The sequence below is a fragment of the Eleginops maclovinus genome, chromosome 11, assembly GCF_036324505.1.
Source record: "Eleginops maclovinus isolate JMC-PN-2008 ecotype Puerto Natales chromosome 11, JC_Emac_rtc_rv5, whole genome shotgun sequence".
NCBI lineage: Eukaryota > Metazoa > Chordata > Actinopteri > Perciformes > Eleginopidae > Eleginops > Eleginops maclovinus.
Genome location: NC_086359.1, coordinates 23590714 through 23734892, shown reverse-complemented (window position 1 = coordinate 23734892; position 144179 = coordinate 23590714). Strand labels below are relative to the sequence as shown.

Here is a 144179-nt window from a genome sequence, read left to right as displayed (position 1 = left end):
GATGTCTCTGCCAAAACTGTCTGAGCCGCTACATGACGGTAGCCATTTTGGATTTGGCGATTAAAAGTGCTCTACTGCCTGCAGTGCTCTGATAATCCACCAGATGGCAGAATACACGCATCACATTGTATATAGCAGGTTTTTCAGGAAAGGACTAGTCATTTGGATGACGTAGAGGTCTCAGAAACTCATGCATCAAATATTATACACTTGGCGTTTAGAGGGTTAAGTTTAGTTTCTATGGTTACCTCCTCTGCTAGCTTGCGCCGTACAGCTGTCATCTGATGGGTTGCGCCTTGAAAAAAGGCAGGGAATGTTTAGATAATTTTAACTTTGACCCAATGCTTAGCAACAATCTTGGCCGAAGCATCTCTGATGGTAGGGCTTCCACCTGCAGCACAGCTCTCTACTGAAACACAGCTATGATGTCATCATTGAGCTGTTTCGCTGGTGATGTGAACTTGAAGACAGCTTATGAAGGAACATCTCACAATGGTGTTTTGAGCTACCATTAAAACGTTAACATGTAATGATTTCCCATGTTAGTTAGGTCAGTGTGTTAGTACACTGTGTCATACTATGTTAACTAGCAGGAAACACAACTAGACATACAGGAAGGACAATAATTAAACAGGCATTTGCATAAACCTTGCTGTCGGATAACATTTTTGACCATAAGGTTTTTGAACAATTTGAACCTAAAGTAAGAAGTTTGAGCATATTAATAATACAGTAATTGTACTTGAGACAACAATTTGAACATCGCCGTGGTCAGGGATTCACTAAAATCACTAAGATATCTACAGTAAGTACTGTGTTTGTCTCAAACAACACAATCACCTTCGTGTTCATTGTTAATAGAACTCAGCAAGAGGGTATATGTGAAGAGTTTAAAATGATCTTGGGAACCAGTACATGCTGTATAAAAAAGTGACAAAAATCTGAAACGTCTGCAAAGCAATGTCAAGTGCAAAAATAGAGTTTGCTAAAAGCAGTACATTATATAAAAGACTGCAGCTGAGTTGTATTATCTGTCACATAACATCAGCATGCTGTAGCCTCGTCATTATTCTTAGCAAGCAGAAGGATGAGTGACATGAAAGGACACCGGAGGTCGAACATATCTCCAAGAGGAAGCAGTTTCTGCCATTAGGCGTTTGGGTGACATCATCATCAACCCTGTGTTCACTCTCAGCCCAGATTTATCAGGAACTGCTGATTTATCTCTCGTGTACTCTGTAAGGGTACTTTTATTATAAGCAATTCCAAAACCAGATCCCTGTGTTTTGGACTGAACAATCAAATGGCTGTAGCAAATAAAAGAGCTGACCCAAACTAAATTGTATCATTTATTGTAATCTAAAAGCACTCTCTGCTAATATGATGACCTATGCCCAGCCATAAATGGATTTTTAGATACAAATCACAGACCCCAATGAGTGAACTGTATCTTGAAGCAGACCTACTCCACAGGTCTGTGCTGTATGTAAGGTAAATTGAATGAGTACATTATTATGTTCTTCACATAAAACAGAACAGAACAAAAACTGTAGCATTGGAAGACAGTACCACCCTCAACAATCAACATTGTTGTGTGTTTGGGGTGCCTAAAATAAGGTCTGTGGTTTACACAGAACATCTTTTCATTTTCTTTTTTTTGGTCTTTTTAAAGGTGTAAATAAATCATAATGCAACAACACTTGCCATTGTTAGGTATACACAAACAAAAACTCAATGAATATAAAAGCTATCATGTGTTCTTTCCTAAGTTCCCAAATGACATGTCAGCAGTGCAAATAGATTTGTTCACCTGGAGATTCAAGGCGACCTCCTGCTGTTCCCAGCGTCCTATCAGCAGTCTGTCCAGCACTCTGCCTCCTGAGAGCAAATTGCCTCACACTTCATTACACAGGAGCTTTCTGAGAGAATGCTCTCCTCTTTCCTTTCCTCTGTAAATCAGAGGTTTAATACCATAGGTACACAGTCATTCCTCAAAATATGAAAAAACAATATTTGTGGGATTACAAACACTCAAATGGGCCTATTTGGAAGGCATTGAAATATGACCTATTTTATCATTTAGGTTGGGAGACACAGATGCAATGTCTGGTATTTCTGGGATAAAACAAATCTAATGCCAAACACAAAGTGTTTCTTTTTGGAGAAACTTTAGTTTGTTTAAACATACAAACCAACTGACTAGATGTAGAGCAAGCACAATGGTCTCCTTGATTAGAAGACCAATCATTTATATTATACTCTACAGTATTTAATATTCAATTCCTTACACACTTAATGTATATAATATCCTGCTTAATATTTTGTTTATATTTTGTGTACATTTTTGTTCCGACACGCATGTTTTGTACTTTTTTAATGTTATTTTATTTCTATAGAGATGTTTACATGTTGAATTGTTTATTTCTAGTCTTTTAATTTATCTAATGTACAATGCCTTGTCTTTATGCTGCTGCAACACAAACATTTCCCAAATTGGGCTCAATAAAGTACTTATCTATCTATTTAACACTGACCACAGAGAGGACACACAAACTAAAACAGTAAAGACAAACTGATGACATGTACCGAAGCCAAACGTTAACACCTGTATTGTTGTTCCAAGGAGAACATCTCTTAGCAGCAGCAACAATATATTATGGACTGAAATACGAAAAAATACCTTCAACATGCTCATCAACAGAAGGTGCAAATAAAAGGAACCAGACACATACACTGACTGTACCCAAACACTGGGGACATTATGCCCTTGCATTCTGGCTCACACAGCTGTACAACACTTCTAGAGAGACTAAAGAACTACACTATCATTGTTCTTTGAATGCAACATCCCTTTATTCAATCAGTGTGCAGCCTTGACGCACCAAATCATAACACTCTCATTGTTAGCCCTTACCAAGAAAACTTGCTAAGAAAACCAATCTTGACATCTCAACATGTCACAGTGTTTTTACAGAACACGTCCCACTGACACAACACTTCAATATCTTGAGTTGTCGGTGAACTAATGCTACGGCAATCTTAATATAATATTTTATATATAAAATGACATTCACAAACCCAAATTGACACAACACCGCAACTGCAAAGAAGATTATCGGATTATAATTAAAGTTGCATAATTCATTTATTGATTGATAAGAAAATAAATCTTCTCTCATTCATTTTTGATTCTTTTATCATTACTCTAATTTATTTTTAGATACTGCTGACGCAAATTTGGACCCTGAGTCTGATGTATACCTTATTGGATTGCAAGGTTGGAGTCAATATCTTACCAGGAAATCAAAAGAATATACAGTAAGTAAAATTATTATGGCAAGATTTTATGAGTAGGAGTTTCTGATATGCTTACAGTATTATGAGAGGGGATGCAACACATTTATATGCACAAGCACAAGGCATCACTATCAATGACATCAACGTCCTAAACGCCTCTGTCATTCCCCTGCAGCTGCTGTGGATTCACAAAGACCACTCACAGCAAACAGTCATTCAGCTTTCTATTGAATTGACACATGCAATCATCCTGACGTTCGGTGTATTTACCCAGCATGATATGCCACTTAGCACAATATTTACACGTAGAAACTGATTATCTCATTTGTGGACCAGGATATTCTGTGAGAGGAAAGAGGGGAGAATCTATTTGCCTCTCAAACATTTGATATTCAGTCATCTTCGATGCAGTTCAAATATTTGACTAGAGGAACAGCCTGGAAATGAGAACGCCAAGTGATTCTGCATCCTATAATATTCACATTAAGAGTGGAACTGCCTTCGCCCGGCTGGAGATATTGGCATTGAAAAATGAGTGTATTCTCTTGTTTTAAAAAAAAAGCTCATAACTTCTGTGAGTTATGCTGATAGACTATTGATTGAGATTAATGTCCAACCTTATGGGAATGAGCTCTTAAACAACAAGCCATTACATTGGGTAATTGATCGTTTGGAAAATCTATAACAATCATTTCCCAAGGCAAGATTTAATGTCTTTACGGACCATCATCCATTAACTTCTTGGCATTCTGAATGACATTTCTTCAAGACTGAGAAGTTAAAATGCAGAGTAGGAAAATCTCCTGCTGCACTGTAACACATTCCCTGATCGGGGACATTCTGCAGAGCCTGCTTTTCTATTTGTATGTTAAGACAATTATGTCAGGGTGAAAAGTTATATAGTTTATGAAACAAAAACCACAGTGTACCTGTTGTACCAGTAAACATGAATGACGACTCACACTTTATGTAAGTTAAAATCAATTTTGTTTGAGGATGAGTAAAAATAGTTACCTTAGAGAAATAAAAGGAAGCTAAGTTAATTGGACAGGTTGTTCCAATAAGATGTAGCTTTAAATATATAAGTATTTTTTTAGAGAAACTAGAAAGAAGGAAAAAAGGACTCTGTATACCAAGTCCTACATGGAATAAGGTTGAAAGGTCCTATATAATGCCCTATTTGATGGTTTTTAACATACATGTCTGTCCCTGGTGAGTAAAGAGACTCACAATGTTTCAGAAAACAGAAATCATCTCTCTTTTTCTCCAGCACCACCTGTCTAAGATTGGTGTAAAGAAGAGCAAATCAGATTTTACATTCTCTCTGATGTCCAGTATGGCACATATCCATCGATGTAACCATCCGCCCATAACTGCCAGAGTCTCCCCTTTACTGTTATCAGACATTTCACTGGTAAAATGGTTTGTGCACATGGGATTTTTGCAGCCTAAAACAGCACAGGGTCTGGTATTCTTAGACATCCTGCTGAATACACAGCAGCTGTGGGAGGGGATTCAGGTAAGAGGGTGAGCTGGAGCTTACCATGGTTGGTTTGTTGCTAATGCTGTACAACCAACAAATTACGTCTAAGATGAATTTCACCTCACGTACGAACCCATTTTCTGAGCGGCTTAGATCAGGAGTGTTAAAAGTGTTCATATGGGGTTGTTGATTTAGCTGGAAAAGAAACGATCTCTGCTGATTTACAGATGTTTCTTTTCCCAAAGTAAGCCAATGGGAAAAAGTACATTTGGGCCTATTAATGTCAAAGACTGACACAGAAGTTGCTACACAAATCTGCTTCCACGAACCAGAAAGAAATGCTTAACTAAGAATTATTTTAGAAATAATGCCTGATTTGCTATGGAACAGAATGTGGCTCTCCTTGCCAGCCCTCGGGTCAGCATGTGAACAACAAAACTGTATGTATGATTTATGTGTCTAGACGAGGGAGATGGAGGATACTGGAAAACATACTGATGACCCAGCGAGAGATATCACACTGGGACAACATGTCAGATTTCGTCTGAATACGACAAACCAAGTTCAAAGATGTATGTTTGTGTTCCTGATTTGAATTCTAACTTCTATTAACTTACAAAAGGAACGGCATTGTCAATGATAGCCAGGCTGCATGAAGATTGAGAGCTGCATCATTTAGCAGGAGTGAGGCTGGGACTGGGACTCCAACATTAGTATAACCAGGATTTCAACACACGCTGCAGGCATTAAGGTCTTTTAGATATCTGCAAGCAAGTCAGACACTTTAATCATCAGAGGGGGGGATAAACAAACAGGCTCCATTAAACACAAAGGACACATGACCAGCCGTCAATGGTTGGATTAGCAAAATTATGAAGTATGATTATAATTGACCTAAGATTCCTCTTGCTCTTGCAACTTGCTCGTTTGATGGTTATATTGAATGACAAGAGTTTGGGGGATTTCAAAGAAATTGCTATCTACCAATCAAAGGGTTGGCGGGTCCACATCACCCCCTGCAGTTAACATGTCAAAGTGTCCTTGGGAATGATATTGATATCCCAAATTCAAGTGTATGTAAGTCACTTTGGATAAAAGTGTGTGTGTGCCTGTGTGTGTGTTTTTGTGTGTTCACAAGCTCTATGACAAACCTCTGAGCCACGCATACCTCTCAGCTGCCCTGCATGCAGTAACACACTGGTAACTGACAGGATAATAAACTACATGATTTGTTTTCCCTTTTGTGCATGACATGAGTATGGGGGGACATCAGTGTGATTACAGTAAACGCGGAGACCACTGCGTCCTATATTCTGTGCCGCCAGGTCGGAGGTTGCTAAAAATCTGATGCTTTACAGAAAAACTGCAGCATCAGTTGTTAACTAAAATAGACTTTGTTAGGGGTAGTACACATGAGGGTTTTTTTCCCTGTCCGGCTCTGGATGTCTTGCTTTTGTCCAGACTTGTCTTACTTTGCTAAGTGACCATCTGAAGTTTTTCAGGATAAAGTTATATTAAGATACAGCTGTGTTTTCCTAGAAAACGGCGATTCTGCATCTGCTTTCCTCCGCTCTGCTCTCTCTGTGTGTGTGTGTGTGTGTGTGTGTGTGTGTGTGTGTGTGTGTGTGTGTGTGTGTGTGTGTGTGTGTGTGTGTGTGTGTGTGTGTGTGTGTGTGTGTGTGTGTGTGTGTGTGGCAGTCAGTCTCCTTCTGAGGGCACAGAGAGAGCTGAGGCTGAAGTGAAGGATGAAGCAGATTGAGGGGCAGAAAAGGAAAGTCTTGCCAACACTTCTTGACAACACCGCCACCAGACTGAGAACCATGTGCTGGTACTTAATGTAGCGCCCAAGCAACTGTCGTCCAAACTGATGAGCTGGCCATGTTTGAGGGTCTGCATTGCAAATTGAATGAACTTGAGCGGTCGTCTTCTCCAAGAGGAGAATGTTTAGGCCATGTTGGGCAGAATGGCTAAGCGAGCTGAGTAGTAATCTATCAATAAGACATCTAATCATTTCATCAATCAATCAGTTGACAGTTTCAAGATTGTTTTGGATATTTGCTTCCATACAACGTTGAAGTTAAGTTAGGTCTCAGTAGTATGAAATGGTATTTCAGTGTAGTTTTACACAACTGATTGTTTTTATGTTTTAAACATGATAGAAACAACAACATTCCTGTTCCAAACAGCTGGAGAGAGAAGGGATCAGCAGGTAAGGAAGAGATCACATGATCCAGAAGGTCAGCTCAGGGTGACTGTGTAGCTAAATACAGTATCTGGATAGAAATAATTCAGTTCTTTAAGGTCCAGATTGGTTCAATCATTGTAAGGCCCGCCACCATCTCCCCTGCCGCCTGTCTGGCAGGAGTCTTTTGACAATCTGGATAAAGTGACAGACAGATGTGAGGATAAGTACATTAGATAACTATCAATGACCAGCCTTTATAAATCAGTACAGTACAACAGACTGGTTTACCTAACAGCTACATTAACAAGGATATCTATTTGGGGGTGGGGGGTGCTGATCTGGCTCTTTCATGTTTGTTTTACTGTCATTAACTCCCTCCAAACATGATTTATAATGTTGTTGACGTCACTACAGTGCAGACACCAAAGCAGGTAGAGGCAGAGAAAGGATAATATATATTGTAACTTCTGCTCAGGTTTCAACTTGAAAAAGTTAATTAGTCAATTACCCCCAGATGGCTAAATGTGCCTCCTGACACAGATCAACCTACCCCTTAGATTGGACAAGTTAAGCAGCAAGAACACCTTCATTTAGAAGTCATATTTGTATGGCCCGTTGTGATATAAGCATTATTTTAATTTGGATTGACAGAAGACATCCTGCAGTAAAGGTTCATGCTGTCATTTGACTTCTATCTCATTTCTCCTTGCCTAGAGGACACCATAAGGGCTCATTGGCTCATTTTACCCCACTCTCCCGTATTTCATTGCAGGCAGTTTATTTGCTTTTTTTTTGTTGGGTAAAATGTATAAGGTAAGTGATGGACTCTGTGAGGCTGTAGTAAGTTGCTGGAAGCAGAACTTGAAAACAAACTCAGGGGAAAAGATTTGTATGTTATGTTTTGGTCAGTCGTACATAGTTTGAAAAATTTCTAAATGTTGAACTAATTTGTTTAATGCTCAATTTTATATTTGTTCATAAATAATATAATATTTATTTCCTGTATCACAAGTAGAATCTTCAGTTGGTGGAAAGTGGAGAGCCTGGTAATATAAAATATGAAATATAAAGTCCAACACGGACACAATTACTCTTGGTCAAACTTCTTTGGTACATTTTCCTCAATATTTGAAGTAATTCTGACTAGAAGAAAATGCAACACAGATTGTTGGAAGAGGAAACAGAGCATTGCTGCTGTTTGAAGAAAATAGTGATGGTGAAAATCAGCAAAGGGTGACCCAGAAGTGGATGTTTATCGACAGAAACAGAAGCTGTATTTGAGAAAGTGCCACATGGTGTCACTTTGAGGTTTCAGTCAGTGAAACAGCAGGCTCTTCAACAGCCTTTTGCTGTTCAGAGGCACTTGATAAATAGCTGGATTGACTTGAGGCCAAGGGCATGTCATCAGTAGAAGAGAATGTGGAAAGGAACACGACAGAGCCAATAAGCATCACTTTTAACACCAACGTACAACAGGTAAGCTTAATTCCACAAACCTACACACTGACATATGTTAGACATGCAACACAATGAATACAGCAGAGACACACTCGCAGGGTTCAGTTTTCCTGTAGGCAGGAACACACTAAATGCATCCGGCCTTGAATAATTTCACACAATCAGTAGCAGTCTAAGAACAGATGCACAAACTGGATGAGGTTCTCAGGGGGCGGAGAATGCAGGTTCAACCTGAGCACATAGATATAGAGACACATTTTATGAAATACTTCTTTGAAGGCAGTCATGGTGATAAAGCATAAAAGTGTATGTCACCTTGATGCATTAAAATAATAAAACAACTATTATATTCAAATCACCTTTAAAAATCATACTAAATATTCCAAAGTGCTCTTTGAATTCTTTCACAAGCTCAACACGCGGCATCACTGAAGCCTTTAATGGCTATTCATCCCATCCTGCAACACCTCTGGCATGTGATGGATCAGGACTGTTTACAGATGGACGAGCATTCTGCACATTTATATCAGTCTTCCTTTCTCCCCCTCATTCAATATCTCTCTCTCTTAAGCAAGTCATCAGTCAAGGTGCTCTCACTCAACCGCGTCAGGTGCACTACCACAGTATTTATCCTACGAATGTGACAGACAACTAACACCATATGTGCCCCTCCAGTCAATACAGGAACCAAACTGATTTCTGCAACCCACTTCATCCAAACCACATCAGCAAAGTGTATGCCAATATAATCCTCTACACCCTCCCCCCCACCCTGCAAAATGAACAGGTCTGAGAGCTTTTCATGTGAGCCTCCCTCCTGAGTGGTAGGAGAGAAAAAGAAATGTGCAACAGGAAATGAAAATCTAAACGGGTGAATGCCTTATTCTTTAGTGCAAAGAATAAAACAACGTATAGCAACCCCCCCCCCCCCCCAGAGCTCCTATTTGGAGTCATTTTCTGTTCCGTCCAAAAAAAAAAACTTCCAGCAGAATGTGCTATGAACACAAAATGCCAGTGGGTTTTGCCACTGTGTGTTTGAAACACTGAAACAAGATCTATATGTAATGTCAGTAGCTACTACAAAACATCTTCCGGAACATCTGCAGCAATGAGAGTGATGTTAGCAACCTGCTGTCAGGTGTGGTTTCTCCTTTCCTCTTTCTGTCAGGTTCATTGTCATGGAAACGCTGGCGTGCGCAGGGTTTGTAAACAGAACAAAGAAGAATATATTTCTGTCAAGTTGTAAGTCATCAAATACCAAGTCAACTTGCGGCCAGGTCATCTTGACTCAGGTCTTCATCTCCGTTCAAAATCAAAAAACTGAAAATAATGGCTTCCGGACTGTTTGGGCGGAAAGTGATTGCATCGGGAGGGTCACCATGTCTTCACCATTTGTAACCAACTTGTTTATGTAAATATGTATATCTTTTTTTGTAATATAGTGCAACTGTACCAAAACCTAATACAGATTGTTTTATTGATCGATAAATGTTCATTTTGACTACGATAGAAGATGCAAACTTGGTTCAAAAGACAAAGCTAGTCTGCATCGCACACAAACACGCTGTGAAGAGTGGTTGACCTCCAGGAAATGCTGACCAATCAGAGAAGATTGCCCGGTTTTGGGAAGCGGGCAGGCGGAACAGTTAATTGAACATTACAGCATGTAAACATGTATCCTTGTATGAAAATATACTTAATCGCAGGTGAAAAGCTGCACATAATGTGATATTTATGTAATACTCCAAGATGATTCATTTAATGAAATATATTTAACTTAGATTTAAAGATGACAAAGGCCTTGAAAATAAAGCAAACGTCCGAGTGGTCGTGTAACCCGGACTGTTCCGACCCCCTGCCCTGGCTCTACACCTGCTGCTGGTGCAGTTGCTCATGCCTTAGGATGGGTCGCAGCACACTGTTACTTTGACAGAGAACATTACATTCCTCTCCCCTGGTCTTTTGTCTGGCTGGTGGGAGAGGTGGGTATTGGTGAGATTTGATACACGCAGAAAACACACTTTGATGAGGTAGGTTTCCTCTATGGGTCCAGCAGCAGCTTCAGCACCACCCTGAGGAAAAACGTAACATCGTTCTTGGGCAAATTGAATACACATTTTTGTATTCTATGACAGTGTTTGAAAGTAAAAAGTGCAAAGTACATTGTGACGCTGGGCCGTTCCATCTCGCCGTTGACCTGAGTGGAAGATAAATATGGATAAAAATGCGCATTCAGTTAGAAATAAATGATGGTATTATTATTGATGGGATAGTAAATATTTGTGACGTTCCTCAAAGTAAATGCAACGCACTGAAATGATTGTTGATGTGGAAACTGCCTGTCTCTCTCTCCTAGGGTGTTCGGGCAAAAGAGTTCCCCGGGGATCCGCAATTCTATAAATAGTTCCGGGAGGGAGACACCAAGTGGGAATCGGGGAGAGGGAAAGTTAGCGTGTACTTTGCACATATTTTTTTTAAACATTTATTCAGCTATGCATAACTGTTACCTTTGATTAATAATTTTACTTGGAAAAATATGAAACGACTGTAGCTGTCAAATTCCTATTTCATGGGATGAAAACTCCTTGGCTGTTGCTCAGACGCTCGGTCGATGCTTTCGTCATGCGGAATTGGGGGTGGTTGAATCTCAACTGTGTTGGAAAAATGACGCACCCGACTGTGAATTAAGTTATGTTGACATCAGTATTGGAATCGTGATGTAGTCATGTTTGCAGCATGAGATGCGATTGCATTCCCTTTATAAATCATAACAGTGATGCTCATCTATAAAAATCTACAACTGTTAATCAAAAATAATATTAAAATTGTTTTTTTTCCACAAAGCTCGTTTCCAACAATCCAAAACCATTTGAAAAATCCCTCACGTGTTCCCTATACGTCATCCCTGCTGAACTCTTCTGCTCAATAATACATTTTGTTGTCAGAATCCTTCTGGCTGATCAAAAGTTTGCCAATGGCCATTAAGGGAGAGGGGAATACAAAAAAAAGGTAATGAAAAAATAAAAAGACTTGCTTTGAAGTTTGTAAATGACACCCACAATGATCCTTGTGTGTTCAGCGGGTTTACTGTGGAACGAGAGCGCTCTGATGAATTGGTTCTGCTCTTCTCTACTGATACTACTGGACAATACAACTAATCAAATAGGCAGCTACAAGACAGAGGTCACAGCGTCTCCAGAAACAGTTTCAAACTGTTCCGTTCTCGCACATGAGTTTGGGTCTTTGAAAATCATCTGACATAAGACTGAACAGTTCTGACACACTGTGTGATGAGTGAGGAGCGGCATAATGACGTTGACGTACCTGGTTCAGCATGAGCAGTAACACCATTGACATGCACTCATTTGAACATGTACTGTTGTGTCTCTTACAGAGTTTTGAGCCTGGTACAGTCTCGTTCTGTATGTGCATGTATACAGTTAGTGCTGTTATATGGTAATCCATGTGAAATGTAACACACATGAATATTTTCCTGCGATTATTACCATTGTAGATTTCAGCTACACAGAACCAGCCTTGTCATTTCATTGCATTTGAAGCTCTGCATGCCAAACTTTGAAAATAGCCTTTGGGTAATTCTCATGCCAATTCACAGACAAGCAGGCGGCAGTGAATTGGGCTGTTTACTGCTTGATTGCAAGTGCTACAGCCTGACATAAGGGACTGAGCAGAGTGTGTCTGTGTGTGAGTGTGTGTGTGAGTGTGAGTGTGAGTGTGAGTGTGAGTGTGAGTGTGAGTGTGTGTGTGTGTGTGTGTGTGTGTGTGTGTGTGTGTCTGTTTGTGTGTTTGTCTGTGTTTGTCTGTGTGTGAGTGTGAGTGTGTGTGTGTGTGTGTGTGTGTGTGTTTGTGTGTTTGTGAGTGTGTGTGTGTGTGTGTGTGTGTGTGTGTGTGTGTGTGTGTGTGTGTGTGTGTGTGTGTGTGTGTGTGTGTGTGTGTGTGTGTGTGTGTGTGTGTGTGTGTGTGTGTGTGGACTAAACGTGAATTACTAAGTGGAAGGAACAAAATGTATGACTGCTGCCAAGATGGAGACCCCTCAGTTTGTTGGTCTGTATGTTGGCAGGCCTAAGAACATATTTCAAATGTAATCTAGAAGATGGATTGGGCTGATTTAAAGGATTGTGGTTATCATCTGTTCTTCATTTAGATAAGAAAAGCTATAATTAGGAAATTAACACAAGTAGACTTGATCCGAAGAACATGTTTGCACAACAATCAGCTTAAGCTAAAAGATAAGTGAAGGGAAAGAAGGGTTTGAATGCAACAGGAAGTTGGTGTTCAGCATTAGAGAATTAAGGTATTATTAACAGCTCTGTATCCAAACCGTGTTTTATAGATGCCTCTATCAAAATATACAAATCCTCCAAAAAACAAATAAAGTAAGAATGGCACTGCATTTCTCTGTGTGCATCTTATCTCTTCAAAGTGAATTTCTTCAACAGCAGCTCTTTAGTTTGAAAATGCACACTTAATAGGCTGAAATGATACTGCCACACTGCTCAGGGTTCTGCAGAGGTGGAGTAGAGCAGATATTTCCACCTGTCAGGACTGTATCAGTGTGAGCAGTTGACAGCACTGACTGAAACACAATGTCTGCCCCCCCCTCTCTGTGTCATCCTACATGCTTACCTGCTGACAGCTGTGCTTGACTTTGGCACCTGAGGTTAGCAGCTCACCGGATCACAGTCAAGACTGAAGGCTGGAGGGGGGGCCTACTTGGCCTAGTATTTCCTTAAATGCTGTTTGAAGTGCTTAACAAGTTAATGTAAGATGTAGCAAAGGAGTGGCCAATTATATTACTACTCTCAAATCATATACGATTAAATGTTAACACTTCAATGTTAACATCAATACCAAACCTGATGTCATTTCTCCAGGGGTGTCCAAACTACCGCCCAGGGGCCAACTGCGACCCGTTGTCCTTTTTGAATTAGCCCTCCGAAAATTCTTAAAGTATAACAGAATATGGTCCACACCTGAAATGTGTGCTTTTCTTATATTGTACTTCTTAAATATATATATATATATATATGTATAGTAAACAGATAATACGGTAATTCTTACCTAACAAATCTTAGTTGATTAAAAAGAAGCCCAATAACTTATTTGCATATAGTATTTGAAATATATAATATATGTCCTCTTATTTTAAGCAATTGTTAAAAAAAAAAGTGTAAGCAGTTGTTAAAGCAAATTGAAGTATCAAGCATAATTTACCTACATTAATTGAATTTACTCAATTATGACATAATTTATGAAGCAATATTCGTCACCTCTATTACATAGCCCAGTCCTTTGTATATGTTTCTGTATGTGGCCCTCAGTGACACAAGTTTGAACACCCCTGCTACAGACAACACATTGTGGCCTTAGAATACCTCTGTTCATCAATGATAGATAGAACTTGCGGTTGATGAATCTTCTTGCGTCACTGCCGTCGTCAGCCTCTGCTACATTAGCTGCCCGTCGCAAACAATACACTGCAACGGCAGGTGAGGGACTGTTCCCAAAAAGGTGAACCCGCATGCTGTAGTCCACGATGTCAGAGGTAGGGTCGTTGTTCCTATACCACAGGAAGCGGAGAAAGACCCGATGGTCCTCCTTCACGACGAAGCAGTGGAACATGTGTTCGATGTCAGCAGTGATCGCACCCTGTTCTTTTCTGAACCTCATAAGAACACCTAGTAGGCTATTATTAAGGTCAGGGCCGGTGAGCAAAACATTGTTGAGCGACACTCCTTTGCATGACGCACTGCTATCAAAGACCACGCGGATCTTATCCGGCTTTCTAGGGTGATACACACCAAACAGGGGCAGCATTCAGCATTCCTGGCCAGGTTGTATTGGTGGGGCAGTTTCTGCATGTGCCTTCTTGAGCATCTTTTCCATGAACTCTAGGAGGTCAGCTTTCATCTGCGGTCGTTTTTCCAATGAGCGTTGAAGTGAGACAAGACGGTCGATAGCCTGTTTCCTGTTGTTGGGCAGTCGCTGTCTCAGTGACCGAAAAGGTAAGGGTGCAACCCAACTTTTGGAGCTGTCCTGATAGCACTCGGTTTCCATTATCTTCAGAAACTCTAGATCTTCCATGGATGGAGTGAGTCTGTGGTCGTCGGGTGTGCGAGCATAGACGGTTTACCCCAGGTTTTCTCCAATGGATATCATAAGGCTGCACATGGAGGTTAATGCTGGATGGCGCTGATGGTTAGGGGCTTGGCCAAATACTTCTGTCACTCTGATCTCGTTGTTGCATGGCTGGAAATGACTTGCACGACCATTTTCTAAAATGGCTGTTTTGTAACTTCTTACCTCCAGTGGTCTATCAGCGCTTCCAAGGCACACATCACCAACGATGACCCATCCTAGGTCAAGCCTTTGAGCAAACGGTGCATCTCCTTGGCCACTTGTCTGCTCTCAGACTTTGTGCACCTGTAAGATGTCTCAGCCCAGTAAGAGGAGAATCTTGGCGTCTGGATCCAGAGGTGGTATCTTGTCGGTGATGCATCTTAGGTGGGCATGATGGTAGGCTGCATCCAGGGTAGGAATCTCAGCACGGACATTAGGGATTTGGTTGCACTCAAAGAGTGCAGGCAGAGAAATGCTTAATTTGTTGTCCACTGGCTCCACAGTGTAGCCACTGGCTCTCCTCCCCGCTGTCTCTGTACGCCCCGCGCAGGTCTTGAGCGTGTATGAGTAGGAGCTTCCAGAGATCTTAGAGACCTCGAAGAACTCTGACCATGCAAGGGAACGATTACTCTGCTCGTCCAATATGGCGTACATTCTCTTGGACTCCTCCCTGCGTGCATTTGGGAACACACTGACAAGGCAGATCTTAGCACATGCTCTGGCGCTCAGAACTTCCCCACATAGTTGTTTGCACATTGACTTGACCTCCTGGTTGTCCGTGTTGTCCTCCTCCCCGCCATCCTCTGAAGTGAAAGGGGACGACTTAGATTTCAAGATGTTCTGTGGAGGAGCAACAGCGAAAGCAGATGTAGTGTTCTTTCAAACGCTGACTAAAAACAATAACAGACTACAAAAGGACAAAGAGTGGTGCTGAGGAAGTGTCTGCATCTCTTCCAGATGAACTGAACACATTTTATGCACGCTTTGAGAGGCCCCCGGCTGTGGAGGCGCAGGATCCCTGCTCACTGGTTTTAACCAGTGCAGATGTGTGTAGATCTCTGGAAAGGATCAACACACACAGGGCTCCTGGACCTGATGGCATCCCTGGCCGTGCCCTCAAGGTGTGTGCAGTTCAGCTGGCAGATGTGTTCACAGACATTTTCAATAGGTCACTGCTCCAGTCTGTAGTCCCCACATGTTTTAAAGAGTCCATCATTGTCCCTGTCCCCAAAAAGACAAACCCATCTGCCTCAATTACTACCGCCCAGTTGCACTCACCTCCATCATCATGAAGTGCTTTGAGCGGTTAGTCAAAAACTTTTATCACCTCCTCCCTCCCTGACTCACTGGACCCCCTGCAGTTTGCCTACAGAGCAAACAGGTCCACGGATGATGCCATCTCCCTCACCCTCCACACTGCCCTCTCCCACCTGGACCAGAGGAACACTTATGTGAGAAATTGCTGTTCATTGACTACAGTTCAGCATTCAACACCACTGTGCCCTCCAAGCTCATCATTAAGCTCAGGGACCTTGGGCTCAACAGCGCCCTCTGTGACTGGATCCTGAGCTTCCTGACGGGCAGATCCCAGGCAGTGCGGATGAGGAACATCACATCCTCCACCTTGACCCTCAACACCGGAGCCCCTCGGGGTTGTGTGCTCAGCCCTCTCCTCTACTCCCTGTTCATGCACGACTGCATGGCCACACACAGCTCCAACACCATCATCAAGTTTGCTGACGACACAACCGTTATCGGCCTGATCACAGACGGCGACGAGACGGCGTACAGAGAGGAGGTCAGAGCCCTGACATCTTGGTGCCAGGACAACAACCTCCATCTCAACGTCAGCAAAACAAAGGAGCTGATTGTGGACTACAGGAAGAGGCAGAGAGAGGCACACACACCCATCACCATCGACAGGACTCCTGTGGAGAGAGTCAGCAGCTTCAGGTTCCTCGGGGTAAACATCAGTGAGGACCTGACATGGACACATCACACCAGGGTCATACCAAGACGGCTCGACAGCGGCTCTTCTTCCTCCGCAGGCTGCGGAAGTTCAACATGGACTCCAGGATACTCTGCAACTTCTATAGGTGCACCATCGAGAGTATGCTGACTGGCTGCATCACCGCCTGGTATGGCAGTTGCAACGCCCTCAACCGTAAGACTCTACAGAGGGTGGTGAAAACTGCTCAGCACATCACCAGGATGGAGCTACCATCCATGGAGGACCTCTACACCCAGTGGTGTAGGAAGAAGGCCGGTAGGATAATAAAGGACCCCCATCACCCCAGCAACAATCTGTTCTGTCTGCTGCCGTTTGGCAGCAGACAGAACAAGACCACCAGACTCAGAGACAGTTTTATAACACAGGCTATAAGACTGCTGAACTCCTGAGCTCTGTGAATGTCTACTCACATCTGTTTATACATATCTGCCATAAATATCCAGACCAAGACCACCAGACTCAGAGACAGTTTTATAACACAGGCTATAAGACTGCTGAACTCCTGAGCTCTGTGAATGTCTACTCACATCTGTTTATACATATCTGCCATAAATATATGTTTATACGTAATATATGCATCTGTCTAAACCTCCTCAACAGTGTAAAGTATTTAAATTACTGTACAGTATATTTAAATAGCCTCAATTCATTCTACATATGTATATATTCTACCTTTTTACATCCTTAGTGTTGTTATTGTACATTTTCTTGTCTAATTTTTGCATTATTTTATTTATCTTATTTGCACCATGTATGTTGAGTTGTTGGAGAGCCTGGGATATAAGATTTTCATTTCCAACATATACGTTGTATCTGCTGTGCATATGACAAATAAAACCTTTGAACCTTCTCACGGAAGCGTCTGCATTTCCTCAGAGGGTGGGGCTTTTTGTGCAATGGGCAGTGTTTATCTGGGTTAATTCGTTCTCTTCTTACTTTAGACTCAGATTTCGTAGTTCCTGAGACCTGCGTCTTGTGGACATATACAGATGTCTTTGTGGGCCTCTCACATTTGTTCTTTCTCTCTGCTGGAGCTTGCATAAAGAGGTTAAAGCTAGGATCTGTGCGCGCCTCTGCCTCTGTGCGAATGAAGTTTACCAACACGGAGAAAGGTGGGAAGCTAACCAAATGTTCTTGTTTGCATGTTGTCCCGAAGTATAGCCACTTTTCTTGTATATTCTATAGACCAGTGGTACTCAACCTTGTCCTAATCAGGAGCCACATTGACGAAAAAATATTTTTGCAAGAGCCACAATCCAAAAACGCTCCTTTCCTCCCTGAAACCATTATGCATTTGAGAATATGGATAATAGTAATATGTTACTAAGGAATGAAAAGCATAATGTACAGTGCAATAACTGATTTATTATTTTCACTGCAACCACAAAACACACATTGCTGATCATCACTGCCCATAACAACAGATAACAGACAGCATGTTTACTGATCATCACAGTCCATATAACAGCAGATTATAGACAGCAGCGGTTGTCAGAAGAGTAATGTTGTGCTTACTTCACACTCAATGTGATTTCTGACACTCCTTCTGCCGCACAAGTGATTTGAAGTCGGGCTCTGTGCTGGAAACGGCGATCCGAAGGGCCTCTGTTGTGTGCTGTTTCGGTTGCGACATTTTATTTTTGAGAGCGCAGAGAATGCTGCTTCACACCGGTATGTGGACGGAAACATTGAGATGATGCGTCTTGCCAGTCTGGAGATATTTGGTAGATGCCCCACCAGTTTCCAAAAGTCCACGACATCTATAATCCGAAACTGACGCTGAAGTTCATCTGAGCTCTTTAACTCCACGAACTCCATTTGAAGCTGCACAAGTCCGAGCTGGTCGCTTATTTGCTTCATTTCATTGACCTCAATCAGGAATGGGTTTTTCACAAGTAGAAAAATATTGCTATGGTCCTTGAAGTCTTGGAATCTTGATGTGTAGTTTTGCTTGAGCTCAGTTAGCACGTCACAGAATTGTGATTGACAGGGCAGGAGAGCGTCTGCATGCATCGCCATCACTTTCTGCACGGTGGGGAAGAAACGGTAATCAGAACCACGGACACTTCGTTCAAGTACATCCAGTTTGTCAGAGAATACTCTGACAGCTGTGTAGAGCTCATACACGGTCTTGTTTCTTCCCTGCATCTTGAGATTAAGTTCGTTCAAGTGCTGCGTAATGTCACACAGGAACGCAACAGACAGCACCCACTCTTCATCATCCAAAAAGGAAAATCGGGAAGTCTCCCCTTCGCCGACAATGAAGGATTTCAGGGGTTCAAGCAGGTCCATGAAATGTGCAAGCATACGTCCTTTAGACAGCCATCTGATCTCGGTGTGTAACACCAAATCTCCATAGTGAGTGTTAAACTCCTCACACAGCAGTTTAAAATGTAGGTGGTTTCTTGCACGGGCCCTGATATAATTAACCACTTCGATTACATTTGCCATCACTTCATTCAGACATTTGAACTTAGCAAACAAGGCTTGTTGATGCACAATACAATGGTATGAGAAAATACCCTCAGCAGCAACCCCGCCGTTTTTCAGCGTTTCTTTCAGCAAAGCCACGGCTCCGTTCCTCTTACCAAGCATCGCTGGTGCGCCATCTGTTGTGAATGCTGTGATTTTTTCTGGTCCAATGTTAAACTTTTCTAATGTTTCCAGCACAGCGTTTTTTATTTCAATGCCCGTTGTTCCATTTTCCAGTGAAACCATGTCAAGCAGTTCTTCTGTAATGTCAAACTTACTGTTGATGGCTCGGATAAAGATGAGTAATTGTGGCGTGTCATTGATATCCAAGCTTTCGTCCATTGCAAGGCTGACAAACTCAGCGGATGACAGTTTGTCCTTAGGAATATGTGCAATGTTCTCTGAAATGTTTGATGTCCTCCTAGCTACAGTAGAATCCGACAGTTGAATTTTTTTTGCCTCTCGTTCCAGGTCTTTTTTCTCAGGAAACAACGTTGAACAAGCCAGCAGTATGCAATCCTTCACCATTTCTCCATCAGTATATGGCTTCATCTGTTTCATCAGTTCATGTGTGATTTTGTAGGATGCCTCTGTTGCTCTTTCACTCGTATTAGTGTGGAATAAGTTTTTTTGAGCAGTTCGGTTCTGTTTGAGTCTCGCCAGCTTTTCCGCCCTCAGCTCTCCACCTTTCGGAAAGTCGGTACTGAACTTCGGGTGTTTTGTGTCGTGATGGCGCTGCAAAATGGACCTTTTAAATTGTGAAATGACGTTGTCACAAAGCAGGCAGATGCATTTTCCCGAACCGGTGGAGACGAAGAAAAACTCGAGTTCCCAGTCCTCTTTAAATGTTCGATATTCCTCTTCATATTTTCTTTTCCTATATTCCTTTGCCATTTTTGCGTAGTGCTGTAAGCTAGTTTTCCCAGTGTGACGGAGCATTTATCTCGCGCACCTGCAATCAGAGCGGGAAACCTGAAATCATTTGTGATTGGTCTTTCAGAGGGAGGGGGGAGGGGCGGCTTAATACACGTGACATGTGAGCAGGCCCGTTTCTAGGATTTTGGGGGCCCTAGGCAAAGAAGTTGTTGGGGGCCTTTAAAAAAAAAAAATTCCGCAATTCTGTGCGTTTTAATCACAAAAGAGGTCAAACATACACTGAAAAGTAGCCTTTATTATTTTTTTTATTTCCTACTGAAACTGCTGCTTGCGGCCCTTGGCCTCAGCAAATGCAGACACAATCCCCTCCAAGTCCAAAGACCTGCGGACGTCACTCTCAATTGACATGAGTGCCAGTCCAGAGAGCCTCTCTTGGCTCATAGTTGACCTCATGTAATTCTTTATGCGCTTCAGAGATGAAAAGCTCCTCTCTCCGGAGGCAACCGAGACAGGAAGGGTCAGAAGTAGGCGCAGTGCAATGCTTAAATTGCTGTACAGGTCCAACAGCTTCTCACTGTATATGTAGTCCAGCATTTTAAATGGGCACCTGGATACTTCATCTGGAAAGGTGTGGACAGCAGAGTTGATCTCCAATGCCAAGTCGTCTGCATCAATATCATGGAGGGTTTGTTCCACTTTCCTGCATCTCTCATGCAATTTCCCAGTCTTGATTGTGGCCCTCATGATATCAATGCTGAACAGGAAGTCGTACAGGGCATACACCCCCTCCAGTCTGGAAAATCTGTCTTTTAGGCTGGTGATGGCAGTGTCAACCAAAGGCAGGAAGAAGTCCCTTCTGAAGGCCTCTTCTGGGGTCGATTGGGTTTCATCTGTACTCTCGTAAAGGAACTGCCTTTTCTTTTTACGTTGCCTTTTCTCAGGCAATTTCCTCTCAATTTCCAGATCTTCTGCAATCTCCATTGCATCCGTTTGGCTTGATGCGAGTCCATTTTCCCTGAAATCTTCTAGGTACTCTGTCACTCCCTCGGTTTCTTTTTTCAGTGTTTGCATTGAAACATCCGGGCTCTGGAGGAGCTTGCTCATATGGTTAACCTGATACAAAACGTTGTACCAGGTTATTGTGCACAGAAGAAAGGACCATGTTTTAAGCTCACCATGTAAGCTTTTTGCTGAGGACATGGTCTCTGAGTCCCCCTTCTCTGTAGCATATGTCTCCAGTGCTGACAGTCCGTCTAGTATTTCAGGTAGATGGTACCGCACTACCTTCACACTGTCAATTCGGGCCTCCCATCTCGTCCCTGAAAGTGGCTTAAGGGTGAGCTGCTTCACATGCTGCTTCAAAATTGCCCAGCGGTGCACAGAGGAACTGAAAAGGTTGTACAGTCGTTGCAGCATACCAAAAAAAGACATGGACAACACTGAAGACTTGGCAGCATCTGACACAACCAGATTTAGTGTGTGACTGCTGCATGGGATGCATAGCGCCTTGTTGTTCAGCTCTAAAATTCTTGCCTGCACACCCTGTTTGTGGCCCATCATATTGCTGCCATTGTCGTATGACTGCCCACGGCAATCTGAAATGCTGAGGTTGTGCTTCTCCAACTGGTCAAGCAGGATTTCACTGAGCCCTTTACCAGTTGTGTCTTCAACATGTACAAATCCCAAAAAATGCTCAGCAATAGAAACAGGTGTTTCACAGTTGACAATCCTGAGAACAACAGAAAGTTGTTCCTTGTGGCTGATGTCAGGAGTGCAATCCATGATCACGGAGAAGTATTTTGCTTTGTGCACTCTTCTTGCAATCTCCTGTAGGATTTTGTCTCCGACCAGCTGAATGATTTCGTTCTGAATGACTCCACTCAGGTAATGCACCTTTGTCTCTTTGCATTGTATTCGTCTGATGTGTTCATTCATTACCGGATCAAACTGTGCTAGGAGTTCCACTTGAGCCAGAAAATTCCCATTGTGGCGATCATACACGGTACTGGTAGTTCCTCTCAAAGCCTGGTTGCGTTCTGCCAGATGGGAAACTATGGCAATCACTCTCCGAATCACGCCTTTCCAGTGTTCAACTTCAAGTTGCATCAACTCCATCTGTCTTTGATCAATCAGTGTACTGGTTTGCAGTCTCCTCTGAAGGTCGTGCCACTTTTTCACATTGTCACAGTGCACCTTTGTGCACTCGTGTTTTTTTAGGCGATAGGAAAGGTTCTTCCATCCACCGTAGCCACAGGTCGTTAAGGCATTGTCACGCTCACGCTTCCCGAAAACAGTACAAGGGAAACAGAACACTCCATCTGTGTGGATGGAATACACCAGCCACGATCGATGTATATTCTCACCATTTTTCATGGTTCTTTTGTAACTGTCCTTGGTGAATCTTCGAGGAGGATTGTCTAAGTTTTGCGGGAATTCAATGTCCATGATTTGCACAGGTCCTTTTTTGACTATTTCACAGCGCATACTGCTTGTTAGGACACTGGGCCAACATCCTGGGTCATCACTTAATGTGGTGCTTGCAATACCTACAGGTACCCCAGTTCTGGATGGTGGGGTGGTCTCTGCCATGTCAATGTCATCTTCCTCTTTGTCCTCCTCATGAAGTGGAGATGGAGTTGATGGCACTGTTGAAAACATATAGTTGCAAATTAATTTATAGCACAATTGCCATGTGGTAAGTACAGCAACTAGGGAATGGTGATCTACTTGTATAATGCTTTAAAAAGAAAGGGTCATTTTAATACACTTTCATAGCACATGGGTGTTAGGTGATAAGTTGAAATTGTGCGGCTTAATGCACCTTCTGTTGAACCACTGCTGGGAAGTGGTGTGGATGCTTCCACTTGCTCCTCCTCAAGTCGTGATGGAGTTGATGGCACTGCTGAAAAATATGTAATTACAAATTAATTCATGGCACAGTTTCATGTGTGAAGTACGACAACTAAATGCTTAAGGTATGGTGATCTACTTGTGTAACGCTTTATAGCAAATGGTCATTTTAATACACTTTCACAGCACATGCTGCTATAACTTTGGGTCACTATGATAGGTGATAAGTTGAAATTGTGCGGCTTAATGCACCTTCTGTTGAACCACTGCTGGGAAGTGGTGTGGACGCCGCAATGTTGTCTTCCACTTGCTCCTCCTCATAAACATGTGACGATGTTGATGGCCCTGGTGCAAAAATAAATAAATACATAAATAATATTCTTTTTATTTATATTGCACATTTTGCATGCATTGATCTCAACAACTCAGTTATTCATTAACATTAGTGAATGTCCCACATATTTGAAATGTCCAGAAGACTCTGTGGGCAAGTGGAATGAATACACACAACTATGACTTGAATTAGAAAAATGTAAAGTCATTTTGATAACATCAAGTGTGTTGATAGAAGGCACTAATAATAGGTAGAAAAGAACGTTACCTTCAGTAGCACCAGAGACAACACTTGGTAGAGCGGGATGAAGAAATTTCAGCAATGCCCCTTGGAGAAAGAATAAGTACTGTATGATTAGCTTGGTTATTTTTCAAATGCTTTTGAAATCCTATCATTTTACAGTCTGATAATTGTGGTGAAATAGATATTAAAAGCATTACACACAGTTCCTACTAGGCGGTTTAGTGGCGGTTTCTATACGACTACAGGTGAAGCACTGCTTCACCAAAAAAAAGTAAAAAAAATAATAATAATAAAATCTTACAATAATCCCGTTTTCACTGGTTTGAAAACAGAAATACAGTCACTAAGACGAGCTGTTTTCCTGAAATCAATTCTGTGAGTGGCAACAGCGCCATCCCCGCACCCGTGGTGTGTCTGTGTGTGTCTGTGTACTGTCTGTGTCCCATAGAAAAAGCTCAAAGCTATCGGTACAGTTTTTAACGGTGGTCCAGTGGTATTTACAGCTATCATGGAGACCAACAACAACAAACAGCAGAATAGGTTTAGAAAAGGATTAATTGACACTAAAGTGGCTGTTTTCTTCATGTGGCTGATCTGCGCCGGGATGTTAACCGTTAAAATGTAAATAAAGTAAGTAAATCAACCCAATGGTATTCTAGCAAAATTATTGTAAACTCCCATGTTAATCTCCTATTAAATAGCTAGCTACTACAGGAATAACTATTTCACTGGTTGTCTCAAGGCTCTAACGACTGAAAACATATGTGAAGTTTATTTAGGATATTAAGAGGAATTAATCGTTGATCAATTTGGCCAGCTGATAACGTTATGAACTTATAGTGAAGTCAAAGGTAGCAGTTTAAGTTTGGTTAGCATGCTAGCATGCCAAACCACTGGTTCCTAGCTAGTCGTCGTTACAACCTCGCTACTCTAGCAAAATATGGTATACCCTGCCTGGCACAATTTTCATGTTGATTGTGTATATTCTACTTACCGGTGTCTTGTTTTCTTTTCTGCTCCTCTTCCCTTTTCTTCTTCTTTTTTTGATTGCCGGAGAGATAATTTCGCTTCATTTTAATTTTTCACTTTTCACTTGCACTTGACGCTGTCGCGCTAATGCATGGGAAAGGGGGGCCCCCTCGAGCTGGGGTATTTCGACTACAATGTGTCGTTGCGCTTTTCGGACATCGCATGCTCTAGGGAGGCGCTGTTGCTGCCCTCGCAGTCGCAGCAGAGCCCTTCATATACAGATGACTGCTTATTATTATGAAGCTATTTAAAATCGTCATTGCTGTTGAATACATGACCTGTCTTATTGGTATGCATGTTGTTTGATTCATGTTGCATTTGTATCAGACTTTTCTTTGAATTTTGAAAAAAAAAAAAAAAAAAAAAAAAAAAAATCTTAACCTGTCGTCTTTGGGGGGCCTCCTCCTACTCGGGGGCCCTAGGCAATTGCCTACCATGCCTACCTGAACGCGACGGGCCTGCATGTGAGTGATAATGAAATGTTGATGAATTCTGCTGACAATGTTTTTGTTTTTCGTTTTTTAAAGATTTTTTGAGATTTTTATTTTTTTTAAGTGGGACTTAAAAGAGCCGCAACTAGTCTTAAAGGAGCCGCATGCGGCTCGCGAGCCGCGGGTTGAGTATCGCTGCTATAGACCATCTCTCTGGTCTTGGCCACATTCAGAAGCAGATGATTCTTTCTTGCAAAAAATGATACTTGTGATATAAAGTACTCAATCAGAAGTTAAATTTGCGATTTTAGAAGATACTAGAAAAACTACTCCGTTAGAGAACAATCTTTGGCTGAACAAAAAACAAAGGGAATCAACTCAAGCTGGACTCGGTGAACAGAAGACCAAAGAAATGAGACACAGAATAAGCAGTCAAAGCAGGGGAAGCATCTTCAAAAGGAAACCTGTGGGTTCAATGTAAAGAGAACAATTATACACACTCTATAGAGTAAGAGCTCTCTGAGAGGGTCAACGAGGACCGCTGCACATTTAGTTCTTTTTTTCTTTTCACACAAGTTCCTCTTAATAAGAAGCAAGACGGCGCAGAGGATGGCTGCCGTGTCTCGAGCTCCTCACCAACTCCACATCTTAGTGTTTTTATTGTTTTACTTTGTTGGTTGTTTTTAACTTTTTTTGCAACATGCAAACCGCCCAAGCGAGCCCTATCATCCAATATGATAGAGAACAACTTTTACACATCAGGTCGCTGGTGGACAGCAATAATCCACGACGACCTGCAAACAATGGAGAGTCTTTGTGTTTACCTGCTGGAGCTCTACCTGTGGAGCGCAGGAGGAAGAGACCACGAGGTTCCCGGGCCGGGGTCCTGGTCAGGCTGAGGAAACGTGAAAACAGGCCTCCTCTACCGAGTTTACTTCTGGCAAATGTCCAATCCCTGGATAATAAGCTGGACGAACTCCGTAGCAGGGTGGCATTTCAACGGGACATTAAGACCTGTAATGTTTTGGTTTTCACGGAGACTTGGCTCGACCCCACGATACCGGACGCCGCCATTGCTCGACACGGATTCTCCATTCATCGCCAGGACCGGACAATAAACTCAGGGAAGAGCAAGGGAGGAGGTGTGTGCTTCATGATTAACAACAAGTGGTGCTCAGATGTGGAGATCATTTTTTCGGACTGTTCTCCCAGCCTAGAGCACATCATGATCGGATGCCGGCCTTTTTATCTGCAGAGGGAGTTCACATCGGTTGTTCTAACAGCAGTGTATGTTCCGCCGCACACTGACAACAACACAGCGCTGGAGGAGCTGTATGGGATTATCGACAGGACAGAGACTTCTCGGCCAGAGGCCGCATTTATTGTGGCCGGGGATTTTAACAGAGCCAACATGAAGAAAGTCCTGCCGAAATACTATCAGCACGTCAGCTGCCCCACGCGCGGTGGAAATACACTGGACCATGTTTACACTCCTTTCCGGCATGGATATAAAGCCCTCCCCCGCCCCCCCTTCGGCAAGTCAGACCACATATCTCTTCTTCTGCTCCCCGTTTACCGGCAGAGACTGAAGTGGGACCGACCTGTGACGAGGACAGTGCAGCGTTGGTCCGAGCAGCCTGACTCTGCTCTCCGCCACTGCTTTGGCATCACGGAGTGGTGTGTGTTTGAGGAGGATGACATAAACACACATACTGACGCGGTCATTTGCTACATCGGCAAATGCATCGATGACGTCGTGTACGGACATTCCCAAATGAGAAGCCCTGGATAAACGGCGAGGTCCGAGCTAAACTTAAAGCACGGGCCATCGTGCACAGCGGCGGTGATTTGGATGAGTACAGGAATTCCAGGTATGCACTCCGGAGAGCTATTACCAGTGCGAAAAGACAATACAGGGACAAGGTGGAGTCGAACTACAAGGGCTCCAACGCCAGAAATATGTGGTCTGGACTAAAAACAATAACAGACTACAAAAGGACAACGAGTGGTGCTGAGGAAGTGTCTGCATCTCTCCCAGATGAACTGAACACATTTTATGCACGCTTTGAGAGGCCCCCGGCTGTGGGGGCACAGAAGGCCCAGGATCCCTGCTCACTGGTTTTAACCAGTGCAGATGTGTGTAGATCTCTGAAAAGGATCAATGCACACAGGGCTCCTGGACCTGATGGCATCCCTGGCCGTGCTTTCAAGGTGTGTATACGTTGTATATGCTGTGCATATGACCAATAAAACCTTGAAACCTAATACCCACTGTCATCTATGAGTCATTATACACCGATTCGGTGAGCGATTTGTGTATGTCGCCATCTAGCGACGGGGCCATTGCTGCGGTGTGCGTGCTCAATCATTACACTCATTATCCATTCAACAGTCATTGATGCTATCAATAATAGCAAGATAACCATAACCCCAAATGAATAAAGTTACTTGGTTGGACGATGTCAGACAGTGGCCTCCAGTTACTGATGAAGGTATCTGAAATTACTGATATTAATTCATGAATTAATATAATTAAATATTAGTAAACGGAAAGTAGAAGGAGATGTAAACACAGCTAGCTTCCGTTGAATTGACTAACTGACCTTAGCATGCTAACTAGCATTTAATCTTTAAGGACAGCCCACGTGATTAAAAAATAATGTAATTATTAATGTTGGAATTAAATACTTGTTTCAGCAATAAGTATGACATATTAAAATAGGATACAGCAAGAAAATAGACTGTCAACACACATCGCTATGTGTTGACGTTTGTTGTAGCTAACATGCTAACGCAAGCTTACATGACATTTCATTAACATGATATGGCTGCGACGTGATCAAAAACAAAAACACTTTTTTGCTTTGTTTCAGATAATCACCATCATCACGGACATGTAACGTTAGCCAAACATTACCTTAGCACGGACCTTCGCATACGTTAGCATAGCCTAAAATGTGTTCACACTGTAAACAAAGGCTCACAATGGTTAACTAGGCTAATTACCTTCACCAAGAAAATACTGAGAATAGGCCTACTTACCGTGCTGTTTTTATTTGGGATGAAGTTCTTTCTGTTGATGTTTACTATCCACACCTTCCGAACACCTTCATCCTCCACACGACCAGGGAAGCGGTGTAGACCAAATGGTCTACTACATGGACAGTCCTCTTTTACGCTTAAATTGTGTGTCTCGCACACAGACTTCTTCCATAATTGAAGCTTTTGGCTGTTATTGAAGCAGCCGATGACGGCACACGCCCTTCCAGACTGTCTGGGCATAATTATTGCTTTTCACAAATCTCGTTCACAAATCCAGCGAAATATCCCTTTTACTGTCTATGGAAATACCGCGAAATACACACCGCACGCACACCGCATCAATGGCGGCCGCTCTACTTCCGGTCACTTCGCCGAATCGGTGTATACAGAGAACTTTTAATATTGACGAGAACGTTCACTCTCAAAACCGTTCCGGTATGGTACTGCACCTGGGGGGCGCTGGTGGGCCAGTGCAGAATGAATGTGGTCCTATGGAGCCCCACCCATAGATTCCTACATTTCTTTGGATATAATTTTTTTTTAAATCACTGCTATAGTTTTTTAAACATGGAATGGATAATCCTCACAAACGACACATAGCTAGTATTTTATATTCGCTTGATTTTGACTAAAATTAGGTTTTTGTAAATCGGATGACGTCATGCGTGATAAATTGCTTTACGGCACCTTCTGTCTCTCCTTCCCTTTCCTTTCCTTTTAATATCGAACATACGCTCAAGGTAAGAAAACAAACACATGCTCGTAATCAGTTAACTTTCAAATTTATTTTTACAATACAATGTATGTGTGTGGTAGGATCAGTACATCCAAAGTTGACCATAATCAAATAAAAAAGTTCGATTGTAATGTCCTTTCAGAGTCCTCCTTAAGAGCTTTCTTCTTCTTCTCTTTTAACGGCGGTTGGCACCTTAAGAGCGTTGTTGATGTTCTGTGGACAGGTACCACAAAGCGTATTCTTCGGTCGTAACCAGTCGTGAGTTCTTCATTGACCAATCGGCTTTCATTAGCCAGATGCTAGCAGAACCTGGGTCGCAACTGCCCAACCTGTAAGAAAACAAAAGGCTATGACCCCCAGATTATTCCACTTTTGACGAAAAATCCCTGTCGACCTCTCGGAAACCACAGTAGTATTTTGGATTTTGTAGACGATATGCTAGGAGAATGATGTAGCTAGCCGCCTAGCTCCATAGGGGTCCATGTATTCTGCACTCGCCCGCGATCGCCCCCTAGGTGAACTGCAGCCAAATTCGGTACAATGGGGGTGAATAGAGAGTGAAGGGGCTTTCCGTAGACGGGCTTTGGTGTATAGCATTACGGTTGCTGTGTTAAAGCTCTAAAGCAAAGGCAGCTTCTGGTATCTAGGAGGGGGCTAGGACACATAAAGACAGTTTGAAATATACTCCTGGTTACTGGTAAAAATGACTTTGGGTAAACTTATCATCTTAAGAATTATATCCTAAAGCTTGGTTGAATTGTATAATATGCCACATACAATTAATGGTGGACAGTTACTTATTACATTAACTTAAGTACTGTTCTTAAGTAACATTTTTAGATACTTTTACTTTTCTTGTGTATTTCCTTTTCCTACCACTTTAAACTACTACTCCACCAAAATACAAAGGCAAATTCAGTATTTTTTAATTCACTGGATTTATTTGAGAGTTTTAGTTACTTGGTATTATTAAAATGAATATAATCAGAACATAAACAAAAACCTTATCTATACTTTGAGTACATTTACAAACTACGAACAGGAATAGAAGATATTGATGTCAACATAATTAGTAAGACTATTGTCAGCTTTAGGTCATAATGGTGTTAGAATTTTGTGAAATGTATGTCCTAATGGAATATATTCAGATTTATATGATGTTTAAGTTAGAATATTAACATCTTCATGTCAAAGTAGTTTTAGATAAATGTTAGAGTTATGTCCTGATGGTGTTGGAATACTGTCAAACTTATATCATAATGACTTGAGAATAATGTAAAACAAGAATTAAAATCAGAACTTTGATCAGTTGGCGACAATTTCGAGCCTAGACAGGCGTTCCACACTCCACAACGGCAGCTCAGAGATGTTTTTCAGATTGTCGGGAGAATGCAGCTTAACAGAAGATTCTACACTGTGGTATTTTTACTTTAACTTCCTGTACAGGCTCTGAATACTTCATCAACTGCCCACTATCATCACACTCTTCAATGACAGGCTTTTCAAGGCGCCTCTGATACAACCCATAGCTTCGCCTGTGTTTTTGTGTGTCTCAGTGTGTTTTTCGGCTCAGTGTGGCCATCAGTTTTAATTTAAGGTGCGGTTTTCATTAAGTGGCCGTTTGAACAAGGAGCTGAGCTACAGTAGATCAATTCTGCCATGGACTGGAGGTCACCTCAGCTGTGCTTAAAAGTTCAGTATCGCCTCCTGTTTTGCATGCTGGGACCACTTTAAAATCACTTCAAATTCCTCCAGCTCAGGATCTAATCTGTAGGCTTCTGACCTTCACTCTTTTACAACCAGAAATCTTTAGGGAAAAACAGAGTATTTTTTATTCACTACATGGGAGACACAACTTTATTTCAGCTAGCTGTTGCTTGACATGAAAAAAGTATCAGTCATGACAAAAATGTATTAGGTTAGTTGAAAGCAATAATGTTAAGTTTAAATAAAATAACATTAGGTTCAACTTAGTGTTATTGTTTTCATCTAACCTAATACAGTGATGTGACATTTTTTTTAACATAATACATTTATTTAAAGTCAATGTTTCAGTTTCCTCACTGCATAGGTACAACATTACTGTCTAAACACGCTTTGCATTGCACATTGAAACATATGCTTCAATAAAATGTATAAACAGATGTTCTTATATCTTAAAATAGAATATATTTAAGAAAAACAATAATAAAGAAAATAGGCCATGATGGATCAAAAGCAGAAATAAAAAATAGGGGGAAATTATACATACATACAGTACATACAGCTCTGGGAATAATTAAGAGACCCCTCTAAATGTTTCATAAATCCTTATCTCTAAATGTATGGCAGCCATTCCAGTGTCTGTTGAATTCCAACACAGAGAAAAGTGTTTTCTTGTAATTTCTTTTTGGTTGCTTGCTGGCACTTTACCTCAGATCTCACTGAGGCCGGTGTGCAGCACACACATACCTTGATGTTACCTGCTGCAGAGCCCTCTGTGTGTGTCTCGTTTAACTGGAAGGAACACATTTAATGCAGAGTAATGTGATGTTTCCATGCAAACACTAGATTTCCCATGCAAAGGTAGAGGAAGGGTTAGGGCAGAGATGTCAAACTGTAAAAACAGTACAAGTTCACGGAGCTTAATGCTGAGCTGTGGGCTGCCGGAGTTATGTAAGCTCTGATGAAACCACCTCAGTATCATGGATGTAACAGAGTCATCACCGTGATCCAGACAGGATGGAATGACAGTGGAGGAATTAAAGAACACCTTTGATCTCGCATTTAAGTCAAACCCTGCTCTAAAGTGTGAGTAACGTGCAACACTTTTGGAAACAGTGCAAACACTAGAAGTTGGAAGCCCATTGACATGTCTGTACTGAAGGTTTCCAGAAACTTCATGAACATCTAATCCTCCCGTCACAGCAGTGTCAGCCTACAGTCTCGCAGAGGTGTCTGGACCCAGTACACGCCTGATTAGAATGATCTGAAAGAGACTGCATTCCCTTTCATTTACATTACAGGGATTATAAATATCAACACTGACCCCATGTGTGATGCATTAAACATATTTACAGCAGCCATTGAAACAAAATGGCCAGTGTAGTCTCAGCATGACTCAATAATGCCCCCAAGTGGCCGGAGTCAGCCGGCTAAAGCCAGCACATCAACAAAGCCTTCACAAACAGCAGATAATTGTGTTTTCCCTTGTTTGAAGCTCTGAATTATGTTTGCTACTTTAAAAAAATACACAGTCGACAACATTCATTATCACCATCTGTCTGCGTTCCTCTGCCTCTCTGCCAGATGGATGATGGAGGATGGGATCTGACATGCATGACTGTTGATGACAAGAAGAATCACCAGCTTTGCTTTAAAGTTCCGAGTGCAGCAGCATGGAAGCCTAATCATCATTTTAGCATAGATAATATCCAGAATTAAAAAGACTATTGAGTGCCCTGTGACTTCGTGTCCAGGATTGAAAGATAGTACATTGTGACCTGAGATACTGCCACACACACACACACACACACACACACACACACACACACACACACACACACACACACACACACACACACACACACACACACACACACATCCTTTGTTGGACATGGTTCATTATAATTCTCAGATGTTCACTATACTTTTGTAAGTAGTAGCAATCTGTAAAACACTCACACATGGTCACACAAACATTTTATGGCTAGTTCTTTAAGAGAGGCGATGGGTTTTTAATTGGTGTCAAGCAAGTCCTGTCTTCAGCTGTTTAATTCAACATCAATTATAAACAATTTGGCCGCTCACAGTCCAGTAATAGTTATTTTGCAATGCACACACACACACACACACACAACCCATGCCTCAGAGTTTTTAGTGCACAAAGTTATAACTTCAGACAAACAACATAATACTGTGATGCCAACAACAACTACTGATATATAGTAAAAAATTACCATCTAATAGGGAGATAAACTACTTGAAACAACTTAAAAAATTAAATATAACTTTATGTCTACCTTTTGTAGAAAGGAAATAGGAACAGCAGAGGACTTGAGTCCTTCCACATCTGAAATTGCATGTTGGACAAATGAAAGCACTAAAAAAGACTGTCCTTAAATGTCAAATTGAGTTTGAATTTCTGATGTATTTCATTACAACTATAAACAGCAACTATATGTAAACTGTACTTATCAATCAAAACTAAACAAGAACATCAAAACAAATATAATGGATTTTGTGAATATTAATGACAGAAACACCAGAGATTGAACAACTGCATTTATTTATAATAACATAAAATGCACTTTAAGAACTCACAGACAGAACTCATTTTATGTGTTCAATGTAAATATTAGATAAAGAAAGCAATAATGATAATGAGTGCAATATTGTATACCGTGACTCTTCAGTATAAGTGCATACTGTTAATGACAGTTGAATCTACAGGTGCTACTGACACTGACAGATGTTACACACATCACATCTGACACACAGTTTCTTATTACTCTCAGGACTCCTATGTCTCACAAATCTCCAATCTAACCAAGTCATGATGACAAATATTTGTGTTATAGGGACATACTTTACTGACACTTGTGCTGCATGTTCTCACGCCATAATAAAAACAGCCACTTGCATTCTCTTCTTTGTCTTCTTCCTTTACTGTCCTCCTGAACATGTGACCAAAGTAAGGATGGCAGCTACAGATTCACAGATGCTGAATACGGACAAATCCACTTTTATGGATTCATTAATTTCTAGCCAGAACAATCTGCCCTGTTCTTCTAAAAGAGGTTATTTGTGTTGTGTTTGTGACTGTAGAAGCCCATGATTGGTGTCCCCAGCCTTTGTAGGAACATCTACTGTAGAGTTTCTGTTTCTGTAATCACATTGATTTAATCCATAGGAGGCTTAGTAATTACTAAATGGTGTAGTCTCCTTCAACTCATGGTACCCCTGGTGGTTTGGCTCTGTGAAGAGACAGAGAGGGCAGTTAGGGCTAGGAAGTACCACACATCTATCTCATTATCAGCAGGTGCTCTTTTAGAAAAAAAGGCAGTTAAGTCTGGCTTCAAAAGGCATTATCAAAAGCAATAAAGTAACAGACAAAAATAAAATAAACACTAAACAATGTTGTTTTTAATTTACTTGACTTTGGCCTGACAGTAGATGTTTATCAAACCCCCAGGTCCATATGAATATGACCTGTTTCTGTTATTGAGTGTTGTTCAGTGGAAATTGCTTGTGCTACCTCATTAAGAGTACTTGTTTTTCATTTCACAGCCTTTATCTGGAGGTTACTTTATGATTTTCTGTACATCCCAAATGATGAAGACAAAAATAGCCACTAGCAGAATGCGTTTAAGTGTGTAGATAAGCGTTACGGTACCCAGACTCATATTGTCCTCCACTAGAGGCCTCTTCTCGCTGCAGTTGACCACTCTTCCCTGCGCTGCTCCCAGAATAGTCATGATGTCGACGAGGTTGAGCTTCCCTTCCTCCTTGGCCTCCCCCACCTCCTCTGCCAGCTCCATTGCAGCCTCTTCACGCTCTTCCAGCTCCTCTTGGGTCAGCATTGCATTCAATCCCTGCCCTGCAGTGGTGTCGCCCACCTGTGGTGGCGCCAGGGAGCACAGTGCCCTCACTTTCCCATAGGACATCAGCTGAGCTACGTTGGCTCGCAAGAAGAGCAGGAGGACATTGAGGTCATTCAGTGGGCAGCCCAGTCTGCGGCGGTTGAGGAGGTCAAGGGCAGGGAGGACATCGTAGACAGAGATGAAAGTGGTGTCCCAAACAAAGAGACGAAGCAGGCTGAAGAGGACGATAGGAGCCAACAGGACATAAATGGCACCATTTGCCACGCTTATCACCTGGAAAACCAACTGGCCAATCATTTTACACTGAACCAGTTCAGGAACCCAGTTCTGATCTCGCAGCATTCCAGTGCGTATAAAGCAGCTAAACTCGTCCTGCAGGAAGGCGGAGAGGTGGAAGTAGGCCAGGTAGAGACAGGCAGCTGTCATGAAGGTCAGAAGGAGGAAGCCCCTCAAGAAAAGCATGCTAACAAGGAAATAGGAGTTTTGTTTGCACCGCAAGTATCTCTCCAGTAGAGGGTACTCAAAGTATCGCTTTTTCTTGGCCCTGCAATTGGACAAGGAAAATAAACTAAGCAAGATGTCCTCCTTCATGTTCATACAGACACACACACCCAGCTGGGAGCTTTCAACCCCACCCACAATCTTCTACTTTTAGCTACGAGGAGTTGCCCACCGCAACACCCACATCAGTCCTGCACAGCTAAGAGCCTTACATAATTGTATATCAATGACAGTTGCATATGGGAGAGGAGCACCTTTTTAAATTACAATTCCCTGTTAATCAGGACTTTCAAACTGACAGCACAGGATCCGTTCCGTAACCTTTGAGCATTATTTCTCACTAGCAGATTGGATTGTTTGCTGCTGCAATGACCTGATTAAATCTAAGGGAATCATTCAAGTTTATTTTAACCAGGCTTATTGTAGTTTGGGGCAAATCAACATTCAAGATTGGGTTCCTCAAAAGACTGATATGAAATCATATAAAGAGCATTAAATATTCGTGCTACAAGCCTTCAGTTGGTGGTTCCTTACCGTTGCAGTTCAGCCTGAAATGTGAGCGGGTTCTTCGTGTTCTGACGCATATCAAGGATGCTCTGGGCCAGTCGGATGGAGCGGTTGTAAGAATTGTCCAGTTCGTCAATTATGAAAAGCAGGTCGGAGCCCAGTGTTGGCATGACGAGCTGGCGCCAGATCAGAGCCGGCAGGTACATCAAGACCGCCATGGCCAGGAGAGAGTAGGGAAACATCTGGAGGGACAATGATTGATAAGAGATTGAGTGGCAGAAGAGTTGACACAAGCACATTTGTCACATGGACCCAATTTCCCCCAATGGATCAATAAAGTATTCCTGATTCTGATAAACAATCACCAATATACCAGCATAACCGAGGAACAACCACAGGTCCTGGTTTAGGACTACTTCCCTGTTTGTGTCTGGCCTCTAAATGTCAACTGAACTCGATATGAAAAATTGATTTAGCAAGTGCTCTGCATCTCATGTAGAGGTACACTGACATTTAGAACTGATGTTTTGCAAGTTACAGTAAAGAGAAAATGTGTTTCAGCAGTTCAACTCAGTCAACAACTTGGTGGAAGTAACATGTGAAGCGAGCTGGATCAGAACCTCTCAACTTACTTTGTGTACCCAGAGTGAGCGCTCTTCAAAGTTCCCATCACTGTCAAACTCATGATGCATCAGAGAGTCCCAGCAGTATGTGTCTACATAGCTGGCCTGCTTGATCGTGAAATTGCTGGGAGGGAAACAGCTGATCTGAGGCCCTGCAGAATAAACAAATGCTGATTTGTCACATCATCTGCTAATATGGGGAATTACTCACACACAAACTCACACACACACACACACACACACACAGTGCTGGAGGTCGACGGGCACTTTCAATTCAGGGGTTCAGAGTTTCACAGAAAAAATCATATGTTCCCAAATGACAACCTTTCATTTCAAACCCAGGGCAACTCCATTCCAAGTTTGGCCTCCGCCTTATATTTAGTTCACCTTGATATAAACACATGTAGTCCAACCACTTAAATCTATGTTCCTCACTAATCTGTCATTTTCCAAGGGTGCTCCACCCTTAACAGAGCACTTGGGAAGGAACATGGACCTTTTATTTATATCTGCCTGTAAGTAGAAACATAATGACACTCATTTACTGTCAGGATTTCTCCTGCCAGCCCTCCTCACTACAAGCAACTGTTACATTTATACTACAGGCGTGTGTGTTTGAATGTGTAATTAATCAGTCACATTTTAAAATACATAAGTGATGCCAAAAATATATTTTTGGCAGTTGATGGAGGATAATAACTCACAGAAAAGTTACAGCATATGTTTTTAGACTGATACTGAACTCAAACTGAGCATGTGTTGTCTATGTTGGTTTAGAAGAAGAAATAGGAACAACACAAGGAATGTAAGAACATTCATGAAGGAATTTCATTTGGCATTAGAAAGACACAACTCTCTTCAAATCATACAGCATATTGCATGGAAATTGGTCAACGTGTATTTAAGATAATGCACATTTGAGTTCAATAATGATCCTTTTAATATTATCTTTCATATAATGTGTTTCTATTCATTAGAGTTTGCAGGGGCCACCTGATGTGTGTATACATTTTTGTTTGAACTTGTGTAATCCATACTCTGAGAAGGCTATGAAGACTCCTTTTTAGGGTATGGGAAAGTGACCTACACAGAAAGTTAAGAAGATTGGGTATGAGAGAGGGATCTATACATCTGTAGCTGCAACAGGAAAGACGTATGAGATGTGAAATGACGGTTAAGATTGGACTGCTTGGTTGCCATCTGTAGGTGGTGTTTAAACCTATTTAAACCTTTATGAATCTTTCTGGCTTTGGGGGGCACTATCTGATTGACTGCTAAAGAGCAAGGTAGTGTTTTGTCATTATTGTGTTGTTGTACAACAAAATGATAGTTAATGAACCATATCTGTCTTTGTGTTTTATTGATCTCTCTCTTTTTTATTCTTTCATATTGTGAACGATTGAATCCACGACAATCCCTATTCTGAATGTTCAGGACAGATGGACGGAGCAGTGGGAACAGAGTTGGTTGGTCCTGTACCGATGGAAGCTGCACAGGTATAATCTGAAATGATGATGATGTGTTCATAATACCAGATGACACCACTATGTTCTCATGTTGCTTTCTGTGGGAATCTGTTTTTCCAGTTTGTTTTTGGCCGCTTGTGTTGACAAGTCTGACTAAATTAAAAAACAGCTGCAGATGCCTGTTAAAAAATATTCCTCTTAATTCCCTACCCCTGTGAGCCCTCTGGCAATGAGAAGGAACCTACGTTTCTGCCACCTCTCCTGTCTCCTACTCCCACTCCCCAATTTACATAGGCAGATTATCTCCACATTACTGCTTTGTACAAGCAGTCTTGGCTCAGAGTCCAGGTGCAAGTAAACCCGACTCCCGACAGCAGCGCAATCAAGAACTGTTGTTAAAATGACAACCCAGCGTATAGGCAGCCAAGATCCATCAGTGGAGCCCCTTAGCCCGCCACCACACAATGTTCTAAACCCCCCTCCAGTTAATCAACATATCCTCTCATTTGACTCAAAAAGGAGGGGGCTGCTACAGAAGAACTTTGCCTTGTAATTACATCGTGCTAGCGTTAGTGAACGCCGCTCTCAATCATCCCCCATGGCAATTAGCATCAGGAGCATCAGACTGATTGCAGACCAGCTCTGGAGAGACAGCGTTTAGTTCAAAGTCAAGGGAGTCAGCATCGTGAAATACACTCCTGCTTCAGACCTGCCACGTAGTCTTTGGATTGTCAACCAGGCTTTTTGTGATCCTTACATGGCCGCGGACAGACCAGTGATGGGCATGTTTATTATGTTAAAAACCACAGGTCAACACAAGAGTTATTATTATGCTAACCCTTTCTTATTCCCAATTCATCACACAGCTTTGTCAGGACTCCTTGGCATCACTTTGTAACACCCTGTGCATCCTTTGGTGTAGCTGAGATAAAGACAAGAAAATTCCATAGGTGTAGGAACATATCATGGTTTGTGTTCTTATAAGTAAGTTTCACAAATAGTCAATGTTACATTTTTTCAGTGTATGTCTGAAAAGTTGCTATAATGTCTGATATATTGATATATCTGATATTGCCACAGATGGGTTTACAGTGGAGATGGTTGAATGTTAGTAGCTAAAAGGTGTCTTCGGTATCAGCCAAGTATTGTGTCAACGTGTGAATTAGATGTGGCTAATTATTGTAAGGAGGTCTTAATGAAATCAGAAGTGAATGTCCCTTATTTTATGATAGGTGCTGATTAAGTCTTTTCTCACAATTGTATCACAGGGCCCTAATTGTGTTAAGTAAAGTGCTATATAATTACAGTATTCTTTCTTGTTGCTCTGTATATTTAGTTTCGTCAAGTAAGAATGTTAAGAGATGTGATTGCAGAAATAAAAACCTGGGGAAGATCAAATATGTTTTCAAACTAAGCTTTAAAACAGTAACACATTTGGTTTACTTTTTCAGTACACAAAATATAACATTTCTGTCTAAACCCTTGTGCTAATGTTGAAACTTAACATTTGTATGGTATTACTTCTTATCACAAGTTCAACAAATGCAGTTAAGCAGGTCAATTATAAGCAGTTTAAGGAAAACCCTTCAGAGGACCATGCGCAACAGTGTGAGTGAAACACAGGAAATGTCTTAGAAAGCGAGAGTTGCTCACCTAGGGAGATCTCGCGGGCGAAGGCCATGCCCACCAACATGAGCGGCAGGCCGACAGACACAAACTTGATAACCTTGTCCAAAGGAAGCTCCAGCTCCAGGTGGCTGAGTCGGTTCACCCCGGGCCCGCCCTGCAGCAGGGCATCAGATAGCATGGCCTTGGCCGCGGCCTGGGCAATGGACATTTTGAGCTCCTACCCAGTGATAAGAAAAAGGTTTAGTTTTTGACACATTTAAGTAGCAGAGAAGATAAAGTGTGCTGTAAGAACAAATCATGACCTTTGTCACGTGCCACTGATTTCCGTTCTCTATCTTATCTCTACCTTAGCACTGGTACCTATAAATCTAAAGGAATTAAAAACCTGTAGAGGATTACTTTTCCAGTTATGGGAAAATTCCAGTACAAATGCAAAACCATTATTTAAAGTAAATAATCTCATTGTAAACACTTGATGGAAGTCTTAGCCGACTTACCTTAAGTCTTCCAGCTTTCTTAGGTTAAACTGTTACAAAAATGATTCCTCTAAGGGCCTGCACAGTGTTGGAAAGCTTCTTAAGTATTCAGGGAGGGTCTCTGTAAATGAGAGGCTGGATCTGGGCTGTATCTGGGCTGGACTGGGCCGAGCCGAGTCTGGCTTTAATTACAGAGCGGACATCTGGGAGCATGTAGGCGCCCAGATGGCACTGGCTGCAGCAGACCTCCAGTACTCCACATTGGGCAAGGCAGTTGACGCTGTGAAGCATGGTGACTGTGGCCCACTTCAAACCAGTGAACCATCGCCAGCGGCTTTTTCAGCCTCTGTCATTCTGAGACTATTTTTACTGCACTTCAGCCTCAGAGCTGAGAGACTGTACAGCAGGGATAGTCATGTTTCTGTCCAAAGCAGGGTCTGTGTTTGAGAGGAAAAATAAACTTGTATTTGATTATATCTGACATTAGAGTTGTGGATGGGAAAAACTAAACTGTGGGGTTTCTGAATCTGAAAACATGCGGCATACAAATGAAATTAACAAGCCTTCATTGCATGGCTTCTGTTTCATCTTTTTGAGTGTTATATTTTGTGATGTGAGGGAGGGCCACAGTCACAGCGACTGAACTGAAGCAGAGGAATAGTCATTTTCAAGAATTTGTACTCAAATCATTAATCATTCATTTGGAGTTCTGTTGCCATCTGATAAATGAAAGTCAAACATCCACTTTACTTTAGGTCTGCTTTTGTTATCCTGTGAATATATGGCTGTTTAGTCTCCACTGCTCCACTGTGTACAATGAACTTTGTCAGACATCTGTAAGGACATTGGAAGAGGTACATAGTGGGTTTTTCGTTAAATGAAAAAACTATGAAAAAAAATGGCAAAAAAGCGAGGAGATAGATGTTCAAATGCTCTGTCAAGATGGTGACAAAAGATGATTAGTACACAAAATGTAATCGTTCATATCTTTCTCATGAAACAGTTATAAAAATGTCAGCCTTAATCAGCTTTTTTTTTTATGTAAGAATGAGACGTTAGCGATTAGGATTACATGTATGACACTGTTTGGACAAAAAGGTAAACTATGAAACAGGATTTCAAATACAGATAGTTACAGTGACTTCTATCTTTGGTATGTCCCTAAGAATTCCAAGCAAACTAAATATTGCATCCATGTAACATTTCAAGTAACCCTCAAGGAATGTGCACTTGGAAGGATTTCTCCCCAAAGGTTTTGTCAGATTGTTACATTGCTTTGTGGCAAGTTGAGCCAGGCTTCCACATCTGAACCTTAAAACCCTGGCTCTGTTTCTGCTTTGGCATCCCAACAACATTAATTTAGTGTCCCGCTATAAAGGAATGAATGGCCTGTGTTTTTCATTCTCTGTTTGAACCAGGCCAGGCTGGTGAGCTATACATGGTCAATAATAAATGGACTGTATGTATGTACACTGATAAAACGGAAATGTTGACTTTAAGTAAATGTACTATGTTAACAGATTTCACATACCTGTATAAGGTTAGTTGAGAGCAATAACATTAAGCTTTCAACTAACGAACAAAATCATGTGGAGTCAACCTTTCAGATTTTCAGTGTTGCCCAAGGACACATTGACATGTTGACTGCAGGAGACTGGTTTCAAACCCACAACCTTTCTATTGATGACCACACTTAGTTACAGGGTTGGGAGGGTTACTTTTAAAATATAATCTATTACAAATACCAGTTATATGTGAAATAAATGTAATCAGTAACTTAATCTCAGTATCACAATACAAGAGTAATGTAATCTGATTACTTTCTATTACTCTTAGATTACCTCAATACCAAATGCAATGTTAATAAAAGAAAGATTAAATAAATACCAATAAGTGGTTTTCTACTTAAGTGTAAGACAACAGAAAATGTGACCTTAGAGAAAGGAAACCAAGATATTAACTAACAAAATATGTCCTTTTAAATTGTAGGATAGACCTAAAGAATAGTAGTTAACAAATGCCTATTTAGTTTAATACCTGGATTATTACATTAATGGTTTAATAAAGCAGGTGTTCACCAACTGCATTAAAAAATATATATACATCCAGAAAAGGACAAATAAAGCATCTACCTATAATATGTACATTTGTATTTAAAAAAGCTATTGTAAGATTGTAATCCCCATTTTCTTAATGTAAAAGTAATCTGATTACATCTTGTTTTATGTAGGGAATACAGTGACCTTTTTTGTATCCTGATTACTTAATCCTGTGACATGTTATCCATTTCTCCCTGAGCCTGAGTGTGAACAACAGATTTAAATTATGTTGACCATTCATGCATTATTTAGTGTTGTATTGGTTGAACCCTGAACCCTGCTCGCCTGAAGTGGACCACACTGCAGCTCCAACCTGACTCTGTATAAATAACAAACACTCAGTCATTATTTATGACCGGTTCTGCTGCTAATGCTGCCCCATGATAAATAACACTGCCAACCCCAGCTGTGGTGGAGACTCGTGTTCATACTGTTCATTCAGGGTCACAGGCTGCTCCTCTGACCTGTCGTCCAGAAGTCCCATTTGGAATAATTACAGAAGAAATGTTGTAAGGCCCATACCCTCAAACTACGTTTATTTTTTATTAGATGACTCTATAAATATGGTGATTTCCTCGCATGTTTGACATCCTTTGAGCATGTCTTCCTCATGCTGATGTCAAGGATTAATAGCCACATCACATGATAGCTACCTTCCAGTATATCATTTTGAAGCCCAACATAGCTACTGCAATTCAAATTCCTCCTACTGAGGGAGGAGAGAAGTGGCATAACAGATGTTTAATAAGTGTTGCTGCAATTAAAGAATGAACTTTTTTCCGATGGGAAGAAGAACAACGCAAGGATGCAATTACACACAAGCCGTGTAAAACAATACAATGTGGCCCTGCACTACACACCCACAGAAGTTATTATCATTTACACCGAGGAGGCAGAATCCACACTGAGGAGCAGAAACCCTGTGGTGGAGAGTTTTTTATATTCGCTGGGAGAGCGTTTGGGCGGGCATCTCACAGTAAGTTAAATCACAGGCTGCAGCTTTAACCAGTGGGTGGGAGGCTGCACGTGACAGGAAAATGAGGTAAGTTAAACCAATATTTAGACTGACTCTATAATCTGGAAACATGTTACAGTGTATCAGGGAGTGAGAGGGTTGGGAAGTGTCACACACACACGTAAGCCACTATTTATTATCTAGTGTTTAACTAGTGCTTTAATCTCTAAATATTCTCTAACTAAAACTGATTATTTCCTCTGGGAGTTTATTTCCCTGGATGTGTTCAGTCTTAACACATGCAAAACTTTCATATCACAAAGTCAAAGTCAGTACCTTTACATGTTTTAATTATTAAAATTGGTCTATTGAAACACAATAGATTATGACAACCAAGTGTACAAATGAAATAGAAATATTCCCTATTGTCTGCCACTGGTTGTGGAAGATCCATTTAAAAAATCAATGGGGAAAAGAATATCAATGAGCAACAAACTTCACAATGAACAATCAGAACATTCAATATAACATGGAGGTTCTTTTTCTAGACATCTTCACATTAGAAACGAGCAACTCAATGTGTGTTTTAGTACAAAACAGAGAACTCTTTCACAGCTTCTTCAAAATCCTTCACATAAAAACTGAGTTATATTTCCCTCTTTTTCATTTTTCTAAATTCTCTTCTGTCGCCTTGAAAAAGTTTGTCAGTGAAAGAAACTGGCCGTTGGCGGTCTCTGATTCCGCTCCATGTTGAGGAGAGGGTGAGACAGTTCGTCCTGACTGCAGCGCTCGACATGCTCTTATTTTGAGACAGAATCACCCGAGGTCATAAAAATACATAAGCAATTTTCTAAGACTGACTTGGTGGTTGAAGTCCAGTATGTGCATGGGCACCAGGAAATACAACAGCCTTATTCAGAAAGTGAGTAGAAGCACATGTTGTTCCTTCAGCTACTCTGATGCCACGCAAAGAAATACAAAATAAATATGCAAACATTCAACTTCAGAATGCAAACATAAAACATCTGATATACATACTATAGTGTATGTGCGGTCATACACCAGTTTATTTGTTTTTTTTTGCTCATGGGTGAAGAAAAACAAGGTGTGAAAGAGAAAGATTCTTTAAAAAGTCATGCTCTAAAAGGATTTCTGCAGCAATGAGTCAAGTGACGAAGTAACACACTGAGTGTAGTCCGACCTGAGAACCGATGAGTCATGAGAAGGCGTGAATGATTATCCAGCCGTGGAAGCAAACACAAGCAGTCACTTCTGCAGATATTCGGAAAGCATTACCTTTTCTAATGTTCCTTTCTTCAAGCACTCACTCTATTTTTAGAAAGCACACTTAATGCAATGTTAGACTGTGAGTTCAAATTGAGAGTACTTTCAGCAAGCCGCAGAGCTGCAATTTTGGAGATATACATTCAACCAAGTAGATGTTTTCACATGCAGCCAAAAATCTCACTGTGCAAAGAGTTCTTTTTATTTTTTGATGCATGTGCAGCTACTCAAGATGGTTCCGTTGACAGTAACCTGAGATCCAATCAGCCTCCGAATGCTATGGCTCTGTTCTAAACAGGTACTGTAAAGTGGTTCAAATCTCTCAATTTAAAACTGGCAGTAATCGTTTAAACCTTTGAGTTCCTGTGCCATTTCTGCCCACGACTAACAGGAGCTAAAATGTGCTTCTTTTTTAATTCAATGTATAATTTCAACAGATTTCACATAACTGTATTAGGTTCGTTGGAAGAAATAATATCAAGTTGAAATAAAAAATATTAGGTTCATCTTAATAATTTTGCTTTTAACTAACCTAATACAGTTACGTGAAATCTGTTGGCATTTAATTGAAGTGTTAAAACAATGTATCCAAATATTTCAGGGGCTCACTGCATGAGAACATACGATAATAAAACGGAAACACACACATTTGTTATTAAACTCATTAATCCTCTGTAGTCGGAGGGTCAGTGTGTGTGATAGGCTCCATGGTGGCTCTGCATAGAGTCTCTGATGAATATGGAGGAAACACACTCACTGGTTCTCTAAGTCACTCAGCTTCAGAGCTGTCGGGTCTGAGTCTGCATGGAGAGGACGATGGATTAAAGTCTGAGACCACTACTCTAGGTCCTCTCTGTGCTCCATGAGCAGGTCTCTCCGCCCCCCTCCCCCGCTGGACATTTGCCTTCCCCTGTCATTCTCCTCGTCTCCATCTCCTTCCTCCTCCTCCTCTTCCTCTTCCATTCCTTCCTCCTCTTCTTCCTCCTCTTCCTCCTCGTCATCCTCCTCGGTGCCGTCCATGGAGTCGTCTGCTGCCAGCATGGCCTGCTGCATGGCCAGGGTGGCCGAGTCTGAGGACAGGGACTGGAGACTGTCCATACTCAGCGGGTCTGGGGGGGAGATATAAACCGGACAGACTGATTCCATTACATACTCTTCCATTGATCCGTGCAGCTTCCTGTTCTAAATATACTTCCATGCAGTTAAGGTAAGGCAGCTAATGATGGGTCATTTTAAAGGGACCATTTAAAATAATTAAATACCAGTGACAAAAACAATGGAGACACATTAAATTGCGATATAAATTGATTTGGAGTTGAGTTTTTTTTTATATTCTTTCAATTAAAAGTGATGTAACTGCAGTGCTTACACTAAAGAGACAATAAATAATGTACACTAATGCCTGGAAGCAATGTCTCCCCTGATGGAATAAAAACTACAACAATAAATAAACAGATTTTACTATAAAGCTACTACTATCACTGCTACTAAAATTCTTACTACTACTATGACTATTACTACTACTACTACTACTACTACTACTACTACTACTACTACTACTACTACTACTAGTGCTACTACTACTACTACTACTACTACTACTACTACTACTACTAGTGCTACTACTACTAGTGCTGCTATTTGTTTCACTGTTTGTTTAAATTAATGGCAGAAAAGTTGGATTATTCTGTCTTTAACTACTACAGCTGCAGTATAGAGATAATTAATAAGCAGATACTGACAGGCAATGGAATCTGTAACCTAAAAGTGGGCTTGGTATGAAAATTAATCTCATGATTGACTAAAAGCTATTTATACATTTGTTCTTTTCACAAGAGAGTGCTTCAGAACACACTCAGGTGGAGTTTATGAGTACTGTAGGAACAATACAGATCTTTTTCAGGAAATGTATACCCCTTTTGCCTTCACATATTCTAACCTTGATAAATAAAGAGCCAATAGTGACATCTAGTGTGAACATTTCTGTCACAGGTTTTATTTTAAAAATGTGTGTGTGTGTGTGTGTGTGTGTGTGTGTGTGTGTGTGTGTGTGTGTGTGTGTGTGTGTGTGTGTGTGTGTGTGCGCGTGCGTGCGTGTGTGTGTTCTGTTTTCTTCATTAGGAAATGTGAGTGTGCCGTACTGTCTGAGTTGTTTCCTGATCTGTGTGCCTGCAGAACTCCGGCCACGATGGAGTCGGGCCAGAAGCGCTGAGTGGGGCGGTGCTGGGACTTCATCTTCTTGGCTTTAGGGGCGGGGTCGGGGTTACTGGCGTCCAACATGGGCTGCAGAATCCGCCGCCGAGCGTTAATGAACCTGTGGAACCGAGAAAAGGCATTTCAGATTCCAGATAGGTTTCCTTTAACCAATGCAACTCCTTCGTTATCCAAAATTGTATTTTCAAGTGGTTTTCAAAAGTCTTCTCAAATACGATTACATTTTTTATATTCTGTTTCTTAAGAAAGGACAGTAACATAACAAACTGACACATTCCCCCCTGGCAGGGGATTTCGGACCATCTGGACCATAACCTCTCGCACTTAACCAGCCCCCCCCCCCCCCACACACACACACACACACACACACACACACACACACACACACACACACACACACACACACACACACACACACACACACACAAACATCATGCATGAAATTAATGCACATCATGTGAACAAATAACATATTGTCCTTTTTAATACTCCATTCCTGTTCATCATGATGAATGATTTGCACATTTCTGCATAACACTACCTCTTTTAAACCTCACCTTTAAAATATAATAAACTGTATTTTGTCATATATTCACTAACTCAAATATGTTCTCACAAAGGTTTAACCGTTTTTGAAATATTTCCTTTTTATAATCTTTGTATTTTTGAAATGTTCTTCCAATTTATTTGCTTATATTGTGTTTATGTTTCCGCCACTATACAACAAAGCAACTCCTTTTATGTGTAAACCATCTTGGCAATAAACGTGATAGTGACTCTGAAGAAGGGAGGCACACTTCAGGTGTGCCTGATCCACATGGCCAGGAGATGGCAGCAGAGGGTCAAGATCTGAGGAGCTCCAGAGTTGAGTAAAACCTCAACTACATGCATAGTTCTACTCAAATAATACAAACTGTATTCTTTCTGTGTACATGTGCATTTGAGGACATCATTGAAGACTGTCATTCTTCTCATAGGAATAGCATCTTACCAGTTGTTGACTTGCAGAAGGGTGAGATTTGTTTGTCCTGCGATCTGCCTTTTCTCATCTTCTGTTGGGTACGGGTGCTGAAAGAAGGCAGAAACAGCATATCCGTTTAAAAGTAGATTTCTTTGAATAATAATATGAACGAGCCACTTACTAATAAGTTAGACTACTTGTGTAAAAACACTGAAATACTCTCCCTTCTGAACACTCAGTAAACATCCTCCTCCAACTTACTCTCCCTTATCATCCCTCACATCCTGCTCTCCTTCTCTGCTCCTGTAGCTGCCACTTTATAACCCTTGAAAAGGCCAACATGCATGATGTATGTGTACACACACACACACACACACACACACACACACACACACACACACACACACACTCACTCTGTGCCTCACCATGAGATGCTGGAAGAGCCAGGAGCGCATGATGTTGGTGGCGTGCTTGGGCAGGACTCCCCTCTTATTCTTGGACTTCTTGTCTTCGCTGTCCAACAGGGAGGACAGGTCCACGTTTAGCTTTGACAATAAAAAGCAGGAAGAGCGGAGATGAGAACACCATAAAAAATAATGAAAGGAGAAGAAACGGATAGATGGTAGGGCTTAGATATTGTTGCCACGGTAACAAAGGGAGACTACCAATTACCTCTCTTTTTTTCAGTGGCAAGGGCAGAAACACCTCCTCAAGTGTCACCATGGAAACTGAATTTGAGTAATGATACTTCAAATATATAAAAAAGCAGCACCCTTGACTATGTGGAGACACAAGAGGGTCAGTCGTCTGTTCACTGCCTCGAAACGCAGGGTCAGCTCAGCCTTCTGCTGAAGTTTGATTTCACACTTTGGTGCTGAATTATAAAGGTTCTGGTAGGAAGCGCCACTGCGTCTGGTGGGGTTTTTCACTCGTGTTGACCTAAGCCTGTCTTTGTGTTCAGGGAGAAATCACTATTAGATGTTATTGGTTGGAGCGCTGAAGGACGAGATGTGCTCAGAGTATTGACATGTCTGACAGCCTGCAGTGGACCTATGGATGTGTGTGTTTCAGCGGGCTGAGCCAGGCTTGTGAGGACTGACCACAGCGTCCACTGTTCTCGAGAGGACAGATGAGATTATGAAGGCCATCAAGAGTTCTGTGGTGGTCACGGTTAAGTTGACCCCCTTTCATCATGCTCCTCTTTTATTAAGGGGGAATGGACAGGGATAGAAAAAAGGAGGCTATAATCAGTGGTGTACATCATCTGAAAAACGTGGAACCTGAAGACGCTGCTAAGTTTTTCAGGTCCGAACCTGTACTAAACATTGTTTTTTGGTTGGAAAGTTATTCCACATTTAAAACTTTAAAGCATTTTAGCTCAAAAGACAGACACACTGCAACATATAGTTTTTGCTAATTTAAAAAAAGTATGTTACCAATCTATTATTGCTTTAGATTGTCACATCAACACATATTTTAAGAACACCATAAAACATGGGATGTGGTATTCATCACATTGGTCATGTAAATAGTTCTGTATGATCTTCATTGTTGGTCGATTGGACTGCACTTCCTTTTTTAGTAAACTGTTTAAAAAATAATGTGTGTCAATAGAGCTATTTCATACGTCTCCTGGAAGTCCACAGTGTGTAGTTTGTGGCTGTAAAGTTTCTCAGCAAGCTCACAACAGCTCATTTCAAACAGCGTGGTTATTTTGCAGAAGATGGTCTCACAACAATGAAATATGGGGACTGACATAATCACACAAGAATATAGTTTGGTTAACTGAATTACCGTAAGCTTTCCCAGCTATACCCATTTAAGGAATTCTGAAAATGTAAAGGGATCCTGGTATGCAGAAATATTCAAATGCATCATATAATATCAGGTGAAAATAACATTTCTACTGCATGCTAAAAACTGCATGGAGGTATCACCGTCTGCAAAGAGACTTGTGGGTGTAACTGTTTTCACTCAGATCTCTTGAGATGGAAGGTCAAGATATCTTTTCAATATAGCCATCCCAGTTTTTTCACTCAGCAAAACGTAACTTTGGAGCATTCTTTTGGCTCTGTCTCCGACAAGCTACAGTCTCTAAGAGAAAAGAAAGTCAGCCAACTCAGAAAAAACTGTATATGTTGGGCCAACTCGGGACAGTGAGTTCAGAATGGGTTGAGGGATTAAATGCCTCTTTGTGGGATTTTGAGTTATCAATAACCAATACAATACAATATGACCAGATGGATTCGTCAATACCAGTGTGTGTGAGGTATTTGTAACGTCAGCCCAACATTTTGTGAAGTGAAATCTATTCACACTGTATCGACAGCATTGGTAATGGTTTAACGTTAGCTCTCCACAATGTACGTTGATGTAATGTTTTCCTGTGTGTGAATACAAAAATATGTGTGTGTCTGTCCTATAGTACAGTGTGTCTGTGTTCATTTCATTGTGTGGATAAATGTGTGTGTGAGCTCTGAGGCAGATCATATGAAACACAATGAGCCGTCAATAGTCCCCATTACCAAAACCCCTCTGACACTACCTGCTATACTCTGAATAAAACCTAAAGATGTACACACATTCAGAGACTGTCATTGCACACTTTAACTGTCTGCATATTAGTAAATTTATAAATATAAGAGAAATGTGTCATTCTAATTGTAGCAAGCAGCGAAAGAAGTACCCGTGTGTGCGGGCTAACACACTTTAGTAGGGCATATTGTATGAACATATCATATGCATGAGTATGTAGGACAAAATGTGTTAATAAATAAAGAATGAAGGTCTGCTAAAGAATATGTAATTGATTAATCTGATGTGGAGCGTGGTGGTGGAAAGATTCCCGGCTATCTTGGAGATAAATAACAGACGGTCCTATATGCAGATAACCCCCCTCACCGATAAATACACACACACTATCATCCCCCCTCACAAGTCATTACAGTTGCAACTGTAGTCACGTGCGCTCCTCCTCTTATCCCCTCCTCAGCCCGGGGAGTGCGTGTGTTGCGGGGGAAAGCAAGGTTGAATTAATTGGCGGCGGGGAGCTGGAGAGTGTGATTACTCGGGGCTTGTGGGTAAAGTAGCAACGGGGCTGTGTTTAATTCCCGGCCCATATGTAGCACTCTGCCTCATATACTCACCGAGGCCTCCTCTGACTGAGAGGCACTGATTCACCTGCTGACCCCGAGTCGCTCCACAGGCCACATGCAGCGGTGGAAAGTAACTAAGTAGATTTACTCAAGGACTGTACTCAAGTACAATTCTAATGTACTTGTACTTTACTTGAGTATTTGAATTTGTTGCTACTTTGTACTTCTACTCCACTACAGTTCAGAGGTAAATGGTGTACTTTTACTCCACTACATGTATTTAATCCCTTTAGTTACTTTACAGATCTGGATTAATGATGGTAAATATAATCAGCCCTTAAATCAGACTTTAGTTCACCTGGAGTAAATCCAGCAGCTACCCTGCAGTATACAAAGCCATTCAAACTAGCTGCACCTTTACCAGCTCTGAGAACACTTTAATGATCAATAATTATAAAACATATCAGAGATATTATTCTGAAATGGACCAATCAAACAACGACTACTTTTACTGTCGCTACTTTAAGTACATTTAGATGAGAATACTTTCTACTTTTACTGTCGCTACTTTAAGTACATTTAGATGAGAATACCAGTGATACATCAATTCCACCAATGTCTTCTGAGTCATGCACAATATTTAAATGTCTAGCAATAGTGAAACCGAAATTGCTTAGATTAATCTATTCTGAATTCAAATGACCCACACACCTGGATTTGAAGTTATTGGTTAAAAGTGGTTAGTAATAAGTACATGTTCTGCCCAGTGTAACAAAGACTCCTTGTCTGAAGAGAATTACATGCAAAAGGAAAAAGGTTTCTACATTATTTCTTATATTTTCAAAACAAAAACAAATGATGATTTAAGAGCATAAAAGCATGTTATCATTCAAGTTAATCTGGTCATACATGCGCACTTCCTGTAGTAGGTTACTGTCTGCAGTGCAAGAATCCTGCCCAAAATGAGTACCATTGATAAAAAATGTTTTATCAATTATATTTATTTCAAGTATTTACATTCATTTCCTGTGCTGCTGCCAAATACATACCTTTGAATTGTAATGTAATAATGTAAATGTAATACTGTGTTTTTGTGTTCACATGTTGGGTCTGCTCTCAACCTGTCCGCCTGTTGTTTGCCTTCAGTCTTTCGCCTCAGTCCTGTGTTGTGACTACCCTTTAGATGAGTCAGCAGTAATTACCCAGAACAAATTCCTTGTGCTGCCATCAGGGAGCCCAACAAAGACATGTAACCTCTGAGCAGGACTAACCAGGGCTGGCGTCTGTGCTCTGGATGCTCAACAGAGGAGGATCAGTGACGGTGGAGTAAACAATAAATAAGTCATAAAGCTTTTGAAAGTGTCCGCTCTCCTCTCTAATTTATCTTTTAGCAAAACAATTACACTTGTCAAAATAATTTGAAATAGTTTTGAAATCACTAACCTTTTCAATATATTGTGTTTACAATCTATACTCAGCTGTGATTATACTGTAAGTTTAATGAGGCTTAATAGTGGGTCTGTAATTTACTTTGCTTTACAACTTTAGGTGAACCGCTGTGGGTTAGGGTTCTTGTTCAGCTAAATAGGATAAAACATGCAGTGAGTCGCTTTTGAAAGGTCTCCTATTATGCTATATTTGAACAACATATTGTAGGGCAATATCCATACAAAACTTGTCTGTGAAGTGTTTTGCTCAAAACACCAAACAGATTGTAGCATGCCTCACCCCCCTCTATCTCAGCCCTGTTCCTGAAGTGCTGATTCTGTGACTGTAGCTTTAAATGAACTAGCTGCTGCTGACCACGCCCCTTTGGAGCTGCTGTTGGCCACGCCCCTTTGGAGCATCACGATCTCTCCTCTGAAGAGAGTTTTCTACCGGGAGAAACTGATACACGTTGCGCATTGTTTCTGATAAAGCACATAGCTTGACATGTTCTTTCTTCAGTGTTTAACGCTAGATAAGCGCCATTATTATATATACACAAACTCTAAGTCCCTCCTGCAGACATCTTGCTGAACACACAGACACACGGCAGGTGAGGGGATTCAGCTCCGACTGTATATGGGGGACGATAGGTCAGGACGTTCCCAGGAGTTCAATGTAAAGCCAGCCCACATTTCTGTTATTATGTCATGTGGAAAGCAAATCTGGATCAGCTCGTTTGTACTCCCGTTTTTAGAGATGTGGGTAAGGAAGAAACGAGAGAGGGTTGTATTTTCTGACACTTTGTGAGTCTACTTAAACACTGGGGACATTTATGTATAAAAGACAGCAAAAAGTTCCTTTCGCATAAGTGGGGATCTTTAAGCTGTTGACAGCAATGTTATTTTATAAGATGATGTCCCTTTTGTTGGGTATTATTTTAATTTATACTCTTATAGTAAAACTGTAACTCTCTTATTTACGTGCAGATATGTAATGGATTAACGGTCATCTCAACAGCCAACACTTCGAAATAATTCCAGAAAAGGTTTCACTCTTTACTCAGACCTACTGTCATAAGGGAGATTGAAAATGTTGTGTACACTGAAAAAACTGAACTGTTGACTTAAATGTATTATGTCAACAGATTTCACATTAGGTAAGTTGAAAGCAATTATATTAAGTTGAATATTTTGTATTTTAAACTTAATATTAAAGTCCACAGTTCAGTTTTTACAGTGACATTAACCTTGTGTCATCACACAAAACAATGATGATATATAATAATCTACAGTTTGCAGTATAAATGCATAAAGTCAAACCCTACAGGAACATCAAACCTCATGAGAAAAAACTATTTCCATTTTGTCTGTCAGCGGGGGGGCTGTGTTTAGACAGACACAATGAATAGGTGCCTGGGGAGGGTCTCTGTGAGATGTGAGAGGCCCTTTAATATAGTAAATAGCGGTGGTTGATATCACAGGGAGTGTGGCTGTGACGGGTCTGACGGTTCTACCTGTGAGTTCTGGATCTGGATGGTTCCCGGCGGCAGCGCCTGCGTTAACACTTGCCCTTGCGATGTCACCATGGCAACCGGCTGGTACAGGGTCCCACCTGAGGGGATAATTTGCCGTCATGAGTATCAAGTGGCTTCCGCAGTTACGTCTCTGCCACCAGAGCCTTATTAAGTTCTTGTCTGCCTCGCAAACAAAAACAAGGCGAACAGCAGAGGAAATGATTAAGCTCAAGGTGCATTAATGTCCTTTAACGGAGAAAAAAGCAGACGGAGAGTGCTTTGGCTTCTGGCTTAATTAGTCTTGATCAGACACTCTTATCTCAGTCTGTTTGAGCTCTCAGTGTGTAGTGATCAAAGCACATATTGATTTATTTTGGGTTAAAAGGGATTTCCACAGGGCAGGATTAACATTTCCCTGTACCGGCTCGACATCAGCTGAGCACCCTTTGAAGGATGTAATCATGGTTCTCTGATACACATACACACAAATCTGTCACTAGGTCATACATATTTTAACAAAGAAGCATTTAAATATCGAGATTAATTGATTAATTGGTGTGCTATGTTTATGCTCGTGATGCTTGATATTATTGTCACCTGATTTTCAAACTTAAAGTTCGAGTCACAAATCACTCCCTTGTCCTAAGACATGTCTTTTATTTTGAAAGGACGGAGGAATTATGTGACTGGACAGGAAGGCAGAGAGACTGAGGGCCAGATATAAAGATATCCATGTTAGATTGGTTAAGTTTTGTGACACCTAGCTTTTGTTTAATAACAATCATGAGAAGTTAAATTAAATAATGATAATCTCCCTGAAATACGGTAAATAGGAAATACTAAAAAAGATAAAAGACTCCCATTCCCATTAACTGATAATACTCAAAATATGTGAAAATAGGTGTGTGTAACCATGAAAACATGAATAATGTTAACTGTCCACAGAGTGAAATGAACATGCTATGCTGATTCCACTACTTAGAGCACATCAGAGAAGTTCAGCTGTTCACTTCATGAGCCCATCTTTTAAATGCCAAAATGAACCTCAGATGTGTGTGTGTCATGGTCCTGGTGTTTGTGTGTTATCAAATGCTTACCCGATACCACTTGGGAGTTGATGGTAGTCATGGTAACATTGCCCTGTTGCAGACCCCCAGCAGACACCAGTATCCCTGAAGGGTTAACAGAGCTGGAGACAGAGGTCATGGATGGAGAGGAGGTCTGAATTAGTTCCTGGGGGATCACAGAGAGACACTAGTGAGCGAATGTAAAGATAGCTCTACTGAAAAAATTTACAAAAGCTAAATCTACCTGGTGATAAATGACATGCTGTATCTTTGTAAGTGTCACTCAGAGATGGATACCATGAAGGAAGTGTAGGAGACGGAGTGGGTGACTGACCTGCTGCATGTTGAGGCTGGTGTTGGACGGAGAGTAGGGGCCTCCCAGGTCGTTGCGCAGGAGGTTGTCGCTGTGCATCTTGGTCTTGAGGCAGGTGATGTAACGGTTGCAGAAGTCTTTACAGAGCTCATTGACCTTCTCTAACTCTAATAGGTGGATTCGCAACACCTGGATGGCCTTTACCATCTGAAGGAAACAGAGGGAGAGAAGAATCACAACACGCTAAAACACTGAATCACTTTCAAAACACCTTGTAATAATAATAATAAGCATGGAAATCCTTTTTTAGCAAACGTTTACTCATAGAGTGTGCTAAACAGCTACACAGTCAGGTCATTGAATATTTGGATATTGACACAATTTTCATTATTTTGGCTCTGTACACCTCTACAATGGACTTTAAATCAAAAACTCCATATGTGCTTTAAGTGCAGACTTTCAGCTTTATTTTGAAGGTATTTACATCCAGATCAGATGAATGATGTAGGAAATACAAAACATTTTATACGTGGTATTCCCTTTTTAAGGGACCATAAGTAACTGGACAAAGTAACATAATCATAAATAAAATGTCTTTTAATATTTGGTTGCAAATGTTTTCCAGTCAATGACAGCAGTGTTGAACCCATATACATCACTAGACACTGGGTTTCGTCCCTGCTGATGCTCTGCCAAGCCTCTACTGCGGCTGTCTTCAGTTCATGCTTGTTCTTTTGGCAGTTTCCCTTCAGTTTTGTTTTCAGCAAGTGAAGTACATGCTCAGTTGGATGCAGGTCAGGTGATTGACTTGGCCATTGCAGAAATTCCTCTTTGGTTGCTTTTTCAGTATGCGTCAGGTCATTGTCCATCTGCACTGGGAAGTGCCGCGCAAGGATTTCTGAAGCATTTAGATGAATATGAGCAAATAATATTGCCCGAAACCATTCAGCGTTCATCCTGCTGAGTTTGTCAGGAGTCACATCGTCATTAAATATAAGGGAGGCAGTTTCATTGGCAGCCAAACATGCCCACGCCGTAATACTACCAGCACCATGCTTCACTGATGAGGAGTACGCTATGGATCGAGAGCAGTTCCTTCCCTTCTCTATGTTCTTCTCTTCCTGTCATTCTGGTACAAGTTGATCTTTGTCTTATCTGTCCATAGGATGCTTTCCAGATCTGTACAGGCTCTTTTAGATGGTTTTAGCAAGTCTAATCTGGCCTTCCTGCTTTTGAGGATCACTAACGTTTACATCATGTGGGGAACTCTCTGTATTTACTCTGGTGAAGCCTTCTCTTGAGTTTTGATTTTGACACAGATACACCAGACCATATCAAGAACAATCTACACCCTGGAGATTGTTCTTGATATGGCAAAATGTTATGTAGGGCTTTTTCTTCACCAGGAGAAGAATCATTCTGTCAACCACCACAGTGGTCTTCTATGGTCTCCAGGTCTTTTGGTGTTGCTGAGCTCAACAGTGCGTTCTTTCTTTTCAAGAATGTACCAAATAGTAGATTTGGTCACACCTTATGTTTTTGGTAGGTCTCTGATGTTTTTTTTTTAATGTTTCAGCCGAATGATGGCTTGCTTCACTGATAGTGACAGGTCTTTGGACTTCATATTGAGAGTTGACAGCAACACATTCCAAATTCAAATAACACACTTGAAATAAATTCTAGACCTTTTTCCTGCTCCTTGTAAATGAACTAACAAGGAAATAACACACCAGGCCATGCAACAGCCGAGGAGCCAATTGTCCAATTACTTTTGATCCCTTAAAAAAGGGGATACCCTGGATAAAATGTGTTGTAATTCATACACCATTCACCTGATCTGGATGTACCCTCAAAATAAAGCTGCAAGGCTGCACTTAAAGTATAGGCTATAGTTATTATAGTGTTAGGGCAGTGGAAGGAGCACTTCGAGGAACTCCTGAACCCGACAACTCCGCCCTCGATGTTAGAGGCGGAGCTGGAGTATGAAGGGGGATCAACTCCAATCTCACGGGGGGAAGTCACTTAGGTAGTTAAACAGCTCCACAGTGGCAAAGCCCCGGGGGTAGATGAGATCCGCCCAGAAATGCTGAAGGCTCTGGGTGTTGAGGGACTGTCGTGGTTTTCACGTCTCATCAACATTGCCTGGAAGTCGGAAACAGTACCGAAGGAGTGGCAGACCGGGGTGGTGGTTCCCCTTTTGAAAAAAGGGGGATCAGAGGGTGCGTACCAGTTACAGAGGCATCACATTACTCAGCCTCCCCGGGAAAGTTTACTCTAAGGTGCTGAAAAGGAGGGTCCGGCTGATTGTCGAACCTCAGATTGAAGAGGAACAATGCGGTTTTCGTCCTGGTCGTGGAACGACGGACCAGCTTTTCACTCTCGCAAGAAGGGGGCCTGGGAGTACGCTCATCCGGTCTACATGTGCTTTGTGGATTTGGAGAAGGCGTATGACCGGGTTCTGAGGGAGATACTTTGGGAGGTGCTGCGGGAGTATGGGGTGAGGGAGTCTCTACTCAGGGCCATCCAATCTCTGTACTCCCAAAGCGAGAGCTGTGTCCGGGTCCTCGGTAGCACGTCGGACCAATTTCCGGTGAGGGTTGGCCTCCGCCAGGGCTGCGCTTTTGTCACCAATCCTGTTCGTGATATTCATGGACAGGGTTTCGAGTGGTAGTCGTGGGGGAGGGGGTCTGCAGTTCGGTGGGTTTAGGATTGCACCACTGCTTTTGGCAGATGATGTGGTCCTAATGGCTTCATCGGTCTGTGACTTGCAGCACTCACTGGATCGGTTCACGGCCGAGTGTGAAGCGGCTGGGATGGGGATCAGCACCTCCAAATCTGAGGCCATGGTTCTCAGCAGGAAACCGATGGACTGTCCACTCCAGGTAGAGAATGAGGCCTTACCCAAGTGAAAGAGTTCAAGTATCATGGGGTCTTGTTCTCGAGTGAGGGAACAATGGAGCGTGAGATGGGCCGGAGAATCGGGATCGGTACTGCAGTTGCTTTACCGCACCGTTGTGACGAAAAGAGAGCTGAGCCAGAAGGCAAAGCTCTTAGTCTACCGGGCCATCTTCGTTCCTACCCTCACCTATGGTCATGAAGGATGGGTCATGACTGAAAGAACGAGGTCGCGGATACAAGCGGCCGAAATGGGATTTCTCCGCAGGGTGGCTGGTATCTCCCTTAGGGATAAGGTGAGAAGTTCAGTCATCCGGGAGGGACTCGGAGTAGAACCGCTGCTCTTTCACGTTGAAAGGAGCCAGTTGAGGTGGTTCGGGCACCTAGTGAGGATGCCACCTGGGCGCCTCCTTAGGGAGGTGTTCCAGGCACATCCAGCAGGGAAAAGACCGAGGGGTAGACCTAGGTCCAGGTGGAGGGATTATATCTCTTCGCTGGCCTGGGAGTGCCTTGGAATCCCCCAGTCAGAGCTGGTTGATGTGGCCAGGGAAAGAGAAGTTTGGGGCTCTCTGCTGGAGCTGTTACCTCCGCGACCCTGACGGATAAGCGGGAGAAGATGGATGGATGGATGGATGTATGAAACTTTATTAAAGATTTGACATATCCTTCAGTTAATGTACAGTATTCATATCCTCCTGTGTGTTCTCCTCTCCAGCAGTTATCTCTCCATCACCAGAGTGACTCTCCTCCACTCCATGCAGCACACCCCCTCAAAGTCACCACTCAAGGTCACAGGATGGACCGAAAAGTGCTTGGCCAAGGAGGAGATAAATCAGCTAATTAAACTCTGCTCGCTTAATCAAGGGAACAGTTACTGTTCTCCCATCGCAGCCAGTGAGGCCCAGTGTAGCATTACTGTCCCGTGGAAGAGTTACTGCCCTCTGGGAGGGGGGCCCGTACCCGGAGCCTCATAAAACACACAGATGCAGGGTTAATTGACTGTTCAGCACTTGTCGTCGAAGTGCTGTAAAAGCGTGTTTGCACTTTTTTTCCCTCTCTCTGCCTTGTCTCTGTCTTGTTTCAACTCCTCTACCACTTTACTCAGCGAACATGATCAGCATCCTCATTCTCTTCATGTGTAATTACAGCTAGCAGCAGTGTGAGGGTGAAGTGCAGGGGGGGGGGTGACATGAAAAAGGAGGCGAATGACAGCAGCAGGATGCACTGCAGAGAAACAGCTGTATGACGCGTAGATTGGATTGGAAAAGTCCATTAACTTAGTTTATCTACTTCTGAAATTTTACTTAAAATTTGAAGTATTTTGTATTTTTCGTTATTTTTCGATGTTATGCTGCACTGTTGGAGGATACTATGCTGTAGATATTGTGCATATGAATCTAACCTAAAATTACACTTGCATTTTCCATTTTTACTTAAAATATGCACATTTAATTTTAACTTCTAAACTGCTTTATTTTAGCTTTCATTGGTCATTTTACTTTAACTTCTTAAGTTTGTAAATATATATTTATTGTTATTCTATCTTCATATTGCACATACCTTAACTTTTTATTTTTATATCTATTTTTTTTGTTATTCTATAAATATAATTGATTTAAATATGTAAAATGGAGCAATCATCATCCTTTAGGATAAATATTTCTGATTCTGATTTGCAGCTCCATTTTTTTACATTTGCAAATACCTCATTCAAGTTCAGCAGATTGCCTAAACTAACTATTTTGACAGCATTGGTTAAATAATTAAATCAAAAAAGGATCACAAATGAAACAGAAGCTCATGTAGAATAAATGAAGCTCACCAGGTTGTCCAGCTCTGGGTCCTCGCTGAAGAAGGGTTTGTGTTCTCGCTCCTGCTGATGCACAAAGTTTTCAATGTCCACATCAAAACTGGCGGACGTGATGCATTCAGAGCCCTGCGTGGCCTGCTCACACTTCTCAAACAGCAATGCCAGCAGGGGGAACAACGGATGTCTGCGGAGACACAAAGTGATGTACGTTATATGCTGGGTTGAGAAAAACGTTGATATTATTATTATTTTTTTATTATTGACTCTGAAAAACTGAAAATTACACTTAAATTAAATGTATTATGTCAATGCATTTCACATGAATGTATTAGGTTAGTTGAAAGCACTAACATTAAGATGAAATAAAAAATAGCAGGTCCAACTCAATATGATTGCTTTGAATTCACCTAATACAGTTATTTGAAATCTGTTGAGACAATACATTTAACTAAAGTCAATGTTTCAGTTTTTTCAGTGCAGGTAAATATTAGTGTAACAAGCCCTGACTAAAGCTCCAAAATCTTCATTTCACTGATTCAAGAGAAACTTATTATGCATTGTAAGTGTTCTACTTTATCTCAGTTGGGGGTTTCTTACAGAAAGCCGTTCCACAGCCCCACAGAAGAGGTGTGAGCTCTCAATCAAAGCCAGATTTTTTTTCTTTTCACCCTGGAAATGGGTGTATGTATATGTGCACGTGTATGTGCATGTATATAGAATTGTGTTTATTATGTGTGTATTTATTTACTGATCTACCCTGCAACTGGATGACTAACGGGAGGGCTATTTTTTGTATAAGGTATAGTTTCTGCCCACTTCTACAAATGTTGTTTGTTTGTCGGACTCACAAATTGTCTTTAGTAATATTGAAATAGTACAATAAATAAAAATGTAAAATGTGATGACATAACTAGCCAACCCTACTTTGTGATTGTGTGTGTGGAAGCAAAAGAGAAACACTTTGACTCTCATCGATGTTCAGGGCTAAATCCAAAAATATAACAACTGCCATTACTTGTTTACATGTAGTTGTATTTCCATTGTGTTGTTACCTAAAGGTAAAAGACAAAGATGCACAGCAATGCATGTTGGACTTTTCCATGAAAGCAGCTTAATCAATTTAGAAGCAGTTATGTTTCCATTAGCGCATAAGTTATAAGCTAAAAAAGCATAAGAAGTGTTGCATTAAAATATTAAACACACACACACACACACACACACACACACACACACACACACACACACACACACACACACACACACACACACACACACACACACACACACACACACAGTAACCTACACCCCATGTATTGCTGTGTTGATCGTGCTGGTTTAGTACATCACCACAATGTAGTGCTGTTCTGCTCATGTTCCACATTACAATGTACATCTTTCATTATTCATCCAAAGAGCTTAAACTAAAGTGAGGTCTGAATAATTTAAATAAAACATTGTCTCCCACTAACAATGACTTACACTCATTGCTAAACATAGCTCATACAGGAGCATCAGATTGCTTTGTGAGGGGAATCAAGACGTCAATGTTGCCGAGTTCATACTCAGGGACCAGAGGAGACAGCATGCTGCTGCATCTCTGTGTCAGTTCTATTTAATCCTTGACATTTGAGATATTATAAAAAATGTCCCTGTCAGAGGCAGTCTTAATGAACTCTGTCCATCAGTGATGATCAGTTCCTCAGAGAGACATCAAACTGAGGGATCCTTGTCTGATCATTCAGTCTCTAACTGCATCTCAATCTAAATCAATACATCCCCAGACATCGCTGGATGTAACATCATTCAAAACCTTTTTTAAAAAACGAACACAGTTTATCAGTATGCCTGCTCCATCACCAGTTTGACCAATAACAACAACTTGGCCTGGTTTCACATTGTGGATTGGGTTTTTAAGAAATCATGTTTAATATACGTACTTGCGTAATTAGTTGAGTACTTAAAATAAGTAATGACATTTTACAAAATCCAACCGATTTGACTGTGACTTCTTGTTTCAGAGGGGACACAAACAGCTCCTGTCTCCTGTGTTAGTGTGACACCTCCCTCCACCCTGACTTCCTCTGTACTTCCACTCTGTCACTCTTCACAGCGCGTCACCTGAGCGGCAGCACTAGAAGTCCTACCTTACTAATGTGAGTGACCAAATAAGGTTAATTCTGAACAGTGTGTGAGAACAGCCTGTTTAACACACATGATGTCCTTTAAAAATGATATTTCTGCAATACTTTGTCCATGTTATAACCAAGCATATGCAGGTAAGAGTGAAGCCTTCTTATGTGCATCTGTCAATCTTAAAATGAAGTTTAATCCGAAAACAAGAGTACGTTAAAGGGTCTTGAATATATTCTGCTGTGATGTTGTGTTCAATGTCTGCTTCTTGTCTCAGTGTTCACCTTGTTGATGTTGTAAATGGATCTGCTGTGATGCAAGAACTTCTTCAGACCTCAGCTGACAATAAAGTATCATCATGTTGTGTTGTAGAGAACTCTCAATAGAGCGACTGAATAGAAAAACTCAAATCATAAACCCCCCTCCCCTCAGTGTACCGTTAATAGCATGGCAGCTCCGTGACATTCCCTAAAGGACATGCTGAACATACGGACGCGGTTCAGCCAGAGATCAGAAACAGATCTTAAAGTGGATAGGATATGGTCCAGTAACAGCGCAGCTTCAGTGTCACCTACAATGTCTGCCTTTTATAGGGAATGTCACTCACACACGATCCCCAGATATACGGGGCAGCGGAACATACCGAGCTGCTGTATGTACATGCCAGATTATTTAGCATTTCCACTTGGAATAAAGCAAATAAGACAGACTGATTGGGAATAGATGCATTGTTTTAACCTAAAGACCAAAATGTAACACTCCATGTTTTTATTTCATCCCCACTCTCTTTATGCCTCTCCCGTCCTCTCACACACTGCCCCTCTGTGCTACCTTTGACTTAAACAAAAACCCAAAAGAAAATATGTTGCAGCCAAATGAATTATGATAAGGACTCTTGGCAGTGTATTATAGAACCCCTGTAAGCAGCTTACTAGTGGCACATTTCATTATTTCCACAGCCAGTGGCTTCAGCTGAACAGGAGTATACAGAGAGGCTGCTGCAAGCAAGGAAGCCAAGTTTAAAAGTGAGGCTTTTAACATTTACAACAGCAAGCAGCAATGATGTACGAGGTTATTATTCCTCAAGATTTCAAGATTTCAGGATTTCAAATACAAGTCCTTGTCAAAATTCCCAGTGTGGGTTGTATTTGGTTTACCAGTACTCATGGTTATTAATTAAATGTTACTATTTGTATTATAACTCTATATATTGTCACAGAGATAAATAAACACAATGCTCCGCACAGTGCTCCATGACTTGATTTTTTAAAATCTCTGTAAGAATGGAGTGAGTGAGTTTGCAGCAACCACAATGGGCATGTGAAAAACGATGAGTGTGTGGAAAAACTATAATTGAACTGTATCACATGAACCATGAGTTATGGTGTAAGAAACAAAGGGTTTATAATGTAATATGAATACATAAATATATATAGTTTCAGACAATGAATTAAGTTTGCCTTGAATTACTATTTATTTGTAGTATACGTGTATTAATAATACCTGAGGGATTGTCTCATTGTTAATCTCCTGTTTGGCTTGATTATGGCTTTAAGGATGATGGTTTTTGTTTCATTCTTTTTTTAGATCAGTAATATCATGATGAGAGTTCTTTATGTTTGTTGTGTTTATGCCTCTGAACGTAGGTTTGACTGTATGTGTGTGGAGCCCAGCTAGCCGATGCTGATGCTAATAGGAATCCTAACAAAGACATGCAAACATACAGATAAATACAGGTTAAAGAAATGGAACAACATTCATTTATATATACAGTATATAACTGACTGCTCTTATTGGTAGCTGCTTGCATAAAGATAATGTCACATTCTCTCTCTGAGTTTTAAGTCAGACTGTATCATTGTTGTGGACATGTATCAGTGTGTATGTGCAGTATGTGTGTGTTGTGACTGTGTAGTGCAGAGGACTGCAGTAACATGGAGTCAGACTGGGCCCCCCTTCCCGCTCATGCTCTAACCCATGGCTCTCATTTGCAGCCTTTAATAGTCGTCTATATTATACTCTAATCTGCCTGATCCCGATTTAATGCTGCTCCCCCAGCCGGACGTGGCAGGAATATTAAACAGGGGAGGGGGGGTGCACACCGGAGAGCCTCTGCCTGCTTGTGGTGGGTGTGGGGAGTATCCAGGTGGGTGAGGGAGAAGAGGGCATTATAACCAAGAGCATACAGGGTGACTGTATACTCTGCAGATGGAGTCTTAACCAGTTGTTTGCTTTCACATCATCTGAGTCATCTTCATTACCGCTGGTTAACTCCATACAGTCAGACCCTTCAACTATCCAACCAGAGTTCATCTGTGAACAGTCTCAACACAACAACACTTGAGATGTGTGCTGCTTTATAAACACCAGTTCCCAGGGGATTGTGGGTAGAGCTAGAGAGTACAGTACTTATCAGCTAGGTTGGAAGGTAAATATATACCTGCCTGTGAACGGCAGACAGAAAGACACAAATAGGTGAGGTCAAAAACAAAGAAGACAAATAAAGGTGCCAAAGTGAGCGCAGAATGTCTTACATGTTAAGGAAAAATAAATCTCCAGGAAAATAACCCGTCATGTAAACTTTTGTAACACGTGGAATAATTCACAAAAGAAACAATGATGTGTTCGCATAGTAGTAACTTCATTTAATATTAAGTTATGGAAATATACATACAGTATATATGTTTGATGTTGTTTCTTGCTGCCTTGAAAGAACATTTTTCACTGTAACTTACTAAAGATTTACTATAAATACCTGTGTTACTTGTTATGATAAGATATGTTTATTTTAACAAGATCAGAACCAAGTGGATGTTTTTTTATACGTACAAACATTTTTAGTAAGAATAAACAGCTGTGTGCATCACGTTTTAGTGTTCCCTGAGGCCTGTAGGCCTACTTGAAGCAGGATTTGGAGTTAGCGAGGTAACTTCAGGTTAACTCTGGGTTTCCGGTCCTACCACGCTGGTTCACTTTTTACCGGGTTAAATCGCCACGGTAACTTATGCTGAACACCTAAACTGCTCCGGTTCCGGATAAGAAATCAACTTGAGCGAGGTCGCATTTTGCAGCCTTTTGTTTATACAGCGCTTTTAGTAAACACTGCGCATGTTTCCTCGAGTTGGTGAATGTTTTCTAAATTCTGCATGTATTGTCAACTGGTGAAGATGTTTCTTCATGTGTTTTGGAGCAGTTGTGTTTTCATATTTGCATCGTTTCTGAAGCTGCATCACATTTCTCCTAGCAAAGTGATTTGGGCTGTGTAACGCAATTGCATGTTTTGGCCTCCATACTTTAGAGACATTGCAGTTTACATCTGCTAGGACATTTGACTGATCTATACGGTTTAAATAAAGATGTATTACAGGCTTGTAACGCAAGTCCTGATCCACTTTTGACAACACTAACCAGCTAATGTGTTTCTGTAAAATGTTTTAATTGTTGTTACTGTTTTTATATTAATAACGAGAAATATTAGGCATAACGACATGACAAGGAAATTATTGTTTTCTGTGAAGGCATCTTCAACATTACATATTACAGCTTGCTCTGTAAGTTATATCAATAGCTGGATAATAGTACCCTTCTTTGTTCTTTTTCCAATGCACTCTATGAATGAATGTTAAAGCCTTCCAGTAAGACATATGTTTTTTCATACTCAATTGCAAAGAGTTCTGTGTTTTTACCTCAGCATATTCTCAACGGATCCTTCATTTCTTGTTATTTAATGTGACATGGAAACATGTAATCTATATTTCATCATGCTTACATATTGGTATATTATTGCTTTACCATCTCCAATAAATCCAAACTGCTGCATTTCTAGTTACTCTTTTACATGAAGCCTCTTTTATTCTCTCCAAATCCAGTCAAATTATTTTTATAGCTTTTACAGCTAGCGTAATAGCTAGCAGTGTTCTTCCTGTCGCTGCTGTTGTTGAACATAACAATAAAGCATGTCTGGCTTAATGACACTGAGTCTAATTAACATTCGGAAACAGTAAAGAACATTAAAACCACAGAGCATTTGTTCAACAGACTTTGTTAGGCTGAAATTGAATCTGTAAACAACGTGTTAATGTACATGCATAGAATTTTAACAGCAACTTGATGTGAACTCATTTGCATATAATATATTATATTTGCATTTTCTTTCCTGCCTCTGCAATTAAGTTTCTTCCTTTGCTCATTTTTAGAAGTGATAACAAACATAAAAAGTGCCATAACAAAAGATATTGAAAAATAAACATTTGCAACCTTTTAATATGTACAATGTTATCATAGTAAATACTTCTATAGGTATTAAGTGTTGATAGAGATACACCTATTTAGGGATTTACCGTCACAGCTTGTCATTGGTGTTCTGTGGCTAACAGCTAAAGGCTAACGCTATCAAGGCAATCAGGGTTCACATTATGAAACGTTTATCCTTGACGACGTACCATGGTGCGCTGTCTTTCCTCGCCAACTCTGAGTTCTGAAAAAAACTAAACCTTTTGGCGCCTTCTGTGACCTTTACACAGGAGGGCAGGATTAAGGTAGATGGAGTGTGAAAAGGCATCCGTTTTTATGAACGTGAACATACCCTTGTGTGTGTGTGTGTGTGTGTGTGTGTGTGTGTGTGTGTGTGTGTGTGTGTGTGTGTGTGTGTGTGTGTGTGTGTGAGTGCATGGTCACGCTACAGTATATGTGCTTTCCTGCTGTCTCCCACTACGTCCTGCAACCGTCCCTAGCCCCCATGTTGGCAGTGAGAAGCAGCAGGCTCTATCTGCAGTGCGACGGAGTGCAGATTGCCGGCTGGAGGATCATTATAAGGGCCATAAAAGAGCGATTTACAGGATGGCCAGTGAGTGGAGTCAGCACCGTCCCCACCCTCCAGCACTGCACCGTGCTGGGTCACCAACAAAAAGCCCAAAACGGAGAGTCAGGGGCCAGCGGGGGGGGGGGGGGGGGGGGGGGGGGGGGGTTGATGACTTAAACATGAAGGTGAGGAAGGTGGCGGCTTTACTGGCATCTGCTTTATGATCAGTGAGTCAGAGAACAAAGAAGCAAATAACGATGTTGAGTTTGATTAACGTGGTACACCTCAAGAACCATGACTTTGTAGTGAATGTAATATACAGAATTCACCAAATTCTTTAATGAACGTCTCCTGCGTTTCAATACGATCTCCACAACTTAAAGCTATCGGAACATTTAGAGACATGATGTTTAGCGACAAGATCTATTAGCTGATCTGGAGCTGATCAAACCTTTGGTGAGAAGATTTGTCGAGAAGGGTTTACAATGTCAATAAAGAATTTTCTATTTTGTTATTTGGCCTCTTCTTAGGAGAGGAGAGCTGTTAGCAGTTAGCTTAGCAGTTACCTGTATGATTCAATGGTTATAACAATGTCACTTTCTCAAGCCTTAACCCTAACTTATGTTGTCATTTCACCATATAATTCAGATAGTTTATTTATTTGCTGCTTTTTCTGATGTGTGAAAGCTTGAAGTGCTAAATCTAATATGGATTTTCTTCTGGGTTGAAGTGAATTAATACATATTTTTACATCTGTTTATAGATATGTCTTTGAGTTAAATGATTTTTAATTTTTTTTTGTATTCTATAAACTACTGACAACATTTATTTGTGTTGGAATTCAACAGACACTGGAATAGCTGCCGTATAGAGATAAATATTTAAGAAAATGTGGAGTGGTCTCTTCACGTTTGTAGCCATTAATTAATTTTTAATGTATTTATTCAAATCTACTTAATATTCACAGTGAATCATAAAGAAATGGTACAATCCACACAAAAAGTTTGATAAAAAACAAAAAGTAATATTCAGGACCAGGAGCTGAGAAAATGAAAACTGTGAACAGCTCTGAATGGATGTTATGCTGAGATCTTGTCAACTACTGTTTTCAAGGTCTCACAATGTCAAGAGGAATAATTCTTTAGGTTTGAAACTTTTATTGGAGTCATCTGTTGTTTTCCAACAATGCAAGATGTTAAAACTGAAGAGGCAGAGCTGTGCATGACAACACGCTCAAATCAAAGAAGCGAAGAGGTCTACGAAATAAATCACGTTTGCATGCTTTCCAAGTCAATTGCCAGGCCACCGAGGGGGTTACAGAGAGGTGGGGGGTGGTTTGTGTGGGGGTTTGAAGGTATGTGTTTATGTGAGCTGGAGATGGAGGTCTCTCCCTCTCTCTGCTCCCCACTGTTCGCTTGCCTAATCAAACCGGCTGTACTCTGTATATTAGAAGCCGTCTGTGGGGGAGTCCTGCTGCGCTGCTCCCGACAAGGCCCGCTTTCCCCAGGCTATATGTCTGAAGCACACACACACACACACACACACACACACACACACACACACACACACACACACACACACACATACACACAACCACAAAGGATCTCCGGCACTCTGAATAAATCCTGTATCCCTGTCTCTACTTTATCAAACTCCCTTTTTCATTCTGTCGCCTCCGGAAGGGCTTGAGAACCAGGGTCAGACGCAATGAAGAGGGGGGAGAGGGGTGTCTGGTGGACAGTGCAGATAACCCTCAGCGACAGTAGAGCACAAACTAACAGTGGACCTAAACCGGCTTCTGATTGGATGCTGTGGTCTGATCGACCTGGCTGACCTTAACGGAGCTGCAGGTCTGAAGACAAATTGCAGAAAAATACAGACACTTTTTTTTAGTAATACTGTGCAATAATCACTTTTATGTGAAAAACATACACTGCTATAAATGTCCCAACATTTGTATGATGTCTCGAAGCCTAATATTTTAGCCGTAGCTGTGTATTTGTCTTTCTTTCATACTAATGTGTGCTTTTATTCTCTATATTTAATAAGTTAGCTTATTCTCTATTATTGCATGGCTTTTTTTGTACCACGTTTTACTGTAACAGTGCACAATTCCCAGATTAATAAAGGAATTCTGCTTCTGAAGAAGCCCCCTGAACCAGGAAGCTCTGTGTCTATGCATTGTACCTGGTTATGGCACGCACACACACACACACACACACACACACACACACACACACACACACACACACACACACACACACACACACACACACACACACACACACATTCTTTTGTATTCTGTCTTTTCCTGATTTCAAACTGATACTTCTTTGCTGGAATAGGCAGGGGCTTTATCCCATCAAATTGACAAAACAACATAAACTAAGAAACTGTGAAATACAAAATCACAGTTACTTACTAATGGACCAAAGGTATGTGGCCGGCCCAGACAATGACACAGAAATTAAGTAAACTAAATACAAATCAGATAAAGGGGTCTGACACTAGGACTCACATTATTTATGAGGCTGTGCTGAAACCCTGCAAAAACAAGATTCCAAGGATTTTTCCCATCTATTTATTCATTCTTTTATATAATTTATTTTGATTTTATTTATGCTTTTTTGCTTCCTCTCTCCTGCCCCTCCTTGCACACATCTCCGTATTCCTCTGGTCAAATGTATACATACATAAATACACTTTCAAACATGCAAAGAAACACCTGAAATGTATACGTGGTTCTACACTGACGGAAGCAACAACAAATCTGTACACAATTTGCATCATGTCTGGTCACTGTGTTTGTATTTTCTACCCATACAAAGATGAACAATACATGAACCCAACAGTGAATGATTTTTTTTCTAAGAGTTCTGCTGTTTCTGTTTTCTCAAACACAATTACAGATTACTAAATTAACAGAGTTAAAAAGAAAAGTGTCGACTTCCTTTCTCATCCAAAGTCAAGCAGTGAGGAAACCCATAAAAAAACGGGTATGAAAGAAACAGCCAATAAAACCACTTGAGCTTTGACACAGTTTCCTGCGTTCAGCAGCGTGTGAGCAGCAGGCTGACCGGCGGCAGGAGGCTCTGTCGCTTTCAGCCGTCAGACAGACAGAGGCTCTGCGCTGCTGGAGGAGCGGCGCAGAGGTGGAGGATGCATTGATGCAGTGTGGCAGAGAGGATAAACAGACTTTATGGTGCATTACAGAAGCAGACAAACATACAGTCAAGTATAAATGTGGCCGACGGCATCTTTGGACGTGTCAAATTAAACGCACCGCCTCCTGTTGTGTACAACATGAGAGGTCTGCCTCTTATGCCGTTAAGTGCAAATACAAGCATAAACACACCCCAGGCTGGACACACTCCTGTATGTCTTGCAGTTTGGCAGCTGTCAGCATGTCGGCATGCTAACCTTCCCCCACACACGCACGCACGCACGCACACACACACACACACACACACACACACACACACACACACACACACACACACACACACACACACACACACACACAAACCCTTAAACCCAGTCTCAATGCAAAATACCCAGAATGACCAGCATGGGAGAGGCTTTCAGCAGACAGCCTCTCTGGAGGGAGGGAATGATAATATGCTCAACACAGGGCTCTGCACAGCAGCTCTGAGAGGATCCCCCCCCCCCCCCCCCCCCCCGCTAGATCACATTTTATCCTGACTTGATGCAAATAACAAGTGTATAACTGTTTTGAGTTCAAAATGTTTAATGGATAGGTTATATATCCAGGAACAGAGTGTGTACTTTATTCCAAGCAACACAGGTAATAGCCAGGCTCAGGAGTAATGGATAAAATGTAATAGGATTATGTAATCAGGTTACCAAAGATAGGTAACTATATTCCCTAACAGTTACATAAAAACAAGACGTAATCAGGATTCACCAACAGGATTACAATGTTCATGATATGAAAAGATCATATAGTGTTTGTTGTATAGGATCAGATGTTACTCTCCTGTCCTTCTTTGGTTCATTTGTTCTGTTTTTAATTCAGCAGGTGGACCTATATGTTCATAAAATAGTGTGTGTGAGCTTAACTGTGTGCTTCAGTGTTGGTGTATAGGCTGCTGTCTGAATATGCTTCATGAAAGGCAGGCTTTTTTCCATAAATCAAACCCTTTCTGATCCAAAATATCTTGGTTTCTTCTTTTCTAAGGGCATATTGTTCCATTGTCTTACATAATACAGTTGAATAAAAAACATCTTATTCATATTTTGTTGATCTTGTATTTATTTACATTGCATCTGAAATTGAGGGTATGCAAATGTATCGATAAGTAATCTGTTAACATTACTTTTATATTAAAATATTTATAGATGGATAGATGTTTATGTATTTGTAAAGGAATACGTTTTTAAAGTAATCCTCCCAACCCTGGATATTGCTGTCTGTTCAGAATAATACTGTGGACCATGGAAATGTACTGCATTACAATTGTCATACTGACTGAAAAGCACTGGTCTTACTAGTTATTATTACCGGTTATTATCATCTTACTGGCGATTATTGATTCCCTAAATATTCTACATGTAAAGCAAGCCGTCATTAAAGTGTGACTTTAAAACAGTGTCTTCTACCACAGTTTGTTTCTCAGCATCACAAGGAGATTTCTGTTTAAAAAAAGAGAGACTATTATGATGAACCCTTTCAATTAAATGCAAGTTTCCATCTCTGAGCAACTTCAGTCTCCATCAGAACGCTTCACTCACAACCTAAAACACACAAAGATTCACAAGTGTTTCAATAAGATGCAGAAAATCCAGAAAGCTCTTTATATTCAAATGCCACAACTCATTAGGCTAATTACCCTATCACACATTTACTCCACTGCTAATAACAAAGTAGGCAGAGAGACAGAGAGGAAACCACACATCTCCTCATAAAGTTGGCATTCCAGCAATTAGTGAAGAGAAACATAAAAGCCCACACAGACTTCCCGAGCAAAATAATTTAAGAAAAATGGCAGAGCTGCTGATTCTCCGAGCCTTTCTTTTTCAAAGTCTACAGCCCCCATGTGAGCGCTGTGTAAAGGCAGGAACACTGGCACATCAGAGTTCTATTAAAATAAGAGAGCTATTTGTGTTTTTTGCATAATTTGACTCACTGTGGGAGACAGTGACTTGTGAAGTCAAATTTAATTGCGTTTATAACAAGGTAACAAGGTGAGTTTAGTCATTATCTCCTGGCAAAGGCAAAAAAATAAATCTGCACTGCCTCCTCTGGGTACATAACGGCAAGGATTGTATTTAAGAGTGAAAAAATAATCATCATTTAACAGCACATGCTGATGGAGCCTCTGACACTGTTGATCACAACATTTTAATTGGCCATCACACACCCTCCATAGCTCCATTTAACCGGTAAGTAACTCCAGTTCTATTTGTTTTCCTGTTGTGTCACATAAAGACACTGGTAATATCCAGCTTTATCTGCCTGTTAAACTAAAATAATTTGGACCCTGGAACTATTTAATTATAGCTAATGGTAAATTGCTGGATAAGCTCTTTCAGAATTTTGTAAAATAATTAATAATTGTATTTTCTGATAGTGTTTTAGAAGAGATGAGCCCAATAATAATCCAAAGTGAAGGTAAGTTGGTTAAATATTCTTAAATTTTTTCTGTCAATGCATAATCTCATACCTGGACCTCCATCTGTTTGTAAAGGTAATTACATTTTCTTTGCGGACAAATTAACCATATTGCACATCATTTATATTTGCAAATTTACCATGTGAGGAATATGTATCAGAATGTCACTGCTTAATATCAAAGGGTTTAAAAGGATACATCCAATTTTGGTAAATGTGCTGGATTGCGAGTGAGGTAAGAAGTGAAACATTGATCCTTTCTGCAGAGCTGGAGTCAGAGTGAATGAATTGTTCTAATTTAAATATTAGCGCTAACAGAGTTCAAGAAAAGCAGGGTATGCTAAGGTTATTCAGATAAACAATAACTTACAATGGGGTCTGTCTTGGAAATGTAAATCATTGTGTGTCCAATCAACATAAATAGGGCGGCAGTGGCTAAATCTGTAAGGGCTTGGACTGGGGTCCAAAGGGTCGCCGGTTTACATCGCCCAACTGAATGGAGTGAGCTGGTAGCTGGAGAGGTGCCAGCTCTCCTCCTGAGCCATTGCCGAGGGGCCCTTGAGCAAGGCACCAAACCCTGAAACTGCTCGCTGGCGCCGGGTACCTGGCAGCATCACTGCTCTGTCACCTCTCCTGCATGTGTGTAGTTGTTTGTGCATGTATCCTCCCTGTGTGTAAACACTCCAGAGTAGGGAAATGTCCCTCTAAGGGATCAATAAAACATGTCTTCTTCTTCTTAGCTTAATTCAGTCAAACTGCTGGTGTTGGAAAAAACATGTTAAACCTATTTCATTTAAGACTACCACCTATTTGTTCTTTGTTAATTATGAAACCAAATAAAAAGCAATATGGTAAAAATGACAGTGTAAGAAGTGATATTAGCTTCGGTGCTTGAAGGAATAACAGTATAAGTAAATTAAAATAAGCATGTGATGCAAACTACAAGATTTTTGTAAAAACGCTGGAGGGCAGCCATTTGCCTGTTGTTATTTTTCATCTTCAGATAATTTCCTTATACTCAGACGAGGCAGGGCTAACAGTTTGCCTTGCTTTCAGTGTTGATGCTAAGCTAAGCTAACCCTGTCCTGCACTGACTGACACATGAGGTTGATGCCTTTTTCCTACGTGTGTGTTGTCCTCCTGTGTTGAAGCTCAGTTCTTCCATCGCGCACCGCACAAAGTCATCCTCTACTGTGCATGTTTAAAACTGTTTTACATTCATTAACACACCAATGAGAGGTTGCACAGATCCCAGCTCTTACACAGGCACTCCAATCAAGCAGCTAATAAGTCATTAGCATTATGAACATAATATATTCTCTCTGCTGTTCTTGCTTTCCTGTGTTGGGGAAGGGGAAGGATGAGAAGGAAAGATCCAGAGAGCCCATGTGGAAAAGAAAGAGGGGCTGATATGGACTATGCCCCCTCGCTCCACACACACACAGACACACACACTAGCCCCCGGAGCTGCTGCAGACATGGCTGCTCACATCAAAGGCGGCATGGATATCAGAGAAGCTGCTAGGACTTTACGGCAGCTCGCCTCAGGCCTGAGCGCGGGGGGCCTGCACTTCCTTACACTGCGGTGGTAGATACCTGCGGGGGGGGGGGGGGGGGGGGGGGGCCTGAGGAGCCAGGACACACCCAACATAGTGTGTAGTGTCATCACTATGGGACGGGTGCAGCAGGACATCTTGTGTCCCATTCCACTGAACAAATGTAGTAAGCTGTTGATTTGCTTCCTACACCGGCTCGATTAAAAATGTCTGTTTTTTGAATAATTTATTTCATAAATAGATAATACAAGCTCATTATAAGGATGCATCAATATTCTAGTGATATGCTGAGAGAGGAGAGAGGTTTCTTTTACTAGAGTGTTTGGTTTCACCCAGCAGTGATTTTCTTGCTTATTTTCTACACCTTAGAAGGTGGTGCCTTCAGGGCTTCTACATGGGTCATAAAAATAGAATTTGTAACCAATGTCTGTAGGGCGATCTGTAAACATCCTAAAATAAGGTGACAAAAGAGAAAAAACACAAAAGGCTTATCTACACAGTGTGAAAATGATCAGGGAACATTTCCAAGCTTTTAATCTGAGCGCTACACATTGTTCTGAAAGTACTTAAAGAAAGTGCGCTGATACTTCATGGGGATTATTAATCCTTGACCAGCAAGGAGCCAACTACCAGTTTAATTCCAGTAATAACCACTTGGAGTGTGATCTTGAAAATTAGTTTTTTGGGTTGAAATGTGTTTATTTTTACTTAAGCCCTTCTAAGTCTTTATATCTATACCGTACACAATGACTAGAAGTTATTCATCCAAGCATTCATTCATTTGCTCACCCTAACAGAGTGGTAAAAAGAAAAGAGCCTATCCCAGAATCCAATGCACAGGTTGTCACTCAGAGAAATGAGGGTGTTCCTGCTCACCTGTGATGAGTGAAAGCATTTACTGCAGGTTCTCTTCAGTGTATGAACAATTTCCAAAAGCTTTTAAGTCATGGTTAGTTAAATGCAACATATTAAAACAACACTTGTGCTTATGGCCTTCATCAGCAAGAAGCACATCAAGTCAATTTGGTACAGTTTTCCAAAGCCAGCATGGAGCTAAAGAGAAAATGTAACAATATTCTAAAGGAACCAGTGAAGGAAAACTTAAGGGCACAATTACCAAACTAGACTACTACACATTTGTTTTCCAAAAGGTAAAGGGATTACCAATTGCAAGACAGAATTATGTTTAATGGCTGCATTGTTCACCTAAAACAGACAAATTAACACATGAAGCCCTCATGGGAGATGGAACCGACCTGTAGACAGCCCTCTTGTCAGACTCAAGCTGGGCCTGGGGGTCGAGGGTCACGCTGACAGAGGTGTTTCCTGCTGCAGTGGCTGCTGGGATGTGGACCTGTGGGGTCTTGGTGTTCTGCTGAGTGGTGCCCGTCATCTGAGGACACATAAAACCATAACCAAATGATTTAACACTTAAAAACGTTTCACTGATCGCATATTTTTCATATTGGTCTTTAGATTAAGAGTTCTGAGGAGGGTGAAAAAAGTGTTGCTTCAGTTCCAGCACGTAGGAAAACAGCCATACTGGTCAATGTGAAGCTGTATGTAGGCACTTTAGTTGATTGAGCTAAATTCTAACAACAGCATGCTAATATGCATACAGTTACCAAGCCCCACACATTCGGGTCAGTCATGTGAAAACTTTCTCACACACTTTTTTTTTTTTAAAAGTAAAAAGCACCACAGAGAATTAACCATGAATTAATGAATTAACCAGCCTCCTCTCATCAATTAATATATCTATTTATGTATTCCTGTCAATATGAATGATCTAAATAGAAAAGAAAAGCAGCTGCTTGTTAAGTTTGAGTAATATTTTAATCACTTCTCATAAGCTATAAGGTGCATCGTGCATCTAATGCTGACAGACTAACAATGAGGATGTGGCTGTAATGAATCTTTGTCAGTAATGTAGCTTGTAATGAAGTTGGTAAGAATAACATCCCAGAAAGGGTAGATTTAATAATTGAACAACCTCGGGTTATATTTAAATGACTGTTCAATTGGTTGTTAGCAACTTAGCATGTGTTCACTCGGCCACAGCTGAAGCATACGTCTGGTCTGAAGAAGCACAGACCCTCTGGTGATCCAGCCAAAAATCCTCACAGTCTCTGTTCGTGTTATTTGTGCTGCGGGGCGGCCAGGGGAGTGACATGCTTCAAGAACACGATCCGTTGTGTTCTTTATCCTTTTCCACCCTACTTTTGTCTCTCATTTGTTCTCTCTGAGGAAATGAGTCTTACATCCCCCACACATTCCTTTTTTTTTTTTTTTTTTTTGAGTCGGGTGGGGTGGGAGGAAGCTTCAAGTCTTAATCCCAGCACCAAATGGGAAATAAATTAGCTTCTTCACACTTAACTAGCTCTCATTTGCATTTGCGGGTGCACAGACTGCAGCTCGGGAGCTCTCCCATGGCACTAATCCTCTGGGCGAAGCAGACAGAGGTGGTGTGGACGAGCAGGGGGTGAGACGGTCGGATGAACCTGCTCCACCTCTTGTCTGCAGTGCTACACACTGCCTCATCGGACCACAGACACTACCTTCAGCGCACTGACCTGTGGGTGGCATCACATGTTGTGTTGAACACCGGAGGCTGGGGCCCGACCTCTTACTCTCACACTTTGACATACTGTATGTATCAATTATGTCTTAATTATAAAATACAATGCAAACTCATGAAAAATCATTTTTATATTCCTATAGAGACTAACGCTTGGGATCTCTGAGCTGTAGAAGAAGGTTACATACAATGGATGTTCATTTGCTCTGTGAGTTAACTATGGTTTTTCACAGCGTCACACCTCAACAATCCAAATACTAGGAGTAGTCTGTATTGAAACTGTGAGTTCTATTTGTTTTGATGTCACAATAAAAATAATGAGAAATAATAATCAAAAAATGAAAATGAAATCTACTATAAAACATTGGGCGATATTTTTATGGTATAGTAATTATACTGAAATGTCACATTTAATGTAATGCCTGTAGCATTAACAAATATGGGAACAAATTATGTTATAGTCATTATTTATAAGGGTTAAACACTGAATGTAACTCCGCCTGAATGTTTACATTGTCACCAGATATAATTTAAAATTGATGAATCTGATTGGTGCACAATTAAATCGCCTGAAGAGACCACGGACAACACAAATACAAAAGTCGACCTAAACAATCAACACAGAAAATACTATATTTGTGTATGCACTCACAACTTGAACATGAGGAACAGGTTTTTCTGCCTTCTTTACTCTTTTTTGATAAGACAGATGTGTTGAGTTGGTATTCAAGCATTGATGTAAAATCTGATAAACCTCTGACCTGTTGGCTCTCCTGGTACGATGGTGGAGGAACGCTCTGGGTGGCCATCATTGTCACTGCAGGTGCTGGGGACACATGTTGCATCATGGGATAGCTTTACATTTAGACTGTGAAAGAAACAGAATAAAAAGAAATTCAGTGTATAGAAATAAAGGAATGACTGTTATTTCTATCAGCAGCAGCCAGCAGGTGTTTCTATGATTCAATAATAAGAGATTCTCACGCTACATCTCACTCACACTTCTTTCCCCCTCCTCCATTAACTCATTTATTTCTTGTTTCTGTCCCCCCCTCAGTCTCCCTCAGCTTGTATTGCATAGCAGACTGTCAGCCGGATGATGTATTAATACTGAGTGATCCGACAAAGCTACCAAGCAGAAAGAAAACAAAGCCACACAGACTCAATCGTATGAGCCATTTACAGAAATACTTTACATACCAGCAGGTTCATAATGACACCGCAAACAAACCCGACTACTTGTTTACCAATTACAGACAGATATGCTCGTTTACTAATTACAGTACAGCTGGCTTTAAAGCAAGGCTTTCTGGGGGAGTTACCTTGGCCCTCTCTATGTGTTGGCTGCTGGTGTTGTCGTGGCGCTGTCTCGGAGCCAATCAAGAGGGCTAATTAGGGCTCTTGTTGGTGGGCTAATTGCTATTGGCCTGGACCCCACAGGGCTTAGGGCGGTACCCTGTGGAACACCACTGTAACCATCACTCCCACCCCCACTGATGGAGCTAATTGGTTCAGGGGTATGTTACACACACACACACACACACACACACACACACACACACACACACACACACACACACACACACACACACACACACACACACACACACACACACACACACACACACACACAGACCCCCTACCACAGCACTATAGGCAAGCACAGCAGGTGCTCCCTCCTGAAGCTACATATAACCTATGTGTACACACTGCAGGAAAATGTCCTGTAAATTACCAGTTTGACCTGAGGGGGGAAACGATGTTTAGATAAATGTGAAGGTAAACTATATCAAACCTTTTTAACCCTACTGCTTCATCAAATATAAAACCTATAACTGCAAGACTTGACTGGTAATGCAATTACATTATAACGTTTAATATAGTGCTTTTAACGGACTGTCACTTTCTTTAAAAACCAGGATGTTTGCTGAATACCTCGTGCCACTGGGGAAAATGTCATATGTTAAAGGTCTCCTATCATGCTATATTTCAACATCATATTGTAGGGCCATATCTATACAAAACTTGTCTGTGAAGTGTTTTGCTCAAAATACCAAACAGATCCCCCATTGTAGCATGCCTCATCCCCCTCTATTTCAGCCCTGTTCCTGAAGTGCTGATTCTGTGACTGTAGCTTTAAATCAGGGGTAACCAACAGGTCGATCGCGATCGACTGGTCGATCTTCAAAGCCTTCACTGTCGACCCCTAGCAGTTTCACATTTTCCAAAAAAATAAAAAATGTTCATGCTCTGGTTGGTTGGTTGGTTGTTTAACAAGGTTTTTAGACCTAGCTCTGGCTTGTTAATTTGAATCACGCATAGGTCATTTTACAAACTCCAATAGGTGATTTGATATGCTGAGGTCTATGAATGGCTGCATGCAATTGTGGGTGGGGTTAACAAAAAATCATATCCTAACGGACATCTTGATAAAGTAGTAACTTTAAACTGTGCCAAGTTCTGCCAACTTTAACTAACAGTTAATATCGGTATGGCTGAGGGTCCGGCGAAAAAGAAATCAAAACGTATTATTTCCCCCGAAAGGGAGCATGAATATCATTTCCCATCAGCAAAAGAGAAGACTATGCCTCATATGAGGACTAAAAGCACAGCAGTCGCTTTTCATCACGCCTACAGCAAAGAGCAAGGCAGCTACAGAAACGTCCTTCCGAGTTAGCCATATTTTGGCTAAGCACAAAAAACCATTTACGGATGGTGAGTTGATCAAAGAAGCAATGAGCGTTACAGCTGACGTCTTGTTTGCTGATTTTAAAAACAAAGAGGACAAAAAAGCAAGGATAAGAAGTGTGCCACTTGGTGCACCAACTGTAGCCAGACGAGTCGAGTCATTGTCCGAAGATGTATCCCAGCAGGTATTAAAAGACTTATCTTTCTCGGAATACTTTTCAATTCAATTTGACGAGTCTACCGACGCCACAGACACAGCCCAGCTATGTGTGTTTGTCTGAATGGTTTTCAGTGGCTCAGTCTGTAGGGGCTTGGACTGGGAATCGTAGGGTCGCCGGTTCAAGTCCCCGAACAGACTTGGAATATGGAAAGTGGACTGCTACTTGGAGAGGTCCCAGTTCACCTCCTAGGCCCTGCTGTGGTGCCCTTGAGCAAGGCACCGGACATCTCCAATCCCCCCTCCCCATTGCTCCCCGGGCGCTGCACAATAGCTGCCCACTGCTCCTAGTACTAGGATGGGTTAAATGCAGAGGACCAATTTCACTGTGTGTGCTCTGCTGTGTGCATGTATGTGACTAATAAAGAGGGTTTCATCCTCCGATTCTATCTATCTATTCTATCACTGATTTTACTGTCAAGGAGAACTTTCTGGCCCTTATCCCATTGTATGGAAGAACCAGGGGTGAGGACGTGTACAAGGCATTCAAGGACTTTGTGCATGAGTTCAAGATTCCCGTTCATAAAATAGTGTGCTTCACAACCGATGGGGCACTGGCGATGATCGGTGTTCGTTCAGGATTTGTCACGTTGTGCAGAAAAGACCCAGACTTTCCACCATTTGTAAACTATCACTGTGTGATACATCAACAGGCATTGGCAGCTAAAACAATTGATGTGTCACATGTAATGAATGTTGTTGTTAAAATAGTCAATTCAATTTGCACAAAAGCGCTTCAGCTCCGTCTATTTAAGTCTTTATTGGACGAACTCGACTCTGCATATGGAGATTTGATCCTTCATGCAGATGTAAGGTGGCTCGGTTGGGGTAAGGTGCTCCAGCATTTCCTGGATTTGTTGCCAGAGATCATCAGTTTTCTGAAGTCGAGGAACGAGGAATATGAGCAGCTGTCCGACGATACTTGGTTATTGGACTTGGGGTTCCTTACCGATCTGAAAGCAAAACTCAATGACCTTAACCGAGAATTGCAAGGGAAAGACCGAGAGCTTGGTCAAATGATTAGCGCAGTGGAGGCATTCAAAGTGAAGCTCAGTTTGTGGACCATTCAGTTGAGACATGCGAGGCTGACACACTTCCCAAATCTTGAAAAGGTGTCACAAAACCTCACAGACAAAACTGCTTTTCATCCTGAACAATTCTGCGCCCATTTGAACAAACTGACATCAGAATTTGGCGCTCGATTTGTGGAGGTACAAGACATGGGGCAAGTAGTTGGTTTTGTATCAAACCCTTTCCTCAGCATTGACATTGAACAGCTGTCAGTTAAAATGCAGAGGTATTTACATTACCTATGGGCATTGACATGGAGATTATTGAAATGCAAAGTCACATTGAATTGAAGGCCAGAGCAAGAGACCAGGATTTTTGGTCTCTCGTGAGTAGAGAGTGATATCCACTGATAGGTTGGGACGTGTCACGTGGGCGGGACGTTGCCAGGAATTCAATGTAAAGCCAGCCCACATTTTCCTCATTATGTCATATCGGCAGCAAATCTGGATCAGCTCGTTTGTACCCCCGTTTTTATAGATGTAGGTAAGGAGGAAAAGAGAGAGGGTTGTATTTTCATGGCCTTATTGTCTCTTTACACATCTTATACAATCACTTCCTTTTTTGCCGGATGCGAATACTATAAAAGGAAAACCAAACACTGACATCTTAAAAAATATGAACATACCATAAATGGGCTATCTATAAATGTATTCATGAATACCCCAGACCCACTTCATAGGAATATTACAGGAACATTAATGAGTGTGTGTTTAATTATGGCAAACAGGAACTCTTCTGAAGCAGTGGTACGCTACACTCAGCACTTTAAAAACCTGCTGTATGCTCCTCCTGCAGTTTCACTCATCTTTGTGTTTGTGTCTTTGCCCAGATTTATCGAATAAAAATACTTCAGGTTCACACTGAAACACAGAAAGAGATGTGAGCAGCTCTCTCTTTAGGATCAGGAGGACAATACATGAGGTTTCCCGCCACTGAGCTAATCCTCCACCGAGAGCCAAACTCAATGTCTCTGACTTTCCCGTCCCGACACAAGACAACTGGCTGAGAGCATTCTCCATCTGAGACGTATCCAAATGTACCACTGCTGCCAACATGTTGATGTTAAATGATGGTTAAATTTAATTTACAATTTGTAATTTGGAGTTTTAGTTGCAAATCTTCATGTTTTATCCTGTCATACTGTGCGTGTGTGTGCTGTGTATGCATGTGTGTCTCTTCATTTTCCTCCCATGTTTGTATTTAGTACAGCACTAAATGTTTGCAGTGTGTGTGTTCACACTTATTTGTGTGCCGTGTGTGTGTCTCTGCAACTCATCTTGTGTACTGATTGCGCCTCCTGGTTTCTGTTCTCATTCCAACTGGTATCAGCTGAAATGCATCTTCTCTGTTATCAGTGCTCATTTTAATTGCAAATGCAGTGAGCGTGATAGTGATTAAATGGAAAATTGCACATTAATTGATGAGACTGAAGATAAAGCAATTCCAATTACTGCAGTATTTTAGGCAGCCTCTCAAGTTTCGCCATCCCTCGAAGGAACGGGCCACCAAACGCTAAATTTGAGCAGGCAATTGTGCATCCATAAATGACAAATATGCGTACGAAAATATGCCATAAAATGTTTACTACAGCGTGAAAGTACAAGTAAGAGTAGATGGTGCAAAAACGCCAACAGACAAGAAGATTTAGTTTCAACAGTAAAATAAAAAACTCACACAAGCACAGAAAATCTGATCAAACTAAAAGTCAAAATCTCTTCGACAAAATGAGACATTCATCATGTGGAGCTACTCTATCTGAACTCGCCATAGGTTTAATATAGCACAATAAATAGTCAAATTAATTTTGAGGACAAATGACATGTTTGTTGCTCAACATAGGCCTTTGAATTATTACAGAGTTCATAATGCATATCAATTCAAAAGTGCCTGTAGTCCCAATCAAAATTCAAAAGCAAGCATAAAATGGAAAATGAGAAGTAGGCATAAAATTATTCCAACAAACATCAAAGGCTTTTTGAATTTGGATTGGAGGCAGTTGTACCCTTTCATCGGATTCTGTGCAGTAAGAAAAGCTTCTATTCAGCATTCAATTTCCAACAATCCTCAGACAGAACGGGCCTCTGCTGCATTGATGTAAGGTTATTCTGTAGCATGGCTGTAGTTACACCCCGTTTAACACAGGCATTGAATAAAACGTCATTTCTGGCCACATATGATGTGATCACTGCCTCTGGCCCTCACACTCCACCATGTCCAAAGACTCCTCTGCCTCTGTATGAAAGGTGGATTTATTGTACAGTGTTGAACTTTGGAATAAGAATGCTTCCTGATGCAAAGCCCAAGTGACATAAAACCTGATCTGCCATGTGGTTCCAACACAGGAAGAGAACATTTCTTGCACTCCAGATTGTGAACATGTGACCCTCTGTTTTGTTAAACTCCAAATCTGCAGAATTAAAAAACTGAAATACCCATGTTGGTGAGGTAGCTTGTTGATGTGACTGTGATGTTCTGGTTGTACAGTGCTTTTGAACACAGCTCAACTCTCTCTCCTACCAAAGGATGGGAGAGGATTGAATTGGAAGTGCATGCAAGAAACAGAAACAAGAGTTAACACTTCATGCTAGCCACTTTGTAGGCTGCAGAGCAATATGTCAAGCTAAATGCTAACATTAGCATGCTAAAATGCTAATGTTTAGGAAGTTTAAGATCAACCATTGTCATATCTAAGTGCCTAGCATTAGCATACAGCTGAGGATGTTGGTAATATGTCAGTACTTTTGCAGTTAGTTTGGCCATTACTTGCCAGTAGCGCCAATTAATTTAGCTTCCTTTTTGTTTTAATGTTAACAAAAAAAAGGATGTATTACTGTAGCATGTAAAGCCTATTGTTTATTGTTGTTTATTGTTTAAAAGGATCCCCATTAGCTATCACACAAGTGGGACAAGCTAGTCTTCCTGGGGTCCAAACACAAAACATACAAATACACAAGATAATAATTCACTTAACAGTGATAATCTAAAAGCAGTAAATCATTATAAACATCATCAGAAATTATTCAGAAAAAGTTATTAAATTCATGGTATTACATTCATTATTGCACTCATACAGTAGGTATGTCCATTCCTCACAAATGTAAATAGTGCATTCTCAGATGGTACTTGAAAGATACTTTGCTATTCAACTTATGTATATTCAGTGGGCAATTATTCCAATGATTGATGGCACGATAAATAACTGTTCTCTTCAACGCATTTGATTTTTGACTTGGTAACATCATCTGGCCATCATTAGCTGACCTAGTAAAATGAGAATGAACTTGAATATATCTGACAATTTGGTTATATAAGAAAATGGGTTGAAAAGAAAAGACAGTGTTCCTGAAAAATGTAGTCGTATTGAAAACCAGCCTGTTCTCTACCGTTAACCATGGGAGTTGATGGTGCATACTGATAGTATTTGTTCTTATGGAACAATGTAATACTAATGTGTGTAGGGACATAAGAAAGTGTATTACTATGACAAATATACACTCATTAACTTTGAAGAAGGAACCATGGGGATTAGATGAGTGAACCTTGAGACAATCACCCTCCACAACGTCTTGCCACCTTTCCAGCCCACAACGTCTTGCCACCTTTCCAGCCAGAGCTGCCTGACCAAATGCCATCAGGGTTGAGTGACCAAGAGAAGAGGGATAAGAGCCGTGAGCAAAGCTAACCCAGCTAGCACGTTTTCACTACCCAGCCTACTCTTGGCAATTAATTGTTTCAGGAAAATAAGATAACAGTCCAAACCAGCAACGTGAGATCCAAAACTGTTGTGCATGTCCACATCATCTGGATGAAGCTGTTGTAGTTGAAAAGCAAACCACAGGACAGAATGCAAGACTCCATCGGGACAAGGACTGTGATCATAAATTATGTTTTGTGATAAAACATCAATAGCATAACAGAACTTTTTGGAATCTCATTTGACTGTCAAAGCACTGATCCAACAATTAAACCTCAAAATGCAAATGTTGATAATTAAAGAAATGTGTAAAGCATTTCTTTACTTCCCGCAGTATTACCATACAAACTTTCATCAAGGAACTCTACATGTTTCACGTTGTTTTCATCGAACTAGTAAAAACCTATTGAAATCCATTAGTAGACAGCAGTCTGCTTTTCTGAGATTAGCCCAACCCCTATGATACCACAACAAGTCTTTTCTGACTTGACAAGCGATCGACTATCTACTACTTAGAATCCTGAAGCTTTCCAATATTGATATAGACATTAATGAAAACACAAACAGTGTTTGACAGTTTTAAACTCAATGGAAGATTTTGTAGAAACTGTGGCAGATTAAAGCAACCATTTGATACCTGATCTGATATCACACATGCATGAGGGAGAGAACCAGCAGAACAGCCTCTCTGGGGATAAAAGGAGCTGTCATTTGCACACCCTCCCATCAAAATCTCATTTAATCTGCCCTGTTTGAGTTTGTTGGTGAAGAGGTTGACCTGCAAATGCAATGAATAGCATTTGGAGGAGGGCATGTCACCTTGGTCAGATATTATGCATCTTGAAAGCCATGCAAGAGAGGAAGATGAATAAATAAATCAGGTGTTTTTGAATACGAGTAGGATCTAATCATGGCCTTATTGTCAGGCCTGATTTACAATGCAAACACCGAGAGGAGAGGCCTTGGTGCCGCCGAGTAAAATGGTGGAGGGAAGGGTGGAATGGTAATGAGAATAGAGCAGAGGAGGAGGGGCCCTGTGTACACACTTGTGGTTGGACTCAACACAGAAATCGGAAAAACACACAGATGAAAGCGCAAGCACCCCCCCCACACAGACGTGAGCATGCATGCAAACACAGGCATGCATTTTAACGAACAAATGCCAACATTAAACACAGAGATAGCAAAGCTTCAACCAGTGTCGTCCTGAGGGCAATATCACACACTGCCTCTCTGTAAGGCACACTCACATACATACAAACACACACACACCACGCACGCACGCACGCACGCACGCACGCACGCACGCACGCACGCACGCACACACACACACACACACACACACACACACACACACACACACACACACACACACACTCTAAGGCGCAAGTGCATACACAGCCCGAGGCAAATATAGTCTCACTAGTGGTCTAAGGGCTACAAATCCCCCCCAGGCCAAAGCAAGATCAACACATACTGCAGTCAGGACCCAGTCCACACTCCCACACCACCTCATTAACCTGAGCCAGCAGCCCCCGCCCCCCAACAACCAGCCTCCATCACCCTGCTCCTCACACTTACAATTCATACAAGTATCATTTATTCACCAGCGCTTGTTGATTGGACTCGTCCCATCAGAAGGATAAGGCACAGATGTGAAGCTCGGTGAAGGCGGTTAGTAACTCTGTGTTCAGCAACGTCATGGAGAAAGAGGCAATGCTTTGTGGCGTGTGTTTGAAAGGTTTTGTGTCAAAAACAAAACAAATAAGCATGTTGGTGAGGTGGCTGGTTGATGTGCTGTGATGTTCGGATTTGTTGAGTTCTCTTGAACACAGCTCAACTCACTCGGATGGGGGTAACTGTAAAATAGCAAACGCTTCATACAAGCAGCTCTGTGAGTCTGCACAGTAGTACTTGAAGCTAAATGCTAACATCAGCATGCTAAAATGCATTTTTTTAGGAAATTGAACAATAGTCATATCTGAGTCATGGATGTATAATAAGAACTGGATACAGCGTTGGGGGCAGGGCCTCGTTTATTCCTATGAAAGCTACTCATTGGCACATGAAGATAAAATGGCCTGAGATTCTCGAGAGCAAAACGTCACAAACTACCCATCATGCCTGGCTGTCGAGAGCATAGGGCATGCGCAGCTGAGTTTCCCCTTAAGCCCCGCCCCCAATCTCCCGCTCTCGGCTCTGTAGAATGAATGGTGACAGAAAATAAATCTGGATTCAGCTTTTAGCATATTTTACAACTTTAAGGACCTACTGTTTTAATAAGGGCTATAAAAGGGTTCATACTGGGTAGTTTCTTTATTTAAAAAAATATTATCCACCGATAAACAGACGTCTCTTTCCTACGGTGGTGTATTGCTATCACACTAAAAAAAAAAATAAGGCTCAGTATCAAGTAATTACGTGAAAGTTTCTTGTTATAACAAGATCTTTTTCACGTTTAAACAAGATAAGTATCATGTTATTACATGAAATTATCACGTTATAACGTGAAAATATCATGTTATTTCAAGATATGATATTTTCACGTTTTTACAAGATATGCAACTATCACGTTATTCTGAGATAAGAAATCCACCAAGTCTGACTGGGCTTTCCTCCTGAACAACCCCAAGAACTTCAGTCGCCTCCTTAGCGTTGGCATGCTTATTATAATTCCGTCCATCCTAAGAAATGCCAATATCTCCCAGTGTCTCAGGCCAAGTAGGAAATAAAAGCATATATTATCAGAAACATCCATCTCGGGCAATTCGGTTGCGCGTCGGGCCGTTTTACTTCCTTTATAGGCTATTTCTTTGAAGCGAACGCTGTTTCGTCCATGTCATTATCTTGAAATAACATGATATTTTCACGTTATAACGTGAAATTATCACGTTATAACGTGAAAATATAATTATCACGTTATTTCATGATAATTATATTTTCACGTTATAACGTGAAAATATAATTATCATGAAATAACGTGATAATTATATTTTCACGTTATAACGTGAAAATATAATTATCATGAAATAACGTGATAATTTCATGTAATAACATGATACTTATCTTGTTTAAACGTGAAAAAGATCTTGTTATAACAAGAAACTTTCACGTAATTACTTGATACTGAGCCTTATTTATTTTTTTAGTGTGATAGCAATACACCACCGTACTTTCCCAATGTAAGTCAAGGGGAAAAAAATCTTTCTGGCCCGGGTGACGTCACAGACTGATACGGAAGTTGTAGTACCACCGTTTGGCCACTACAGCTATTTTCCTCAAAGTCCAGAGCACTTCCTGGGGGCTTGATCTGAGTTCATTAAATTGGCATACTGAGAATGTTGGTAATATCAGCATTTTTGCCTAATTTTGTGTAAAGCCTATCACAAAGCAGAGAAGCAATGGGATTGGATAAGTGCAGTGGACCTTGAGAAAATCACCCGACATAACATCTTTCACATCTCCAGGCCAGACCTGCCGGAGCAAAGGCCCCCGAGTGACCGCCCAGGAAGAGAGTGAGGATGTCTAGCAGCAAAGCTAACCATTTCCACTACCCAGCCTGCTCTTGGCTTATGTCTGGTTGCAGGAAATGAAGATGGATGAAATTGAGAGTCTTACCCAGCAACGTGTGATCCAAAACTGTTAGTGTGCATGTGCACATTGTCTGGATTAAGTATTTGCAATGAAAGGCGAGCCACAACAGAGTGCAGGACTTCCTATCCGTTATTTGGAGGGTCAAAGTGGATACATGTGATTTGATATCTCTGCAGTATTCTAGAAGTGTATTAGTATTACCCTTTAAAAGAAAGGACCTTTTGCCAAAATGGTACAAAGGAGAAGTATAGCTTCCATAATCTGTAACCACATTTGGCTGAGCCAGTACCGATTTAGATGAAATTAAGTCAGAAAAAGCAGAATGATTTTCCATATACTCGCAGCTGAGTTGGCAACAGAGCGAGGAGAAATACAGACACAAGTAATCACAAGCTACACAGAGTCACCAACAAAGAAATTGCAATGATCAGAATGTGTTATAGTGTCACAAGTTTAACCCCGAAACCTAAATTCAGCCTTCAACAGCTCAGTGGAAAAACGGAAATATTTATTTTAATGAAACCCCTTCTCTGCATCGTCTCTGTTAACATGATGCTCTGCATGTCCTTTGCTGAGTTGCTATTAACCCTCACAGGGCAGACTTTACTCAAATGATTCCTTCAACTTGTCCTTATCAAGTTCCAATGACATTTTAGACTTGAATTTAAATCTATAACCTTTCCTGATGATTCTTTCATACTGAACTTCTTAATGAACGCCCTTCACATATTCAAATATGCCCCACAGCCATAATGAAGACACAAGGAATCCTCCCGGGTATGCCAGTTTGCAAGATTCATTGCTTTCGTGCTGCTGACAATAGCATCAGTGCTCCAATCTGACTGCAATTCTTGTTTTCTTTGTATTTATGCAAATGGTTGTTTGGATATTACCCATTCTGGTCTGATTGTGTTCCTTCCTGCTTTAAAAAAAAATAGATTAAAGTCTCAAGTAAAATGGATAGTGGTAAAACTAGAGTACAGTGGAACACTTTTGTAATTCCCAAAGGACAAGTGGTTTGCATGCAAATAACCTCATTAGCATAGCTAAAAGCCCTTCTTATAATGAGGTGAGATTTTTTTCTGAGGAGGCTAAACATATAAGACAAAGTTAAAAGGAATGTTCTGGCTGCAGGTAAATAACTGTTCCATCTTTAATCATCTGTATCAAAGGGTACCAACCTTTCCTGACGAAACAGAAAAGCTAATATTAATATTTCTATAATATTACATTAAAAAAAAAAAAGAAAAAGTAAAACGATAGAATAGAATATTTGTTATGATCCTTTTTAAAATACCTTTAAATTCCAACTCCTGTACTTTCGATATGGGAACGAATTTGACTAAAAGTGGTTTTCTTCGTCCACTGAAATCCAGATTTTAATGATAGTTTTAGTAATTATTTGGATCATGGTTGACCTCAACAGTTACATATTTTGAACTGCATCTTAATAGATATGGCACATGCATGTTGGATTGGATAATTACGATGGGTAATTAAAAGGGACCGAAGACAGCAGAGCCAAAAAAAACTTGTTTTAACTATAGTACAATTTATCAGAAGGATATGGGAAAGTTATGTTTCACAATTAACCCACAATCAGCACGAGTTTGTTTATATGATTGATGTGTATGTCAAATGAGTTTAAAAATAATCATCATCATACTTTAATGACGTCTCTGACTGTATTCATAAGGACGTGACGTCACTGTGTTCCAGCAGCCCCATGATTGAGTCCAGTCACAGCTTGTAATGACAACAGGGAAACACGGAGGAGAATGCAATTAAAGTTCACAACGATCGATAAAAGTTAGTCAAATATTCCCCGGAAAGGATGCTCCATTGATTTTGACAACCGACTGCAGAGAAACTACATTTACCAGACAGAGGAATTACACTGTATTCCAATAGACTGCATTCTGTATGTTCCTAACACACTGGAAACAGACTGTATGTGAACATGAAAGAAACATGTATGTGTGCACATCAGTGTATCTGTAACTTTATGTTACATGTGTCTGGGGCGGCCAGAAGATACTACAACCTTTCTGGCCAGTCTGAACCTGATTTAGATTCAAAAACCTATACCAGAACATCAAGTGTACTTCAACATTAATGAGGACAGAAAATGTGCTTGCGAGCTTTTTCCCTCGTGATCACTGTAGCGTTGCTGCCAAACATGGAGGTCTCATTTTAAAACAGAAGGAGCAGCGGCATGAACACATCCCCAACCGGCACTGTAGGCCTCCTAGTCTCCTTAATTACAACTTAGATCAGATTTACTGTAAAGACAATGCCTCAATATCCTAGTGTGCACTCATTAATGTCAAACCAGCTTCTCAGTCACTGCTGCTCAAATATACCAGTGTGTTTGTTTCCTCCCAGTAGGTTACATTATACAGCTCAATCCTCCTACATAGAAAATAAAAACAAGAACATGGGAATGATCCCCTACATATCCATACCAAACGGACCTGCTTCAGTGAACTTAGTAGTCTCAGCTCTGTCGTGGAGACATTTAAACAAACTGGCGCTGAGCCATTTCTTAATAAAAACACACTTATGCAGGCAAAAAAACACACACATTACTGGAAAGCGGGTTGGTGGGGTAGGTGGGTGGAGAGTGCCAACATTGCACTCCCCTTCACAAATATAAATAGCAATGCACTGGTCTATGGCGCAAAAGGCTCAGAAAATCATGGATTAGATAAATGCATGTCCAATGTGGATGGATCTCTGGCCATATGTTTTTTTTGTTGTCATCAAATCCAATAGAAATACAAAAAGTAAACAATGAATGTCTTCTCACAACGATTTTGTGTATTAAAAGCCCAATATATCCTCTTCCTCTGAGATATAGAGCTCCATTGATATATACAAATGATCAGATACATCAATGTGGAACACTGTTGTAACATGTACATTCATTAGTTAAACATGCGCACTGCAGTTCCGCATGCTAACATACAATGCTAACATGTTCATGTTAAGGATAATGTGTAAAGTGCCAATAATAAAATGTTGAATTAACTAATCATTATGAAATGCATGTTGATTGCACAATGTAATTAAGTACAATAATGACACCATTGCAGTGTCGTTAACATAGTTCAATGTGAGCCTGTCTTTACAATGCAACTGTGTCCACCGCTGGTTTCTAATCGGCCTTTTTTCAATTAAAGCCCTACACACACACACTGGTTTACTGCCTGCAAGAGAGAATTTCACAAGGAGGCAACAAAATAGCCTACAATATCGTTCGTGGACACCTGCAACTTTAACTGTAGAAAGATTACCGGTTTGTTCCACTGAACTAGATCAGGTATAATAATAATAATAAAAAATCTGCCACTTGATGGTTACACACTGCAGGCTGTATTACACTGCCTGTATTGTAGCACTGAGATTGGACGCTAGTTCTTTGGGAATCTGATGGTTATTTGTTGCTTAGGATAGTAACATTATCCAGGCTGCTAGCAGTAGTATATCTACAAGAAGATCAATCTACTTCATATTAACATATACATGGACAAAAAAAATGTTTACTGTGCAGTTTGGAAACAAATGCCAAGTGTCCTGTGTCATAAGCAGCTCTGATGAAAAAATAAAATAAAATGGTGACAGCAGCAACAACAATAAAGTCATTTGAATACGGAGAGGGGGAGAAAGTTTTTGGTTTCCAGTTTAAAATTTTCACCATCTTATTTTGGCACCTAAGCACGCTAAAACTTTATAATTGGGGGTCGGCTGTGGTGCAGTGGGCTAGTGCGTTGATCATCAGAACAATGGTCCAAATCCCACCTTGACCGCCACTGTATGCTGTTGTGTCCTTGGGCGAGACACCTAACCCGAAATTGGTCCTGTGGGTATTATCCACAGTATTGATGTGTTACATGTCTGATATGTGTAATATGTATTGTAAAGCGCTTTGAGCACCTGGAAAGGCGTTAAAATAAATGCAATGAATTATTACTATTATTAATTATTATCATCATTATTATTATTAGTAATATTAATATTATTATGAATTATAATTAGCATCAAAATCAGCTGTGGCTGATGGGAATGACATTAGTTTTGCCAGTATTTGGTCATTAATGGACCAGAGCGGTGGACCCATCAGCTACCCATCATATCTACCAATGGTCTTTGGGCTGTAAGCCCTATTAAAAAATGGACTGAGACATTATTGGTTTGGTCTTTTCATGAGAAACTTTAACACACAGAAGAAAAAAAGTTTTTTTCTGATGGAGTCTCTCCTTCACATCCTGCATGACAAGAGACATTTTCATGACGATATAGAGGAAGTAAAGATACATTAATGATGTCTTGAATAATGTTGACTTCTGTCCGCTTCACTGAACTTCAACATGAGGATTAAAGCGAAGTGAACTGATCTTTTATTTAAGACATCCTGTTTCCTCTGCTGAGGGAGATTCACTCTGAAATATGTACATCATACTCTGTACTACAACATGTACCTTAATAGATAGAAGCTCAAGCATTTTCAAGTTGCAAGAAGCTGAAGGGCCGAATGTTTGCAACTCGTGGTCAACACACACACACACACACACACACACACACACACACACACACACACACACACACACACACACACACACACACACACACACACACACACACACACACACACACACACACACACAGGAGCAGAATTCCCTTTTTTTTTAAAGCTGATAACCATCACAACACTGAAGGAAGAAAAGTTCAAGCTGAAATTGGAACAGCCGAGCTCATAGAGAGGAAATGTAATCTCCAAGAGTTTCCCGCTGAATCCTTTCCAGACCCTTTGCTTGGCTCCCCTGCTTCTCTCCCCAGCCCTCCACCAAACCACTTCCACTGTCATGTTTGCTTGCACATACATGGTGCATGTAATCTGGAGTTCAATCTACCTCCTTATCACAGTGAGTGAGTGGCTACAGTGTCACTATGGAACCCCTGCAGCTGCTGTCGGGATCAAATGGGGGGCTTCTTTTTTAAATTTACACACCAATTAAACCTTTATTTTAAGAAATAATTTGCTTCCATAATTTCCAACCAAATCTATATGAGTCTTACTTCTACCAGCTGAGGGTTGTGAGGATTGTCCTGAGGGGGGCGCCACATATTCAGCTCATCCTGAAGCTCTAAGGCCATTTCTCGAGAAATGTACTCATTTGCCTTGCCCATTTCATTTTGATTGAATCATAATTGATGGCTGCATTATGCTCAGTGAAAAGTTGCATGTTGTAATAAGTTGCATATTGAAAAGTAGCATAAGTCATTTTTGCTGTTGCAGTATTTAAGACCACCATATCTCCTCAATGAGCAGATACGCTCATTTAAATCAACTCACTCAACAAAATACCCCAACGTGTTAAAAAAGTATGACAAGATTTTCTTTCTCATACTTTGCTTTACTTTAACAAAGGTGAATTGATAGCAATGTTTTAGCTATCAGTTCTCCATTATAGCTAAAACACCTGAAGTTAGCTTTATGTGTCAAACGTAACGTTGTAAAGATGCTTGCATTAGCATGCTAACATTAGCGTGAAGCACATTCAATGCCGTATTCTAAAAGACAGTGAGAAAGGAACAGCCCATTTACGCTTTTATAGTCTACATATCATGAGCTAACTTTACACTTGTGAATTCATTTAAGATATCAAACTACTATAAATGACTTGGTAATTACTTTATAGATACTAAAACATACCTAAAAAAGATATGTTTAACAGAAGATTGCCACTTTAAATACACAGATTTGTATAAAAGCTGGCTGCAATAGATGTGCAGCAATATGTCTTTAGTGTATTCAAGACATGTGTACCTTATTATATACAAAGGAATGACCCCCTAGGTCATAATGTCTTGGAGCTGCCTTTTAAACATGTAGCCGAAGAGGTTGCAAGTATCTGAACTCCAGTAAGAGCTGGGGGGAAACCCTGTGTTAGAGGCAGACCCCCCCCCTGGTGCTGCACGGCTGTTGTTTGAGGTTGAACAACTCCTGAGTAGGTGTGAATATGCTGAAAAGTGAAAACATTTCTCAAAGTGAAAGAGAAATATGACTTTAAATGGTCCCAGGCTTCTGCAGAAGGCCCTGTTACCCCACCAACACACTGCAGTCCCTCACAACAAGATCAGCAGAAGGGAATATTTAAGGAGAGGTGGGGGATTAATGAGAAGGGGATTAGCAGGTGGGAGGCTGTCTCTGTTTGCCTGTGTGTGTCTGCAGTGTTAGCCACCTGAGTGTCGGCAGAGGTCTGGTTGGGGAGGAGAAGGTGTGAGTTTGTCTCGGAGGGAAGAGGCAGATAGCTGCTGCAGGCCGGACACAACCACAGGATGGCTGCAGACATCTGCAACACGTGTGCATTTGAGGCATGGGAGGTTTTAGTGTGGGGATCCAACAGGGGCCAGTGACTCTGTACTTAGACCCCACTGTGGGCCCCCTCCAAAAGAGAAAATTATGATAATATGATTTCTGAGTGTTGCACCAAAGACTGTTGTAACTTGGATCGAAAATAACAGGAATGGTTTTCTCAAGGATAAAATAAAATAAAATGTATTGACTAAAAGGATTCTACTCAAACAAAAACCAATAATGGTATTTTATGTTTTTGTATAGGCTTTGAGTTTATCCTGAATATAAAATGTTGAGATCTTGAACAGGGTCTTTGTGTCTCTGGCGTGCATTAACTGCACCCCTCAGGCAGGCCGGCTGGACCCTGCAGGGAGTGAAACCACCATCTGGCAAAATGGTTTGGTAGAGGTATGGCTGGGTTACTTGCAGCAAAACTGTCCAGCGTTTGAAGCGTTTTTTATTGTATAATAATACTAATTTGAATCAGTTTAATAAAAACCTGCTGTGACTAAACTTCTAGAAGTTACTAATTCTGTTTACTGTAGACGTCTCTGCTTGGATACTATTAAAACCAGACCTATCTAGACTGTTTAACTTTGTTTTAACTGACATCAGTACTTCTAAAATCTACATGGTTAACGGGGGCGACAGTGGCCTAGACCGTGAGACTGGCTTGGGAACCAAAGGATTGCTGTAACAAGCCTTAAGGACAAGTGCTGACTGGTAGCTGAAGAGGTGTCAGTTTGCCTCTGGGTGCTGTCGAGGTTACCTTGAGCAAGGCACTTGACCCTGACCCACTTCCTGTTCACACTGAACAGACAACAATCACCTGGATCACTCTGACACGAAGAGAAGTCTGTATCTGATGATTATGAAATGAATTCAGATAAGATACACCAACAGGAGTGGAAGTGCAGTCAAACCAAAACTGAAGATACTTGGAAAAAAAGTCAGACAGAGAGACTGGCAGAAAGTGAAGGGGAGCTGGAGCTGTCTAATCTAAATCTAATGGAGGAAATGAGTCTGTGACTGGCAGAGGAAAGTGTGGGGAGAATAAACACCTTGGTGCCTAGCCTCTGGATATTGCAATAAACTAAACAATAGTCAAAATAAACAGATTTCACCTGGAGTGAATTTTCACAAACTAAAAACTAAGGAGATTTTTGATTTCTTCCTCTGTGTTTTATTGGAAGTAGAAGGTACCCGGTCCGGAACAGGCTTTTAGAATGTCAAGCATCTTTCTCAGAGGACAACACTCTATAATCAGGCAAACAAAGCCTCCAAAATTGCATACACGTGATTAATTGAGCAGTTCAGTCAAATTATTGTCTGTTTAATATTTTATGTGTATTTCAAATTGTGAAATTTTGTAAACCTTTGACGTCATTGAATGTGAAAATAAATAATGAGGCCATCACCATGGTATTTGCTGTTCTTGGATGGACGGACTTTGTTTGTCTTAGAGTCAGGGGGCAAAGAGAGCCGGCAGCCAAATGGAATTCTTGAAAACACCAAACAATCCCATATTAAATTTCCCCTGAAATTCCATGGGGTTGGAGCATGCATGGCATGGGAGGATGGACAGAGTGGTGGACAGCAGGGATAAAGAGAAAGAAGAGGGAAGGAGAGGAGAAGGCAAACTATGAAAAAGGGTAGGCGGTCAGGGATCTTGAAATTAAAGGGGAAATAGGTAGAGAAGATGAGCTGGAGCACAGGAAGATATGTAGGGTAGACACGGGGAAAAGTCAAATGTGGAATGTCAGAGTGCCAGGTCACGCTGGAGGCAAAGGAGTCGTTACAGGAGGAAAAAAAAGTGTACAGCTTCAAGTTCTGTAAGGACTCCCTCCGGTAAATAACAAAAAACAATAGAGGATCAGAGGGAAACATCTGAGTGAAGGATTGTCCTTGCAATGGAGACAATGTGATGGATTACCACTGCACACTGTATGAACAGCAATGTGCACGTCTTCTGTGCCAAAGCTAGCAGCCATTAGCTCAATGGCTAATACGTGTATCTCTGCTGGCAAAACAGTGCGTCTGGTTCGGACTTTGTACTTCGGGTCACACTGGATGTTATGGTTTTAGCCTCAGTTGGCATGTAGCTGATATTATATTGTATATATGAGTAGAGGGAGAATGTTGCGTGGAGATACATTCTAAACACACCGCCTCTAACTCTCACTCATCAACGCTGCAATAATACCATACGTGTTTAATAACTAATAAACCTCCGAAGAATTGTATAATGAGATATCATAAGCAAAAGCGTCATGACTACATCAACAGATGGTGACGGTGACGTCATAAGTGGGCGAAGCAGACGCCCTGGACCAGCCTCCGTCAACTTCAGCCAATGGAAGAAGACTAAAGAAGAGAAGGAGTGTGACAACAACCAATGAGAGATGACGAGACCGGAAGGACCAGAGATAAGAAAAGCGTGACGTAAACAGAAGATCGAGGCTTTTCCCATGCAGCTGTAGACAGATTAACTACTTCAATGTGGACTATGGTCAGTGACATGGGGAAGGACCACAGCTGTGTTTCCTTTGTGGACTTATCATATCATTTTATTAATTATATAATAAACAATGTTAAACTTGACAAGAAGCTCCTTGGATTCTTTTTGCCTACTTCCTTCTTCAGGTTTTAGAACATGTAACTGTGACGTAGCTCAGCTAGAGTCTCCTCTATGACTAGTGTTAGTGGAGGAGTGTCTGTGCAGTGTTGTAGCCCATCTGGTATATTGCTGTATAGTGCTATAAGTGCCTCAGCTAACATAACTGTTAGCTTCAAGTTAGAATATGTAGAGGAACTGAATACAGCACAGTTGCAAACCAACAACCCATGTGATGTGTTTACTGCCACAGAGGAGGAATTATTCTCTTGTTCATTTGCAACAGCGACCATGAAAGTGACATTTCTAGCCAGGCTGAACCAGAAACAAAGGGGCCAAAGCCACTCAAAGCTGAAAGATAATGAATTAAAAATAAAATACAACTAAACGTACATTAAATCCTGTTCAGAACCTGATTCCACTCTGTGAGAAAAAATAATAGAGTCTGGAAAAGTGGTTTGCATTCTACAATCTGCTTTTGTTAGCCTGTTGTGTTTCATCAACAAGGAAACGGGCTGACTCCACAGCAGGAGCAGGAACATGTATAATCATGCTGAAAAGTAAAGCTAATGCTCTTGCAGTTTTTGATTATAGAGCTGGCACAATCAGCTAGTTGAGCAAGTTGTAACATAGTTGATTCAAATACTTTGATCAAAAGACTGTATTTTTGTAACAGATTTCTGCTGTTTTTTGATGTGGTCACGTGAGTTCACCAAAGACTGCAAAATTGATCAGAAGTTAAAAACACACCACTGGAAACAAAGGAAAAATTGTGCAGAACATATAAGGTAGACAGAATATGTTTTTTTTCTCTGTTGAAAAGTCAAATGTTGTCGTCCACATTAAACTCCACAGAATTCGTAAAGTAAAGATCTGTTGTTACACAATGATTAGCAGAGAAGAAATATCTCTAAACACAGAACTGCAGGTGCCTCAACATGACCTCCCCCCCCCCCCCCTCGTAGAGAACGTTTGACAAACCAGAGCTACAGTCCATGAGGCAGATCAAGGTCTACTTTGAGGCAGTAAAGCCTCACATTCTCCCTCTCTGTTGCCCCCCCCCCCCCCCCCCCTTCCCTCTCTCTAGGCTAAAGGGACATCTGGAGCGCATTAAGGCACTAAGGACATTGGATCTCCCCAGAGCGCCAGGCTGGATGGGTGGCCCGCTGCAGCCCCCTTTCAGCAGCAGGACCCGGCCCTACCTGATTGATAGAGGGAGCCCCCACACACACACACTTAACACTCACACACACACAGCGACAAATCCCACACAGTTGACATACATAATGGACCATTGAATGTTTGGTGGTGCTGCTAACATGGATAAGTATGGACACATGTACTTCCACCTCTCACTCTGTTTAGTTTGGCCTATCAATCATGCAGCAGGGACATTATACGTTACATTTGCTGCACATTCCTACCATGTTGCCCTGTGCTCCACAGGTGATTTAGAGATAGTGTGTTGAAGTGCATTGTAATACAACTAATCAATAAACACAAAGTGGCTTGCTTTGACATGACAGAGCCCGACATATGGAAGTAATAGGGGAACATAAATACGACTCTAGACTTCATTGACAATGTGCAATTTCAAAATGCCTGATTTTCAAAGCATTCCTCGACACCTCATTCACACAAATGAAGATTCAAATCAAAGCCCATCTTGTTTTCAAGATTGTTACTTTTCCATTAAAGCACAGCATAGATGTTTCTCTAGCATTATCCCCATCTGATGCTCCCTATGCAACAAGAAGACACAAACTTTTTCAAAGGAGGAAAGTTCAAAGAACCTCCTCATTTCCAGTAAATTGCTTTGCCTGATTTGCCATTTCAAATAAATTGCAGTGTTGGCCAAAATTTGCAATTCACAGGAAGTCGTCCCCTCTACTCTACAGAGGAAGTTAATCCATATTTCACGTTTGAATATAAGATGGAAGCGGAGAGAAAGGGAAGATAGGTAACTCCTTGCCAGGAGATGAGGAGAGGAAAGGGGGGGTGGCGGGAGAAGCTGTTGGAGTCGAGGAAAGGCGAGAGAATGGGAAGAAACAGCCGCCATTTAGAGTAAATGGCATCCAAAAACCCTCTCCAATTATCTTTGCCTACCATGCCAGTGAGACTGACTTAATTAAAACGACTTGAGAGGGAGGGGAGCGAGGAAGGAACTGCCAGTGATTGAGGGGGCAGGCGGGCGACGTATCTGCACAGAAACACAAAGCTCAGGCATCGCGCAGGCTGTCCACCACTCTCCCTTTTCAATTCTCCACTTCAAAAGAGAATAAAGAAATAATAATAAAAAAGAGAGGGGGCTCTCTCCGTTTGCAGCCATGTAATTGCGCTATTTAAATCCTACATTTTTATCATTGTTAGAATATCCGTTGACGGGAAAGAGGAATGTATAAAAATGAATAATAAAACAGTTTTTTGTTCTTGTATGACTCCCCCACTCCTATAATCCTCCTGCTTTTTTCTCAGAAAAACCTCTGACAGTGACCTTTTCGCATGAGGTCTGTTTCTATGGAAACAACGTCCAGTCCCTCTATGTTTGGTGTTTTCTTGTCATTGGGTGGCCAAAAGTGGCCCACTTGTGACTGAGAGGGAGAATGCATCACATTTAAAGCCGGTCTGGTATGTCATGTTTCAGCTCAGGTGTTTCTGCAGGCCGGGGGCAGAGCAAAGAAATCCTGCAGAACACACTGCTTTTTGGACGACATAAGATATGGTTTTGACTTGTGGACACGCCCTCAAAGCATGAAGACATCACCTGGGAAGCATTCTGATGATGCATCTTAGTAAAAAGACATTTAGTATCACTAAAAAGGATTTATTGAAGGCAAATGTTAAATCAACAACAAATTGCTTACAGGGTACCCGCTGTTCAGTCAACTGTGAATGGCTGTTTTGTGAATCATTCTACATCTAATTTACAAAAAAAGTTCAATGACATTATCAAAACCCATCACAATAAAGAATCTTTTCTTCTAAAGTAATACCAAAACATTTGAAGTTTCAGGAGAGACTTTCAAGAGGCTGAACTGTTGCTCATGTCTCAAACTCATCCCGTTTGTAGTTCCCTGAGATACATACAGTAGCACAATAGAGTGGTGCAGGAATGAGTCCTAAAACATGGAAGTGAGCTAGCATTTTACCACTTCTGGTTCGCTCGTCTCAGAGTCAATGGGATTTCTCCGTAGGATTTAGGAAAATAGCTCAAAATAAGGTCTGTGGTTGACACAAATTCAAGAAACGGATCACGTTTTTTTCTACGACATTAAATACATCAGCAGTGAATATTCCAAAATCCTACGGAGAAATCGCATTGCTTTTTTGTCGAGGGAACCCATGCGCAGCTTACTTCCGGGTTGGCCTACAAAACTACGGCATCCCTGGACCACTCTATAAGCAATATCCTCAAATATTATACCACAAAAGGCAAAAATGCCATCAAGTGCGATACATGTCCATATATTTATAAACATATAGTCAAATTAGATCTAAAATGTGTTACTTTTATTTAAATATGCTGCTTTCCAAATAGTTTTTAAAACCCTCTGCACCTTAAGAAAACATGGGACCAAATTGAAATTCCATTTGCACAAAATTATGTGCTGCTGATGTCAAGTCAAGCTCTTCAACATAAACACACACATACAAACATTAACGCTCAGATACAAAAACACACTCCTCTAACACCTTGATCAGCCAACACACAGTGACTGCTCGAGTGTCGCAGCTAACACCTGGTACTGTGCTTTTGTCTTCTCAGCTTATTGTCATAGTGTACAGTATTTCTCAGTGAACACAACAAACTCAAACTGTTTCATCAAATGTGTTTGCACAGAAGGTTGGTGGGCGCTGTAATTTGAAGTTTAAGTGTGATAATACACTGAAGATGATAATTGCCAGGATTTGGCAACTCCTGTATCGATATACATTAGCTGGAAAAAAAAGTATCTTGGATTTAAATCAAAGTGAAAATACAACCAGCGTTGAATTCAACTTTAAAAAGAGATGGTTGGTGCATTTGTGTAAAAGATCATGTATTTTCAGGTCATTGTATAACAGCAAGACATCATTTTACTACTAAAAGACAAACTCTTCTGAGACATCACAGTTCTTAATATTAGGAAGGACTGTTTTCTAAGTATTGGATTAGTCACTGTGTGAGCGATTGAGAGTGATGGTATCTCAGTGTGTGGAGGAGAGGGGGGGATGTGTTAGCAGGACAGCCAGTATTTTGATGGGGCCAAAGCCAAGTATCTCCACATATCCACTTTCCCTCTCCCATTCATCCCTTGTCCTCCCTGCTTTTCCATCCCCAGAGCCTCCCCCCTTCTCTCCGTCCCCCCATCTTCTTTCTCATTCCCGCCCTTGCTCTCTCTTCTTCCTTCCTAAACTCACATTCTCCTCTTTGCACTGATCTCCCTCTTCTCTCTCTCAGCGACTGCTCAGGGAGCTTCTGTTGTGGTAAGCTTGGAGGTAGAAGAAAGAACAGATACTCTGTTACTCGTCGTGTTGTGGTCTGAATGAGCTTGTGTTGGTTTTTTTTGGGGGTGGGGGTGACACGTTGCCTTTGCCATGCCCCTCATTGTCTCAAACTGCCAAGCAGATACTATCTGAATCAAGAGATAAAGTAAGGATCCACTCTGTACCTTCAGCCCACAGTCCTTTGCTGCTCACTGGCCAGACCCCCCCCCCCCCACAATTGCATGCACCCTAACACACACTGTACACACAAACACACACACACACACACCACCACAGTCTCAGCTCCAGTTGCCAGGGAGACGCCATACCAGGGCTCTGACCCAGGAGGTTTGGGACTGTTTTTCAACGCCCCCCCCCCCTCCTCCCTTCCCCTTAGAGCGGGAGAGATGGCAGCTGTAGGACAGCTGTTAGCACCAGGCCCGAGTCTGAAACCACAACCACGGTCCCACCATCAGCCAGCATGGAAGACATTTTAGGAGCAAAAAACACCCCGCAGCCCCCCGGTTACACACATCTGCCCTCTGACAAGAGTCTGGAGAAGAGTGTGTGTGAAAGAAGAGTCTGTGCAGCGAAATGAAGACATCAACGAGCTTATTGTAACATCATAGCTCACCTGACTCTCTAAGGCCTTGGTATTAATGGCGGAACACCAGTATTTAAGAAATGTATTTGTTATCCATCAGTTTTTGGATAATAATGGCCCTCAATATTCTAGTTTTTAAATTTTAGTTGTTTAAGTCTGACATACTAAATATATTGTGTTACATTGCACAATAACATTTTTACGCTCTGCCCTGCATGAATAAATATTAAGAAACTATACTTAGAAACAAACTTATAAGAGAAACACTAGCATAGAAACACATTTATTTAAAAATATAATCTGACATTTAAACACTCCTGTTCCAGAATAAAAGTGATACAAGGGAAAATAAGTAATAAGTGCTATTATGCGTGGTATTTTAACATCCTGATAATGTCCTCAAGCAACCTAAAACTAAAGAACAATAACAACAATACGTTAGTGTTGTTTACAGCAGCTAAGAGACAGGGGATCATCTTTATTTATTTAACAATAATCAGAATTATTTTTTATATAAAGGTTTTCTTTCAAGCTGTATGTTAGTAAAAACTAAATTAAAAAAAACGTTTAAACAACTGTCAAATGTTGTGTAATTTTATAACTGTAAATGCAAACACGTATTTGGAGTATGTGTTAATTAAATGGAACACAACAGAGCATGACTATACAAAGCCCATAGTGGAATACATTTATTTTTAATTCTAATAGTGACATCACTCTGCATTATCTGTCTGTGGAAACAATACTTGTACCTCTGCCCACAACATTATCCTGTGGATAATTGGCCTCATAATTCGTCTGTGTGTCCAGACGGTACAGCGCTTCCTTCCTGTTTATGTTTCTATTCAGATATTCATCCATCAATGTGGAATCTGTGATGCTGGCTTGCATGTTGTATGCAAAAGAGAGCATCATTCCCATCTGCCCTACAGGAGGAACAATTCAGACTCTTTCTGTGATATTCTGACACAGAAAATATTAGATGAAGGTGATATTTCAAAAACATCCTCTAAATGTTGTTTTTGCCAGTAGTGCAAAAAGTCAATAAGGTAATTGTAAACCTTCAAACCAATAGTTGACACACATGAGAGTGAAAAACACAGATTTTCTCCCATGCTGCCATAAACACACTATCAGATACATAACAGCCCCGGGAATGCCAGGGTTATGGTAGCAGTTCACCCACTTTACAGTATCTATTATCCAACTGACTCCATCATGCCTGCTGCTCATAGGTGAGCACGTTGGTTTATTCAGCGTGTAATAGAATTTGGCAGGCCCCTCATCTGAAGGAGCCAAAAAGAGCACTGGGCTGAAACAAACGGCGGACAGAACGCGGCAGCTTTAAGATGTCGTGGCAAATTAAAGTACAGGGCAACTGATCCTGCAACTGCAGAGCACACTGTTACCATATTCCACCGGGATCAGGGCGAAATCAGCAAGATGTATGGTCGCCTTTCAGTGTTCAAGGGCAGACAGATCAGCTCGGGATCATTACTTCTGAGGGGGGGCTGCTGTGCTGGTCTGCATGGAGAACTTTGTTAAAGTGGCTGCAATGAGCATGGTGTGGAATATTTTCTCAAATGCTTGTAAGAATATATTTATTCTGTAAAGAATCTTAACTGAAAACCACGTAAAGAAGCAAGATGGCGCCGAGGATGGCTGCCGTGTCTCGAGCTCCTCAACAACTCCTAGCATCCGGACCAAGACCACCAGACTCAGAGACAGTTTTATACCACAGGCTATAAGATTGCTGAACTCCTGAGCTCTGTGAATGTCTACTCACATCTGCTTATAGTACACACATACATATTATACACATCTGCCATACATATCTGTTTATAATACACATATCTATATATTATACATATCTGCCATATACATCTGTTATACATAATATATGCATCTGCCCATACCTCCTCATTCAACAGTGTAATTTAAATACTTTCAATGTATTCCACATATGTATATATTTCACATCCTCAAATCTTTATTGTTGTTATTGTAAATATTCTTCTCTCTTTTTGCACTGTTTTGTTGGTCTTGCACCATGTATGTTGAGTTGTTAGAGGAGCATGGGACATAAGATTTTCATTGCCAACATATACGTTGTATATGCTGTGCATATGACCAATAAAACCTTGAAACCTTGAAACCTTGAAACGTTATGACAAGAAAATATGTTTTTTCTAAGTAATTAAAGTAAAAGTCATCATCCAGTACAGGTAATAATATATATAACAGCACTAGATTATTATTTAACCTGAATTTGGCTCTCCTGGCCTTCAGCACACATGCAGAATGCCGGTATGTAAGATAGCCGTGCTCTTAAAGCTATCGTGTTCAAGCTATGTATTCACATCCTTCCATGTGTGCACCGATCGAAGTCTCTCTCCATCTAAGCGAAGTGTGAAATATGTGGGAGGATTTGGACCGGACTGTCCCCTCACTTCTCAAATATACCATTTATACTTATTTGTCGCAGTTACTTTGCCAAGAAGGAAATAGTTTTCTTGAGACAGGATCTTAGAACATGTGCGCAGTAAAAATAACGGCCTGCATGTTTGACAGCCAGGAGTATTGTCTCCCTCTAAATAACGCTAGTCCTGTAGAGAAAGAGTAACCTGATTTTTCATCACAGTGCCAGCAGAAAGAGCAGGCTAAGTTAGAATCGTGGTGATTTGTCTCTCCCCCTCCATCTGTTTTGTTTGCCTTCCATCTCCGTCTTTTTGATGAGCTGGGTCTTCAGTCCCCCTTATAAAATCCCATTAGCTCTTAATGAAGTCGGGCTCCTAGCCTCTCGGCCTCACCTCATTTAGCACGATTGTCTGGCGGCCATTAGCATGGAGGCAATTACAGCTGCACGACAAGAGTAATTGGAAATGCCGACAGGGACCCTGAGAAATGGGAATAAATAAATATTCAAAAAAATATTCAAACTAATAAGCTTCCATTCAGATGACGGGGAGTGAGCCGCATGTGTCGAAGTTAAATCAACATAATTACAATTAGGGTTGGTAGGGTAAAGTGCCCGGCTGAGGCAGAAATGGATATGGATGGGTTGGGGGGGGATTGTTAAGCACAGAGGTAGTCACACAGTAAAGATAACAATGTGCATCAGCGTCTCATGTAACAGAGCGGTCAGACAGTAAGCCTTCCAATCTTCTTTGATTACAGACTGATTTTGCAGCTGAAATAGAGCCTGAAATCTTTTAATCAATTAAGAAAATGATAAATGCTGGATAATAGATGCCAGTTTGCAGGACTGAGAATCTGAGAACATGGTGTGATATTAACCTGGACATCTTGAAATGGCACCAGGATATAATATCAGCCACAATGGCAGTTCTAGACCAATTTAACTGGGACTGGTACGTTTACAGAATGTGCATTTTTGTTTAGTTAATTATTTTACCACAGTTTGGGGTAACAAATACATTATTTATGCAGCCAAATTTGTAATTGTTGGTATTTGTTTTAGTAACAGAATGTGTTTCAGTAACTTAGTTTCAATTTATTTATTTACATACTCAAAAAACCGCCATTCCTGTTATAAGGCCCAGGATGCAGCTCAGTATTGGCCGCAACATTATCACAAATTCCGTTATCATAGATGTATTATTTTGGAGGGGGGGCCACAGGAGGGGTTGAAACACAGTGTTTCAGTGGCCCCTGTTAGACCCCTATAACCACCCATGATTTGCCAAGACTACAAGCAAAAATGCTGAAAAGTTTCTAACATTTTACATTTCTCAACATCATGCTAATCAGTGACATTTACATCTAGCTTAATTCCCAAAGCTATAAAGTAATGATGGTATGAATAATGTGAGCTTTCAGACGTCTTGGTTTAGTTAAAAGACTCTCAGACTGAGCACGTCAGTCTGGTAGTTCACAACTGAGGAAACTACTGAAACTCACGAAGAACGGCAAATGAGTCTCTCCATGAGGGCGCCTAAATGAGGCCTTAAACACTTTACTGCAGCATTCCATCAGCATCCAGTGTGTGCTACCATGCTGTGATTGTGAGATGGATTACATGGTTACACTATTCTATGAGCGCGGCCAGGAGGTTATGGGTCCAGTTAGTTTGATGTTGTTTAGGTGTAAGTTAGCAGGACAGGAGAATAAATCCTAATAGAATCGTTCATGCATTATGAATCATAGATTGTTAATGGAGAAGAAGAAGGAACCCTTAATGGTCCCACAGAGAGGAAATTTACATTCTGCATTCACCCATCCTAATGTGAGGACAGTGCCATATGTACAACGCCTCGGGAGCAGTGTAGGCACGGTGCCTTGCTCAGGGACAGCTCGGTAGCACTTGGTCTTTCTAGGAGTTTTTCAAGAAGCACTGGTAGCTTTTGTTTTAGATAACATGCCCCGATGTGTGTTTCTCAGGTCTGGGGTACTAGGTTTTTACATTTAACACCAGAAAAGCAAGATTTACACGCAAAATATATATATGTTTTTTTGTTTATTTTCCTAGTCACTGGGAACAATATGCATTTCCCCAGTTAGATGTAGTTGTACGAAAATTCTGCATGATTGTTCGGGGTACATCCCATCATTAGGTATTGTCCAAACACTTTCAGGATAAGCAAGCACAGTGTTTGTTGACCAGCTCAGACTTGTTCTGTCATTCCTTCCTTTTGAGGAAAATGATGTTCATGTCCACCAGTTTTTTGTATTGACATGAATGGGGTTTATGTTTCTTGCTGATTTGTCCCCTCACCCCCCAAAGCTTTCATTGTGAACCCAAAATCAAGCAAGGCCTCATTTGTTTTACTGAAAGCTGAGGATGCCTTTTTCATTATTCTATCACTTTCTAATATCAGTCCATTTTAAACCTACAAACAACCTGTCTGAATGTCATCAGATGTAAAATGACACAATTTAACCATTATATAATTTGGCTGCACTTAAAAAATGTTCTTTAATGCGCTATTTATTTATTCAATAAAAAATATAGTCTGTAGTGAAGTTGAGAAGCCAATCAGTGCAGGGGGGAGAGAGGAAAACCAACACACAACTCAACTCAAGAGGGCACACACAGTCAGTTCGTCTTTATCTGATTTCATCACTGTAATTTCATTCTCACAAAGACATGGCCGTCTGACATGAAGCGAACCGGTGAGTTAAGGGTGTTAAAATGTTATGTTTGTATCATACCAACGTATGTTTCTGTTTCCTTTCTTAAATGAGGAATTCAGACTCCCACCACCTGCTGTTTCGGAGTTATTTCCTCTTGCGCAGGCGCAGGACGGGACAGTTTGCTGCTGGCTGTGGTCTTTGTGGTGTGTTCAAATGTGAATTTCTGCCGAAGACACGTCCCCTGCTCTCGGCCACTGGTTCTCTGATGTGGGTTTGGAGCCTTAAAAGGACTACTTGAGAAATGTGGGAGGCAGTCCTGAAACAACAGCAGGCTGCAGGCTTTGTGCCAGATTGCCATGGCACCTCTCCTATCAACCCCCCCACCCCTCGACCCCCTCACTCCCACCGCCCACAACCACTGTTGCCCCCTTTCCTGCCTCCTAAGCTGAATGACAGGTGGGGAAACCCGATCAGCGAGGGCCTTCATCAAGGAAGCCCTCCCATCTGAGGCGGGCGCGCTGCCACCTCGCCCACCGAGGGCCACAGCGCAGCAGATTCTGAGACTGGATGTTGTGTGTGTGCAGAAATGAGGCTGGGGGTGGGGGAGCTGGGATACAATGGCCACAGAGGCATGGGAGACGGAAAAGGGTAGGGGGTGTAATGGACCTTTTGGCTGAAGAAACGAGCTGCAGAGCTGGCACCGGGTGTCCAGGGCTCAAACGGGAACCTGGCTCCCACAATAGTCTCTGCTAGAGTCCCAAAGGGCCGTCCACAATGGCAGGGCAAGCGGCTGCTGTCAACAATGACCTCCAAGGCCTCACTGCATGAGCTGAGACTGTCCCACCCTTCAGCACTTCCCTTTTAGCGCTGCCATAAGCTAATGCAGGGATTATTATTGGGATCTGAAACCAGAACATGTGTGTGTTTTGTCAGTGACGTCTGACACATGGATTTCCTTTTGAGCTTAAGCTACTGTGCACAATGCAAAACTGGTCAAAAGCAGTGGAGACATTTTGAATAGGATGTTATTGTTTTGAATGTAATGCAACATTTCAGAGAGAGCTGTGAGAAAATATTGTAAGTCATGTGTTAGATATTTCAGGAAGTGTAGAGGCCGACTATCAAAAGTACATAGTTCTAAGGCTGATGACTTGCATTTCAAGGCGTTCAAATGCCTTTAATGAGGGCATGTAGTCACGGATTCATCTTGAGGGTTTTATTCAAGTAAATCTTGTCGATCTTTTGGCGGTCCACTACTGACTTCAACACTTTTAACTGGATATAATAAATAAAAACAAGTACAATTTCTATCAGGCGTGTTGACACGTGAGGTCAAAACCATTTTCATATCACCTATAGATCTGCGCGCTAGCTTCTGCCTTACGACATGAAACTAGGTAAACAATAATAAACATAAACTTTGCACACTCCAGAAAAATGTGTAAAAAACGGTTTGATTATAACTCATGTTATTAACTTCATTTGAATTAAATTGAAAGAATATGCATCTGTCTCGCCAAGCATAAATATTCCCCATAAATAATAACACCCATAAATGGCTCTTACACAAATTATTATCAAAACTGACAATGAGATGATTTTTTTTTTGTCTTTGAGCTTCTGACTTGATCTACATCACGATACAAAGTAATCTCACAACAACTTCCTGCCCTCACACATCAAATCAGATCCGAACACCTATTGACTATCACAAGTGCAGTGGAGCATCTCGGCGCGAAATTGGAAATCCACAGAAGAAGACCGGCCTGTCCTTGTAATACACACTGTCCACGCGCTTCATGGAGAGGTTTATTTGTCTAAAATAGCTCTACAAGCAATCACTCCATGGGCTGGAGGGATCGTAAGTGAAAGGGGAAGGGAATTTAGGGGAGGGGGGTCTCCGACCAGGAGGAGATTTAATTAGTGAAATCTCATTAAGTCTAACAAAATTAAGCGTAAAACAATCCTTGGTGGGGAATCGTGCTGGACGTTTTGGATGGGGGGGGGACTGGCTGCGATTAGTCTGGCCTGAGTGTATGAAGAGACAAATGACTCAGTGTATGCAGACCTCCTCTGGCAGTCAACTGGACCGCCATGTGTGAACAGATTACGCCCAGTTGCAGCTCTTATTTTGTCTACAGCCTCTTCACAATAAAGGGACTTTCAGAGAATATAAAGACTTGGATTTAGCAGAATTTGACAAAAAAATGGGGTTAATGTTAAAAGAATGGTAAATGATAGAGGATAGCAAGAAAATGTAGATGATGACCCCCTGTCCCTATAGAACGTTCGTGAACGATTCTGTAACACCTTGGATTACGCTCAACACCAATTTCCTGTAAATGTTCTTTTACTTTCTCCCTGTTTACAAAATCTGAACATAGTATCTATAGTTAACATCAGGGAAAGTCTGATTAAAACATCTAAACTAAGGTTTGGCAACTTCAACACTTAGTAAGGCTTAGGGGAAGATCCTTGTTCTGCTTAATAAACACTCATGTTAACTTTGGGTCTGTGATGAAACTGTGCTTTTAACCTTGATACACAAAGGACATAATACAATATGTGTTGGCACTAGATTTTGAACTGGATGTTAACCATTAGGTGCAGAAATACACTAGACACTTTTTTCCAGTACATAGAGATACTGGGCTTTGTCGAAGAGAACATTCCAGGCAGTGGACTCTCAACATTCTTCTGTATTTAAGCCAACCAGCATTTTAATAACGTTGTTAGTGGGAAGCTGCAGATGCAGATGAATGTAGAAGCACAGATGGTAGAAGTTTTCATGGATCCAAAATGGAACTGTAAAAGCATTACCTCCAAAATAATTTATGATATTGATAAAGAGACCAACCTTATTACTTAATTACTTATTGAGAAGAATAGTGTCCCTTATTGGAACCTGATGGAAAATGCAACTGACTCCACCAGATCCAAATAGAGAGGGCTTAAAGAACACAGAAGGCTGCATGATGCCTATGGAGGCATGGCTGCTCCGAATCATCCAGGAATTACACTGACCCGAGACACGCAGACTTTAGACCTGATCAAACTGAATAGGATTTGGACCTGGCCTGACACGGGTTCCAGGTTGTGTCTAAATGACTTGACATGACCACTGTGCTGCAACAATGATAGAGGCTTTCTAAAGAAAACTTCAGGACAGCATGCAGTTACAAAATGGTTGATATACTGTATTAAAAGATACAAAACTAGGAGTTTCAAAAGTAACTCCCATCTTACAATGTGAACCATTACTTTTTCAGTTTCAACATCAATTTTGCAATTTGTGAGAGCCAAGCACAATATCGTTCCCTATGCTCCGAGTCAGCACTCTACATTTAAAATATAAAAAAAATAAAGGATGAAGCTAATGCTATTCTATATTTTCTGTTGCATCTTGTAATACCTTCTGGCTCCCTTCTCTCAGCCCCTGACCACTGCTTCTTACTTAAGTCGTAAATCTTTAAAAACTACACGTACATTTACAGTAGTATATTACCTTTTTATAAGGCCTGTGGCAGCAGGACCGTGTTTGTTCATGGTAATGAAGGAACAAGTCACCCAGTGCAGCATTTCACTATACAACCCCTCCTCCTAAGAAAGCCCTCAACAGGGTTCCATTCCCACTCGTTAAATCATACAGTATTTTGTAAAAGATGCAGTTTTAACAAGAAACAAGATTAGTTATGTTTAGGCAAAACAATTACTTTTAGGTTTAAAGAAAATTATTAGTACAGAAGTTATGTTTTAAATAAGTCAAAGTTTCAGTTAGTATATCATTGACTTTTCTTATAATAATACAGTTAATATTAGTGTTGAAGGTACATGTCTGGTTTCACATGGGAAATGAACTCTGCTCCATTGAATCAGAGTTACTCTTCAGTTTTGCTACGACAGTGTGGATCAGGATGGGTCTTACATAGGTTCTGGACGCATCAGCGCTTTATGGAATAGAGGAAAATATGTATTCATTTTTGGTTCACACACATTACAGTTTGTTAGTTACTTGACATGTTAATTTGTTTTTCGCAGGATTTGGTTATGATATAACACAAGCCTCATCCTTGAATGCTAATCATGAACCAGAAACTAATATGTATATGTATGCTATTTACACATCTTTCCAGCTGAGGTAGATATAATTGTATAACATTGTTTTATTAAGTAAGCACACTTTATGCATTGAATAATTCCTGCTAGGATTTGATCTAATCACAATGGTGTCAAAAGTTTGGTTCAAAACGTATTTTCTGTACAACCTGGGTGTTGTTATACTTGTGCCCATCATCCACATCCACTAGGATAGATGTTGCTTTCCAGTTTAAATCTAAATCCATTACAATTTAAAATAAGTAGGTCAGACAACCAGTACCCAAATTAAATCAATAGCCCCCTTTTTTGGATAATGCATTGAATTGATAATATTCATTAAAGACAGGAAGCAGGGGGTGTTATTGTCACATTGAATGCCTCAGGCGCACTGTTAGCCACAGCTACAGTATATAATCCAACCTTGACCAAAAAAATCTGTAAATTGCTTTTCAAAGTCTCAGGAAAAAGCCAGTGAGCAGAGCATAAATATATCTAAGAGTTTAATTAAAATGAATAACGGCCTGTACACACGGTTCCGTTTCGTTGACGATTGATGCACCTTCCTATTCACTTTGAATGGGGTGACGTCAAGCGTTGCCGAACTGCATTGTGGTTCTGTTACTTCGCTTTGGCTCCGTTGCTCGCGGTGAAAGTTGAGAAAAGTTCAACTTTTCAAGCGTCGACGGAAGCGCCAGCCAATCAATTCCAGCGTATGCAAACATGCCAGTACAAGCGCTAGCCAATCAAACCGCGTGTATGTGTGTCCGGGGCGGGAGATTAATCTGATTGGTTGTTAATCACGTTAACCCCAAGCGCCAGACACGCCCACCGGCAAGCGTCAACGCAACGGAACCGCGTCTACACTGCGTAAGACAATCACACTTCCATCAACCATCCAGGTATTACTTGCACTGTTAAACTTTGGATGAAAATTACATTTAAGATGATGCTCTAAAAGATCCAATGAAGGTTTTTAATCTAACACTTTACTTGATCTGGACTGGTAAAATTCTTGTAGATTTGTAGCACACATTTTGATTATGTATGTATAAATAGGTGCTTTTTAAGGCATAAAAACATTAATAAGTGCTTTATTTATTTAAATTAGGTTGTGACTCTGTAATATTGTCACTTTATTCACCGTCAACCCATCTTTCCTATGCAACTCCACAAACAATGTGTCTGATTATAGTTTTGAATGACACAGGTGAAAACAGGGAGGTCAATGAGCAGCTGTGACTGAAATTCTTTGGAGAAGTTAAGTGGCTGGCCATGTCTGAGCACACGGGGCCCGGCGCAGCAGAGAGTTATGGCGCACATGAAAAAGATTTAAGTTCAATCAAGCATTCAGAGCCGGACACCTGATCTTTCGCTTAAAGCTTCTCCAGAACAGTGGGAGTGTGGTGGGCCTCACAGCAGGCCCCCTACCTCCAGCAGTCTGCTAACAGAGCCTCTGAAGGGACGCTATTTATCCAACAGCGCTCAGTGGGACTGTGTGTGTGGTAGGTACTGCCAGAGGCCCACTGTGGGGGGGGGGGGAGTTGTGGCCATTTAGGAAAAAGAGCCCAAACATATCCCCTCCTTCATAGAGCTTTGAACAACCTCCATAAAGACAGGGCAAGTGAAACAAAAATAAAAGTTGTCTCTCACTGTCATGCTGATTCTAAGGGAACACAATTAGGAGTAAATAAAGTGGTTCATTGAACATAAAATGAATATTTATTTTGGAGATTGTTTTCCAACTTTATGTTCTAAAAGTTGTTGCTCTTTGGGGTCTGCCATTCTTCCAAATTTGAATTTAATTTAATATAAAGAAGGAATGTGCCTAATGATGTTCTAATAAGATCATTTTAATGCAAAAGTGTATAAAATGTATTTGACTATTAGGGCACAAATTATCCAGTTTCTTTCCAACGCCATATTGACTATTTCATTCCTACCGGTCATTTGGAGGGAAATCTGTAAAGTATTGGTAGCATGTGGCTTTAATTCCGGTAGGCTCTTTGATTGCAATAAAAGATTTGTAGTTCTGAAAAATAATAGGGGAAGGTAATGATACTAAAAACAGCTCAAAGCCCAAGAAAAAGGAGAGTCTTTAGGATGTGGCTTGAGTTTCCCTGCCAAGCCGCACCCCCAGACCATGGGCGATTAGGGTGAGAGCATTTCTAAGGTTTCCTTCAGCCACAAAGAAAACATTTTAGCCTCTCAGTAATCCTTCCCCAAGCCCTCCCTAAGCTCCACGGCCCCTTCCAATCTTGGTCATCCCTCCGGCCCCGTCTGGGATCCTGGAGGAGCGTCTCTGATACTGAGCCCAGCAAACACACCATCAGCATCCCTCCATGACCCCTCTGGGACCCTGCTGACCTTCCTGTTGACGTCAAAGTAAAGCAGAGCGGCAGCGGCAGCAGCGAGGGGCTCCACCCAGGGGGCTGGAGGTCTAATCACCGTGTTCCTCACAAATCCACAGAGGAAACATTAGCATTCCTCAATGCCCCCCCCCCCCCCCCCCTCACACTGCGGTGTACATCTGCGTACACAGGTACACAGGAACAGTCTCTTTATAGTGTTTTACCTTTTCTGCTTCTTCACACATCTGTTCCACTGCATCTTTCTTCTAGCCTCTAAGAACATTCATTTCTGTAGAACACTACCTCTATCAGACTCTGCCCAGCCCTCCACTTTAACATTAATTAAACGGTATCTCATCATAGTTTCACTGTAGGTTTTTTAAATTAAAATGAAAAGTGTTCATTTTAATTTTGTGATGTATTTTTTATTTTTTTGTTTGGTGCCTCTTCTGATGTATTTCTTCATACAGTTTTTTTCTATTTGCACCACTGTACATACCTTAATATTGCAATAAAAGGTTAATTTGGGCCTCTGGTTGCCACAGGAAGAACATCCAGCCAATAGACATGCTTATACAATGTGTAGAATAATTCTAATTGTTTTTTTAAATTATGTTAAACATACCTTAGCATAAGGATTCCCTGGTTTCTCCATTTTTTTTGACTGAAAATGTAATCTATTTGGAGACATCATAATACCTTACCTTGATCTCAGAAAGAAAAGGGCTGGACATTTTAAACTCATTTCTTTCTCTTTCTTTATTTGGCAAATTATCCTGATAAGTAGGCAGTACATGTTTGGTGGTGTTCGACCCAATCATTCTGACAAAATCACCGCCAATTAAAACAATTTTCTAATATATTAAATATAATCCAGAAAAATAATCAGCAGACAAATGTGTAATATAAAAAAAAAAAACTTGGTCCCAGTCGTAACAATTAGCCGCATCTCAACAACTTATAACGTTTAAATGGGGTTTATAGTATAAAGTATAGTATTAAATGTTTTAATGTTGTACTTTTACTCATATTATTATATTTTACACAAGTCAAGCATCTGAGTGTCTCTTCCACGATATATGTACCTAAGAGACGTCAGCGTCCCCATATTGATGAGCCTGATCCAGTCAGTGAATTCTGCATGAAAGCCACCAGTGGGAGGATGCTTCAGCGTTATTATCACTGAAGGATTTTGACTCAGAGAGAGCTACTCCTCAGACTAGTCGTGCTTCTTGTGAAATGATTGTTTTATTGTTGCACCGTGTACGACATTTGCTCATAACAATAATGGGATATGCTCCAACGCATCAGGGAAAGCCTGAGAGAGAATCTAGCCTCATTTGTTTCATTTGATTTCACCGCTCGCATTCGTGGCAAAGCAGGTTTGGAGAAGACACAGATATGATTAAATATTCACAACTTCCTGCCCAAACTTTCCCTCTGATCATATAGGCTCTGAACGGTGGAGAGAGAAACTCCAGATGGAAATCTTTAAGATTCCCAAATCTTCCTCTTTTCCCTAGCAGGAGTTTAGGGGTCAAGGTGTGAAGGGAGGACCAAAAGACCCGTTTCCCACAATCCCACTGCAGCTATAGCCCCCCAGCTGTTCAAGGGGCTTCCATAACAACAGCTGCGCAGAGGTTTAGTGGTTCATGTTGCTATGACAACAGCAGGATCAATTGGCATGCACATACTCTGGGCTAATAGCAAAAGTGACATTATACCATAATTTCGCTTCAATAAAACACAGGCAGGTTTTTACTGCTCTGAGATTCAGGGGGACATAAAAAAGAGGCGAATAATTAATTTTGCATGATTACGCCCGAGGCTCTTTCGCGCAGGAATCTCCCACGCATATTCACAACCAAGCCAGCAACCTCACACTTCAGAATCCTTCTCTGGCACCGAGCATCAGGACAGTACAGAGTGTGATTGTTTCCAGACTCGTACAATAGAAGCTCAATCGGCCCTGATGCCCGGCAGCTGGATGTGCCACAGATCACTGACCGGCAGGATGTGCAACAATCAGAAATATTTCTGTTCTCCTGACAAACAGGATATCGGGTCACTTGGCCACCTTCACAGTGAGTAATCAGAATCTATTCAGGGCCACAATGAACAAACCTCAGCTGTATCGGAGGTTTACATGAAGAACAATAGAATCTGAGCCTCAGTTGACGTATCACAAGCACAACCCTCAAACGTGGTAGAAGGGACAGAGCTCAATTCTTGCAGCTTTTATCTGACCGGCCAAACTTCAACCATTCAGGCTAATTCCGGGGAATTATGAGGGGCTCACGGTGACAATGGCAGGTATTCCCCCAGGAGTAACCAGAGCCGGGGTGGCATCAGCGCGGGTTTAAACCCAACATTTAACGAGCATGCAGCTGATAGAGGCAGCTGTGCCAGACAAAACACAGCACAAACACACGAAGCAGCACTTCATCCAGCTGCAACACACCATATCTATCTTCTAGCATTCTCTCACTGTCTGTCACTAATCAACTCCTGGCTGATATCTGACATTGATTATTCCTCCCTGTCTCGCAGAATATGATGAACAGGCGAGGGAAGCCAAACAGGAATCCAATGCTAAAAATACTGCCGTCGTGATGAGTCAGGATGGATTGAGCAAACACAAAGAGAACATCTAATTTCCTCCAGTCTAGGCTCTCTCGAAAGAAGCTCCAATCTCCAGTGCCACCAGTGGATTCCTCTGTCTAATGAATTGATCTGCATCGAGAAGGGGAGAAGAAATCTGAAGACTAGTGGGGATGAAAAGAGATTATCCAAATGAAGCCTAATGATGTGAAAAGGAATCACAGAGAATTAAAAGGACTAAAGGTGCAGACACATTAAAGTGTTTTGTTCTGAAATGCTTGGGAAGTGCTTATATTTAGAAACAAATATATATTATATTATAGATGTCAACAGACTTTACACATGTATGTATGGAGGCTGAAAGCAGCAGTAGTTTCTGTTAGCTTGCTGGCTAAATGTTTTAGCTTCAGTTAACTGTATGAATTGAATGCATAATTAAAATGACCAGAACTGGCTAATATAGGTATATGAAGAAGGTTAGCTTTAGCGAAGGGTTCCACACGTACTTCCTCTTTGATAAATCAGCAGAAGCGCATGCCAACATTCATTTCTCCAGATATAAATCCTTCAATGGTCCAAATGGATTTCAGTATTGCATATTTATGAGCAATACATTTTCAGTCCAACTTCCAAAACGCAATAACAGTAAGATAGTGTGCTAATCCACGTAGCATCTACCATGTGAACTCTTCTTCTGAAAGTCCTTTAGACTCTGCTGAGACTCACACACATACAGAGACCTGGTTTTCAGTGGGCCTCTGAAAGCTTTGAACAAAGCTCCTAAATACTTCTTCGTGGTTTAACCACAGTTGTCTGGAGAACAATAATGTTACACATTTTAAATAGTTCCACACTCATCCCTGTGTCCTCTTATGGTGATTATGTGGTTTCATTAATGAACAATTCATTTATTAATGACCATCAACCGTTTTTCTCTCTCTGCTTGAAACACAGCAATTCTGTTTAGAAAATGTTGAATATATTAAAATAATGTAAAAGATTTCAGTGAAAGGTTGTTTAATCACAAGGCAGGGCACCACACGTTATATTGCAAAAATGGTAACAGGATCAATTCTATCATTTCAATGGAAGACATTTTTACTTTTACTTCAAAAACAAAACTGGATACTAGACAAGTGACTAAAATATGTGATATTTTACTGTGTAAAAGTCATTAACTGCACAGGCTGTATCTGAGCAGAAGTGATGTGGTTTCTCCTGCAGAGTACACACTGTGTTGCAGTTGCTGTAGTACTGCTGGACACGGAGCTGCTGGATTTCAGACTTACTGCAGAAGCTCTGGCTCTTTCTACCATGACTGACAAAGCACTGTGTGAGATGTGGAGTGAAAAGGGGAAGAGGGAGAGAAACATTTCGGCATTTGCTGATCAGGACTGGGTTTTTTAAAATGGCTTGACTCAAACCGTATCCTTTTAGGTTTTCACATGCAAAATAAAAACATTTATAAATATATTAACAGACACCTCTGCTCTTTGAAGCTACCAATTTATTTACTGTCTCGTCTCTTTTTCACACTAGCCCTGCTTCAAGCTCAATCCGATGTGTGTTCACCTTTTCCGATAAACAAATCTAAATTGATCTGAAACCTCTGTGAGTTAAATCTTGTGTTAATGCCTCATTTTCAAATCTCTCTCCTTCTGTTAGCGATCATTTCAGGGTCAGACGGATTCAACCCTGCACCCAAGTCGCCTCCTGTCTACATCACAGCCGCTCAGCTTCAGTGAGCTCATCAGAGGCTCCACATCACATCTATCAGGATATAGCTTTGACTGAAGTCTCTCCAGATTGATAGATGTTGTCTTGTGTGTAGCCTACACTTTATCTGAACATTTTATAAATAATAATGCATTGGAAAAATTACTTCTAAATTCTAATGCAAGACAAACCCTACTGTGCACATGTCATATGCACTCACAAATACATATGAGCTCTCCTGCTGTAGTTTATCAAAACCAAAACGTTGACTTGAATTCAATGTTTTATGGCAACAGATTCCACACAACTGTATTAGGTTACTTGAAAGCAATAATATTAAGTTGAACCTGAAAGTTATTTCAGTGAACACTTCCAATTCTATCAAAGGTAATGCGTTGCATGCTGGAACTCTCATAGTCACAGAATTTAATCACTCATAAATTAGTGAAGTGTAATTTAGTTCATGGGGAAGTGACTTCTGGCAAAGACCTCATCATCATTTCAAGGACAGCTTCCTGTAGACTAAGTGATTAGAGTGTTTCGGTTTTCTAGAAGTTTAGATAGTGTTTTGAACAGTACAATTATTTCTGTAATAGTACATTATTACAGTAAGGTTGTTTACTTATTATAAAGTCTCCTTGTCCTCTTAGCTGATGTGATCTGTTGTAGGGTGATCAGTGAAAAATCCAATCAGCTTTGACGGGACACTGGCACAAAATAAATAACATACATGTTTGTATTGTCCCTTCAGATAAAAAGTCACAGTAGTGATGAAGTAAAGACACTGGCTGTAGACCTTCACATTCAGGCTGTGAGGGGACGCTGCTGAATTATCCTCGGTGGATTCCTCCCTTGTCGCTCACCCAAAGATGTAAGCCAGTTATATGAAGACATATCTATCAGTGCTGCCCCACACAATACCCGATCATTATCAGGGTTATGACATTTCAATCTTCCCAATATGAATCGATGTGCATTGAACTGAGTAAAAGGAATTAAGCATAGCCATGGATGTAAAGGTTGAGTACACAAAGTGGAAGGGACAATACAAACATGTATTTTATTTATTTTGTAAGAGGTCAAGGAGACTTAATAAGAACTATACAGCCTTACTGCAATAATGTACTATTGCAGAAATAATTGTATTATTAATAGCACCGAAACATTCGAATCACTTAGCCAACAGGAAGCTGTTCTTGAAATGAAGATGAGGTCTGTGAGAATGACAGTTCTACCATGCAATGCATATTTCAATGTTCACTGAAATAACTGAAATGTTGACTTTAATTAAGTGTAGCAATAACATTAAGTTTAAATAGAAAAACATTATTAGGTTGAACTTAATATAATTGCTTTCAACTAACCTAATACAGTTGTGGGAAATCTGTTGACATAATACATTTAAATAAAGTCAAGGTTATTTTCGTGTTTGTCTCAACACTCACAACCAATATCTTCTGGAAACATTAAGAACATTTCAGTTGAAGCAGAATCATTCTAATGCACTGAAAAAACTGAAAGGTTGACTTTAAAAAAATGTAATGTGTCAACAAATTGCACGTAACTCTAGCTGAAATCAATTATATTAAGTTGCACCTAATGTTTTTTATTTAAACTTAATATTATTGCTTTCGACTAACACAATTAATACAGTAATGTGAACTCTGATGACATGATACATTTAATTAAAGTCAACCTTTCAGTTTCTTCGGTGTGACAGGATACGAGTCTCAGAAGACTGTTAATCATTTCCACTATGGTCTAGCAACTTATTTACAAGTAATATTTCTGAGATTATATTTATTTTTGGGGAATTGAAACACTCTTTCATCGTGCAGGGAGAACAGTAACACAATGGACAGAGACGGATGAGGCAGAACTCGGAATTCCCCTCCAGTGTCTGAAGTTTTCCTCTGGCTCTGACCCTGGTAATAAAGCATGACATCACTGCAGACTAAGGCGGCAGGATGTACTGGCGCTCAGGTACTCTCTGTAGTCTCTGCTAAACATATCCACACATTAGAAATGCCCCACTTGTTTCACAGCCCCCCTCAGCTCCATATCCAGGTAGTTAAATACAAAGTACTCTCTGTCCATTTCAGAAAACAAAAAAAAAACTGTGTCTTTAAGCGTAGGGTTCTCTGCCATCTGTATTAAATGTCTGCGGCAGTTTATAAATACCACTGACCAAGGGGGGAAGAGGGACAGCAGTGTGTCGGTTCACTAAGACCAAGAGGGACAGGAGGCTTCACACAAACACACAGGATACTGGGAAAGAAGCGTCAAGAAAATTCTCAATCAATTTCTCCCTCCTCTTTCTTTGTACACACTGTGTACACACACCTATATAAATAGGCCTGTTTGGAAGTGGGCGTTAAGTCATCCCTGGTCTCTTGCCAAGGCACGTCTCACCTTCACAGTCCGACTGACAGCGCTCTCGGAGACTCTCCTCTCAGGGAAGAGTCTCCCGCCTCCCTGTTGACCTTTATCTGCTAAAGAAGTTTTGGGGAGAATTGCATTTCTAAAGAAAAATCTGTGCAATTTCAACAATTGTATGCCTCGGTTTCTCATCAGATCACAGTGTGTCTACGAAACATTTAGTCACAGTTATCTGGAACTGAATAATATGGTATTTTACTTTATGATCAAAAATACTCGTCAAAATATTAGTGTAGTAATCCTGAAACACCACCACACAAACTTAAGAGGGAACTATTAAAGAAGAAGGTGAAATTCTCCCCCTGCCTTGTAAATGTATAAAATGTACAGATCTACAAAATACATTAAAGTTGTTAATTTTCTCTGTAATTTTTTACATTTTGCAAAGTCATTCCGCATGTTTGACAGCCCTGTGTTGGAACCATTGGGCTTATGAAGGCCTAACTCAAAAGTAAGACACTTCCATTTTATATTACTAAAGGACAATTCACATAGAAATGTCAGTCACCTGTCTCAAGGAACACGCTCCATTTTTTCAAACATGAACATCCTCCGTCCGATGGATGAGTCACAGCAGAGCCTGCACTGTGCACGCTGTGAGACATTTATTTCCCTTTATACACAGAATGAGGCATGAGATGAGGTAATCTCCACACATATCTCATGTATGTTGTGTAAAATGGTCCATCCAGGCCTCAGTTGAGCTTTACGGTTTCATTACGGGTGTTTTTCTCAAAGCCTTTAAGTGTGAGCGTAGAGCAGAGCATCTACTCAGGACACACCGATTATTTTAACAGAAACTAAAGGTTGACCGACCTGCCTCCTCCCTTAAAAACTTTTCCTCTAAAGCTAAACAAAGAAATGTGACCCGTGATCAGCACTATCACGTTTCAAACTCCCATTTACACCACCCTGACACTGGAACAATGCCACCGCAGTGCCAGCAGGAGGACATACCACCAGAGCAGTGAGACCTTGACCCTGGGGGGGGGGGGGGTTGGAAAGCTTCCTCTCCTCACCCGGTGAGAGCCTGGTTACAGAGCAGCAGACAGGACACTGTCCCGCCTTGCTTCCCTCTGCAGCTGTTAGTAACTCACTCTCAGCACAAAGTCCCCATCACTGTTTGGAGATGAACCCCGAGGAAGTGGGAGTTGTTTGTCGCTGTGTTACTGTGTGTTATCTTTTACTCTTTAATTTAGTGATAATTAAGTCCTCTAAATTATTTTCTGGACTCCCTGTGGAGGCGTTTTCTCCTCTTTGGCTGCAAACTTTTTTATGTGGAGGAATCCCACTGGAGATTTTGATCATTTTTCAGATCCTGATTTTATTTAGAAATGATAGCAGCAAAATCAAGAATAAATCAAACAAAAAAAAAAACATCTCAACATAAAACTGAGGGAACAGATAACCAATCTTTTGCAGGAAATGATCAAAACATCCTTTCTGTTTATTTCTATGAGTTCCAATAATCCAAATGTACATTTTACCTATTTGCCTTTCCTTGGTAAAACATATTATTCCCTTTCTGGTGCATCAATCCCTCCTCCACCAAAAAGTAGCTCACCAACCGTGCCCAAAGCTGGCTTCAAAATAAAAAAATAACTACTTTAACTAACTAAATAATTACAATAAATAATAAAACATTTAAAATAAACAAAAACTTTAAGGAAATACATTTTTAACTATTAAATAATAAACATCATTATACAGCTTCTGTGGTTATTATGGGGGTTATTAAATAACTACAGGGACTCAAAGGGAACAATGTGCCCTTAAAGTTGTTTGCTGTATTGCAAGGCACAAATATGTAAAGACAGTATTTGCAGTGGAGGTCTTTTTTGAAATTGTTTACCATATAGTCTACAGAAACAGAACACGGAACACAAGCTCATTCTGTTGTGATGACAGTGGTGTGTCTCAGGGCAATGTGTGGAAAGAAACACTGACAGCCAATCTCGTTTAAATAATTCCTGTCCTCACTTTCTGAGTCCTATTTTCTTTTTTGAACTGGAAAAACTCACTGAATAAAATAAAAAGTAAACAACCCAAATGATTATTTGTTTATTTAGCTTTTTTTTCAGGCTTTTGGCACAGGGAAGTGAAAGGTGAAAGGTAAAAGAAGCTGCATCTGAATGACAAATATGTTTTTCTCTCAAAGCATCTGAGAGTGAAGTAGGACCAAACTGTGTTTGTTTAAAGAGAGCCCGATTAAAGAACAGTGTCCCAGATTTGCTAAAGAAGCCCAGGGTAAAGCTTTATTAGTTTGGTCGACACATCTTATTGAACCTTTCCAAGAACCAGCACCTTATCGTGGTGGAGAGGCTTGTGATGATGGCTAAAATGTGAAGACCATTTTTGTTTCACTTCGTATACCATTGTTCATATGATGAAATGAGTTGTTCTATTTTGCTTTTAATTTTGTTTACTGTTTGTTTTGTGTGTGTGTGAGGACCCCAGGAAAAATAGTCAACGCTTATGCTAGTGCTAATGGGGATCCTAATAAAGAATAAAGAATAAAGATTGGTTCAAAACACCTCATAAAAAACACACATGAAAGCGAGGATACCCGGCCCGGAGGAAGCCCGGGGTCCCCTTCTGGAGCCAGGCCCAGAAGGAGGACTCGTCGGCGAGCGTCTGGTGGCCGGGCTTGCCACGGAGCCCGGCCGGGCACAGCCCGAAAAAGCAACGTGGGCAAAACCTCCGCTTCTCCTTCCCGCGGGCCCACCACCTACGGGAAACAGCGATGGGGTCGGGTGCGCAGCCAGAAGGGTGGCAGTGAAAGCAGAGGGTCTCGACAGACCAGACCTGGGTGGCAGAAGCTGGCTTTGGGGACGTGGAACGTCACCTTTCTGGTGGGGAAGGAGCCGGAGCTTGTGCGGGAGGTGGAGCATTACCAGTTGGATCTGGTGGGGCTCACCTCTACGCACAGCGTCGGCTCTGGAACCTTACTTCTTGATAGGGGTTGGACTCTATTCTTCTCCGGAGTTGCCCAAGGTGTGAGGCGCCGAGCGGGTGTGGGGATACTCACAAGCCCCCGGTTGAGTGCTGCTTTGTTGGAGTACCACAGTGGACAAGAGGGTCGCCTCCCTACGCCTGCGGGTCATGGGGGGGAAAACTCTGACTGACAGCAGTTCAGAGTATTCGGCCTTCTTGGAGACCCTGAAAGAAGTCCTGTATGGGGCTCCTGAAGGGGACACCTTAATCTTGCTGGGAGACTTCAACGCGCACGTTGGCAATGATGGAGACACTTGGAGAGGCGTGATTGGGAGGAACAGCCCCCCTGATCTGAACCGGAGTGCTGGTTTGTTACTGGACTTCTGTGCTAGTCATGGATTGGCCGTAACAAACACCATGTTCGAAAGACTGGAGGAATTCCAAGTCCAGGAGGCCTTCAACTCACACCTCCGGCGGAGCTTTTCAGTCATCCCTGTGGTGGCTGGGGACATTGAACCAGAGTGGGCGGTGTTCAAAGCCTCTATTGCTGAAGCCGCGGCAGGGAGCTGTGGTCTCAACGTCTTAGGTGCCTCAAGGGGCAGTAACCCTAGAACTTTGTGGTGGACACCGTTGGTCAGGGAAGCCGTCCAACTGAAGAAGGAGGCCTTTCAGGATATGTTATCCCTGGGTACTCCTGACGCAGTTGCAAGGTATTGACAGGCCCGAAGGGCAGCAGCCTCAGCCGTGGCAGAGGCAAAGCAGCGGGTGTGGGAGAAGTTCGGAGAAGCCATGGAGAAGGACTTTCGGTCGGCACCAAAGTTGTTCTGGAAAACCGTCCGACACCTCAGGAGGGGGAAGCAGGGAACCATCCAAGCTGTGTACAGTAAGGATGGGACGCTGTTGACCTCAACTGATAGTGTGTTAGGGCAGTGGAAGGAACACTTTGAGGAACTCCTGAACCCGACAACTCCGCCCTCTATGTTAGAGGCGGAGCTGGAGTATGAAGGGGGATCAACTCCAATCTCACGGGGGGGGAGTCACTGAGGTAGTTAAACAGCTCCACAGTGGCAAAGCCCCGGGGGTGGATGAGATCCGCCCAGAAATGCTGAAGGCTCTGGGTGTTGAGGGACTGTCATGGTTGACACGTCTCATCAGCATTGCGTGGAAGTCGGAAACAGTACGGAAGGAGTGGCAGACCGGGGTGGTGGTTCCCCTTTATAAAAAGGGGGATCAGAGGGTGTGTGCCAGTTACAGAGGCATCACATTACTCAGCCTCCTGGGAAAGTTTACTCTAAGGTGCTGGAAAGGAGGGTCTGGCCGATTGTCGAACCTCAGATATCAGAAATGTATTTTGGACCGATTTCCGGTGAGGGTTGGCCTCCGCCAGGGCTGCGCTTTGTCACCAATCCTGTGTGATATTCATGGACAGGATTTCGAAGCGAAGTCGTGGGGGAGGGGGTCTGCAGTTCGGTGGGCTAAGGATTGCACCACCGCTTTTTGCAGATGATGTGGTTTTAATGGCTTCATCGGTCTGTGACCTTCAGCACTCACTGGATCGGTTCGCGGCCGAGTGTGAAGCGGCTGGGATGAGGATCAGCACCTCCAAATCTGAGGCCATGGTTCTCAGCAGGAAACCGATGGACTGTCCACTCCAGGTAGGGAATGAAGCCTTACCCCAAGGGAAGGAGTTCAAGTATCTCGGGGTCTTGTTCTCGAGTGAGGGAACAATGGAGCGTGAGATGGGCCGGAGAATCGGAGCAGCAGGAGCGGTACTGCAGTCGCTTTACCGCACCGTTGTGACGAAAAGGGAGCTGAGCCAGAAGGCAAAGCTCTCTGTCTACCGGGCCATCTTCGTTCCTACCCTCACCTATGGTCATGAAGGATGGGTCATGACTGAAAGAACGAGATCGAGGATACAAGCGGCCGAAATGGGATTTCTCCGCAGAGTGGCTGGCATCTCCCTTAGGGATAAGGTGAGAAGTTCAGTCATCCGGGAGGGACTCGGAGTAGAACCGCTGCCCCTTCGCGTTGAAAGGAGACAATTGAGGTGGTTCGGGCACCTAGTGAGGATGCCACCTGGGCGCCTCCCTAGGGAGGTGTTCCAGTTAAGTTCAGCTGGGAAGAGACTGAGGGGTAGACCTAGGACCAGGTGGAGGGATTATATCTCTTCGCTGGCCTGGGAGCGCCTTGGAATCCTCCAGTCAGAGCTGGTTGATGTGGTCAGGGAAAAAAAAGTGTGGGGCTCTCTGCTGGAGCTGTTACCTCCGCGACCCTGACGGATAAGCGGGAGAAGATGGATGGATGGATGGATGGATGGATGGATGGATCTAATTAAATCTGGATACATACTAATATCTTATTAAAGCCTTTTAAAATAACACGCAGTGGACATGCGTACATCAATGCTGGTTCACGTTTCCCTCTATTTATATCGCCATAATACACTGTGAAAATGTAATTTAATTGGGTGTTACAATTGGACGATTTTGCATTTCAAAAAGAAAATCCTACGTGTTTGCAGGCTAACTCCAGGCAAGGCAACACAACTGGACCTAGTCTTCAGTGGCTCCTCTCATTAAATTACTGCTGAAATGTTTCCAAGCAGGCCGACATTAAACGGGAAAGCATCCAGCAGCAGCAGGTTTACCTCGTCTCCTCTGAAGAGCTGTTGTCGGTCAATAACAGCCATATTAGGAGCCGTATGCTTTCACCACGGTTAGCGTAGTTCACATTAACCTTTGACTGAACTTTATTTGTAAAATGCAATGAAACAAATTGAATTATCGGGCTTATATATCTGACTGAAATCGGGGATGAACTGATGCACATCTGTCATTTGTATAAGAGGAGATCCATGCAGCAGACAGCTGCAGAAGTCAACTATCATATTGTTTTGTCTCTCACAATAGACTCCATTATGCTCCGATGTCTTGTTATGTCTTTTGCATATGGACAACTGTCTGGGCTAGACCACAGTGAAATACATTACATTACTTGCAAATAAACACACGCAGTACAATGTAGAGTTAAAAGAAGGATATTACCTAACAAACTGGATTTCTCAAGACACTATATTAATGTAGAATTATTGCATTTCTTTCACTATTTCCCCCTTTCAGGAATGTCTAAAACATCTTTGAGAGAGCAAGCCTCTTATCGTGGCACACATCCTAACATGCTAATTACCCCACACACAGTTTGAGTTCATTTATTATGCATGAAATAATCTAATATGATGACTGTGATAATTATGCGCACATAGATAAGATAAAAGAGTAGTAACCAATTATGGCGCTGGAGTTGGGAAAAGTAATTATTCTTTGTAGTAGAAAGAAGTCTCGGTTTGAAAAAGGGTTTCATCCAGTTCACAGCGCCGCAATTAACATGTGGAATCATGTCTGCACCCCCCGATAATGTTTAAGGATTATTCTCTTGATTAAGAATACAGTGAGACAGATATGCCTTGTTGTTGATAGAATTTAAGGATGTATGCTTTTCACTGACAAAATAGGAAAAACACACAAAAAAACTGAAACGTTGACTTTAATTAAATGTATTAGGTCAACAAATTCCACATAACTATATTAGGTTAGTTGAAAGCAGTAATATTAAGTTGATCCTAATATTGTCTATTTAAACTTAATATTATTGTTTTCAGCTCACCTAATACAGTTATGTGGAATCTGTTGAGGTAAAACATTTAATTAAAGTCAACGTTTCAGTTTTTTCAGTGAATCTTTACAAAGATTTATTTACAGCACTGTTGTGATACTGAACGCGCTGAGACTCCTCACACACTCCAGAAATCTGACATGTTTACATTTTGACATGAAAGGCAGCCTAACTGGAAGCCTTGGGTCTCGTCAGCAACAGCAAATCAGAGAGGACAGAAACAGGAGCGAGTGGTGCTCAGAAATCAGACGTGTGTTGTGGAGTCACTAAATATTACCACTTCTAAAATCAGAGGCTGCGTGAAGTTAGCCTCGGCGCTGCACAAACACTCCTAACACAGCACAGCTTTCTCTCACAAATGTGCACCCGTCACCGCAAATCACAGGAAACAGAGACTTTACAGTAATTTGATTTTTCTGCGACTGTTTTGGTTTGAATTATGCTATAAATCAAACTCTGAGGCGATGGAACGTGGCAGCGTGGAAACAGAGTTAACTGGGCTTAATATGTCGGAATGCTTCCGGCCAGTAGTGAGGAGAAGAAGTGCTCTCCATACTCCATAAAGACTCAGGGACAGCAGACACAAGTAGAACATATAGAACATAATTACTACATGGAGCTAATGAGAGTTATTAACCACATAAACAGAAGAGGGAGAAGTACTTGTACTTGTATTTAAGTAAAAGTAGAAGTACTCAGATCTTGTACTTGAGTAAAAGTAGAAGTAATCAGATCTTGTACTTGAGTAAAAGTAGAAGTACTCAGATCTTGTACTTGAGTAAAGTAGAAGTACTCACCAGAGTGTAGGAATACTCTGTCACAGAACTCTGTGCATTCTAAATGTTCCTCCAGTGAAAGTAGAAAGTACTCTCATCTAAATGTACTTAAAGTAGCGACAGTAAAAGTAGTCATTGTTTGATTGGTCCATTTCAGAATAATATCTCTGATATGTTTTATAAGTATTGATCATTAAAGTGTTCTCAGAGCTGGTAAAGGTGCAGCTAGTTTGAATGGCTTTGTATACTGCAGGGTAGCTGCTGGATTTACTGCAGGTGAACTAAAGTCTGATTTAAGGGCTGATCATATTTCACATCATTTATCCAGATCTGTAAAGTAACTAAAGGGATTAAATACATGTAGTGGAGTAAAAGTACACCATTTACCTTTGAATTGTAGTGAAGTAGAAGTACAAAGTAACACACAATTCGAAATACTAAATCAAAGTACCTAAATACCTCTAAATTCTACTCAAGTACAGTACTTGAGTACATCTACATTACTTTACACCACTGCACATAAACAATATGAACAGACCTTTTCCGAAGGTGTATTGTCTTGCTGACCTCTAAATAAAAGCACATTTATCTGACTCAGGAAACACAAGGAAAACTGTGTCACAGTCTCTGTTGACTCATGACTGCAGAGTGTAAGCTTCAGGCCAAACATGATACTCTGACACCAGTCAACAAAGCTCTGAGGTTTCCCGAAGACGCTCTCACAAACAATACCAAATCACTTTTAACCCAATTGCCAGATTTTCATATTCACACCAAACATCGGCACAATTGGAAACATGTTATCTGAAGATATGCCTGAATGCAGTAATCTCAGAACAGGAGTGAAAGATAATGAATGTGTGTTTGTGAACAAAGAGAGTAAAGCAGCCATCAGCAGTGTGTGTGTGCTCTGCAGCTTCAGACTGGACCTTAATGTCATGTTTCCTTACACTCTCAGCACAGTCATAGTGCTCTGGATGTAATGGAGTGAAGAGAAGAGAAAGAAGGAAGATGAATTCGGCCAAAAAGACAATTGCCGCTTCCAACGAACGGCTGATGTTCGGAATAACCAGTCTACTGTATGTTTCTGCACAAATGACTACAGACGTGACTCACCGCAGCTCTATGTAGAGCACTTACTGCCATGATTTGTGTACAACCCTGTGTTCCCTACATTTATACAATACTTACTTACTTATTTTCTGAGAAAAGGCCTATTTGTTTGTGGGAGGGGAGCTAAGTTCTGAATTATTTTACCATGAGGCAGACATAAGTGGTTGTGTCAGATTATAGGCGTACAAATAGACAGACTTTACTAAGTGTGGTTGATTTTACGAAACAGAAGCCCTTCGTTTATGGAAGTTTTTGTTGAAATGTTAATAATGTAAGCACGTTCTGTCTTGTGTTTCAAGCTAATTCTTCAATATGTAACCAAGAGCACGATGTTTACCTAACCTTATAAGTGCTCCTGTTGCCCTACATAAGCATAGAAATCATTAGTGATGCACAAGCAGATACTGAATTGCTAGGATATTGTATGAAACATAATTAAATATGTGTTCCCCATTTTGCAAATACATTCATTTACAACACTGTGAGACCCTGCTGAGACGTCCATCAAAAAGCTTGCACAATGTGATTATTGAAAAATGTCATTACGTTTCTGTTATGTTTTAGTTGTATGCAGCATATGAACATTTCTGAGACATCTGTATGTGAGCCATACAAAATGTATATTCTTGATGCCTTTTTTATAAACTGTGGCAGTTTATATGGCATTAGCAGCACCACATGTTAATAATAATATATATTTTGATATGAATAATGTGTCTAAACAGTTGAACTCCACAGTAACACTCTGTATCACAGTGTTGATGTTTTTTAGATCCTTTGGACCCTGCCATGTATTAATATAAATCTCACAGCACGGAGGCATTAAGGATGCCAAAAGACTTAATAAACGGTAAAACTGGAATAAAATATTGTATTCCTCCATCAATATTTTAAGAGAACGTTATTTCCTATGAAACACCATAGAAGAACTAGCCTATGGTAAATGAAATGCATTTGGACCGAGGCCTGTGCTGTCATTGAATCATGGCGCTGTTAAAGCAGCGGACAGAACTATATAACTGAAGCCATATTCAGCTCATAAGAGCGTTCACTAAAAGGCATTAGTAAAAATGATTCTGTCCTTGCCACTGTGCATCCTTTTACTAAAGTCTGCTGATAGGCTGCTGTTTTCCCAAGAGCCCGTACATTAAGGGTTTCATCAGGTCTGCACACAACACTCAGAGATTAACAGCAAGGTATACAAATGGATTTGAAGTCAAAATTCATGTCGCAATAATGCAGCCGCTATACTACTGAGTGAGAATATTGTCCTTCAGATCGATTGTGTCCTGGAGTGCAATGGACTGAACATTCAGATGAGATGTGAGTGGTAGAAAGAGCAATACACTCAAAAATATATTTGGAGAGGATTCTGAGAGATGGAAGCTTCTCCAGAAAATGGCCTTCTGGAGGTCACAACTTTAGAGTTGTTGCAATTAAATACAAAGTGAAGAGGACTTCAGCAGTCTGCTATGCCAATACTCAAAGAAGGGTTATTTCTAAAGGCATCTACACTATTTCAAGGTGGCAAAGGCCCTATAGCTGCAGCTCATATACAGTAGAAATTGTGCACAAGAGTGAAACAACACGTCAGGATGCGGTCAGAAATCAAAAAGTGCAAAAGGTTCTTTGGTTCTCACAAACAGCTTCTGTTGCTGTGTACTTGTCTGTCTGTCTTTGGTCATAAAAGTTCCTCTGACTCACAGGAACAGCTTTCCTGCTGGCAGCAGCACTGCAGTGCCGAGAAACAGCTGGAACTAAACCTGCAATATTAAATAAATAAAAAATGACTGAAAGTATTTGCTTAAGATGCCAAGCTGCAAAAATTTGCATTTGTCTACAGAGCTATAATTTCACTTATGGATTCTTTATCGTTCGAGCATATTTTCACAAGACGATGCTATTAGCAGTGAAGGCGTTTCACTCAGAACTCAGTTTTAAAGTATTAAACTGGGGGTGGGATTTTCAAAAGTAGTGACACCATTTTGGACCATGCATTTGTTCTCTTTCTAAGGAAGCACAGAGATGCAGCCTCACAGTTGCTGGGATTTTATATGCTGTGATCTGCTGTTGAATTCAAATCAAATATTTTGAACCTCACCCAGCTCAGCTGTTACCAGCACTCTCAAATATAATAAATTCAGGATTTACTGGCAGGCTTCATATTTCTCTGAGTGCAGCTCTACTCATTTATTAGGATTATCTGCATTCCACCAGAGATAAGAACCAAAGGCACAATGAGGTTCAAAGTCTTGTTAAAGGTCTTTAAATGAGGAATATATAATAAGCTCTTGCTAATTTGATTTTGCACTTGATCTTTGAATAATTACCACTGATGTCTAAAAATATATGTTTTAATTGTTTTTACTGCACAAATAATGACATAGAAAGCAATCTATATGAACACTATGAATACTGGTGAGAGAAAGTAGCCTACTTCTTACATCTTTGAAATGTAAAGTAAACACTGCGTGAGCATCCTGCTGCTGAACGCTGTATTGGATTCCTCTTCTCTATGCCATGACTTTGACTCAGTTTATGGAATGTGTCCTGCTGGGTTTTCATTTCCTCTGTCTGAAAAAAGGAATGCAATCAGAGAACTGATGCTAAAATCATTACCTAATGACTAAAGCCTTTGTATGACTTCTTCCATGCTGTGGCATTCACTGTTCAAGCAAACATCACACATATTGTGTGGAGAAGAGCGATTTCCAAAGTGTGTTTGACTGTTTGCAGGTTCAATTGATTCAAATGTGCCCACTCAATCCCTGAATCATTTACAAAATGATCTGTATTTATCTTTTTTCAGAAAAATATCTTTTGATGACATACTAAGAAGACAATGTGTAGTTTGCTGTGTATTAAAGCAAGCAATGTGATCTCTCTTTAAATATTTAGAAAAAAATATACATCTCTATGGCCATATCACACTTTATTTACTGAGAACTGAGAAGGAACTCACATTGGTTGAAAAGTCTTATTTGCTAGCTAAGACAAATTATATTCAATTAATTCATGAAAACCAGATTGTATTGATCATTATTTCTGACTGTTTTCATGGTGTTTTATTTTTAGAGGTTTGTGTTAAATCTGTTCGAAATTTGGGTATTTTTCTTTAAATCTTCTACTTGTGTGTCAACAATAATTCTGCTGTTCAACACAATATGGTTACTTCTCGAGTGCAGTGGTCAAAATTGTTAACCATCCTGCGCTCCTACACTGCATGTATTTTCGTGGCGTTTCTACAGTATGTCCTTCCAGAAACAAAGCTGCCTGATGTTTACAGTATGGAGGATCATTAAATTTGCCTGCTGCTCCTCTTGGAGCGTAAATCAAGCCAATCCATCTCTCCCCGACCCCACTCCCTCCCTGGTGGCTTACTTACAGCCATGCCAACACAGCACTGGCTGCGGAATGAGCAAGGGTAAGCATGCAGGGCTGCCCTTAAGCTGCGCTGTCTGACGGTATAAACAGGCCTCTGTCTCCTCTTGAGAGCAATGGGGATCAAGCGGGCTTAGTGTGCATGACCTGTGAGAGCCCAGACACGGCCAAGATATGCAACAAAATACAACTGTCTTAAGAATTGCTGCTCTATTGAACATAGGGAAACTAGTCGACATCACATTGCCCACGGGCCCGGAACAGGACCTAGATGCACTCCGCCGAGGATAGCGCTGACTAAAGCCTCATGAATAATTCTGAACATCCCCTCTCTTTTTCCTGTCCTGATTTAAGAAAGTGGGGCCCTAAAAACAAATTAGACATCTTACAGTCTGACTGGTAAGAAAAGGAATATTGCTTTGATATTAGATCTTCTCACAAATTATTTATTAATTTCTTTGGCACCATGCAGGGTGGAATTAGAGGCAGAGCAAAGGAAATGACAAGACATTTGCTTATGGTTTAATTTCCTCGATTGCTTTATGGCCATACATAAATGCTTAAATTGGTTTGTAACATATGCTCTCCCCGCTCTGTTTACTTCCTTCATTAAGTGTGACTGAATCACTTTATTAGTGATTATCCCCCCAAAAGCTGCAGGAATGCACAGCATCACACCTCATCATGTAATCTACCAATATAGTGGAAATGGGAATATGCAAATACCGTCGGAGTATTTTGCACCACCAAATATGCCCCTGGGCTGCTTGTCCAATGACACAAATCATCAATTAAGATCTCAGCAGGGTTTGGGGATAAACTAAATTGGCATTAACTCTATCTGACAATATGTAGAGCCGTGTGGGGTACAGCACAACAAAGAACTAACAAAACTGAGGGTGATTAGTTTAGATTCGTTTTGAGTCACTTGCTTTGAGTGTGTGTGTGTGTGTGTGTGTGTGTGTGTGTGTGTGTGTGTGTGTGTGTGTGTGTGTGTGTGTGTGTGTGTGTGTGTGTGTGTGTGTGTGTACTGCTTCAATTCATCCCAGCTGAATCATCCACTTTGAGACGCTGACAAAGGTACACATCATTTGAATAATGTGAAATGTAACAGAGTTTCTTCTGGTCTTTACACAGCGATTCACAGCTTCAACAACAGTGTCTTTCACAGAGTTTGTTTTCACATCGGCTGCAAGTTTAGCTTCTCGTGGGATTTTATGCTTAGCACTCTGCACCTGCCGAATGTGTGTGAAGGAGGCAGCTAAAGTGGTCTAAATCGCCATTGTGATTTCTCATGGAGGCAGATGATTAGTAAACAAACAGTTGAGGCATATTTAATTAAGCTAATGAACTCCCCATGCTCAGACTATACTCTTGGCTGTGAGGTGCCTTCACTTTGCAATATACAGTTGTAACACTTTTATTATTGACAGATCACAACGCAGTCTGCAGCTGTTAACACTAGAGTTTTATTACCTGAACATTTAGCAACATGGGACTTTTTTTATATGTTTGCTAATCTGTGTATGTCCACATGTGTGATATTAAAGGGCCAGTGTTCAGAGGTAAAAGCGACTGAGAAGATGAGTTGATGTGAACCAAACAGCCTGTGGTGCTTCACGATCATTTAACCCAAATTCAACAGGGCCCCACTATTCAAGGCATGCTGTCTGAAACAGACTGAATCATACTGACGACATTTCATGTCAGTCCAAAGTCTCCCAGTGAAATAGTAATTGGAGTTATTGTGGAATAAACCAGTAATCTGAAATAGAAAGTGGACACAAAGAAGGCCAGTATTCAGTTCTGAGAGGTTTTGCTGGGCAAGGAAGGCTGGAACTACCTATAAGACCTCACTTAAGATGCATGAGAAACACTTTAATCTCAAGTGTATTCACCAAGAAATGCAAAGTAACTAAACTCACTGTTCAACCTTTTAAAATAAGAAAACTGCTGTTTTCTTAAATTAATGCACGGCATTAGCTTTACATTTTAAAAAAACTATTTTGTTTCTTAAATGCTGTTCATAAGCTGCAAACAGAAACGTAGATAGGTGCCTTTCAATTTACACATATATCAATAATATGTTCACAAAACAAACGATCAAAATAACTGGATAAAAGCAGCTACATTTCCAACATTTTTCCAAAGGTAATATACTTTTTTTACAGTTTGAATGTTGTGGTATTATGTGTGGTTTGGTTCAGAAAAAACACACTACTGTTTATAATTGTAATATGAACAAAGACAAGTGATAGAATGCGATCGAAGTTGTTTTAGACTGAAAACACCTAATCGTTTTTTTTTTTTTTGTCTTTCTTTTACCAAGACACAAATTGCACCAGTCAAAATAAAAGCATTGTTACTCAGGTAAAAACACCACATAACTTCAACATTAGGAAACAGTGGCAGTGGACAGAGAAAACGCGTGTTTATGCACAGAGGATCACACCGTCAGATTTCATTGTACATTTAAAAAGAACCACAACAGGAGGTATCACTCCGCCGCTATTTGACAAAGCCGTAATAAAAAGCCATCTTCCTGCAGCTATTCTGTCCTCCAGTCTCTAGCATTAGGATTATTAACTAAATTACAACATTTCGCACAAAAACCACCCGCAGTGAACACATCCGGGATATCTGCGTCTCAAACATTACCGACACATTTTAACATCCAAACGCCGCATCAAGCACAAGAAAAAAATCCCCTGGTCTTTGAGTCCTGCACAAAAATGCATCTCCTCTGCTTTCCCTCTCTCTTTTTCTCCCCCTCCTCTGTTCCCCCCTCCCTCTCTCAGTCGCTCTCTCCCTCCCTGACTCTCTCTCTCTCTCTTTCTTTCACTCCCTCTCTTCCCCTCTCTCTCTCTCTCTCTCTCTCTCTCTCTCTTTCACTCTGGCCTGGCTGCTTGTCTGACTGTATGAATAATGTCCTGCCTTTTGTAATGAAGGGGGGGGGGAAGGGGAAAAAGGACGCTGAAGTGGTAAAGCCCTGCTCCCATGCACTGACATTGAAAATGAATGACAGCTTACCTGCATGCCAATCTTCATCAGACTGACACTGGGCTGACAGCACAGCCTATACTCCTCCACACAGCCGCTGACGTCAGCCATGCCTGGCCCCTCCCACCTCCAGCTCCGCTCCCCGTTTTCCCAACACCGTGCTGATGATGCCTTCCAGTGTCCGTGGGAAATACGGCAATCACGCGTGAGTGGTGGTGGGAAGCTCCAGTAGAACAGAAAATCAGTGCAGGAGAATTAATCAGAGGTGGGACAAAGTGCTCAGATGTTGTACTTGAGTAAAAGTAGAAGTACTCAGATCTTGTACTTGAGTAAAAGTAGAAGTACCCAGATCTTGTAAAAGTAGAACTACTGAGATCTTGTACTTGAGTAAAAGTACTGAGATCTTTTACTTGAGTAAAAGTAGAAATACTCAGATCTTGTACTTGAGTAAAAGTAGAACTACTCAGATCTTGTACTTGAGTAAAAGTAGGGTTACTCAGATCTTGTACTTGAGTAAAGTAGAAGTACCAGAGTGTAGGAATACTCTGTCACAGTAAAAGTATTCAAAATGTTCCTCCAGTGAAAGTAGAAAGTACTCTCATCTAAATGTACTTAAAGTAGCGACAGTAAAAGTAGTCATTGTTTGATTGGTCCATTTCAGAATAATATCTCTGATATGTTTTATAATGATTGATCATTAAAGTGTTCTCAGAGCTGGTAAAGGTGCAGCTAGTTTGAATGGCTTTGTATACTGCAGGGTAGCTGCTGGATTTACTGCAGGTGAACTAAAGTCTGATTTAAGGGCTGATTATATTTACCATCATTAATCCTGATCTGTAAAGTAACTAAAGGGATTAAATACATGTAGTGGATTAAAGTACACCATTTACCTCTGCATTATAGGGTAGAAGTAAAAAGTAGCAAAACATGAAAATACTCCATTGAAGTACAAATCCCTCAAAGTTGTATTGAGTGCAGTACTTGAGTAAATGTACTTAATTACTTTACACCACTGGAAATAATCAATTAAATAAATCAGTGTTTAGGTTAGATTAGAACACTGCTTTCAGAATTGACTTGTAGATGAAGCATCAAAAGGTATGTCGTATTCTTACTGTATATTATTTTCTCATCAGTTTGAATGACACACACAATTCACAGTCAATAACCAGAATGTTCAAAATCAGTAGTGGGAGAATTACTGAGATTGAAAGAAGCAATACTAAATTGTAGACATTCTCTGTTACCACTTAAAGACGATAACAAAAGTATTCATATTATATTAGTCTTCATTTAATTGTGCAATTTTGCAAATATATAACTCTATAATTATTAATACTAATGCTGAACTCAAACTTCTAAATATAGGCCTCATTGTAAAAGTGTCGTAATCCATAGGGCAACATTAACTCAACAACATTTGTAAATAAATGTATGTTATATATGGGTTATTTAAAGTTATTGATTCAATATACTTTGTGCTCCTATTTCGTTCTCATTCAGGTATTGTGATATCTATTCAGGTGCAGCGGTGACTGAGCCTAAAAGGCTCAAAGAGAAACACTGCACATCCTCAGAGTCTATAAGAATCAGAGAGGGGTGTAAAGGGCATGGGCTTTACATCTGCTTGATGTTGTTGAGATTGTGGAGGAAATCAAAGCATCTGAAGGAATTCCAGGTGAACACAGTGAGGGCACCAACCCCCAGCAGGCCTGAACCCTGGTGTAAATGAGGCCTCAGACTGCTAGATGGTTTCACTTTTCACTCTGAGCACTCAATGCTTGGTTATATTACTGACTCCTTATCCACATCACTACGAAACGCTTGATGATTGGATCTTACGAGGGTCACTTAAAGGCAACATGTCTCCGTCCAGCACCAGCACTTGAGTCGGACTAGACTCACAAACTCACGAACGCGTTGAAACACGCGCCTATGAATCACGGATCTGGCGATCCCCCTGTCGGTGGGCATTAGCAATTACATGCTGGAAATACACACGGTATAATGATGGGAACATACAGTATACCAGTGCTGCCAAGAATATCGAATTAACCCAAAATATCCCAAAGATGTCCCTTATATTGGATCTGGATGTTTAAACTGATAACACAGAATAACTGACTTCATGTTATGACATAACATGTATGTCACCATCAAGTACTTCTCCATATTTCCTTTAAAATAACACAAACATTTATTTTAAAAGACCTGCATTGTGTGTTAAATATTCTCCATTATATAATAAACTAAATAATACAAACTAAATATACAATGTTTCAATGTTACTCTTTCACACTGCTAAATGTAAACCTTGTAAGGCTTATTTATTACATAAGTATAGCCTCATATGCATGAAATTACGCTTTTAAGTAAAGGCAGGCGTATAGTTACTTCAGAAAAAAAGGGTAAAATATTAAATGTGCGTGTCTTAAAAGTCAGAGCAGCTTGGTGAAGTTCTGCTGCCCCATATGTAGCAGACGGTGCTATGTTCAGTAATGTCGTATTTGACAGGCCGGTCTCGAGTTGGTATGTCCAATGAAACTTCAGTTTGCTGTTACCAGGAAGCAGAAGACGCTAAAGCGAAGGCTCTCCATCCTTGTTTTTTTAATTACTTAATACATCAACGATTCCCTGAATGAAATACTACTCGAGAAACGTCAGGTTAATAGACAGCAAGCGAACACTTTAAGTTACATTTTTCACCGCCGGTTGCAGGGTAGGAGAGCTAATGTTAGCAGTGGTAGCTAACTCCCGCACACAACAGTGGAAGTTACAGTTAGCTAATGTAGCTAATGTTAGCTATTTAGCCTCATTTTAGCTACCGCTTTTCTTTGCAATGTCCCGAACGTCGGTTGTTAAATCGTTTTTGAGCCACCTCACTCTTTAACTTCTGTGTATGTCGGGTACAGCAGCTTGAACCGTTGCTAACAGACATGGCTAACACCGTGCTGGAGGTGGGGACGGGGGTCTTCGTCATATCCATCGTCTGGATCGCAGCTCTGGTGTTTGGGATGATGCTGCTGAGAGCATCCGGATCTGCGAAGTGAGTGATAACAGCACATACACACTGCTTACACAACCCTGGTTAGAATTTTAAAAAAGCATACACTGCTGGGGAATAGAGTTAGCCAAGACAGGCAGAGGTGGGGGGAGAAGTACCAGAGTGTAGGAATACTCTGTTACAGTAAAAGTCCTGCATTCAAAATGTTCCTCCAGTGAAAGTAGAAGTACACTCATCTAAATGTACTTAAAGTAGCGACAGTAAAAGTAGTGATTGTTTGATTGGTCCATTTCAGAATAATATCTCTGATATGTTTTATAATTATTGATCATTAAAGTGTTCTCAGAGCTGGTAAAGGTGCAGCTAGTTTGAATGGCTTTGTATACTGCAGGGTAGCTGCTGGATTTACTGCAGGTGAACTAAAGTCTGATTTAAGGGAGATTATATTTACCATCATTAATCCAGACCTGTAAAGTAACTAAAGGGATTAAATACATGTAGTGGAGTACAAGTACACCATTTACCTCTGAACTGTGGTGGAGTAGAAGTACGAAGTAACACCAAATGGAAATACTCAAGTAAAGTACAAGTACCTCAACATCGTTCTTAAGTACGGTACTTGGGTAAATCTACTTACTTTACACCAATGAAATAAGAGATAATGTAAACGTCACCGAATCAGTCTATGCTTTATGCCTTTGAAATCTCCTACCCTCCTGCTACTTTTTGACCAAAAAAACACACATCCTCTAGAACTTAAATCACTTTTATCTTTAACTTTTTTACCTTTAACTTTGACATTTGTGGCATTAGAAAGGATTTTATCTTAGAATGATCAGGATTTCAATACATTGCGTTAAAAGAATAAGTTGAATCCATATATGGCACTATTGAACCCATTGCTGTTTTTAACACATTTAAGAATATCAAGAAACTGGAAGAAGCTGCATTTAGTACAGCCAGATTCTTACATGACCTTGACTATGACTAATAAAATGTAGTTTTCACACATAAAAGTTGCTAATATTTTTTGCCTCCTAATAAATAGTTGTGTCTACCCAGATGGAGCAGAAAACTAAAATATAACTGCAGTTTCCTTCCTTCCTGACTTCTTATCTAAATACTATGAAACAAGTCATTATACCCACATGCTGCTAAACTAATAGATTGCGGGGACCATGCACCCTCCAATCCCTGCTGATTAATACTTGACTACAACAGCCCATAATACTATTAAAGTCAGTCAGTGATTATTTCTGTGCACTTGTGTAAGGTGCAATTACAGTAAAGTTTAAATGAGGTGAAACATGGAGCTATTTGCTTGATTGAAAAGTTAACAACTTCCAGGGTAAACACAATAAAGAGGCCATTATTGTGGTACTTTATAATTCCATTATCCTTCGATAACCCTGCGTGTTCGGCAAGTTTTTCCACCAATCAGCTGTGGGAGCTCTCATAACTTCCTGTTTGTTTTAACCATGCTTGTGTTTTTGTTTTTGCCAGGTTAGCCGTTATCCCCATTTTCCTCCTGGCTCTCACCATCACTTTAGTGCTGGTGTTTTTCCCACGCAGCCCAGAGACAACCCCCCCTTATAAACAGACAGAGGTTAGTCTATGTACTGAACTCACACACCTTACACACACTATCAGATTCATTTTCATATATTTAATCTCCTGCCTTCATTTTAAATGATTATGTTGTGCTATATTTAAAACTATTACGACACAGAGACAATGTGTTCAGTTTGAAAGGTGAGTCAAATGATCTTCCACTAAAGGAAGAGGGAAAGAACACCGCTGACAAAACCATGACAAGAACATTTTCAAATCAGAATGATATCAGACCTTATTGCAGTAAAACACATTGTTTATTGTATAGTGACAGCATGCTGTATTTGAGTAAAAAATAAGAGCAGGTTTTCACTTTTGGTGTGTGTGTGTGTGTGTGTGTGTGTGTGTGTGTGTGTGTGTGTGTGTGTGTGTGTGTGTGTGTGTGTGTGTGTGTGTGTGTGTGTGTGTGTGTGTGTGTGTGTGTGTGTGTGTGTGTGTGTGTGTGTGTGTGTGTGTGTGTGTGTGTGTGTGTGTGTGTGTGTGTGTGTGTGTGTGGTCATTCTAACTAAGAGCAACATGTCTTTATTTGTATTTATTTAATTTGTATTATTAAGATTTAAGTTAGGTAAACGTAGACCAATCCAACATCCAACACAAGCCAGTCCATAGTGGTGTGTGTGTGTGTGTGTGCCTGTAAACAGCATGTGTGCACGTCTGTGTGTGTGCTTGTCGTAAAGGCCTGTTCTGCTTTATCTTAGTCCAACAGCAACACAGAACAAACACTCCCCCCATGTTGCCTCCGGGTTGTGCCAATAAGCTGGCCAGATCTGCCAAGCAAGCTGCCCCCCCCCCCCCCATAACAGAGCAGAGCCCATCCCAGCTAGCACGCATGCTACAGCCTTTGTGCTAATTCAGATCAGCAAAAGAGAGAGAGGCAACAAAGGGGGACAGCTGAAATAAACCGTGGCTACTTTAGGAACTGATTCCAATGTTTGAGAGAGCCCACGTATAAATCCAAGTATAACATTATAATGAAGCTAAAAGCCCATTGGTTTGATTTGTGTGGACTTCTGAACCGTTATTTATGTTATGTTAAAGTGCCCTTTAGCTTTTAGAATAGAAAATAATTGTCACTGTCCAACATTGTCTCAAATTGCCAATCTGTCATGTCATTAAAACATCAGACCATAGACACGCCACAACTACAGTATAAATCCTCAAAGTATTGAAATACAAGATATTAATAATAATTTAAAAAAAAAAACCTTTGACCTTAAGACAAAATATCCAAATTGAGTCTCTTAAAATTGAGAAACTATAGAAGCTACCAGAGATTAGAGATTAGCTTGTCCTGTGTGCAACACAGAGAAGGTGACGCCCCTCTATGATTCATATTTGATATTTAACCTGAATTAAATCGAGTCCAATAGACAGTTTCTTTAAATTATAATTATTACACATCCTTGAATATATGATTTAATGGTATTTTAACAGAGGTACAAATCCATTTCTATGGAAAAACTGCTTTATTAGAGACGGTCAATGAAGTCTTGTGTTCATATCATGGTATTTCATTTTCTGAAATGATACTGACAAGCAGAGAGGTGTGTGTGTGTGTGTGTGTGTGTGTGTGTGTGTGTGTGTGTGTGTGTGTGTGTGTGTGTGTGTGTGTGTGTGTGTGTGTGTGTGTGTGTGTGTGTGTGTGTGTGTGTGTGTGTGTGTGTGTGTGTGTGTGTGTGTGTGTGTGTGTGTGTGTGTGTGTGTGTGTGTGTGAAATGTCCAACCTCTTGCTGTTTAACCAAAGTAAAAAATATCATAGTGCCAATTAGTCTAGCTGCAGACTCGGGTGGGGGTGGTTTATACTAGCCCCCCCCTCTCCAACCTGCCCCCGCCCGCCCGCCTGCCAGCTACCACCCATGCGCTCAATAGCACATTAATAAAACATGGCCCACACTTTGGGTTCCTGCTTGCTGTGTAATTGGCAAATTAAAAAGTGAGATGTGTTAAATGCATCCATAAGAGACGGCATACATCATCCCTATATCACACACACACACACACAAGTGGGTTTATACACACACACACACACACACACACACACACACACACACACACACACACACACACACACACACACCTACTCTCATTCCACAACAGTCCCTGTGAAATCTCTCCTCTGGTATTAACTGGCTTTAGGGTGTTTTTCTCGGTTTTTATTCTCGTATTCATGGGTGGCTCCTGATCTAAATATTAACACAGACCAAGAGCTATTAGTGAAGTGTTAAATATAGTGATGGCAACTTTATAAACTCCAAACTTAACTAACTTGAGCAACAACAGTACTAAAGATCTATTGTTCTCCTGCTCCTCTTTTGCTTTGGAGCTGTTGATAAGAACCTTACCCTGCAGCCTGTGACCTCACTGATCCTCAATCCAAATAAAGAGCAGCAGTATCAGAGCTTAGCCAGCAACCCAGAATCAGAAATTAGTTTTCATCAGGTGTTAGTGAAACAATGAGCATGACATGTCGTCAAACACTGCTACTCAATATAGCTGTGTTACATCAATTATTGCTACTGTGCTACATGTCAGAGACAGGGGCAAGCTTTGAAAGGTGGGGTTGAGACTGTCTTACAATCATGTCATGGCGTGGTTTCGGGGCTGCCCAATCAGTTTATTAAGTTGTCACCAATCAGAGATGCTATATATTCAATTCAGGAAGCAGCTCCATCAGAACTCCTCTGTCCTCAGACTGCTTCTGTTCACTAACCTCATTGGCTGATTGGGGCTTCAAGAAAAACATTGATTAAAAATAACACTGATTTTGTGAATAGGAAGCCTGAAGTGCTGACTCATTCCTGCACTTCCGGGCTTCCTATTCGGGAAAATCAATGTTGTGTGATTATGTTTTTTCGTTCGATGCCGGAAAAAAGCACTTTTGTAACAAGGGTTGTTTATAGCAAATGATACAAGAATAACTACTCTAGGGCACAAGTAAATATGGTTCTTTTCCTGCTATTTTTATACTGTTTGGGAGAGTTTGTCTGGCTTTGAGGTATCTCTCAGGTTTCCGAATGCCACACAGAGTTACACAATTTATCATTCAACATTATCTCAAATTAAATCTAACTCTGCATTTCTGTTGCCAAATGGCACCCTTCTCTGGAAGCCCTCAGTTGGCAGTCAGGAGCTTAAACCTGACCTTTGTCTATCATACTGCATGTCACAGCCATGGTCAGTTTACATTTTGGAGTGGGGCCAGATGACAGCCTGCCATTAAAGACATTTTAAAAAAAGAGGAAATGAGTGTCCCTTGAAGCTGTGCACACTTATACCACATACTTCAGGTGACCATCAGTTAGTTCTGCATTGTCAATTGTGTGTGTGTGTGTGTGTGTGTGTGTGTGTGTGTGTGTGTGTGTGTGTGTGTGTGTGTGTGTGTGTGTGTGTGTGTGTGTGTGTGTGTGTGTGTGTGTGTGTGTGTGTGTGTGTGTGTGTGTGTGTGTGTGTGTGTGTGTGTGTGTGTGTGTGTGTGTTCAGAATGCCACATTTTCACTGTGCTTGTACACAAAGACTTACTGAAGGCCCTCTCCTGTCATCTAGTGGCTCATAGAGGAAGCACACATTGTTTTACCTGCCATGTTTTCCCATGAGTGGGAGACTATTTACTTCCCGGATAAAAGCTGCATTGTTTCATTACTCAGAACTTGTGAAAGTAAACGGTCTCCCTCTTTCTCTCCTCAGATAGTGGACACTTTGTTCATCGCTCGCTACATCCTGCTGGCAGTGGTGAGCGTGGTCTTTCTGCTCATGCTCTTCATGCTGCTCCCCTTTCATTTCCTGGAGCCCGTGTATGCCAAGGCCTTAAGAACTCACTAGACCTGCCAGGGTCAGAGCTGGCACTGGGACCACTGCACTGATGAGCACAGCTTAAGACAAGCAGGACGAGGACAGCCCAGACAGAGACAGTGTTTCCCCCACGGGATGTTGTTCACTGTTCATGTAAACAACAAAACTGAGGTGCTTTCATTAGTACATTGTATCATTTAAAATCATTTATTTTCTTACTTATACAAGAGTTCCTAAACAATCCCTCCACCTTTTTATAAAGTAAAGGAATAAAAGAATAAGGAAAAACATATTTACCTTGCCACACTGTTGTAGTGACGTGAACGACACACATGTAACTGAGGAGGTGCCAGTGCACTGTGACAGTTCATTCAAATCCTAAATGCATCCTACATGATCTCCCATCTACAGTCTAAAGCCCTGTGATTGGATACTACACTGACGACTCACAAACAATTTAATAAAAAATTCCCTGCAGCTGATAAATCGCATAATAAAATGCGATACTTTAATGATCACCTCAGCACCAGCATGGATTACAGTCATAAGGTTGCTTCAATGTGCCTTCAGCAGCAACATAACTCAGAATGAATATGACACACAAAGAAGTAACATACAGAATTTGTATTTTTATTATGCATAAGTGACGAAAGGAAAATGTAATTGTGACTAATTCCAACAAATGGACTGTTTGGTTACCTGGATTATCTTTGTCTCCTGTCTATCATCTTTAAATGTCCACTTGTCGACAGTGCCAGAAAAGCCTTCTATTTACACATTTTAAATATCATAAATTCATGTAAATATTATATACAAGTAGACAAACTTACTTAAAGAATACAATTTCCGTCAAATATGTACCTCCAAATGAATGGATAACAAAGGGTAAAAGGAACGTCTCATTATGTGTTCTGATGTGTTCTTTAATATATAAAGGTGTTCACTTGTTCTACATGAATAACACATTATTCATATTTTAGCATCTTGTTTGGTCCCCTTTATCTTGGTGAATTATTCACAGTCAGTTTTCCCGATATTGTTTATTATGTAAATGTGTATCATTCTTTTTGTTGCCCCTCTTATCAGAATCAATAATCAGAATCAGAATTCTTTATTTGTCCTGGGGGAAATTGGTCGCTTTTTTTTTAGAATGAGATAAGGCCAAACAGTATGCAAAGAAAACTAAAAAAACAATGTACATGAAAAGTAAAAGGAAGGTGTCTATTAGTGGGTCGGTATCCACCTGGTGTCAGGTTCAGTCCTTTACACCCCCGTCCTATGCAGGGTAAATGTTTTTTACCTCTAAACCTCACTTCTAAACATGCTTTATCTTGTTGTCTAGTCCATATAAAACAAAAACAAATGTTAAATTGACAATTTCATATTTTAAAGGGTGTACTGTGCGCTTCAGAGATGCTGGTGGGTTGATTTGTTTCCTCCGGACTGAGCCAGGTTATCTCTTTCTGTCTGATCCAGTCCTCCTGCTATGAATCACACTGCAGCATGTTGCTTTATGTGCTCTCAGCAAGAAAGTATAATATATTCAAATCTATATCTTTATGCTCGTCAGCCAGAAAATCCACAGGGCTC

The 144179-nt window shown here is 41.0% G+C and overlaps 3 protein-coding genes and 1 long non-coding RNA gene across 6 annotated transcripts; 1 reads left to right on the top strand and 3 right to left on the bottom strand.

Annotated features, from left to right (window-relative positions):
- Window positions 1-10289: 10289 nt before the first annotated feature.
- Window positions 10290-10779, bottom strand: LOC134871835 (uncharacterized). The gene is made up of 3 exons (XR_010166741.1): window positions 10736-10779; window positions 10586-10620; window positions 10290-10495 (listed from the first exon to the last, which is right to left on the bottom strand). It is a non-coding gene; the product is annotated as an uncharacterized LOC134871835 (long non-coding RNA).
- Window positions 10780-32916: 22137 nt separating this feature from the next.
- panx3 (pannexin 3) lies at window positions 32917-39468 on the bottom strand. 3 transcript variants are annotated; one of them, XM_063896224.1, is made up of 6 exons: window positions 39394-39468; window positions 38921-39113; window positions 35811-35953; window positions 35206-35420; window positions 33963-34714; window positions 32917-33543 (listed from the first exon to the last, which is right to left on the bottom strand). In XM_063896224.1, the coding sequence occupies exons 2-6, from the start codon at window positions 39102-39104 to the stop codon at window positions 33485-33487; spliced, it is 1353 nt and encodes a 450-aa protein (XP_063752294.1). In that variant the 5' UTR covers window positions 39105-39113; window positions 39394-39468; the 3' UTR covers window positions 32917-33484. The 3 variants fall into 3 exon arrangements, with proteins under 3 accessions (XP_063752294.1, XP_063752292.1, XP_063752293.1); XM_063896222.1 differs by having other exon boundaries at window positions 32917-34714; XM_063896223.1 differs by lacking the exon at window positions 39394-39468 and adding an exon at window positions 39199-39266 and having other exon boundaries at window positions 32917-34714.
- A 3291-nt stretch (window positions 39469-42759) lies between these two features.
- pknox2 (pbx/knotted 1 homeobox 2) lies at window positions 42760-134303 on the bottom strand. The gene is made up of 11 exons (XM_063896221.1): window positions 134216-134303; window positions 76465-76571; window positions 74382-74518; window positions 59019-59190; window positions 54323-54508; window positions 54019-54154; window positions 52922-53019; window positions 47311-47430; window positions 46916-46992; window positions 45852-46024; window positions 42760-44819 (listed from the first exon to the last, which is right to left on the bottom strand). The coding sequence occupies exons 2-11, from the start codon at window positions 76549-76551 to the stop codon at window positions 44548-44550; spliced, it is 1458 nt and encodes a 485-aa protein (XP_063752291.1). The 5' UTR covers window positions 76552-76571; window positions 134216-134303; the 3' UTR covers window positions 42760-44547.
- A 2443-nt stretch (window positions 134304-136746) lies between these two features.
- On the top strand, window positions 136747-143491 carry tmem218 (transmembrane protein 218). The gene is made up of 4 exons (XM_063894571.1): window positions 136747-136849; window positions 137098-137231; window positions 138693-138795; window positions 142485-143491. The coding sequence occupies exons 2-4, from the start codon at window positions 137122-137124 to the stop codon at window positions 142617-142619; spliced, it is 348 nt and encodes a 115-aa protein (XP_063750641.1). The 5' UTR covers window positions 136747-136849; window positions 137098-137121; the 3' UTR covers window positions 142620-143491.
- The last annotated feature ends 688 nt before the right edge of the window (window positions 143492-144179 follow it).

What these genes read in the sequence shown, in the direction of transcription:
- panx3 (XM_063896222.1), bottom strand. Translation starts at nt 39,104, where the DNA reads ATGTCCATTGCCCAGGCCGCGGCCAAGGCCATGCTATCTGATGCCCTG. An exon ending in CGCCCGCGAGATCTCCCTAG is followed by an intron (nt 35,954 to 38,920) that starts GTGAGCAACTCT and finishes TTTATTCTGCAG; the next exon opens with GGCCTCAGATCAGCTGTTTC. An exon ending in GCTCACTCTGGGTACACAAA is followed by an intron (nt 35,421 to 35,810) that starts GTAAGTTGAGAG and finishes TTGTCCCTCCAG; the next exon opens with ATGTTTCCCTACTCTCTCCT.
- pknox2 (XM_063896221.1), bottom strand. Translation starts at nt 76,551, where the DNA reads ATGATGCAACATGTGTCCCCAGCACCTGCAGTGACAATGATGGCCACC. An exon ending in CGTACCAGGAGAGCCAACAG is followed by an intron (nt 74,519 to 76,464) that starts GTCAGAGGTTTA and finishes ATGTGTCCTCAG; the next exon opens with ATGACGGGCACCACTCAGCA. An exon ending in CTTCTGCAAGTCAACAACTG is followed by an intron (nt 46,025 to 46,915) that starts GTAAGATGCTAT and finishes TCGGTTCCACAG; the next exon opens with GTTCATTAACGCTCGGCGGC.
- tmem218 (XM_063894571.1), top strand. Translation starts at nt 137,122, where the DNA reads ATGGCTAACACCGTGCTGGAGGTGGGGACGGGGGTCTTCGTCATATCC. An exon ending in AGAGCATCCGGATCTGCGAA is followed by an intron (nt 137,232 to 138,692) that starts GTGAGTGATAAC and finishes TGTTTTTGCCAG; the next exon opens with GTTAGCCGTTATCCCCATTT. An exon ending in CCCCTTATAAACAGACAGAG is followed by an intron (nt 138,796 to 142,484) that starts GTTAGTCTATGT and finishes TTCTCTCCTCAG; the next exon opens with ATAGTGGACACTTTGTTCAT.